This window comes from Cynocephalus volans, chromosome 3 (genome assembly GCF_027409185.1).
Source record: "Cynocephalus volans isolate mCynVol1 chromosome 3, mCynVol1.pri, whole genome shotgun sequence".
NCBI classification, from domain to species: Eukaryota; Metazoa; Chordata; class Mammalia; order Dermoptera; family Cynocephalidae; genus Cynocephalus; species Cynocephalus volans.
The window spans coordinates 62,213,818-62,357,178 of record NC_084462.1 but is presented as its reverse complement, the minus strand read 5'-3'; the positions used below and the strand labels follow the sequence as shown (position 1 = coordinate 62,357,178).

General features: G+C 48.8%; 1 protein-coding gene across 4 annotated transcripts; it reads right to left on the bottom strand.

The window, feature by feature from the left end:
- Positions 1-24,435: 24,435 nt before the first annotated feature.
- RASGRF1 (Ras protein specific guanine nucleotide releasing factor 1) lies at positions 24,436-133,614 on the bottom strand. Of its 4 annotated transcripts, XM_063091330.1 has the most exons (29): positions 133,339-133,614; positions 108,928-109,034; positions 101,955-102,102; positions 93,524-93,616; positions 90,815-91,068; positions 80,458-80,537; positions 78,096-78,289; positions 77,470-77,579; positions 73,962-74,080; positions 72,825-72,985; positions 68,695-68,758; positions 66,562-66,698; positions 64,612-64,694; positions 61,109-61,111; positions 58,382-58,669; positions 56,155-56,160; positions 55,408-55,781; positions 53,267-53,392; positions 51,480-51,650; positions 50,430-50,536; positions 49,890-50,002; positions 47,760-47,820; positions 43,671-43,774; positions 42,098-42,182; positions 38,167-38,364; positions 34,581-34,660; positions 28,356-28,473; positions 27,503-27,571; positions 24,436-24,528 (listed from the first exon to the last, which is right to left on the bottom strand). In XM_063091330.1, exons 1-29 carry the CDS (start codon positions 133,612-133,614, stop codon positions 24,436-24,438), a joined length of 3,822 nt encoding a protein of 1,273 aa, XP_062947400.1. The 4 variants fall into 4 exon arrangements, with proteins under 4 accessions (XP_062947400.1, XP_062947401.1, XP_062947402.1 ...); XM_063091331.1 differs by lacking the exons at positions 56,155-56,160; positions 61,109-61,111 and adding an exon at positions 130,915-130,917 and having other exon boundaries at positions 58,385-58,633; positions 101,949-102,102; XM_063091332.1 differs by lacking the exons at positions 56,155-56,160; positions 61,109-61,111 and adding an exon at positions 130,915-130,917 and having other exon boundaries at positions 58,385-58,633.
- Positions 133,615-143,361: the final 9,747 nt, after the last annotated feature.

Genomic DNA, 143,361 nt, shown 5'->3' with positions numbered 1-143,361 from the left:
TACAAGTAGAATGCCTGGCCTTCCACATAGCACCATAACAGTGACTCATCCTGAATATGGGCTTCTCCAAAACTCAGTCTTGTACTCTCTGTCCTTGGCTACCTGCACCCACCTTCATGGGTCCATCTAGTCCCTGACTCCAGCTGGTTACCACATCTGTGAGGGTTTCTTCTCCATAGTTCTGGTCCTCTGTATCTCTGAGGTGAGGCCAAGGACTGACCCTGGTGTCAGAGGCTTGGCTGGGCCACGGCTTGTGGGCAGAATTCTAGTTTTCTGTCCCCTGGTTATTCAATCAAACACAGTATAAGTACTGCCCTGAAGGGACTTCACAGAAGAAATTAAAGTTCAAATCAGCTGACTTTAAAATAGGACTGTCCTGGGTTATGCAAGGGTCCTGATGTGATTACATGGGTCCTTAAAAGCAAAAGAGGGAGGGAGAAGAGTCAGACATGAGGCAGAAAGTGAGGTCGGAGAAAGTCAGATGAGGGATGAGGCAGGTGAGATTAGAGGCTTCGATTCATGAGGAGGACTCTACCTGCCACTGTTGGCTTGGAAGAGGGTCACAAGCCAAGGAACGCCTCTGGAAGCTGAAAATGACCCTAGCTGACAGCCAGCAAGGAAACTGGGACTTCAGTCCTCCAACAGCATAGGACTGAATTCTGCCAATAACCCAAATGAGCTCAGAAGCAGATTCACTCCCAGAGCCTCAAGAAAGGGGTGAGCCTTGCTGCCACCTTGATTTCAGCCATGTAAGACTTAGAGCAGAGGGACCAGCCACGTTCACATGGATGTCTGACCTACAGAACTGTTTATAGAATAAATTTGTGTTGTTCTAAGCCTCTAAGTTTGTGGTAATTTTTATGCAGCAATAGGAAACCAATACACCAGGTGAAATGCTCAGGCTGGCAGGTACCTCTGATGAAAGAAGGCTGGGCTTGGTCTGAGGGTCTGTTGCACGTGGGGGCTGGGAGGCTGAGAGAGTAGAGCAGGCCTGCCCTTCACGGTTAGTCATTACCTCCTGTAGGGATGTGTTGGACCCTGCTCTAAGCACTTCATGTGAATAAAGTTTGTTAATCTTCACTATTTATCCCCATTGTATAGATGAGGTAAACGAGGGCACTTAAGTACGTTGCCTAAGGCCACACAACTAAGAGAGCTGGGATTTGAATCCCTGACCAACTGAGTCCAGAGTTGTACTCCACTAAAGTAGGCATTTGCTCCATGGGAGTCAGGTGAATGAAAGCGAGCCTGAGGCCTGCCCACATTCCTAACCTTCTCAGTCTAGAATTCCCAGAGACATCAGCAGGTGTCAGGCATCCAAACAACCACAGCTCGTGGAATCTGGTCAACACCTGCATGCAGAATGCCTCCTCCACCTGCCCCACATCCATTTATCCCTTCTCTTAGGCCAAATCTGCTGCTTTACCCTCTCCACCCACTCCAACTTTATCCCCTCCCAACTGCTAACTACAAGTATAACTGGTTTTCCTGATCACCTGTCAGAGTCAACATCTTAGCAGACAAGCTGGTCCCCTTACCAGATTCATTACTGTATTCCACTCTTAACAACTTGTTATAATAATAATTGCGAAAACAATGTAATATTATAGCCACCATTTACATGGATTTTGTTATTTAATGCTCATAACAACCCTGCAAAGTTTCCTATGAGTATATGCATATTCCCTTTCCAGATGAAGAAACTGAGACTTGGAGAAGTTAAATAGGCCTGGTAAATGGTGGAACTTTTTCTACATCCACATGCTGATTTTACATAGTAGGTAGGAAGAGGGTTGGTAAAATGGTTGGATGGATGGCTGTCTGTAGGGATGAAGGTATGAATGAATGAATAGGAGTGATGGCTGGACAGAGGACTCTGTTCATGGATAAACAGACAAAAGGTTTTATGGTTTAATAACTAAATGGATGATTGAGTGGAAAGATGGGTGGATAGATGTATAGATGAATGGATGGATAGACAGATGGATAGATGGATGAATGGATAGGTTGACTCTTCTCCAGGTGTTCAGATAAAACTCATTTCTTATGGCATTCTAGCCAAGATTTTTTTAAAAAGTCTCAAAGGACTTTTGAATGAATGGCTTTACAAATTACAGTAGCTCTGCAGCAATCCACAGCCTAGAAAACTAGACAACTTTTTTTTTATTGGCTAACGTTTTTACCTGGCTAACAATTGCATCAAGCGATGGAACAGTTAATTAAAAGATTGATGATCTGAAAGAAAAAGAACTAGAAAAATGTTTATAAAAGTTGGGCTCTCAGATCTAATAGGTCAGAATCTTGAGCTCAGAGCAATAATATAAGGTATCCCTGTCCAGCATAAAAATTGTTTTGTCTGCCATGCATGGGTGTCTGGCTAGGCTAAGGCCTGGAATCCTCACAGCACCAACTGTCTAGCTCTTAATCATGTCCGTGATGCCAATTGTAAAGCTAGGTGACCACGCCAGTTGTTGGGCTCTTTTACCTGCTGGTAATCCTGCACTGACTGGGCTGATTGTCGAGCCAAGGCTGGTTCTGGAGCCCACAGACCTCTCAAACTCGTTCACAGACTGGGCCACAAACCCTTCACATGCCAGTCTGGGTCACCAGACCCCTTCACGCAGGTCTATGAGCTAGGTAACCAGACAAAAGGTCCTTGGAGACATAGGTTGGAAAGCATGGCTGCGCCGGGCAGATGCCCAAGGCCAACACCTGCCCCCCTGCTTCACTAAAATTCCTCTCTCTCTCTCCTCTTTCTCTAAAGAACACAGGAATAACAACAAAACTAAAAAGATACATTGGCGCACATGCACACTAACTCCACACACGCACACACAATTTGCTTACAAAGGATGCTGAACCACACCCAGCTGGACCTGAGGCGAGGGCCCTGACCAAACTATTTTATTTTCCCAACAATCCACCCCTTCAGGGTCCTCGCCGTACCATCTACGGGTTCAGAACCTTTCACAACATTCCCTTAGCGAGGATAAATGACCCTTACATTCACATATTACTCATTCAATCCCAGTCCCCAAAGTCTTAAGCTTGTTGCAGACCAACTCAAAAGTCCAAAATCCAAACTCTCCTCTGAGACCAAAACCAAAAGTTCTTCCAGCTGTGAACCTGTAAAGAGCCAAAAACAAGTTTATCTACTTCCAAGATACAGTGGGACAGACATTGGGTATACATTCCCATTCCAGAAAGGAGGAATAGAAAGGAAAAACAGTCCCCAAACAAAACCCAAACAGGGCAAACGTTAAGCACACAGGGCGGCACCTGGACCCCTAAAGTGTTGGGCAACCTCACTCCTACAGCTCTGCCAAGTGCAGCCCATTGAGCTGCCCTGGTACCTGCAGCTTTTCCAGGCTGGCGCTGCCCATTGCCAGCAGCCCCACGGTTCTAGGCTCCTGGTGACAGTTCCACCATCCTGGCTCCACTAGACATTTCCTCAGTGGGGGCTCTCTGTGGGGGCTCCGACCCCACTTTTCTGCTCCACATTGCTCCATAGATGACCTCCGCAGCGGCTCCACCCCTACAGCAGGTCTCCGCCTAAGTTTACATACATCTTCTGAAATCTAGGTGGAGGCTGCCATGCCTCCACTGCTCTCACATACTGCTGGCCTGCAAACTTAACACAACATGAATGCCACCAAGGTTTTCAGCTTTTTTCTTCAGAGGTGCTGAGGCAGGACTGCTCCAACCAGAGCGGCTGGGATGCAGGGAGCAGTTTGCCGAGGGCAATGACACCTCAGGTCTGTCCTCCAGGACAAACTCAGTCCTTCTAGGATGGGAGGGCCACTCTCCCAAACTCCTCAAATGCCCTTAGGGCCTGTGATGGGTGGGGCACCCATCCAGACTTCTCAAATGCCTTTAGGACATTTTTTCCCATTGTCTTTGCTTTTTAGCATCTGGCTGCCTCACTGCCAAGATAATGTCTTTAGCAGATAGTTAAAACGCTTCACCCTTGCGTTTTTCTCCTGCTCTTCGTTTTTATTTACATTCTGGCTTTTGAATTACTTCAATCAGCTCAGCTTACATCGGCTATTTTCTCAGTCTCAGGCAGTTTTTTGCAGCATTCTCTTACAGTCAAACAGCTGCATTCGCCTAGTCCATCAAGGAGTGGCTGCCCTGCCTCTATGCATATCCGTGGCTATTTCTGCAGCCACTGCCTCAGAAACAGGCACGTAGTTAACAGAGACTAACTTTTCCACCTTTTCACCAGGTGAAAACATACTTGAAATTATGCAGGGGCACCCATCCTTGGGTCATCTGCCCATCTGCATGTAGCACTCTTCTCTCAGGTTTTACGGCACCCAACCAGCCATCGGGTTTAAGTGGCACCCTCCGAGCCTTTTGCCTTCAGACAAATGCAACATGCGTTTACTACATAGTCTCTAAAGCACTATTACTCCGTCCACCCCTAGATCTCATAGCTGCAGCAGCGAGGGGCTTTCCCTGTTTCTGCTGCTTTACTGTCTCAATTTCTTGTGCACAACAGGTCATGCCTGGAGACACATGGTTTCCCCAACTCACCACTGGGTTGGTTGTCTTCCCTGGTGTGAGAAGCAGGAGAGGCCAGTTGCTGCATGTCATCCTCCAGGATAATCATCCTTGCTTCCAACAACTCTGCTTTCTGCTAAAAATCTCGATCAGTTTGCAGCAGAGTGAGCAGCAGCCAGGCTCTGGTCAGCAGAAAAGTGGCCATTGGGCACCACATGCTCAAGTTTAGCAACATTTCCTCCCCCTCCAAGGAGTTTTGGGTTGTAGTACCTGGTCTATACTGCCTTGCAGTACAGTGTGCAGCAGCCAGATCCCGGTCAACAGGAAGGTGGCAATAGGGTACAGCATATTCACAAGTAGCCACGTTTCCTCCTTTTTCCAAGGGCTTTCAGCTCCTGTACTTGCTCAGAATCCTGTCACAGACTACGCCAATTCGCGGTGTAATCCTACTGACTATGCCAAATTGTCTGCCTAGGCTAAGGCCTGGAATCCTCACAGCACCAATTGTCTACCTCTTAATCCTGTTTGTGACGCCTATTGTAAAGCTAGGCGACCACGCCAGTTGTTGAGCTCTTTTACCTGCTGGTAATCCTGCACCGACTAGGCCGATTGTCGAGCTAAGGCTGGTTCTGGAGCCCACAGACCCCTCAAGCCCGTTCGCAGACTGGGCCACAAGCCCTTCACATGCCAGGCTGGGTCACCAGACCCCTTCACACAGGTCTATGAGCTAGGTAACTGGCCAAAAAAATGGCTGTGCCAGGTGGACGCCCACCCCCCTGCTTCACAAAAACTCCTCTCCCTCTCTCCTCTTTCTCTCTCTCCAGAACACAAGAATAGCGACAAAACTAAAAAGATACATTGGCGCACATGTGCACTAACTCCACGCACACACACACAATTTGCTTACAAAGGATGCTGAACCACACCCAACTGGACCCGAGGTGAGGGCCCTGACCAAACTATTCTATTTTCTCAACAATGGGCCAGGGAGAGCTAAAGGAAAATAATAATAATAATACATTTTTGAAAAAACTTCCTCACCTGCATTGACTTGTTAAACAAACTAGACTGGCAGACAAAAGATAAACTTGTTACTAAACATTCAAGGCCACTTAGAGATTTTTGTTTTCCTTAGATAATTCATCCAGTCCTAGCTGATGTAAAATGTAAATATAAACATTAAAAATTTAACCCTAAGTTCATTTAAAACTGAAGGGAAAAAAAGACAAACATTTTTCTTTAAAAATCAAACTGCTATAAAAACTGCTTTACCCAAAATCTGGTCCAACAGCCTTCTTTTGCTTACCTATTGGGGCAGATAAAGTTTAGCCATGTGAACAGGTCCCATTTAGTCTGAAAACTTATTTAGATCCAGCTGCCTTTTATAAACTGGTGAGCTTGTATCACTATCTCATAACTAAAAAGAAAGCTATAAGATTTCTGTGTATGTGTATGTGTTTAGGTGAATTTGCACATATGTACATGTATTTTGTATTTTGTGTCTACGTGGTAAACTCTAGTGTAGTTGGCCAAAAGTCCCTTTTAAAAAAATTCTGACTTGATTGGCTAAGAGATCACTCATATAAAATACATTAGTAATTAACCCAAATGCTTTTTTTTAGTTCACATCACTTAATAAAATCTTTGGTAAATAAGCTGGTTCTAAAAATAGAAATGTCTTCAAAATTGTCAGCATAAATTTTTGCCTGGGTTTACTGGCTAAACAGGATTATATTTGTTTCTGCTAGATTATTTAAGTTTATAAAACTATAAAAACCCAGCCCCGAACAGAATAATTTTAATTTACATAACTCTTCAATGAATAAGACTAGTTTAACATTGTTGGTTTAATAAAAGCAACTGTATCTTCTGTTTTATCAACAAAATAACCCATATATTTAACTTTAAGATTCTTACGTAAATGAACACCTGATATTTACAGCCTATAAAAATGATTCATGAGGGCTGGTCAGTTAGCTCAGTTGGTTAGAATGTGGTCCTGATAACACCATGTGTATAGGGTTTGATCCCTGTACTGGCTGACTGCCAAAAAAAAAAAACAAAACAAAACCCAAAATAAACTTAACAGGGAAACAAAATGATGACTAGCCTTGTCTAATACCTCAGTTTTCATAAATAATCTAGGAATAATTGTTAAAAATAAGTAAATAAAGGGCTGGCTGGTTAGCTTGGTTGGTTAGAGCACAGTGCTATAACACCAACGTCAAGGGTTTGGATCCCTTTACCAGCCAGCTGCCAAAAGTAAATAAATGAGTTAGATAAATGTAAATAGGATAAACATTAATAAATAAACTTTTCATGTAAATTATGTTATGCTAAATTAACTGATAGGTACTCATTAAACATCTGAGTCATTTCTGAATAACATGAGAACTATAACATAAATGAGCTTAACATTAGCATAAGTTTGTTCTTAGCTTTTAAATTTTATAGAGGGTTTGGATCCTTGTACTGGCCTGCAGCAAAAAAAAAAAAAAAAAAAAAAAAAAAAAAAAAATTAAAGAAAGGCTAAATACATTTGGGTCTAGTAATACCCATAAAAAAGTAAGGTTACGGGCCGGCCCGTGGCTCACTCGGGAGAGTGCGGTGCTGAGAACACCAAGGCCCCGGGTTCGGATCCCATATACGGATGGCCGGTTCGCTCACTGGCTGAGCGTGGTGCTCACAACACCAAGTCAAGGGTTAAGATCCCCTTACCGGTCATCTTTTAAAAAAAAAAAAAAAAAAAAAAAAAAAAAGTAAGGTTACTATCAGTTAACAGTCTAATATATATATATATAACATATATATTATAATATAAATATATATAATATTATATATATAATTCTGTAAAAACTGTACCAAACAAAAAAAAGTTGTGTTTTTGATAAGAAAAGTTATAAGAAAGACATAAACATATGTTCTTTATTAAAAAAAAATTTTTGTTTAAATTCAGAGGCTGTTAAAAGTTGTTTCAAAAAGTAAATTTTGAAAGCAAATGAAAAAAGAAAGAAACCAGTAAGTAGAAAAGGGGACAAGTGAAGAAGGTTGTGGGTAGGAAGATGTATTTTTGGTAAGGAAGGTTAAAAAGAAAAGAGAATAGTTTTGTATGAAAAAGAATCTTGTGCAGTAAATTTTTGTCCTAAAGTAAAATGACCAGTTATTTAGGATAGAGGATGTACAGGACAAAGCAGAAAGTCTAAAATATGTCGTGGAAATGTCTATGTCATACTAATTGTTCACGAAGGGTGAATTTATGAAAGAATTTTGTGTGTGATTAATTTAGCTATAATGAGAAGGATATTATTTATAAGTCTTTCTAAAGATTAAGCTTTGATATTAAAAATACATTGATAGAGAACTAAAAATTGTCCCTCATGTTAGAACAATAAGGTTTTCTTGAAGTATTGATCTGCTCTTAGTAAAATTGCAGGAGGTTTTGATTTGAATTCTAACATTTGTTGTTTGTATCTTCTAAGCTGCAGATAGCTTGTATTTCTGCCACATTTTTTCCTGAGATCCACTTATCTTCCTATTTCCAGGTTGGAAATGTTATCTCCTTCATTCAAAATGGTAGTTTTATTTCTCGAGGTGAAATTTTCCTCGGAAGCTTTTCAGATTCGTGTTTCAGAAGTTCAGCTTCTGCTCCATCTTGCTGCATGTGACTGGCAGGCTTCACATCACTGCCTGCAGCTCATCCTTTTTTCCCCTTGAGAAGGTCTTGAGTGATAACTCTCTCTCTTTTTCATCAGCTGATTCAGCTGTTGTCACCTGATACCAAAATGTTTGTCTTCATAGGCCTAGAAAAGCAATGTTTTATAATTTAATTCTGTAGTCTTGGCTTTTCTTGACGTGTCTAGATTGTTCCATGGAAGCAGGAAACTTCCCATGCTGTTTCTAAGAACCATGCATTCCCCTGCTCAAGGTGCTAGTTTTCTTGTTTATGTTCCTCTCATAACCTTGGACACATTCTTCCTGTGTCTGATTAAATTCAAAATACCTTTTCATCAGGTTTAACTTCCAGGTTATTGAAACAGACTTCCTTCCCATAATAATAATCCCACTATATAGGTTTTTCTTGACCTTTTGGGTAACTGCCCTAAGAAACAAAGATTTCGTGTTTTATCAAGATAATTTCCTGGGGCCGGGCCGTGGCTCACTCGGGTGAGTGCGGTGCTGATAACACTAAGGCCACGGGTTCGGATCCCATATAGGGATGGCCGGTTAGCTCACTGGGTGAGCATGGTGCTGACAACACCAAATCAAGGGTTAAGATCCCCTTACCAGTCATCTTTTAAAAAAAAAAAAAGATAATTTCCTGTGTTGTCTTTATTAGGTTTTTGATTACTTGGGAAAACTGAGTTTTGAAAGACTTAAGGTTTTTACATCCATGTAATTTTCTGAGTTGCTTTTGAAGTCTTTGATTATCGCTTTGGTTAAATGAATGACTTATTTCACAGTGATCTGTGATCGTGTTATAATCAAGTGTTTTAAAACTTTTGGCATTCTTGATGAGATTCTCCAATGTCAAATTCTAACAAGTTTTTAGGATTTTTCACTTGGGCCCCTGGAGAGCCTTAAAGGATTTATCTGTCATCTTGCAGTGATATTATTTTTTTCCCCTAAAATATTTATTTGGTTTTGATTATACATAGTTATATGGTACAGAGTTGACTCAGTATTTTGTACAGTATGTGATGATCAAATCAATATTATTAGCATGTTCATGATTACAAATTGTAATGACTCTTTGTGTCCCTTATAGTGATATTAAATGATTAGGCTTACATGGTAAATTGTATGAGAAGCATTGTCAAGTGATTGGTTGTTGATACTAGGTCTTCCTTCAGTTGCGTTTATGGATATACTGTTGATATAAATGTTATAAAGTTATATAAAATTCTTAAAATCTAATATTTTATCAATCATATTTTGGTTGTTATGTTAAGTCCTCTTTAAGGTTATATTGGTGTGGATCTGATGGTCTTGACGTAACACTATCAGTCATGATTCTGGTTGTTATCTTGAAATGTTATATGCAATAGAAATAACCAAATTTCTTAGTCAGTTGCTGATTATAATAAACTTTCATCAGATTTTAACCATGACTATTCTAAGTCTTTGTCATCCACAGTTTTGATTTTTCTCTCATGGCATCTGCAATCAGATTAATGGAAAAGACTAACAAATACTCTTAAATACAGGTTTCTAATAACTTTAAGATCAACGAACAAAATGAAAATTTTCTGGAGCGCTAATAAAAAACACTGATGCGATCATAAAACTGCTAATCAAGATCAAGCAGAACGAAACTTAATTACATAAGTTTAAATAACTGATAAAGATAATGTTTTTGTGACTTTTATTTAAAACATTGTTGGTTCTTACATATTTTGTTTTCCAGATTTAAGGAAATTTTCTTCCTTAAGACTGTCTGGGGAATATGCCTTCCTAGCGATGTGGGACAAATTTACAGTTAAATGTTGATCATCAACGCTTTCAAACAAAGAGTTCATCAAAAGGGGGAAATGAGAAAGAAAGTAGCTCAGAATAATCTAAGAAATACAAGATGTGCTAAATTTAACAGGCCCAGACAGAAATGAGCACAGGGCTGCAGTCATAATTGCTAAATTGCACATTTTTGCAATAGTCTTCATATTAGTTGCCACTCCAACTATCCAAATGTTATAGGTATAAACCACCCAAATGTTATCACAATTGTACAACATAACTCTCACCCTTTCTTTGTTGCAGCTTCCTGAAATTTATAACACAAAGAGCAATGTATAGCCAATCAGTAGCTCATGTTATTTTAGTGAACCAATGTAAATCATTGGCAAACAACTTTGGAACTGCCCCTTTAAAAATCCCTTTTTTCTTTAAATATTCTTGACTTCTCTTTTGTCCTCTGTAGCACATTATCCAAGGCAACTTGAATTTGTGTTTCTCGGGTTGCAATCCTAAGATTTGGCTCAAATAAAACTCTTTGTTTTATATTTTTGCTTCAGTTTCTTCTTTTAGGTCATCGGATGGATGGGTGGAAGGAGGGATAAATGGATGTAGCGATGAGGGACCAATGAGTTTGCAGAGAGGAAGAGGTAATGAATGCAGTAGAGGTGGAACTCTGCATCAGGGAGGTTCAGCCACCAAAGCAGCTTCAGTTTGATTGCAATATGAACTTGGGCCTCTTGTTAGTTCCCTTGCTGACTGGTGACAACCTACTTAGCCATCTTGGTTACTTCCCTTGCTGTGACAAAGAAGTTCAGCCTGAAAAATGTCCATTGACTGCACAAGAAGGCATTGCTTGTCCCCTGGCAAGTCAGGGAACACGGAAAACACCATCTCAGCCAAGCCCTGAAGATGCTGCACTCACAGCTGACAGAAGTGTGGAGACATGCAGAAAAACCCAGAAGCTGGTATTCCATCACAGCCAGGATTAGGGTGAGGCAGTGAGGTTATGCTGTGCAAAGTGCAGGGTTGGATCCCATATTTATGTAAAAATATATTTTATTCATCATGAATTTTTTTTGCATTAATTTTTGATTTAAGAAATATTGCATTAAAATATTATTTATCTTGACTAGTGAGTTTTTGGGCACTCTCAAATTTTGTACCTGGCTGGTATGTCTCGCTTCTCTCACCTTAGTACTGGCCCTATGATGGAGCACTGGTTTCCGGACTTTTCTGCAAGCCCCACACTTCTGTGCAGTGGGAACTTATTCCAGCTGGAATTATTTTGGATGAAGCAGGGGTTCAGAGCCCAGAATGTGTCCACCTCCAGTCGTTTATTCTCCAGGGCCTTCTTTAATCTTGTTCACAAATTCTCAAGGCCTACACTCCTTTGTCTGGCATTTAAGACCTTCTATGACTGAAAGAAAGTGAGCCGAGATGCCGGGTACTGTTCAAGCTTTATTAAAGAAAGAAACCTGCTGGGCTGTGCTCAGAGTGGCACAGGGCCCAGGGCTGCCCTGGAAGGGGGACAGCATTAGGTGTGGGGGTGGGAGAGCTTATATTGGGATGTTGGCGCCAAGAGCTGGGTGAAACCATCAAGGAGGGTCATTAAGCTAATGTGGATCAGGGTGGAGAACTGTGTCCTTGTGGAAGCAAAAGGGGTTTCTGTTTAAGTCAGGAGGCTTCTCCTAAAGGGAAGGGGGGAGGGGAGGGGAGGAGGTGGGTGGCGCCATCTTGTACTTGGGTTTGTCTAAAATGGCGCTGGTTATGTTGCAAATCTATTAATGATATATCCCTATTCTGCTGGCAGTGCCCACTCCTCATCAGTCCACAGGTCTGCTTCCTGTCCTGGGCACTGTGCCACCTCCTTCCCTCCCCTACCCCCATCTTCCTCAGCCATGCCTGCCTCACCTCCATTCCAAATTCCACAGCAGTGGAAGCTCTCCTCCATGGAAACTTCATTTTCCTGTGCTCCTGAATTAATAATCAGCATCGCACACTGCCATGTTTAATCATTTATGACTTGGGAGGGTTTCCTGCAGCGCTGACTGATTTCCAGCCAGTTTGTACATGTTTGGTTGTGAGTCTGAGTGGTCAGTGCCCACGCCGCACTGGTGGTTAAATATTTTGAAAATCATCCCTGGTTTCCTGTATCTCGCCCTCCTCAGTGAAACGGAGGTAAAAATGCCCAAGTGCAGAGCCCCACATGCCGCAAGCACAACATAAATGGCAGCAGTAGGTTCAATAAAAGCGACAGGAGGTCGTTGTTTAGGACTAAGTTCCTGCACTAGACTCCAAAAGACCAGAGTAAAAATCAAAATGGAGTCACTCCTGCTAAGTTCTGTGTCACCAAACCTAAACTAAGTTGTGGTCTGACCTTCCGAGAAATCAGGAGAGACAGCAGTCAATTTCCCAAACAGGCCAGTTTAAATCTTCAATAGGCAGGATGATGAAGTTCACTTTGCTTTAATCCTTACACAAAAACTATAGCCTGAAGTAACCCGATGTTGAATAATCACCTATTTTTCTATTGTTCTGTCTCCCTGTCCCCACCTTACAAACAGTGACTTTAAAATGACAACCTGCTTTTTGTTGTTTCTGCTTTCTTCTGCCTTTTCTGTCTATAAAATCAACCTCTTCTCTCGGTTCATTGGAACACTTGCTCTATTTTATGTGATGAAGTGTTGCTGATTCTAGAATGGTCATAAAGCCAGTTGAGATCTTTACATTTGTTGTAATTTTGTCCTTTGACAAGGAGCAGTAGCTGTTGTTACTGTTTGTGTCAGATGGTAAAAGGCTTAGGCACTGGGGTGATAATTGAAGTGCTGAGGAAGAGAGAGGTCTGGAGGTGCTGTACTCACCTCCCCATGAGGCTTGAAGCTGCCCTGAGAAGGCACTGGGGAGGAGCAAAAATGGGTGTATGGAGTTCATGGGTGGGCCCAAGGCCTGAAGGGAACAAAGAAGGAGAAAGCAGGAGCTGGTGCCCTAGCGAGGCCCCAGATCCAGCAGAGGCAGTGACTGGAGAGGATCAGCAGTTTGCTTGGACCCAGCCCACGAGAGCAGAACATTCTTGATTCCCCTTCCTGGCAATGAGAAGGGCCTTGACTATTTCTGGGTCATGAGTCACTTGGGCTGAGTGAGGGTAATAATTGCACAGTAAACATGCATTATTGCATATGCTGCAATAAGGACTGATAAGGGCTTGACTAAATAAAAATGGAATCAGGCTGGGCAAGAAGGGAGCCTGCAGGATTTCATCACCAAGCCCTGTTGTGGTACCTTCCCGGGCCAGCCACTCATGGCAGGCCCCACCTACCCAGCCCCCGTCCCCTCCCACCCGCCCTCAGCCTCATCCCCTCTCTCCCTGGACCCCTCACCTCAGCCCATCACTCAAACTCTTCCCTATCTGGGGGACCCTTGTCCCTTGTTTCTGGTGGAGAAGTCTCCACCAGAAACACTGGGGTTCTGTTCCTTCAAGGACCAGTTTGAGACACTTCCTCTGAGATGCTCTCCCTAACCAGTTCTTTTTCTTTTATTTTTTTACTCTTTAAAAATTGATGTAAAATTCATGTAACATACAATTAACCATTTTAAGGTGTACTATTCACAGTTATCCCACGGACTGTTCTAGATAATATCTGATCACATCCAAAGTGCTTTGTTAATAAACAAGTTTTTCTCTCTTCTTTTATTGAGATGAAATTCACATAATATGAAATAAACCATTTTATCTTATTTATTTTTTTGATGGCTGGCTGGTATGGGGATCTGACCCCCTGACCTTGGTGTTACAACACTGTACTCTAACTAAGCTAACCAGGCAGCTGAGATTAACCATGTTAAGGTGTACAGTTCAGTGGTGCTTAGTGTTTCCAAAATGTTGAGAAACCATCACCTCCCTCTAGTTTCAAAACATTTTCATCACTTTCAAAAGATCAATCCATACCCATGAAGTAATCACTCCTCAGTCCCATCCCCCCATCCCCTGGCAACCACTAATCTGCTTTTGTCTCTGTGGAGTTGCCCTTTGTGGACATTTCACATAAAAGGAATCATGTAATACAAGTATGTGACCTTTTGTATCTGGCTTAGATAAACTAGGTTCGTCCAGGTTGAAGCACGTATCAGAACTTCATTCATTGTAAGGCTGGATAATGTTGCATTGATGGATATACCCCATTTTGTTTATCCATTCATCTGCTGATGGACATTTGGGTTGTTTTCACCTTTTGGCTATTGTGAATAATGCTGCTATAAGCATTTGTGTACAAGTTTCTGTGTGGACATATGTTTTCACTTTTCTTGGGTATATACCTAGGAGTGGAATTGCTGGGTCATATAGTAATTCTATGTTTAGCTTTTTGAGAAACTTCTAGACTGTTTTCCACAGCAGCTGCACCATTTTACATTCCCACCAGCAATGTGTGAGGTTTCCTGTTTTTCCATATCCTCACAGACACTTGTTATTTTCCACGTGTATATATATTTTATTATAACCATCCTAGTGGGTGTGAAGTAGTATCTCATTGTGGTTTTGATCTGCATTTATTTCCTTAATGACCAGTGATATGGAACATCTTTTCATGTGCTTGTTGGACACTTGTATATCTTCTTTGGAGAAATGTCTATTCGACTCTTTTGTCCATTTTATTTATTTATTTATTTATTTATTTATTTTGTCTTTTTCGTGACCGGCACTCAGCCAGTGAGTGCACCAGCCATTCCTATATAGGATTCGAACCCACGGCGGGAGCGTTGCTGCGCTCCCAGCACTGCACTCTCCCGAGTGCGCCACGGGCTCAGCCCTTTTGTCCATTTTTAAATTGGTTTGTATGTCTTTTTGTTGTTGAGTTATAAGAGTTCATCAATGTATTCTGGATACTAAACTTTTTTTTGGTGACTTGCTGGCCCTTACAGGGATCCAAATCCTGGCATTGGTGTTATCAGTACCATGCTCTAACCAAGTGAGCTAACCGGCCAGCCTTGGATACTAAATTTTTATCAGTTATGATTTGCAAATATTTTCTCCCATTTTGTAAGTTGTCTTTTTACTTTCTCGATGATGTCTTTGTTGCACAAAAGTTTTAATTTTGATGAAGTCCACTTTGACTGTAGCTGGAAAAATAGCGTCGAGAGAGAGGATTGTTGACGTAAAGGAAGAAACTGAGGCAAAAATATAAGACAAAGAGTTTCTTTGGGCCAAATTTGAAGACTGCAGCCCAGGAAACACAGATTCAGTTAGCCCCGAATGTGTGCTCTGGTTAGTAGCAATTAGGAACTGATTTCTAAAGGGAGAAAGGAAGTTCAGGTATGGTTCCAAATTTATTTGCCAAGAATTTACATTTGGTTCACTAAAATGACACAAGCTACTAATTGGCTATACATTGCTCTTTGCATTATACATTCCAGAGACTTTGCACTAAGGAAAGAATGAGGGTTACATTGTATAACTTGCAATGACATTTGGGTCATCTATACCTAATGGTGACAGTGGCTTGTCCACTAGAAACTTGGCTTTTAGCAATTATCCTGGTGAGGGGGATGTAACTGAAGTCTCAAGCTCATATCCCTCTGGGCCTGATAAATTTAGCAGACCTCACATTCCTTAGATTGCTCTAAGCCATTTTCCTTTCTCATAATGTAGGAAGCCTAGGTGGTTGAGATGGCAAGATTATACACATCCACCAAGGCATGCTGGTGCTTGGTCTAGGGCAGCTTGGTCTTGTGAGTTTGAAACTATTTCCATAACAATACTGGCTGTTGGAGTGAGCAGGACTGAAGCCACGTTGGGACCTATAACTGCATGGGCTTTAGGCAAATTTTAAAGTTTTCTTTCTTGGTATGCCTTCTTTTCCCATGGTTATTTGATATGTTGAACCTTGGTTATGGGGCAAGGTAACATAATTTACATGAATGTAAAATTGTTTTCCAGCCAGCCTGAAGCTGCAAACTTGCAACAGGGCACCTACTATCCAGCAGGACCCTGAAATAAGGAGGGGGGCAGGAACAAGATGGAGCCTTGGTGAGAATTGGCACCTGCCCCTCACTTGCATGTCCCCTCCCTCCTGCTCTTCATTTCCCAGGTTCCATTCCCTCAGCCCCCTCTTAAAAAACCCCTCAGTAAACCTGAGCCTTTGAAATGCCTTTATTTTGTTTATTCTCCTTCAGGTTGACTGGTGAGATGGCTTTAGTCTGGCTATAACAGCCTGAGCAGAAGTGACTCTATTTTGTTAAACCTTTATATTTAAAAGCTTGTCCTCTCCTGTAACCCAAACTACATAACCTGCAGTTAATTGCCAGAGCACAATGACTCTTGTTCTCACATCATACACAAAATAGTTAAAGACTATTAACCCAGATGGCCATTCTTTACTAGCTTACTAACCTGATCTCATTTGAGAATAACAGGAACTGAGCCCATGGAGAACCAAGTATGACGCTAGTCGACTCCCACCTGGGAAGTTCCTTGATGGTTTCAGAAACACTCAAACATGTCTGCATGTCCCCACTTAGTCACCATGAATCAGTTTTCCACCCCAGACCCCTATGAAACCCTTTGACAGACCTTGGAGAGGCAGAGATGATCTTTGAAACATAAGTCCGCCATTTCCCCAGGAAGCTGCTGGCTTCCTGATTAAAGGTTACCTTTCATTACCCCAACTCTTGTCTCTCAGTTATTGGCTGTGGAGCGAACGGTGAGAAAATGGACATTTGGGGTCTCTGTAATATGGCCATAACTCCTTCAGGTTTACCAGAGAGATGGGTTAGCCTCACGTCTCTCCTCAGGTCCACTGGTATTCCTGAATAAAAATGTTACTGAATTAGGCTCTTGGGTCCCAAAGTCAGTCGTAGAAATGAACAATGCACCCAGGAGTAAAGCAAGCAACACTTCATTAAAAGGAGATAGACTTATGCTTAAGGGGGTTAGCTAATCAGGGGAGCTCATCAGGGTCCTTTATAGAAAAAGGGGGTAAGGGGTGCAGGCCAGCGTCACTGGAGGTGGTCCGTTCTGTTCTTCCTGGCTGCATCATGGGTGCATGCTTGTTTAGGGCTTTGGTCCTTGAGCCTGCTCAGCAGGTCCAAGATGGTGGTGGTGTTCATCATTGTCACCCCAGCAGGGTCGTTGCAGTGGTCACCTTGAAGCTTTGTGCCCATACGGGAATTCCTAAAAGAGTCCTACGGTTAATCTGTAACTTAACTTTTACAATTATGAGAAACAAACCTTGGGGAGGGGTTTTGCAACTCGGTGAATATCTGTCCCCTCTTATCTCTGTCTATTTTATCGGTTTGGGCTATGGGGTAATCATGTGCCCTGGGGGAGTCTCATGACTCAGGAGTGGAAAAGTAACAGAATGTCCTCTGCAGGGAAAATGGAGTTGGTTTGGTTCACAGGCCTAGCCTTACTCTGTCTCAAAAGCTGACTTCCATTTTCACCAACACTTGACTTTTGAGTGGTTTATTTTTGAAAGGGGGCAGGCAGCCCCCCGTGTGCCTTGTAACAAGACATTATTTGCCCTTTTCACCCTTATTCTCTATGAGTGTATGGTAGAGTTTTCCAGAGGCTACAAGATGTGTGATATCACAGTAGATTGAAAGCAGAAGCAGATATGAGAATCCAGCTGCTGCTATTAAGCCAGACATGAAGGAGATTTGCAAACACGTACAGTAATGCCATTCTTGTCACCAAGTTATTATTATTATTATTATTATTTATTTATTTTTGGACAGCTGGCTGGTATGGAGGTCTGAACCCTTGACCTTGGTGTTAAAACACCAGTCTCTAACCAACTGAGCTAACAGGCCAGCCCTACTTTTTTATTTTTGAAAACTGTTATTTTTTTTTTTTGTCGTTTTTTCGTGACCGGCACTCAGCCCGTGAGTGCACCCGTCATTCCTATATAGGATCCGAACCCGCGGCAGGAGCGTCGCCGCGCTCCCAGCGCAGCACTTTACCGAGTGCGCCACGGGCTCGGCGAAAACTGTTATTTTTCATTAAAAAAGTTAATTATCCCCATACTGGCCAGCCACCAAAAAAAAAAAAAAAAAAAAAAAACCAAAACAACTTACCCCCAAAATATATTTTGACAAACTCGTATTTTGAGATGGCTATTCAGAGGGCTTGCATATAGAAATAGCCCTGCAAAGCTGCCTTTTGTGGAGGAGATTTACATCTGGAGAGAAAATCTGCGTTGGCATAATAAACAGCCGGGCTTTCTCAGAGGTCCCGCTCCCTTGTCTACCGTCTGTTCTTTCTGTGAGCTGCTACCTGTGAGGTTTCACCCGCAAATTAAGATGCCCATTGCTAGCCATGTCTTTCCTCCCTTCCACCTCCTATAACCTATCTTACCACTTTCCAAGCCCCTGTTCATTCATTCTCTTTCTTTTTTTTATTGAAACATAATTGATTGCACATATCTGTGGGGTACAGTGTTGAATATCATACCTGTGTGCCATATGTGATGCTCCAATCAGGATAACTAGCACATTCAACATTGCACAGTGTAATCATTTTTTCTGTGGCCCTTTACCCCTGTTCTTTCTATAACCTCAGGAGGATATAAAAACTTCAGCCCTCTGGCTTTTTCTTTGAGTTTTCATATTTTGTAAAACTCCCATGTAATACAATTTCTTATGCTTTTTTCTCCTGTTAATCTGCTTTTTATCAGTTTGTTTCATAGGCTTAAATTATTGAAACTTTAGGGGAAAAATTTAAACTTCCCTACAATGTATAACGAGTTTGTTATTGTTAATTTTAAAAATTTTAATTGTGTTGGATTACTTGAAGTTGATACGACAAGCAAACAGAGGGGACATTGGTGGCAGGGAGGGGGGGAGGGAGGAGGGAGGGAGGTTTTGGTGATGGGGAGCAATAATCAGCCACAATGTAGATCGACAAAATAAAATTAAAAAAAATAAATAAAAAATAAAATGGAAAAAAAAAAAAATTCTAATTGTGTTGGGCCGAGCTCGTGGCGCGCTCGGAGAGTGCGGCACTGGGAGCGCAGCGACGCTCCCGCTGCGGGTTCGGATCCTATATGGGGATGGCCGGTGCACTCACTGGCTGGGTGCCGGTCACGAAAAAAGGACAAAAAAAAAAAAAAAAAAAAAAAAAAATAATAAAATAAAAAAATAAAAATTCTAATTGTGGTAAAATATGTATACTATAAAATATGCCATCTTAACCACGTGTAAGTGTGCAGTTCGGTGGCATTCAGGACATTCACACTGCTGTGTGACCGTCACCACTGTCCACCTCCAGAACTTTTTTCACCTTCCCAGACTGAGTCTTTGTACCCGGTAGCAATAACTCTCCACTCCCCCCTTGCTCTAGCCCCCGGCAACCCCAATTCTACTTTTTGTCTCTCTGAGTTTCTTTTTTTTCTTTTGGCGACTGGCCAGTACAGGGATTAAATCCTGGACCTTGGTGTCACTCTGTGAATGTGACTACTTAGGTATCTCAGACCTCGTGTAAGTGGAGCCATGCAGTACTTGTTTTGTGTCTGGCTTATTTTACTTAATATGATGTCTTCAAGGTTCACCTATGGTGTAGCAAATGTCGGAATTTCCTTCCTTTTTTACACTGAATAATATCCCACTGTATGGACATGCCACATTTTGTGTGTTCATTCATCTGTCGGTGGACACTTGGGCTGCTTCCACCTTTTGGCTATTGCGAAGAATGCTGTTATGAATATGGGTGTGCAAATATCTCTTCAATACCCCGCTTTCAATTCTCTTGGGGATAACCAAAAGTAAAATTGCTGGGGTTATTGGTTATTGTCATTTTTAAATGAATTAATAAATAATTATTTAAACTTTGCCTCTGTATCAGCCAGGCATGAAACAAACAAATCAGAGCAAAACTTTCCAAAAGTTTTAGTTTCAAATACAAAAATCAACAATACCACTCTATTGACAGATATAACCCACATAAACAAAAGCTTTTTGGGGTCCTCAATAATTTTTAAAAATGTAAAAATTGCAGGCCAAAAAGTCTGAGAACTGCTGGTCCAGGTTGGTGGCAGAGGTGATGAACAGCTGTTGCCTGGCTGGAAAGATAATTAGGAAGTTAACTTTGACTGGATCTAGTGACTCTTTGGAAGTGGGAAGTGAGAGGATAGGAGCTGGGGTGACCTCTGGGTTTCTGATTTGCATAACTGGGTGTGGGGCTGAGGGGGCCGAGGTGTGGTGGGGAAGAGGAAGAGGTCAGTTTGGTTCAAGAGAGTTGGAGGTGGCATAGGACACCCAAGTTGAGGTGGCATAGGACACTAGGCAGTCAGGTATAAGGGTCTGGAGCCTGAAAGGAGGGTGGGCTGGAGCAGGAAACATGGGAGTTGTCTGACATGTGGGTTTCTACTCTTCAGCTGGGTCACGAGCTTGAGGAGGTCAGGAGGTCAGGAACCGGGATGGATGCTTGTTCCCCATGTACGCACGCACATCATACATTCCAGGAGGGTGGGTGGGTCCGGGTGGTACCTTCATAGTCCTGTGACAATAACAACCCTGGCACTCAACCCTGGCTCCTGGCCCAGCAGCCGGTGAGGCCTCTGCAGGGCCACCATTGGGAAAGAGACTGTGATCGTTAACCACAAGGTGAGAGCAAAAAGCTGGTGAGGGGCAGCCAGCTGCCCATGGGCGACACCATTTGCCACTTACACTGAAGGACACTAATGGGCTGGGTGCAAATTTTCCCTGTGTGCTGACCTTAAAATGCTCCTTCACAGAGTTGAGGGGCGGATCCTAAAAAGTGAACCAATGAACACGTACACAAATAAACAAAGCAGTTAACCAAATCCACTGCCTCTCTCCCCAGGAACTAGCCTATAGCCTGCAGCAGTGCCACTTCCTTTCTTGAACTAGAGGCATTTATACTTCACTGAGGAAAGGACCCAGTCTCAGACAAATTGGAGCCTGACGCCAAAGGAAAAAATAAGAGATACTGATCCTATCTTTATTTACAGTTTTTTTTTTTGGAGGCTGGCAGCTAAGGGGATATTTAGAATTTTGATATATTGTGGATTTTTACATGAATTTTGGCTTTTTAAAACATTGCATTAAAATGTTATTGCTACCATTGAAGTTTTTTTTTTTTTTTGAAGCCCTTTACATTTTATACCAAAGTGAGAGCTTCTGCTGTCTTACCCTAGTCCTGGCTCTGAAAAAGCCTCAGAGAATGGCCCAGGGCCTCCCCCAGGTCAGAACAGTTGCCATCTGCACCAGGTGAGGGATGATCTCACTGCTGCTTTAGCAACGGGCCTGCTGGGGTGGTTTTGCAGCATCTGGGTTTCAGGCCAGATATCCCAGCCTTGTCTGCCTCGATGTTGTCCTGCTTGATTGTCCTCATGGTACTCACCACTCTGCTTTGGGCGTTTTTTAAAATCATCCACTCCCCACCCCCCACCAGAAGGTAGGCTCTGGGAGGGCAGGGACCTTGTTAGCTTTGTTCACTGTTCAGTGGGCAGTGCCTAGAATGGAACCTGAGAGCAAGTAAGTGCTCTAGAGATAGTTTGTGGATGAGCAGCAGCTATTGGTTACCAGGCATTTGTTGTGTGCTGATCACCTCACCTGCAGCGGCTTGTTTAAGCCTCACAGCAACCTTGCTATGTGGGCATTATTCTTGTCCCCATTTTACAGATGGGGAAACTAAGGTCGAGTATGGTTCCGTAACTCGCCTAAGGTCATAAAGCTAGTAAGTAGGGAAGCTGGGATTTGAACCCAGGCAGTCTGGCTCTAAAGCAGGGATTGTAGAGCAGGGACGATTGACATTTCTAGCTGGATAATTCCTTGTGGTGGTGGGGGGCTGTCTTGGGCATTGTATGATGGCCAGCAATAGCCGTGGTCTCTACCTATTTGAGGTCAGTAGCACCCCTCCCCTGATTGTGACAATCAGACATCATCATCCACTTGTCAGTTGTCACTGCTGGAGTTTCTGATCGCCACACCGCACTGCCTTCCTATTACGCACAGATGAAAGAATGTGTTGAGTTCCCTCGCCTCAGGGTCTGCTTGTGGCATGGGGAAGGGGCACCGAGGCTGGAAGGACAAGGGTGCCCAGCTGTGCTTTTTGCCTTCCTTTCCCAGGATGGAAGAGGAAGGGCACAGGGGAGGGAGTGGCAAGCGCAACACAGGCTTCCCTGGCAGGTCGGTGACCTACGGAGCCCCAGCAGGGCTTTTGGGACCAGGAGTAACAGCCGATGTCTTTGCTTTAACAAAGCACCTTGTCCAGTACTGCTTCATGTGCACCCCCAAGCACACTGTCTCCCCTGCCACCAGCTGTTCACTCCGTGCACTCCGTGCGTGGAGTTGGTGCCTGACAGCTCGCATGCTCGCAAGCTCACGCTAGCAGCCCCTGCACATGCACGCTCTGTTGTGCTTCCAGGCTTCTGCAGGCACTGCTCCCTCTGCCTGGCGTGCGCCACCCACCTCTTCTGCCTGGCAAACATCCTTACTCTCCCCACAACCTCCTCATCTCTCTGGAGCTTTTTCTGATCCCGAGTCGCCCCACCACATTGGCCTTTCCTCCTTGGTATCCCCAAGGCACTCTCTGCACTGCCCTATGAAAGTGTAGCTCAAATGGTTTGTCTCTCTCATCACTTAAAGATGGCTACCTTTTTTCTGCTTCTCTTCCCATTGAGAAGAGCCTCATTTCCCTCCCCTTGTGACTGGGCTGGCCTTGGTGATGTACTTGGCCAACAGAATGTTGTGGGCGTGACATTTGGAGGCTTCTGAAGTTTGGTCGTAAGAAGGCTTGCAGCTTCTGCCTGAGTCTCTTGGGGCCCAGCAGCCATCCTGTGAGAAGCCCGAGCTGCATGGACAGGCCACGTGTGGATGTTCCTGTGGGTTGCCCCAGTGCAGCCCCCATTCGAAACTGACTTCCAGCCAAGCAAGAGTGCCATCTTGGACCAGTCCAGCTTGGCCTTCAGAACACTCCAGCCCCAGTTGCTGTGTGCCTGTAACCTCATGGGAGAATCCAAGCAAGGAGTGCTGGCTGGGGCCTGTCAAGCAATAGCAATGTCAAAGGTAATAAAAATGGCTTTAAGCCATTCAGTTGTGGAGTGGTTTGTTCCTGGTGCACTAGGTAGCTGAAACAGTCTTCTTCATCAGTCTTTGGTGCCCCCAAAAGCAGGAATGATGTCCTGTCACCCTGGATCTCTAGTCTAACCCCAGGGCCTGGTAAGAAGCAAGAGCTCATCCAAGATTCCTTGACTGGACAAATGAAACCCATCAAAACTCCCTTGTTCACCCTGAGATAGAATAGATTTATTAGCAAGAGGTAATCAGGAAACATATATTTTTACAAAAATGGAAATTGTTTTTTTCCAAACAAGCTGTAAGTTGAAATATTTTAGGACTTGAAGTAGAATTCTCATACCACTAGGTATTGCTTACAGCAAAAGTTGTCTGTTTGTTGTAGTGGAGCATGCCTGCCACTTCAGAGTTAACCTGTCTCTTCTATACTGTACAATGTAAAAAATACATGGTAATATTCACAGAATAAGCACTACATTACTATATTCCTGCTAGAAGGCATTTAGACAGGACTACAGTATATGCAATAAAAACACTTGGTTATTGATCTCCTAATTCTACAGAGTGGTACTAATTATCACAAGGTATACAGACTTAGAGCATCTCAGTGTAAGCTTGTTGTGACTGTTAGGCAGCTAAAAGAGGAAACGTGACATTTTTGTGTTCTTGACTTCCAGTGAATGCCGGGCAGCAGTCGGCAAACGTCGACGTGACTTGGTGTTGTGACTCGGTGTTCCTTGGGAAGTTCTAGGGCCTCTTCCAGTATTATTGAGACTGCTATTCATGCGATCTGGTGTTAATCCTAGAGCAAGGAGCGACGTGGTGCCTGAATGAGATGGCAGCATTGGTACGAGGGGCTGGTTCTCAGCAGTGATGACCACCTCCCATCCAGGTTACTGGGAGACAGACGGGCAGTTTTGAGACCTGCAATTTTGGCTGAAAAAGCTGCTTTGGAAATTGGCATCACCGTCAGCGGGAAGATTTGTCAATGTCTGGACTTCAGGGTATGGTTCTCCCCTCCCGCCCCCCTCCCCAACCCCCCACCCAGTTATAACAACTACATGGAACGTGCTGGGAGGATGCCTGGGTGGCCAACTCAGCCCAGGGCCTGGGCGGAGGAAGGATGGAAGCAGGACTGGAGTCTAAGAGTCATGTATGCACGGGTTGTTTCCCCTTCTGAGAAGAGGGAGGCGTCTAGGAAGGACAGACTAAGAGTACAGCTGTTTAAAATAAACAGGCACTGCAGGAGACAGTGGGGTGTGTGGGCAGTCTTAAACGGTGCAGAAATTCATATTCCGGTTCTATAGGAATCTAAGAACAAGAACGGATTTGTATTCTTAGAGAAGCACATACTGAAGAAGAAAATCCAGAGAAACCAAATGAATATATGTACAATATCATATAGCACGTGTCCACGGGAGGGGCTGGGCTGGGGCTGGGCTGGGCACAGCTTCAGGTGGGGAGTTTTGGTTCTATTCGGAGAGAAGACTCGTAGAGGCTTTCTTCGTCCATTACAAAAGATTGGTCCAGTAAATATTGGGTTACCTGAGCAAAGAAAGGAAAAGAGAGAAAGGAATGATAGGGTTGGTTATGGGACCTCCTTAATACTAAGACTGGACAGTGGGCATCTCCAGGGACCCAGGCATTTTATGGGGGAGTCGCGTGGGCACATGAGGCAACGTGTTCAGTAGTGTTTTGTCGTAATGTAATTTGTCTTAGTATTATTATTTAATATTATCTTAGTATTAAATCACATATGGTCAAAATTACCTGTGACTGCTGTCTCATTGGTTGAGCACTTGATCAAATGTTTTGGGCTTGTTTAAAAATAAATGTCGAATGTCAATTATAGAATCTAGATGGTAAGTGTATGGATGTTCGCAATTCTTTCTTTTTTTTTGTCATTTTTTTTTTTTTTTTAATAGAATCTAGATGGTAAGTGTATGGATGTTCGCAATTCTTTCTTTTTTTTTGTCATTTTTTTTTTTTTTTTTTCTCGTGACCGGCACTCAGCCAGTGAGTGCACCGGTCATTCCTATATAGGATCCGAACCCGCGGCGGGAGCGTTGCTACGCTCCCAGCGCAGCACTCTACCGAGTGCGCCACGGGCTCGGCCCTCGCAATTCTTTCAATGTTGCTGTATATTCGAAGTTTCATAATAAAATGTTGGGACAAAATATATGTAAACATTAAGGTCTGACCCTCTGGTTTTTTTTGACCTCACATGGCTCACTCTGGGAGGAAGACTGACTCACATGAATTAGGTTTTCTTTCTTCCTTTCTCCTTTCCCTACTCTTGTGGTGAGAGCTCAGAGCCCAAACCTGGCAGGCAGTCCCCAGCTCCAAGAAGAGACTTTCCAAGGCTCATTTATTTGTCAGTTGTTTGAAACCAAACGTGCCTTTTCCCCCACAGAAACCCAGAGCAGAAAGAAAAAAATTATATTTCTTACTATGTGCTTGGGGATATTCAACAGCTGCTTGAGAAAAATCAAGTATTTGTTGCTTTTGTCTTGGCTAACCGACTCTGCTACTGTGAAGGATGGAACCAGCTGTCTAGTCTGCTGATGAACAGTCACAGTACAATTATTGTGTCTGATTAACAGTTCGTACACAGCGCCTCTAGGAAGATGACTTCAGATATCAGAGTCCGGTTTAACCCATACCCACTGATAAAGACATGGCGATTTCATGACCATGTGAAATAGACTAGTATTTATACCTAGCTAGTAGCTTCATGTGAACAGTCCTTTCTAGAACACACAAATTTCTACCCTCCCAGGCCATCTGGGGATCAGCAGACTGACTAGGTAGTTTCTTCCGTAATGAGCACGCTCAAGACCCATTTCCCTGAGACGTTTTACTTTAGCAGAAGCCTGGTATTAAAAACCACCATCACAAAGCTGTTGATGAAAGAGGTCTGAAATGCAGCAATACTTATTCGTATTGCACGTTGGAGCTTGAGAGAAAATTTAAGGAGAAAGGGGCAAGAGACAGAAGAAAACCCTGAAATTTTGTTGGTAACTTCTGAGATTTTCTGGGGAGTGATGTGACTGTGGTGCCTTCTGTGTGGTCTACGTGGCAACTTTGTGGTTCCTGGGCTGGATGAACACAAACAGAGCCCCCTGAGCACCGCTAAGTTATGTGGATTTTTTTTCTTAATATTATTTTTTATTATAGAAAAAAAGGATGTGACAATATTAAATACATTTTTGGAGGGGGAAAAAAAAAGCCCATAATCTTACCAATCTAAATTAACCATTTTCATTTTTCTGTGTGATCGTCTAGTTCATAAAATATAAAACTACTTTTACATCATTGTAACTATGGAATGGGCAGCATTTGATATACTTGCACTTATACTGTGATGAAAAATTTTCGTGTTTCCATAACATGATCTTCAAAGTTATACTTTTTAGTGGTGGTAATATTGTGTCATCTCGCCATACCGTATTTTCCTAAACTCTTCCCCTATTGTTGGATATGTAAGTTGTTTTCAGATTTTTTACTGTTTTATATATATAATAATGGCTGCAACGGCTATCTTGTAGGGTATGGCCTTTAGCTTCAACAAAATTTTTTTTAGGATATATCCTTATGAGTAGGATTATTGGGTTTCTTACTTCATTTTAATATATTTCTTTCAAAAGAGTGTTTTCCAACACTATCAGCAAAGTGGCTTTGTCAACACTGACCATCATCTTACTTAAAAAAAAAGTTACATACAGTAAGACTCACTGTTTCTGTGGAATCTGACTCTGATGCACACTGAAGTTTGAGACCTCCTGCTTTAAACACCTCTCTCTTTCCCTGTAGTACCTGTCCGCAAAACAGCTGCTCTAGCTGTCCAATTGCCAGTGACCACCTCTTCAGCCATATCGGACCTCCTCACCAGTCCCTCACAACCCCCTCCCTCAGCCTTAACCCATCCACGGAGACAAGAAAACCCCTGCTCTCTCTGTCTTAATAGGGAGTGATCTCTGAGATGTATTATTAAGAAAAAAAAAAAAGATGCTAAGCAGTGTATAGTATACTACATTATATTACAAAAAGTTTGCTTCTGTTTATGACCATCTGTGGACATGAGTAACACAAGAAACTGGTGACACTGTTGCCATGGGGAGGGGAACTAGGTGGATGGGGGACATTTCACTGTGTATTCTTTATATCTGTGAATTTTGTAACTTGTAAGCAGAATACCTTTCAAAAAAAGATGTTATAAACTCTGTCTCTCTTGCTCTGGGGGAGATGAGACGTGATTATAAACCATCCCATGGCAGGTAAAAATCAGACGAGAGTCACAAAGTGAACTCAGGCCTGGTTAGACTCAATTTGAAGGAGAGACAGCTCACTTCTGACCAGGGGAAGGGAGTAGGGAAGGCTTCCTTAAAGGGATGGCATTTGAGCTGGGCCCAAGAGAATTCCGGAAGGGATACTGTGGGGGGTGGCGGGGGAAAGGGTGGAGTCTGGTCCAGCCAGAGCAATTGAAAGAGTGACGTAATGAAAAAACGCTGCTGCTTACCTTTGCTTGGTGCTCTATTTTGTAGGCAGTTTGTTGAAACTGGCGAATCTCTCGGATAATATGGGATATCTGTGGGAAGCAAGGTTAGTTTTAGAAGACAGTTTGCTCTCTTGGTGCTACCCTGAGTTTTGCAGAACTGAAGGGGTAACAATAGCTAAGTCCAAAGTCAGACTCTTAATTCTGTACATGTTACCTCCTGGAAGGACAGTGTTTCCAACTTATTATGTTTGACAGACAAACCCTTCCCATTAAACAAAATCTCATGTGGAAGCCCAATTTACAAAACTGGTAAAGTAGAGGCTCTCTGGTTGAAGTGAGAGGGGAGAAGGAGACAGCTAGAAATCCTGCTCCTGCTTGGAGAGGTCTCCTCTGCCCCTGTGCCAGGTCCTTGATTTTTCTGGGACCTCTCTTAGGAGGTGCTGCATAAGTGATTTACTTTGGCCACATAACGCAAGTGGCATTATGAACAATAACAGATGGGGTGTGAATAAAGGGTGGGCTTTGGAGTCACCTGGTTCCAGACCTGGTTCTGCTCTTTACCTGTGGGGTGACCTTGACCCGGTCACTTGACCTTGCTGAGCCTCAGTCTGTTCTTCCGTAAGGTGGAGAATAATATCGTCCACCTCTTGGACTGTCAAGATTACAGGACGAAATGCAGTGAAGCCTGGCTCAGGGCCTGCCAAATGCTAACTGCTCGTTAATGACAGTGATGGATCTTACTGGAGAAGCTGGACTCAGGCTACCAAGTGGGGGCCCCACAGAGCAGGCTGGGCCTGGTGGGCACAGTGGTCCCCAGGTTGAGGCTGGGTTTTGATGCTCCCCTCGACCCCTCACCCCACCATGGCACACGCACCATCCTCATCTTGGAGAAGTTGACCAGGCCATCCTCCGTGTAATTGGGCGTCCCCTCCTCGATGAAGGCCAGGTCGGTGAGGTACATCCCCAGGTAAGGGACACAGGGCGGGTCACAACTTGGAAGCAAATGGCATTAACAAAAGTTTTTCACTTAAAAAAAGGAACTCCTACCAAGAACAGAACATCCTGCATGCATCTTTTGCTTTGCTAAAGGCAAAAGGATTTCTATCTGCCAAGAATAATCGTACACTCTTAGGCCTAGGGTTGTCATCTGGGTCTGGGAGTCAGTCCTGTGGGGCAGTGGGGGTGATGTGGTGCTGACTGGGGCTCTTGCACCAGCTGGGGTCTCTCAATCGTCCCTTCCCTCTCCAAGCCAGAAGGCCCTCCTGTACCTCTCTGCCCTCTGTCCCAGCCGAAGGCCTTGGGTTCTATCACCAGCCCCCTCCCAGCTCACCTTTCCTCTCTGTCTGTCCTCTGAAACTCTCCATCCAAATCCTACCCCTGAATCACCCCCCAGAGGCTCTGCAGCACCCCCCTGTACCCTTCCCACCCCCGGTTTCTGCCTGCCTCCGCCAGCCACCCTGTCCAGCACTCTGGTCTCTCTCTGCTCTCTGAGATCTTTCCTGTCTCCACTGGGTATGGGGTACCATAGCAGGAAACCCTTGCCCTTTGAGATCACTTTCCTGGGAGCAGATTCTGGGCAGGGGGTTGGGTGATGGTTTCCATGACCGGTGACTCTTGGAGGATGGCATTTTTGAGAAATGAGACCCAGGAGTGATGAGCCATGCCTCTCTGACTTGTGGCTCTGAAGCGGGGGCTCTTGTTACCGCTCTTTCCCAGCTTGCTCTGTGCCTCTAGGCTGATGAGTAAGTGGCTGATGGAGTCTGTGGTAGAATCCAGTGGCCACAACACTCTGGCAGGGCTCCCTTCATTTAGCTCCTTCAGGGGACACCTCGCTCAGTGCTCTGCAGCCTCCTCCAGCTCAGCACATAGATGCAGGTGGAATTGCTGCATGTGTGCAGGTGACCCTCATTTCCAGCCCATCTTGCCTTTGTCTCCTGTGACCACTTGGCAATCCTGCTACTCTGGAAGAAGGCGAGGCAGGGAGAATGATAGAGCAAGGACAGAAACCCAGTCTCTGTCTCTTGCCTGTTTACTATGTATCTCTGGGCCAGTCCTTTCCTCTCTCTGGTCCTCAGGCTTCCATGTATAATAGCACTGATGCCAGCTAAGGCAGTTTTAGGTGGTCGGAGGGTTGACTTTAGGTGATGCAGTCATCATACTAAATAACATTTATTCATATGGTAAGAAACATCAGATTTTTACTTTTTTCCCTGGTGTTCAAGGAGAGAGTCTCATTTGGTGGTAGTACGGCTTCGATCCTTTCTAATACTCACCATTCACCTCCCCTCATTCTTTTATTTCTTTTTAGCAACAGCTCTCAGGATGAGTGTTGGCAAGCATCAGGATTTGGCCAGAATTTAATGACACTTTTGTTTTTATCATATTTACTTTTTATGGTAACCTTGTATCTATAACAAGTATGCTGGTTTCCACTTAATATAAAATTTTCCTTCTTATTTAAATTTATTTTGGGGAAAAAGTGAGTTAATTTAAAGGTGACTATTAAGTAAATGCAAGTATATCTGGCACATGGGTACAGAAAAATCATGAAGGAGGCGGGCACCTGGAGTTAGGCAAACAGTGGACAAATGTGTTTTCCAACTGTAGGTTTTGATTCTTTTATGGGCGTTAAAATAAATTTAGTGGACGTTGACCAGATTTTCAAAAAAAAAAAAAAAAAAAAAAAAGTGGACTAGAATATGGCATGGGATACAGGTATATTGTTTTGTGAGATTTTTGTTCCTGTTATGCACATATGCATCTGTATACAGGGTTGCAATGTCAAATACATACATTTTAAAAATTGCTGGTTGTGATTAAAAATAAGAGAAGGATCATCCTGGCCACTGGCAGACCTCCTTAGGCCTCTGGCCCTTCTAGCCCATAACTGTTCTGTGCCCAGCTTTTCCCTTCCTTTCTATCATACTCAGAGTCTGAAGCCCAGGCTTGTGGGTCTGATGGAGAAAGACCCCAAAGATCAGAGGCGCACCTGTGGGGTTGACAGGTTGTGGCAGTTTGCTGACTGGCAGATTCTGAGAGGTGCTCTCCCACTTCACGCTGCTGCCTCCACATGGAACCCCACAGTGCTTGAACGAGAGCCAGGAGAAGGGGAGGCCAGGTGGCTGCTAGCTGACTGCGAACGGTGGAAGGATGCAAAGGGTTTCTGGAGGACTCATGGAGTCTCTGGCCACCCAGACCAGTGGAAAAGATCAGGGGGTCCTATGATCACTGAGGCAGATTTCCCTGAGGGACTATGGGAGTTCAGGATCCAGGTGTGGAAAGGTGGTGAATTTGCAATTTAGCCATTTTCAAGTGGACTACCAGCCCCAGTACCAAACTCTGTCCCTATTTACTACCTCCAGTGAGGGGCCTTGAAGGAGAGGCTGGAGCACACTTAACCAGTTTAGTTGCATACACAGAGCCCATATTCAGAGCTTTGCGGGTAATATATGGGGTTGCCAGAGTGAGACAGAGGGCTGAAAGAGGGCCCCAGAGGGCACGCTGCGTGGGAACTGAACCATGCTGGGTGACTGAATGAAAAGGGAAGTAGGTTGGGGGCTTCATGCAGACAAGATACCCAACAACTGGCCAGTTCTGAACTTCCCATGTGGGCATTTTGCCTCTCTCTGGGGAGGGTTCAGCCTTGCCCTTGATCAGGGCAACAAAGCTGACGTGGGGGCAGGGGAGCTTCCTCTTTTGGTGGAGCCTTCACATGCCTGTAGCTGATATTTCAGGGAGCAGAGAGAAAAGTGTGCCACCCCAACCTGAAAACCTGCTTCTGGTTTTCTGGGCGGTTCCTGTGACACTTTCTGGTGACACCTGGCATCTGGACATTGCCTGTGGTTTGGTGCCCCCAAACTTGATGTTTTTTTTCTACCAAGAAGTTCCTGATGATGTCAAGTGGAATAACAGAGATCACATGGTCCCAGCTTCCGAAGGTTAGACACAGCTGCCTGACTTGCTCTGCACCAAATGCCTAGAAACAGCCGGGACTGGCACCGAGTCCACCTTTCCTTCCCTCTCCACAAATCCTCCCTTCTCTGCACTGCCCGGCTATGGGACAGGCAAGAAACCTCACAGGTTTCTGCTGGCTGTGGTCGGGATCTCCTCTCCTTTTGTCTTGAGGCCTGGTTTAGGGCATTCAGGGAGGGCAGGGCAGGGCATGAGGGGCACCTGGAGGTGGGCCGTGTGGGTTGAATCCCCTGGGGTCAGGGTCCAAGTTTAGGGCACATAATGCAGGGCGATTAGGTGCTCAGACTGAAAAAACAATATTGTAGTGAGGCGGGGGTGGAGAGTCCAATCTGGCTTTTTGCCACATGGGCACTAACTGCTTTGTTCTGTCATCAACAGGAGGCAGGGCTTTGCTGTGTGGTCGCAGGCAGAAAAATAAAGGTAGAAACAGATACTTGGACTTGTTGGAGTCCCTGAAACTCTGGAACTCCAGAACTTCAGCCTTTGGACTCATCATATCACCATAGATAAATGGATTTTCACCCCATTTAAAGGGCATATGGGGATGGCTGGGCAGCCGGCTGACACACTCCTCTATAGCTGCTCCCACCCTTAATTTAGGGGAAAGAAGAGGAAAGGCTTTCACCTCAGCAGCCTGCAATAGAAGCCTATTCCCCATGTTCCTCTAAATCAAGGGCTTCCTATTCAAATTAAACATAAAAGGTGCAGACATGCAAATGTGTGCTGGGTTGAGATTAGACAAGGCAGTCAAAACTGGAATCCACCTCAAAAGAGCTGGTGACCAAATTTTACTGCTAAATTTAGTTCTTGGCCAAATTTTTGTTGTGTGGAGCTGTGGGAAGGTTCTGCTCCCAGGGACGTTGAGAGAAGAGGACAGCCTCATGTGGTTTTGTAAGGGTGTAGGTTTGGGGATTGAGAAGGGAAGGAAAGGTCTCTCTTGGGGTGCCTGGGTAGGGGACAGAAGGGGTTTACATGGCAAGGGCTGTAGGTGGGCCAGGGGATATTTAAGAGAGTGGCTGTGAAGATGGGACGTAGGATTTGGGGGTGAAGTCTTTGCTGGGAAAAACATTCTCCAGCCTGGAGGCTGGCTCAAGACTGGATAATTTAATGACAGGTTGAAAAAGATTCCCAGGATGTATGAATGGGGCCGAGGACCCACATGATGAGGTCCATCGCAGGGCTCCTTGTTTGGGTGAGTCACCAGCTATGCCAGCCCTCTGCCACCTCCTTTCTTCTGCTCATTGTCCTCTGCCTGGTGAAACAGACCCCCATGTTCATGCAACATCACTTTATGTGACACCTTAGGCCCCAGGAGAAAGTGCAGGAGGAGCTTGCCCCAGGCTCCCTTCCTCCCTCCTTCCTCTGCATGGCTTGCCCTAGTCTCTGTGAGGCCAAACCTAGTTTGCATAAAGGTCTTAGCTCCCAGAACGCCCGACGGCCACCTCTGCCCTGTGCTACCCGGGGCAGAGGAGTCTGGGAGAGGCACTTACATAGGCCCATGGGTGACCTGAAAGAGGGAAGACAATCAGGATGGGGACTCAGACAGAATGGGGGACCACGGAGGCAGTGGAGGCGGCGGTGGTGGCGGCGGCGGACGAGGAAGCCATGTGAAGGAGGCGGACGGACAGGTTGGTGAATGCACAGGGGGCAGCACCCCACAAGCACAGTCCACAAGGGCTCTGGGGAGCCCGGGCGGAAGAGAGACGGCCGGACAGCACAGATGGGTGGAACATCTGTCTGAGGACACAAATAAAGTGGAGATGGTCAAGGCAATGGCACACGGAGCTGGCGAAGGACAGACCAAGAACAGCAGGAAGAAAACAAGGCGCGGAGGCAGACCAGGCTGGCGGAGGGGGGAGCAGAGCGTCAATGCCACCGTCAGGGGCTGGAGGGTTGACTGGCCCCCTTGGCAGGTTCTGGGGGTGGTGAACTCTGGTGGGTTCCACATGGGCAGTGATCTCGTGATCCCTTAGGGAAGGGAGAAGAGGCTTCTTGGGCTCTATAGGGAACCGGGACCCTTGTGGTCTCCCAGGGTCTCTCCAAGGTCCTGCAAGTAGCTACTCAGGCAAGGAGAGAAAGGGGCACTGAGGCAAAGAAAAGAGGGCAGAGCCTGGTGCAGAAACCCAGAGTAGGCATCCAGTGTAGGGATGAGACAGACCCCACACTTCACGTGCGTGTGTGGCCACAGCCTGTTCAAACAGGCTGAGTCATTGCTTCCCTGGGGAAGCTCGCCCAGAACCTCTGCGGCAGCCCGCGGCGAACCTTGGGGCACTGGCCCTGGAGGACAGGCTGGGCTGCACATATCTCTGGGCCAGCCACTAGCGCCTCAGTTTCTTTGTCTGGAAAAACAGGATGGGCATTATGGTGGTGGTTCTCAAGGGGGATGAATTTGACCTCCAGGGGACATTTGGAAATGTCTGGAGACGTTTTTGACTGTCACAACTGAGAGAGTGCCACTGGCATCTCGTTAATATAGGCCAGGGATGCTGCTAAGATCCTGCACTGTGCAAGATAGCCCCGTGCAACAAGGATCACCCTGGTCAGACTGACAAAAGTGCCGGCGTTGGGAGCCCTGCCTCAGAGGCAGTGCTGACCCAGATAATGCAGGCTGGCTGGGGAAGCACTTTGCAAGCTGTAAGGAGCCACTGTGGGGAGACTATTTCTTTGATTCCAGGATGCCATTGTCTATAAAATGCACTCTTGTTTTGAAGACTAATTCTCAAGAGAATAAGAAAACATGATCACAGTAAATAAACACATTGACCTTAAGATATCCTTATGTCAGAATGATTAAAATGTTAAAAAAAAAAAAAAAAAAGTGTATGTTAGAAACAAGGAATCTGGCACCACTATTATCACCATCCCAGCTACTATGCTTCCGGGGATTCCAATGTTCTTCCCGTGCTTCTCCCGGGCCATGCCACCACACCCTGGAATTTCTTTGGCAGACAATGGAGGAGAAAGCTGACCCTCCCCTGGGGTCCAGGCAGTCTAGGGGTCTTGAGGGTAGACAGAGGGACAGACAGACAGACAGACCTCCTGCTCTGGCTGGGTGTGGCATATGAATGCCTCCCCAGTATGGGTCTACAATTTTAAAAATAACAGTGACAAAACGACACACACTTACTTTTTCAGAGCTTCTCTGAGATTCTTAAATCTGCCTTCTGATGACACAAGTTTTTGGAGCTTATCAATCAAAGCTTTTGTCTAGAAGGAATTAGAAGCATTTACTAACACGCAGCACGTCAGGGCCGAGGCTCTGGCCCACACCCCGGCACGCTGCCCTCCAGGGCTCCAGAACATTTGCTTTAGATTAGGGGACTTCCTGCATCTGGGAACCTTGCCCTTGAATGCCTTAGGAGGCAACATAGGTCCTTGTTTTGTGTGCTTGTGTTCACACATCTCTCAGGAGCATGGAAGTGGGTTGGGGGAACCCGAGTGTCCATGTGGCACTTAGAAGCGCTATGGGATCCTGAGACCTGGGGGTTTAGAAGGACTTGGTGGGTGACAGGGAATAGCTGATTCTTTGTTATCATGATCTTTCTGATGAACTATACCCAAAGGATCTGACCATCTTCTCACACCTACACTTTTACATACCAGGAATGCCACCCAAATTTAAGAATCCAGAAAAAAGATGGCAGATGAAGTAATCATCAAAGAAAAGCCCGAATGGTGATGAGTAAGCCCCACGGCAAAGGGGTTTGCCAAGTGACCCAGCCGGGCCCAGCCTGCACCTCTGGCTGCAGTAGCATTGTGGTGGCTGGAGTTGGCCTGAAGAGACCAGATGTGTTCTGGGGGGAGTGCGCTTGGTTGAGTCTGGCTTTGCTCTCCTTTCCCTGTGCGTCCTGGGGGAAATCCCTGTATGTCTCTGGGATCCTCAGCTCCCTCACTTACAGAATGGTGAGAGAGATTAGTGACCTCCTGTCCAGCTCTATTCCTCAAAATCCAGAACATGGCTGAGAAACCATATGGGAGAACAGTCATGCGCTACGTGACCAGAAGCTCTAGTCAGCCTGGAAGGACGTTGGCTGCAGAGGCCAAGTATACACCTGATCTTTGGGGCAGATTTTTATTTGAGAAATCCACCTACAGAAAATGACACTCTCATTCTCCATTGTGATGGAAAAGGAGATCAGTGTGTGCTCTTCAAGGGAGAGAACACAGAGCATACCATTCAGTTCAGTGCCTTCTCAGCACCAGGACCACACAATCCTCTCCAAGGAGACACAGATGATTCTGCTCTCACTTGAGATGGCTGCTCTCAGATGCTGGCAAAGCCTGTTCCAACTGGAAGCAGCTCAAATATCTTCTGGCTGGGCCAGGAGCTTCCATCCTTTGATGCTCCCTGAGATAGCAAGCCTCCAGGATCTTGGGCATCTCTGTTGGAGTGTGGACACCAGCGGGCAGAAATGGGGGCCCTTGGAATATGTCACTGAAACCAGGGACAAAACAAGGAGCCTGCCTGGGAGGCAATGCCAGGAAGAAAGATGATTATATGGCCTCCTAAATACTATCCCTTCCTGTTCACCAAATGGAAGACTTCCAGTTGGCCAAGAATGTTCCCTTCCAAAGAGGCCAAAATGTATTGCTAGCCAAAGGGAAGCTTTTGTCTCTACTAAAATACAACCATCCCCAGGAGAGGTAACGCACAAAGCCGTGTTAGTCATCCACACATCCTATGGAAGAGTAGCACCAGATCCTGACCCTTTCCTGAGGGAGAGCTGTTTTTTGTTTTTGTTTTGTTGCAAAGAGGATGAGAAGAGGGGTTGAAAGAAGAAAGGGGAAATGAAAAGTCTCAAATTAAACCCGACTGCTTGATTCTTGCTAAGGGCTGGACTGAACTTGGACATAATGCTTTTCTGCTTTGGGAAAACACATTTAACTAGCTGCTGAGGCTACCTTTCAGGCCATCTGAGATATGTGGCCATTTGGATGGGTCACAAGGGTCCACGTAGATGAATAATGAATTGCCCCTGGCTGATGCTGACCAGGCCATGGCCAGGGACTCCTAGAAGCTCTTGGAGGCAGGTACTGTGCAGACATACTACTACCTCCCAGGCCAAGGGCTAAAGAAGCCAGTGGGGTCCAGTCTGTCATAGAGGGTGGAGGCCTGCGTGTACTTCCAGAGGCATCTTTGATTTTTGTATCAGGCTGGCTGGCCTTAGGTCCTGAATGGCATCCTAGAACACAGGCCAGGCCACATGCCTTGACCTCTAACTGCCCTGGATTTGCACTCCCTAAAGAGAATGGAAGATTTCAGGATGGCCAAGGCAGTTCCCTCTCAACTCCATGGGGAGGGCGATGCTGGAGAATGAAGCCAAGAAATGCATGGAGCATGGGCTCCAGGAAGCCCATGGAGCCTGGTCTGGAATCCTCTGGAAAAGGTGACATTATTTCAATAGTGTAGGGCAGGAGGAGAAAGATACTGACTTGGAATGGGCTCCCCCACACCTTGCCAGTTGCCCTGCCTGAACGTGAATCTGGATGGGCCAAATGGATGACTTGGAGATTCTGCAGAGCCTTGCTCAATCCCTCACTCCAGGAGTTCATGACAGCACATGCCGTGTGTGGCCAGATCTGCCCTCAGCCCTGAGCTCCCAGCCTCTGTTCTTTCTTGCAGCCTGCCAACAAGAGTGGCATCTTCCATGGGCCTTGCCCTGAGCTTGACATCTTTGTGTGCCAAGAAGCAAGAAGTTCAGACTCACTGGATGCAAGAGAGTGTCCCTGCACACTCTGCAGTCCTGCTGTAATCAGGGGCTGGAGTGACTGGAAGGTGGGGGGAAGGGCGGCAGAGATGTCCCAGAGCTGTCCTGAGTATGGCTACTTATCTAAGTAGGAAGGATTTATGGGTGAGCTGCCTGCCTGGTATGACCTGCCATCGTCATGAGAAGGGTAGTGAGGAGCAGGTGATAAAGAGAACAATGAGGGAGACACAGTATGCAAGTCCAGAGTGGTCCAGATGAGACAGGTTCCTTGGAGCCACTGTGTCCTGTGCAGCCCATGCAGATGTAAGAGCATAGACACTGTTGCCAAGTGATTGGTGCCTTCGGAGGCTGACCCTGTCCACTGATGGTGCTTGTCCAGAGTCCTGCACACACGCAGGCTGGGGTTGGGGCATCCATCAGGTGTACCAAGGAAGTGACTCAAGTGCCTCATTGTGCCCTCCTCTAAGGAGAGCTGCCCCCTCCTGACCCCAGTGCAGGGAACTTTATTCTCAAGCAAGAACCCATCTTATGCTTTTAAAGAATCATGTTCTGAGTGAATAAAAATCAAGTCCACATTTAAGATGACTAGCTCTTCAGTGGGTAACGGGCCAGCTAACACTCTGGTGGCCAGAAGGGCTGATGAAATTAGAGTCCTGGGAAGATACCTGCAGGATGATCTGACCACTGTTTCAGCCAACCTGCAGATCTGGGCTGTGATCCCCATGAAGCCATTCTCTTTTGTACCAACTCAAGAAGAAGAGTGTTGGGACCAATAATCACTGTCTTACACTTCCCACTTTGGGGTATTACTTAAGTCCCACAGGTCCCACTGCCCACCTCTGGGCCCAATATCCAGTCCCAGGTGATAAAGGAGAAGAGATTCTGTTTCACCTGGGAGTGTTGGCCCTCAGTCCAGTTCCTCTGCCCATCTGTGGATGCCCAATGGCCAACCCTCTGGTCTCCCTACCCAACCCCAACCTAGTGGTGCCAGCCTCCTGCCCACACCTGCTTAGAGACTTTGAGCCACGTCTTTTTGAGCCGGAAGATGGCACTCCGGTTCATGGATGAGGTGATCTCCAGCACAGCATTGTAGTTGTGTAAGCAGCGGCATATGTCAGCCACGGCCACCCACTTCTCGATGGCGCTCACCCTCGCGTTGATGTCCTCATTGCGAATGATTTCTGAAGCAATCAAGTTACTGATCTTTAAGCCAATGCAATAAGACAAGAAAAAAGCAAGAGGAATAAGTATTGTCAAGATGATAAATTATCACTACTTGCAGATATCACTGCCTGCTTGAAAATCCCAAAGAACGAATTGAAAAACTACTAGAACTAACAGACCTCATTAAGGTTGCTGGTTAAAGACTCAGTATATGAAAATGAAAGTCTTTCTATATGTTAGCAGTAACCAATTAGACAATACAATGAAAAAGAGAATACTTTCAAAATAACTATGGGGATTTGCAAATTACCTAGGAACTTAATGAGAACTATGTAGTATATCACATGAAAAAAAAGTTACCAAAGGATGTAAAAGGCTTGAAAGATGGAGAAAGAGATCAAATTCCCCAATGGAAATGTAAACATGTCATTTTTCTCAAAACTTATACATGAATTTAATGTAATACAATAAAAAACCCAGTGGGAGTTTTCTCTAGAACTTGACAAAATGATGTTAAATTTCACCTGGAAGAATAAACAGTTCAAAGGAATCAAACTCTGAGGGAATCTCCCCGCACACAACTTGAGCTTGGATGTGACAAACACTTTGAGGCATCACTGGTCTTACATATATGGTAGAAGAGATCTCTAAGGACTCCTCAGCCTGGCCAACCATCACATAAATAGGAACAAATCAAGTGTGGGCTGGACCTGGAGCAGCCAGTGGGGTGGGAAGCTGGGACCAGAATATTGGGGAACTAGAACTGTAAGGAGCTGGGGCAGCAGGAAGCACCAGACCTCCCTGTACATTTCTTTGCAACTTCTTGTGAATCTATAATTATTTAAAAGTAAAAGATAAAAAAAGAGACTACTTGTTATTAAAAAAATAAAGGTGATAAAAGGACATTTACAAATAAATAAAAATTATAGGGCATTACCACCAAACTTTCTCAAAAACAATTTCTAAAGGACGTGTATTAACAATGGATTGTAAAACCAGTGAAGTGTGGACAACTACTTAAGAGAATGAGGAAGGAATGATAACACAAAATCATACACATAGCCTACCTCTTAATTAAACTGAAGTAGTAGATAAATTTTTTTTCCACCAAGAAAACACTAAACTCAAAAACAGTTTTACATAAAAGTGATACAAAATTTTAAAAGGAAAAGATCAGTCAAATCTTCCAGAGAAGAGAGAGAAAGAATACCTGCTAATTTATTCTATGAAGCCAGTACTACCATGATAGCAACACCAGAGACGGAAGAAAGGAAAATCACACACCTGCTAATTTCATACACCATGGCCACACTGAGTTTGTAACTGGAATGCAAGGATGTTTGAATATTAGGAAAAAAGTGTATAAATGTTATTTACCAAATCAACAGGTTACAGGAGAAAACCATATGACCATCTCAGTAGATGCAGAAAAAGCATCTGATAAAATTTAGTATTCATTCATGGTAAAAACCAGTGGCATGCAAGAAAAAGAAAGGTGTTTCACTGTCACCATTTCCATTCCCCACCTTCCTGGAGAGGCCCGCACTAGGCTGGGGCAAGGGAGGTGCCAGGCAGCAGCTCCTTAAATCTCGTGTCCTGTGTACCCTGCTGGCCTCGTCTTAGCTGTGGCCATGCTTCTGGAGATACTGGCCAGTATCAGCCAACAGGACAAGGAAATTCAGAGCAAAAGGACTGGAAAACAGCAAACAGAACTGTGCCAGGGAGCAATTAAGAAAATCCCTGCCAGGGAGACACACATTTTGTGTATCTGAACAAAATGGTGGATTTGACCAGAGGTGGCTGAGTGCCGCCTAGTACGAGGGCAGCCTTTGGAGGTAGATGGTGTAGTTTCAAAAGTGGGCTCTCCTGCTGTGTAATGTTGGGGATGAAATGTAACTTCCTTGAACCTAGTTTCTTCATCCATGAAATGAGAATAACGGGATTATATGAGATGTTGCTTATGGAGCCCTTAGCATCATGCCTGGCATGTGGTAAACACCCAAAGAATGCTCACTCCATATTCCTGCCTGTTACTTGAGTCCTGAGCACATAGGGGGACAGGGGAGGGGAGAGGACAGTGTCTCGCTGCCTGGTGTTGTGCAATTGTGTGGAAGGGGTAGGCAGACCCAGATCTCCATCAGGCATGTTCTGGGGCCCTTGCCTGGTCTCCATCACTCTTTCTGTCCTGGAGATATGTGGGCCTCCATTCTGCTGCTGTGTTCACTGCAGGAACCACTGGGTGTACAGGGCTGGGAGGCCCCGAAGGGCCTCTCCCTGAGCTGCAATACCTGGATCTTTCTTTATTGTTACCCTCGGGCCGCCAGTGGGGTGTGTTTGCCAGGAGGGCCCTTCCTTGCTGCGGTTGACATGATGTGGCCTGGCTAGGCGGTCAGGACAAGTGGAGTCATGTGCTCCTACCTCTGGCCATCAAAGGCTCTTCACTTGGGTTGATGATTAAACTCAGAGGAATGAAGATGCTGAGTGCAAACGCTCTCCAGGCTGTCACGAGGCTGGGCATGGACGGGTCCCTGTGCTTCCAGAGGGTGGAGCTCGGGACAATGTGGGGAAGTTGCTGGAAGAGATTTTTTTCCTCACACAGCTGTTTTCCATTTTGCAGCAATGGGAGACCATGAACTGCCACATACTAGTCACGGGACCTGCAGTATTGCCCTTTGGAGGCTTGGTTTCTTTATATATAAAATGTAAGTGACCCCCATCTTTAGTTGATGTGAGCTTTTAATGAGATTCTTATGCATATAAAGGACAGCTCCAGGCACCAGGTGGGAACTCCGGGGCACTTGCTACTTTTATTCAAGAACTTTGTGGATGCTTCCCTGCGATGTGAATCATGCCTCAGAAGTCTCTGGGCCTTGTCCGGCCCCCAATTCTCTGCTGTTCTCATGTTCCCCTGAGAAATATACGGGAGCTAGAGGTGTGAATGTGCCCATCTGAACTTAGTGCCCAAATCAGAGCCAGGCCAGGCTTTGTGCTACACACACTGGGGACTTGGTGTTCTAGCGTTTGGTCCCATCTCAACAGTTCTTCTCCAGAAAAGCTGGGGGTGGAGGGTGGACAGGAGGGGGCTGGAGGAGCCAGATACTAGGCCATCCTGATCCTAGCCAGGGACACTCATGAGCCCTTGGCTTAGACCCAACCTTGGTCTCACCCAGTGCTGTGGCCTCCTGTCTCTTTAATGTTATCCTGTGGGGCCATCTTACCCACAATTAAAAACAAGAAACGGGGGTGGGGTGTTCACTTCCAGGGTAACTGAAACTCCTAGCTAAAATTTCAGGAGGTTCAGAGGGTTCTGGGTAATGTACATATTAGAGGGAAATGGTCTGCCATTTTCTAGCCAAATATTGCTTGTTTCTAATACCAAAATGAGGTTAAAAAATAAGAAGCCTAGCAAGGAGGTCTTCATTCCTTTCCTTCCGATCCTTTCTATTCTCTTCGCTGCAGGCTCACCAAAAAACTGCCCCAAGGAGGGACTCCTCTTAGTAATTACGGGCTCTGAGGGCTCACTATGAGCCAATGTTGGGCTGAGTGTCTTTATATGACTGTCCCAGTTAAGGTCTTCACATGAACTTTCAACAGTCAGCCCCATTTAATAGGAGAAGAAACAGAGGCGAAGCGACCAGCCCAGGTGGCTGTAGAGGACCCAGGTCGTCTGGTTCTAGCCAGGTATACAGCGCACTCTCTACCCAGCCTCTTGAGGGTCCTGCTAAAAAGAAACAAACCCAGGAGAGAAAGTCGCTGCCCGCCCCATACTCACATCATTGAAATGCTTAGTAGTTTTCATGATATAAGGAGTCCTTTCATTCTTTTCCAGTTTCATCCAGCCTTGTCCGAAGAACTCCCTGTGGGAAGGAAAGGGGAGACCCAGGGCGGATGAAGTTAGGTTTACCTTGCTGATTTCATTGCTTCATGATTTATTTGCATTTTGAGGCTGTCATTTCTGGGGCAGCAACTTTCTGCAGAGCCCTGGAGAGGAAGGAACCCCAGCTCTGCCTTGTACCAGCTGTGTGGCTTCAGGCAAGCCATTCATATATCATGACCTCAGTTTCTTCATCTGTAAAATGGGAATAACAACAATACTTTCCCCACAGGGTTACTGTGAGGCTGAAATGAGATAAGGTATGGGAAGGCACATCCTAAACTGTGAAGTGCAGTGGGCACACCAGATGTTATTATGGATCTTGTTTTCTGACAGGGAGAACTCATGGTTTAGTTACTTGGCAGTGGCTGGTCTGTAGACCAGCGGAGATGGAAAGCACAAAAAAAGGCCAAATTAAAGGATAAGGGAGACTGCAAGCCAAGCTGTCAGCATGTTCCAGTAATAGTGACCTCATGGGAAGCCACAGACTGCCCAGGCTCCTGATTTGATAGTGATTGGGAGTGGCACTGGGACAGGAGGGTCCAAAGTGAGCTGAACTGTGTTTGAAAACATATCCTGCTTCTCCTTGCAGAGGGAGCATATCTGGAATAATGACTATTTCTACGTCCAGGAGATGTGGCAGGTTTCCAAAATGTTGACGCTCCCCATTTAGGTGGGGCAGCACTCATGTCGGTGACAGCTGCATGAGTGCCAGGTGAGGCAGAGGCCAAAAGTCCGACAATGATTCATAGCCTCAGACCTGGCGATTTCAATTTTGGGAAACTATTCTGGGACAATTGTCAGAAATTCAGAGAAATATTTGGTTACAAGGATGTTTACCTCAGCTTTAAATGTAAAAGTGAAAACAGAAAACAACATCATGATTTAACGCACTGTTAGGGAATACTGTGCACTTATTAAAAAATGTCTGTAAGTTTTGGTATATTGTTAGATGAGGAAAGAGGGATACAAAATTATTTAAGGAGTGTAATCATAATGAACACCAGGGGCGACTAACTACAGGCCAAAGCTGGTAACACCAGGCCTGCAGGCTTCTTCAAAGTCCAGAGCTGTCCCCAGAGTCTGCTCCTGGGGATTATGCAGGCACACACACATGCACACATACTCTCATCCTGTGTGCACATTTTCTCACGTGTACATGTGTGCACATACATGAACACATACTCTTTCTAGAACTCCAGAATAGGAGATCTGAGTTAGACATGCTTCTGGGAAAGCGTGTTGTGTTGTGTGCCTGCGTACATGTGTGCAACTGATAGGTAAGGAGGGAACTTGGGGACAGGAGCAGGAACGGGGCTTCTCCCTCATCCATGCAGACCCATGCGTCTTTGCTTCAGGCTGTGGTGAATACATGCAGCTCTGGAAGTCTGCAGCACATGCTCAGGGACGCTGCTGAAGATGGCGCCTGTGGAAGAGGAGGAAGGAGGGGTCTGGTGCCTGCACCACTTACTCATAAGGAATCTTCTTGAAGACAAGGTGGTCCAGCAGGGTCAGCTGCTCAGCGATCTCCAGGGCTGAGTGGTTTTCAAAGGGCTCAGCCTTCACACCTTCAGCCTGAGGAGAGCAAGGTCTTGAGTCAGGCCCACGAGGGACACCTCCTGCCTTTCTGGCCACTTTGCTGAGGGACTATCTACCTTGATTCTGGTGGGTGGGTGGATGGGGCATGACTGGGGTATGATGAAGAGAGATGGAGGAAAGGGGGTGGGGGGGCCAAGCCCTTCTGCTTGTCACTCATCCTGCAAGGGAGCTACTCTACCCCAGCATGAGATTGAGAGGCTTCTAGAGGTTATGACTGGCCCACGTTGCTCAGCTGGAAATGGCTGACTGGGACGGGAGTCCAGGTTGTCTGATGCCAGGCTGTGACTGGTCACTTTCTTCAGGTTCCGTCTGGGTTCACAACTGACTCAATATAATTTCCTTTTGAAATTCTGCTGTGGTTTGAACATCTGTCCCCTTCAAAGCTCATGTTGGAACTTAATCCCCAATATGGTATTTGAAAGATGGGGCTTTAAGAGGTGATTGGATCGTAAGGGCTGTGACCTCACGAATGGATGGATCCATTCATCGATTAATGGGTTGATGGTTTAATGGGTTATCAGGGAGCAGACTGGGGGCTTCATAAAGAGAGGAAGAAAGCACGTGGAAATATGCTCCTGATCAGCCCTCGCCATGTCATGCCATGTCCCCATGGGACTGTGGAGAGACTCCACTGGGAAGAAGGCCCTCACCAGCTGCACCCTCTTGACCTTGGACTTCCCAGTCTTCAAAACTGTAACAAGTTAATCCTGTTTCTTTATAAATTGCCTGAGTTCAGGTATTCTTTTTTTTTATTTTATTTTATTTTATTTATTTATTTATTTATTTTTAAATTTTATTTTGTCGATATACATTGTGGCTGATTATTGCTCCCCATCACCAAAACCTCCCTCCCTTCTCCCTCCCCCCCTCCCTTTATTTATTTATTTATTTATTTTTTTAAATTTTATTTCTGAGTTCAGGTATTCTATTATAAGCAACAGAAAATGGACTATTACAAATTCACTAGCAGCTGTGTACTCCCAGGTGTGATTCATTCCCCGGACAGTGCTTCCATCCTGGGCCAGAAGACAGCTGTCTGGCCTTAGTCCTGGGCTATTGTATCTGGCTCCCGGGAGCCCCCTGTGGACACCACCTTTAAGGTTGTCCACCCCCTGGGTCCTTGGCCAGAGGAAATTCTCAGGGAAAAATGAGGCATGGGACAGCGGTGCCCACAGCATGGATTAGATAAGAGGTGGGCAGGGGAAACCTGTGTGCCTGTAGACAAATGAAGGTCTGCTGGATCCGGGAGGGACTGGAGGAAGGTGCAGAAAGAGGGGCAGGGAGGGACAACTGTGCTGGTCTTGGGAGGAGCCTGCGTCCACTGAGGGATGAGTCAGGAACCAGAATTTTACCATCCCACCCCACCTCAACACTCCAGGGCCGACTGGGTCATCCAGGAGGAGAAGGGCCAGTCCATCAGGCAGCAGTGGCTCACAGAGGACATTACCTTGTGCTGCTCATGACTTCTTTTATTTTTTTTTGCTGGCCAGTATGGGGATCTGACCTTGACCTTGGTGTTATAACACTGTGCTCTAACCAATTGAGCTAAGCGGCCAGCCTGACTTCTGCTTTCTTATGTTCACTCTACCCTGCCCAGAAGTCCCAGTGGGCTGGGCTGAACACCCAAAAGCAACAAGGGAGGTGAGGTCTACCCATGTCAAGGGAACAAGCTGTACTTCCTGAGCTAAGTGTCTCCCTCCCTCCTATTTCCTCTGCAAACATGCATTGAGGGCTGCATTGCCAGGCCCTCACTAGACACTGGAGATATAAAGACCAGAAAACATAGTCCCTGACTTCAGGGAGCTCAGGGTAAAGGGTTCCAGGTCACGTGTAGGAAAACAGCGCGCGTGTGTGTATGTGTTTGTGTGTGTTGGGTGTGTGTGTGTGTGTGTGTTGTGTGTGTGTGTGTGTGTGTGTGTGTTGGGTGTGTGTGTGTGTGGTGTGTGTGTGTGTGTGTTGGGTGTGTGTATGTGTATGTGTGTGTGTGTGTGTGTGTTGGGTGTGTGTGTGTGTGGTGTGTGTGTGTGTTGGGTGTGTGTGTGTGTGTGTATTGGGTGTGTGTGTGTGTGTGTTGGGTGTGTGTGTGTGTGTGTGGTGTGTGTGTGTGTTGGGTGTGTGTGTGTGTGTGTATTGGGTGTGTGTGTGTGTGTGGGTGTGTGTTGGGTGTGTGTATGTGTGTTGGGGGGTGTCAGTGAACTTTTCCTGGATGCAGGATCTTGGGTGTGGGGGATGCCTTCGTGGGAGATGCCTTCAGGGATGATGAGTTCTCAGGAAGGGAGAGGGGACATGGGGATGAGAGAAGCAGGGGTCACTGAGATGCCGTGTTTCAGGGTAAGGGTCCTGGGGAGGGGTTCTCCTGTGTGTGCTCACAGGGAGAGAGCCCCCAGCCTCTGAAGCGGCTGGATGAATAACTATAGGCGGGCAGCTCAGCCATATGCACTACTGAGAGTCCTGCCCTAGGTGTCCTGGGGCTGGGCCTGGGATGGCTGAACTGTCAGGGTAAAGGGTGAGTCCAGGGAGCTGGGGTGGGGTATGGCCAAAAGAAGGCATGCTGAGCAAGTAGGGGTAGGCAGCTCCTTCTGTTCCCTTTTGGTGTGGCCTGGAAGCAGAGGCCAGGACCGACAACTGTCTCCACCTCTCACAGTACTTGTGAAAAACCTCACAGCAAGAAGCCTTTCTGCTCTCCTCTCTGCCCCATCAGGGCCTCCTCCAAACTGGATCTTCCCAGGCAGAAGTTCAGTGGCTCTTTGTTTGGGGCCGGAGGGCTGGGGGTGGGGGCAGCTCAGTGGCCTTTTCTTCTGGAACAGCCTCAAGCCGTTCACGGAGGAACAAGGGGCCCTCGTGCTCTTGAGGGGTAAACATTCCAGTCAGGCCCTTATTGGGAAACAGAGTGCACTGCTCCCTGCAGGGGAGGTGCTGAGTGGAGCCCTTCTCTCTCAGGGTTTACCCAGCATTCTGCCCCCAAAGAGCCAGTCTAGAGGAAGTAGTGTCCAGGCATAACCAACCCCCTGCCCAGGGGCATCAGCCCTGCAGTGCTACTGGCAGAGGGCAGGGGTGTGGGCAGAGTGCTTGCTGCTCCATGGGTGACCTCACCAGCTGCAGGAATCAGGAGGGGGAAACAGGAGGGAAGGGGAGCAGGGGTCCACAACCCAGGGTTCCAAGTCCTCACACCGGCTACTTTTAACAGACCAGACGCCACTCAGCCAGCATGGAGCTGAGCCAGCTTGGCACAATCCCCACCTCTGGTAGGACAAAGTGAGTCTGTCAGGAGCATCCCTGGCTGCCAGGATGCAGGGACTGAGGGCTCTGGGGTGGCTTGTGATGGCATTGTGGGGAAAAGTGGGCCCGAGCCAGGCACTGAAGTATGCATGACCGTCTTTCCCCTTACACTGTGTGGAAAGCCACTGTTAGTGCATACTCCTTTGTGGAGAACACAGCTTCTCTCCCTGGGGTCCCCCATTTTGGGGCAGGTAGTGAGCTGCTTTTCTGCTTGCTTTGGAGCCAGCTGGGCCTGGTGTGAATGCCAGCTGGGCCTGGTGTGATCACCAGTTCTCACCACTGCCACTGACCATGACCTTGAGTGGGCTACTGAAGCACCCTGTGCCTCAGTGGCCTCATCTATCAGATGGGGACAATGATATAAACTTGTAGCACTGTTGGAAAAAGTATCTCGAGTCTCTAAGAGTTTAGCACAGTGCGGGCTACCAGAAGCTGGAAGAGGCAAGGAAGGGTCCTCCCATAGAGCCTTCAAAAGGGGCACGGCCCCACCAACATCTTAATTTCAGACTTCTGGCCTCCAGAACTGTGAGAGAATACATTTCTGTTGTTTTAAGCCACCCAGTTTGTGGTACTTTGTCACAGCAGCCACAGGTGGTGATTGTGCCCAGTGAGGGGCTCCTGGGGTGGGGAGGGAGGGGAAGGACATCCCTGGAGAGTGAGTGGGAGGGAAGGTCCAGCTCACCATCTGTGTTATCTCCTCCAGCGTGATCTGGTTGTCACCCGGGTCCTCCTGGGTCAGAGTCCTAGGGATGAGAAGGCACAGTGAGCTGGCACCTCAGCTCCCGGGCAGCCCTTCCCCAGCCCAGACAGACAGACTGCTCTGCAGTCTCCTGCGCTCACTTGCATGCCTCTCTGTCCTTGTTCATGCCATTCCCTTTGCCAGGAGTCCCCTTCCCCTTTCCTCCTCACTGACTTTTTCCTGATGGGCCTGACTCTCCTCTGGGTGAAGTCCTCTTCTGGGGCTCAGCTCCTGGGCTTCCTGCATCTTTCTGTGGCCACCAGGAGACCCAGAAGGGAGCCCTTGAGAGCTTCTTGCAGCTCTGGCACCAGCATGGGGCTGGGCACACAGCAGGAACTCCTACATGCATTAGAACTATAGAAAGCATGAGGGGAAAGGAGCTGCAGGCCTGTAGGACCAGAGCAGATGGAGGGGTTGGGGAGCCTCCCATACAGATGCCGCTCCAGCCTGGCCTGGGAGGCACAGGGCAGGGGAGGCAGCAGCATGGTGGCCCAGTGGGGCAGGAGGTGGCTGAGTAGAGTAGTGGGGGTACCCGGCAGTGGTGGACACAAGGGTGGACACACTCACTCTGACGGGCTCAGAGCCGCAGCTGGTGAGCACTGGGGAGCAGTGGAGGAGGCTCGAGAGCCAGCTGGGGATGTGTGGGGGACAGTCAGGGGGTGAAGGCCCAAGCTGGAGGCAGTGACATTCCATGCATCAGCCTGGCAGAAGGCATTGTCATGTATACTTTCAGCTGAGGAAACAGAGGCACAGAGAGATGTCTCACCTGAGGCCCTGCTGCAGGAGCACAGTGGGCTACCATTCAAATGTGGCTGCCCAGCTCCAAAGCCTGCCCTTCCCACTGTGCTCCAGCAGGCAGCACCCAGGACAGACTCCCTTGCCTGTGATGGCCTGGGGCTCAGCACACTCCCATGGGCCTCCCCGAGAGGGGCCTGGGGGCTAGCTGCATGCACGTGTGCACATGTGTGCAGGGGGGTGGGTACTGAAGACAAGGGAGGCCTGAAAGAGATTCTAGGATGTGAGCCTGAGAGAAGGATGGCCTCTGGAAAGGAAGTGCCCAGGCTGGTTGGGGAGGGAGGCTGGAGACTTTGGTCATAGGCAGGAAGTGCCTCAGCAGGACTTGGTGGAAAGTTTGGGGCAGAGGCAATGGCTGGGAAGCAGAGAGGGGTGGCTGGAGTGAGCCAGGAGGTGAGGAGGACAGGCCTGACTCCGTGCCCTCACACCAGGCTGGGCTGGGAGAGGACAGCCTGAGTTGGCAGGCAGACTGCGGGCCTGCACCCAACACCCACTGAGCAACCTGCAGAAGCAACACTCATGATCTCACCCAGCCTCACCACAGCCCTCAAAGTGGGTATTATTTACCCACTTTACAGAGGAGAAAAATGAGGCTCAGAGAAGGCTTGCCCAAGTCACATAGTGAGTCACCAGCTGGGCCAGCTTAGACATGCGGCTGCCTAAGCCCTGATAGTCTGGGAGGAGAAACAAGCACAGGCTTGGGGACAATATAATTGAATTCAATTCAACAGACACTCCCTGGGCACAAGGTCTTGCCAGTGCTGTCCAACAAAACTCTCTGCAATGACCGCAATGTTCTGCATCTGTGCTGTCTAGTACAGGAGCCAGTGGCCACATGTGGTTCACGGGGCTGATGAGCTGAGTTTTAAATTGTATTCAATTTTAATTAACTAAGAGTTAAGTTGCCCTATGTAGCAAGTGCCTACCACACTGGATGGCACAAGCTAGACAGATGTTAGTGGCTGTGGATATACATGGAGAAGTGGGTGTGGTTCTTGCCTCAAGAAGATCAAGGTCTAGTAGGGGGTGAGGAAAAGGGAGGGAAAGACAGATGGACTATCCATTCCTGAGCCTGGCTGCAGAAGGGGAGTGCACAGCCCCAGGTGGCTCAGGGCTCCAGGCTCACCTCTACCCCAGCACACCTTCTGCCCAGGGTTGTCCTCCTGCCTGACAAGGGCCCTCCTCACCTCCCTGGCCCCTGGCTAGCCCGTGTGGGGGCAGAGGGCAGGCCCCTGTCCCAGCAGGCGGTCCTGGGCTGGGGCCAGGTGCTGCCCTTACCTGATGATGTTGGCTGCTGCCTTCCGCTCCTGGGTCAGGAGCTCTGGGTCGTGCATGACCTCCTCCAGGAAGCTAATCACCTTGCATTTGAGCTCGTCGTTGGTCTCAAAGTCCTGCCGGGAAGATGTGATGTATGGCTCTGGCTACTGTTTTTGAACCGCACTGTACTCTTTCCTTTTTGTTGGCTGCGTGGCAGGGCACATGCAGGGCCTAGAGGCTCTTAGGTAAAGGTTCCAGGCAAGAGCAAGGAACATCCCTCAGCAGCTGCACCCCTAGGCCTGGAAGGCACAAACCCAACTGCACCTTTGCTGCAGACATGTGGAGAGACAGAGGCCCCCCGCCCCCTTGAATGTCCTTGGTTCTCTCCCAGGGGATCTGAGCAGATCCTTCTGAGAACACTGGGCAGCACCTTGGCTCCCTCCCTCCTGCTGTCCCATGGTCGACCACCTGCTCACTCTGCCAGCAACAGCTTGGGGAGGGCAGCTGCTTCCTGGGGGCCCACTGATGCCCAGCAGCCTGCTGGGGAGGGGTCCCACCCACCTGAGAGTGCTTGGAGACCCAGTGGCGGAGCACGTTCAGGACGCGGTTGGTGGCTGCTCGGCGGATCACAAACTCCTTGTCTCCATTCCTCTGGTCAGGGGGAAACCCTGGCAGTGGGCATGGCAGAGGGGAGAGAGGATATATGAGGACAAGAACCAGAGCTCAGCTCTAGTCTGGATTCAAATCCCCAAAGTGGTTGAGAAGGGGCTGCTCCTCATGGCCGCTGGGCATCAGGGCTATGGATAGGTAGGGGGACAGAAAATATTTAACCACTAGGTGCTGACCAGTAATAAAGATGCCACCATTTCTCAGTGGACACAGTCGATAGACACCCAGCCTCCATCAGACCTTTCTGTCTTTCAGGGGCTGCTGGAAGATTCAAGCAGCCTCCTAAGACGGGGGCTCTCTGGGGCCCACACTCCAGCCCCTGGCAGGACTGACGCTGTGCAAGTGAGAGGCAGAAGGATGGGGGTGGCAGAAGCTCTCGGGGCCAAGTAACAAAGGGGGATAGGTGAGGAGGAAGGGCCTCAGGCAAGAGGGTCAGCGCTGGCAAAGGCCTGCGGGAAGAAAACTTGGGGACTGGGGTGGGTGGCAATCAGTTTGAAGTGGATAGATTGTGGGGTGCATGGAGGATGGCTAGAGATAACACTGCCTCCCTAGGGCATGCCAGGAGGAGTAGCCTGGATTCTATCCCAATGGCAATGTCAGGGGAGGGGAGGGTGCGGGGCAGGCTGTGGCCTAGACACACAGTGGCCCGGGCTCCAGGTATGGGGTTCAGGCCCTGGCTGTGTGCAGAGAGGTGGGGGCTGTGACCCAGCACCTCCCTCAGTGGAAGGGGTGCTGAAAGTCAGAATGGCGTGGGAAGCCTGGCAGTGGTGAGTGGGACTCATTGGTTGAAGCAGATAGCTTTCCGAGGGTGGTGCTGTTGACAGGCCCCACCTGTGCCATCAGCAGTCAGTGTTAAACATCCAAAGTGGGGCAAGTCCACGGGCCCAACAGAGGGAACTGACCTCAGGGAGGACCCGTGAGTGAGGACCACCCCGCATGCACCTGCGCTGGCTAAGGACATCCTCCGGTACTTTTCCTTGTTTGGGGTGCCCTCGTTGGCTCCCGCTGTTGCTATGGCAAAGGCGGAGGCGGCTGACAGGGCGCTGCGGTTGTTGTCCAGTTCACGACAGGAGGTCATCACGACTCCATTGTTGTAGGAAAAGAGTGGGAACTCTGTGGAGGACGAAAGCAACCCTTAGCCATTCCTGGTCTCAGCCCCTCAGACTGTTAAAAAACCAGGGTCCCAGGACTGGAAGAGCCTTGAGGGTGGGCAGGCTCTGTCCTCATGGAGCCAGGCTTGTCAGGTGGTGCTGGTGTCTGGGGTCTGTTCCCCTGTAAAAGTTTCTGGGGAGAGTCACACCATGACTGTTATGCCAGGGGTGTCCCAGGGATAGGCCCAGCCAACCTCCTGCTTGTGAAGAAGGCTTCCAATCACCCCTTCCATCTCTCTGTGGCTCCCAACCCCTTCACCTCTCAGGCCAGCTGGGCACAGGCCTGCTCGAAGGCATCATGTTCCCTCACCCTTTCAGTCTACGTGGAACTAACGCACAACCTGTCCAGTGTCTGTATCCACAATTCTTACTGACAGGCTCATTGGCATGGTGGGGTGGAGAGAGCACTTTGCGTAGAGTCCATCACGTGGGTTGAAATTCTCCCCCACCCCTTATTAACTGTGTGACTGTGTGGCCTTGGATACATTACTTAACCTCTCTGAGTCTCAGTAATCCCCTCTGGATAACAGAGATAATACCTACTTCAAAAGTTGGATGTAAAGATTAAAGGAGATGACGCAGATGAAAGTACTTTGTATTGAGTGAGAAGCTTTATATATGCCATGGAATATCATTGCTAATTATAATAACAATTTTTTTTTTTTTTTTTTTTTAGTAGTAATAGTAGTAGAAATCTTTAGCTTCATCTTCTAAGTCTCTGGAAAGCAAACCATACTCTGGACAAAGTTTCAGTACTTATGCTGTGAGGAGCAAATGATTTATCTTAAAGCCTCAAAGCTTATTTCTGCAATGTGGCTCTCCGTGAGATATGTTTTTGTGTACCCGAGAAGCTGAGGCATGGCTGCAGTGTGACCAGGCAGCTCCTCTCTAGAGCTAGGTGACCCTGTTATTTATTGGGTTTCTTCCGAAGGCCTGGATAGTTGGGAGTTCGGGATTCAGGCTGCCCCTTGCGTGCTGGCGCAGGGACCTGGAGAAGGCAGCGTGAGGAAGGGTTGCCCTGTGAGGTGAGGCCTCCGAGCTCTCCCCGCACCCTTGGGCATTTCAGAGTTCTCCTGTGTGTGGGGAGAAGCCATATGGGAACTGGAGAAAAGAGGTGGCTCTTGTGAGGACCCTACAGGATCATGAGTTTGAGACTTCTGGTGGGCAACATCACGACCTCTTGGAGTCTTTTTCCGTATTTGAAAAATGGGCATAGCCTGGCCTCTCTACAAGGTTAAGATGAGGGCCCGGCATAGAGCCTGGCACGCAGGGGCTCAGGACACACCTTCTGAATCGAGATCTTCAATGAATGAGCCCTAGATGCTGGGCCTCCCTGCCCACCTGCATTGCGTGGGTTAAACACAGTCTTGTTTGAAGTCAGGGAGGGACTTGACGGAGCTGAAGAGCGGGATCTACCCAGCCAGGGTTCCAAACCCTGCCCCGGGGTTATGAAATACCAGGTAGTCACTGCCCTCAGGAGTCACTCATAAAACATGGGGATGACACCCACTCACTCGCCTGCACTCAGCTTGACCTCCTGCCCTCTCCCAACCTGGGAGTCTATTTGTACTATTGTACCTGAACAATTTTTGCTTTTGACTGATTTCGGCGTTGTTGGAGATTTGGTTGGTGATGTCTCAGTATCACCATCGTCACTCTGGTTCTGATCGATATCTGACTCTTCTCTCATAGAGACTTCTGAGCCTGGGAGAAAAGAAAGAAAGACTTTTACTTTCTCAAATATTCATTCATTTAAAAATTCATGTCTACAATTTATTGAAGCAAAACAGTAAACTTGGGGATATACTGGATAAAGAAACAGCTTTAGCTGCCACAGGACTTACCAGAACTTTTCACATGCTAATGGGCTTTGTGAATCTTTGGGGTGGTTTTTGCTCTATCAGAACTTCTCAAACCATAATGGACATACCTGAAGACCTTGTTGGAAAGCAGATCTTGGGTCGGGCCTGAGGTCTGCCTTTTTAACAAACTCCAGGTGAAGCCCATGTGGCTGGTCCATGGACCACATTTTGAATAGCAAGGTCCCCCCTTTTTTTTGTGAAGCATCTTGGGTAGGGTGGCTTTCTCCCCTGACTGTCCCAGGTCAGTCCTGCTTTATACCTGTTCTACCATGCCCCTGCTCCTGGTGTGGGCAATGAATTACAGAGTCTCCCTAATTTTGGGAGACTCATGGTCTACACGTTTCGGGAAAACTTATGAATTACATTAAAAGTCCACCTCTGGAGTGGTAAGGTCTTGGTCAAAAACTCTTAACTGCTCTGGGCCTCAGTTTCCCCAACTTGCAAGTGAATAAAGTTATACCTGACCTTTTTGAAAATCCAAAGCCATAAGTCTTCTCTTTAGAAAAGAATGTATGCACACACATACACATACACACACAGTTTGGCACACAAGTAGGTTCATGGGCTCCTGGATCACCAGTCAAGAAGGCCAATACCAGATGACTTCTCAGGACTGTCTTGAGTTACACTTCAGACTGTGACAGTGTGCACTCACTGTAAGTTTACGTTGGATGGAATTCTGGGCTTCCCACTGCTCAACACCGCACTCTCCTGAGTGAGCCACGAGCCGGCCCCTGGGCTTCCCACTGCTGCCCCTCCAGGGATCCTGTACTTTGCACCTGCAGGATGGCATTTGGGGCTCTCTGGCAGCCTGCTACCTTCTTTACTGACTTTCGCTGTGCATGTCACCCACTTACTGTATGTGCCACAGTAAATGTTACTTGGTGATGGAGGCTTGTGGGGGCTTTACCCCTGCCCAGCTGTGCCCTTTGCTGGGATGCCCTCTGCCTTCCCTCTTCTCAACTCAGAGAAAATCCGGACCATCTTCAAAGTCTTTTTCAAAGGCCTCCTGCTCAAAGCCTGGGGCTTCTGGCCAGCCCAGGCTGGTATGCGTGTGCGCGTGTGTGCATGAACTAACCAAGACGATGATGATGGGACCGAGGATGTGGCCTGATGTGATCTAAGACAGGACCAGACCTACCTTCTAGAATGCTCAGGAGAAGCTCTGAGGATAGGGAGGAACCAGCCTGCCATAGCACCACCTCCAGTTACTGTCCCACAACTTGCGTTCCAGGTATGCTGAGCTTCAAGCTGTTCCCTGAACCCACAATGCTTTTCCTTGCTCCCCAGTCATTTGCATTGCACACCTACTGCCTAAAATGTTCTCCCTTCCTCTTGGTAGAAATCTAGATCTACCGGGTCCTCCAGGAAGCCTTCTTTGACTCCCCGGACAGTGTCCCCACCTCCTCATCTGTGCCCCTTGAGCATCCCTCTAACACAACATGTATCAGGTATCCACACTTCAGCATCCGGTCTGGGTCCTCAGCCAGACTGAATCCCCGAGAGCAGGAGCTGGGTCTGACAACCTCTTCTCTCCCAGATCCTGAAGGAAGCCTGGCCCAGGACATGTCCACTGCAGACATGGATGAATACAGGGATGCAGATGACACTGTCATCAGGGCAGGGGGATGCTTTACTTGCTCATGACAGAAGCTGACACTCATTTGAAGTGTGGCTAGCCTGGGAATTTCTGCATTCTCACCCTGGCAGCCTGGGCTCCCATGTATGCTACCTGTCTGCGCTGCCCAGACCGCACTGCCGGCATGCCTTCCCCTGCTGCATCGTGGGAGCACCGAGGGGCAGCCTGAGGCCTCACTGGGCTGAGCCAGGGTTGGGTCCATCCACACACCCACTCACTCTGCTTGCTGAGTGCCGAGTGCTCTTCAGGCTTCTCAGGAGTCGAATCACTCTCATCTGGAATCTTGTTGGCAAAGCTGCTGGACACGTAGAGCTTGCTGGTGTCCAGCGTGGCTTTGCTGAAGGGGGACATGACCGAGTACATGCTGGTGTAGCCATTGGAGTTGCAGCTGAGTGCCGCCAGGTCCAGGGCCTTGCCGCCCGTGATGATGGGGATGTTCAGGGACAGCTTCCGCCGGCGGCTTGGCGATGACGTCTTGGTGATGGACAGGGGTGGTGGTGAGGAGAACTTGCGGGTGGCACGTGGGGACTTGGGGGGTTCGCCGTATAGCAGCTTATTGTTCTGGCCACTGGCAAACAGGAGTTCCAGCGACCTGCAGGGAAGCCAGGGGATGAAAACTATGGTCAGCATATGCCTGCCAGTCCAGGACTGGCGGCCCCATCTCCAATGGGGCGCAGGGAGGGCCAAGTCTCCCTCATTCTCATAATCCCCAAATCCCAGGGCTGATCCTCTGAGCAGCGACCATGTGATTAAATGGCCTGGGACCAAGTATCTATAAAGGTAAGTGTCCTGCTCTGGATGGTTTGGGCAGATGTGGGGCTTTCATGGTGGGGGTGGGTCTATCTGATACTCCCTCCTCCACACACGGTGTCTGGCCTGAGGTGCTAAACATCCCCTGAACTCCTGGCTTCCGAGAAAGCTCCCTCCCTCCCACATGGGGGCGTGTCTCACCTACGCGCTCTGACCTCATCCTAACAGAGGTCCCGAGGGATGGATTATGGATGAGGAAGCTGCGGCTCAGACACAGGAAATGACTCACCCGATGCCTCCCACTCTGACCCAATGTTCTTGCACCCCACTGAGGCCCTCAAGCGGCCTTACATGCAAACTTGGGCGGGAGGCAGGAAGCTAAAAGTGGGGTATCCGGCAATCCTGGTCATGCCTTACTACCTTCACAATAGGCCTCCCACCTCGGGCCAGGCTGGAAACAGGTGACACATCCATAATAACGCAAACAATAGCTTGCTGCTGCGAACGAATGTGTCTGCTCTGTGTGACGCACAGGACAGGGCTCATCTCTCAACCCTCACCAATGCCCCAGGCGGTGGGTGCTCTTATCCCCATGTCACCGACTGGAAACTGAGGCTCAGAGAGGTTATGTGACTTGGCCAAGGCCACAGAGCTGAGAGCTGGACCTGAATCTGCCTTTTCCACTGAGGACACTGCTGCTGGGAAAGGAAGGGTGGGCTGCTGGGCCCCGGGGATGATCTCAATCAGTTCTCCCATATGAATCTGTCCTGGATGGGATAGTTTCTCCTGTTTTCTCAGGGCCCTGGAATTATGGAGATTCCAGAAGTTCAGGGCAGAAAGGCAAGACCCGCCCTGCCCTGACGATGCCTGAGGTGGTGGCGGGGGAGGCATGGGGGGTGGGAGTTGTATCCAGGTGTTTGGCTTGCTCTGGCGGTAGAGGTATGTGGTGGGGGCAGGGATGGTTAGAGCTTCAGCCTCCTGGCCCCTCCTCCTGTTGTCTTGGGCTTGTATTTGAAACTAGCCTTTCCCCCCAGCAGCACTGGGGCATAGGTGTGACGTAGGAACTCTGCTCCAGGCAGCCCTAGGGCTGAGGCTCTGGCTCTACATCTCGCCTGGGGTGTGGGGGAACATTTAGAAGGACCCTGAGCCTCTGAGGTTTGGGATGGGTTGTCCACAACTGGGATCTGGTAGGTGGTCTCTCAGAAAAGGAAAGCACCTGCTTGCCCTTCCCGTTCCTGACTGCATCCCTCCCAGGCCAGATCCCTGGACATGCCCTACCACTGGGCAGCCTTGGCCAAGTCCTTCATTGCTCTGTGCCTTACTCCCCCTCTGCTAAATGATGTTTAGTAACCACTTTCCTTATGTACCTCAGACTGGGCTGCAGGCAGGGCCTTGCTTGATTTGACACTGACTCCCCATGCCTGGTTTGGCACTACCCTTGGCTGGTAGCCATTTGGTGAGATGGGGTAGAAGTTTCTGTTAAATGAAGATTCTGGGTGCCCATGAGTTGGGCTGATGGTTTATCTGTCAGCAAAGTTTGACTAACTTTGAAGTTCCAAGGCTAGCCCCTTAGGCTGGGCTGGCCTTGCGCTGCGGTCCAGCACTGACCTGTACCTGCCCTTAGCATTCTCACCTGGCAGGGACCCTGGGTTTACAGTGGTCCCTCCAGGCCCCTCGAGGCTTGGCCAGGGGGTGGGCACTTGAACACCAGGTGGAGCAGGGAAGTGAGGAGGAAAGGAGGGAGGGGAAAAGAAAATAAGGGCCACTCCACCCTGCCTGTCACCCAGACTCACAGACCAGGCCCTGAGCTCAAGTCCCCACTTGCAACAGCTGGTCAGTGGCAGAGCTGAGCTGTGATGATGCAGATTGGAAAGATGGCCTCAAAGCCAAGGCTAAGGTGGCTTGCACTTCTTACGTTTGCCACCCCAGGTGTGCTGGAAAGGGCTCTTTTCTCCGCAGAGCAGGATGTGGTCTAAGCAGAGCAGAATTAGGATTCCTTTCTCCTTTCCTTTCTTTCTTCCTCCCTCTCTCTCTCCTTCTTTGCTCCCTCTCCTTCTCCTTTCTTTCCTTTTTTCTTCCTTTCTTAAACGGGGAAAGAGAGGAAGCACTGTCCTTTGGTGAGTCATGGGACCCTATGCTTCCAGGATGGGGCTAAGAGGTGAGAGCCAGGAGGAGAGAGCGATGTGTGCCCCCTGAAACTCTACCCCCCAGGAAAGGGCAGGTGGAGCAGAAGCATCAGGCAGAGAGCCCTCCCTCGCCTCTCTGCAGAGGGCTGGCTTGGTTCCTGGGGGGGTGGGGGTAGGGCATGGTGTATGTCCCACAATACCCCACTCAGGTTACAATCTCTCCTCCAGGGGCTTCCCAGGCCATCCCTGAAGCAGAGCTCGGTTTCCCTCCCAGGCCTGGAAGATGTGGCTACAGGAGGAAGAGGGGGCCTCTGGCCACCTGGCAGGGATGGCGCTGATGGGCTTCTTGTAGATGGTGATGAGCTTGTCCAGGACCACGACGGCAGTGGTGAAGACGCGGTAGGAATGCAAGAAGGTGTTGAGGAAGTCGATGCTCAGGAAGCGAAGGTCCGTCAGCCTCTCCAGCAGCCGCTCCACGCTGGCGTACCGGATCTGCAGCACTTTGCAGGAGTTCATGGTTTTGCTGAAGCGAATGTCAACGTCATCGCAATACAAGGAGGCATCGGACCTGAGGAGAGAGGAAGGACGCAGAGATGAGTTGGGTCTGAAGTTGTCTGAGCCCACGGCTGTGTCTTCTGCCTGGCTGTGAGCTCCCCGAGGGCTGGGGCATGGCCACCTCACCACCGTCTCCCCCACGCACCAACCACCAACGATGGTCTATGAAGAGGACAAGGGCAGCTTTAGAAGGATGATACTGAAGAAGACTGTAACTTCTTTTCCCCAACATCCTAAAATCCTTACACCATAAAACCTTAGAATACTGGAAAAATATTGCAAACAGACAAAAAAAATGTGTTGCTGAGTTCACAAGATGCACAGGAACTCTATTCACACAAAAACGTGAACATGAATGCTTAGAGCAGCGTCATCCATGAGGATGAAATCTGGCTCTGCGATGGCTGTTCATTATGAAATTCCAGGCCTGTGCTAAGGCGGGTGGACTGCTCAGCAGTTGTCTCTTCAACCTCCTTAGCCTTTGCAGGGGGAGGTCATCCCTTCCATGACCACTTTGGCTGCCTGTTAAGATTTAAGGTCAGTCTTCAGCCAGCAGTGGACCAGCTGGACTTCAGGTATTTGCCTGAAAATGAAAAAACCCTCAGGGTTGGGCAGGTATCCTGGGTTGTATCTTTCACCCTTGACCAGGTGATGGCTGCATAGGTTGGGAATCTGACCCAGCCAGACCAATCTGAGTCCTCTGGGGCTTTCCAAACTGGATCTGGTAGCAGCAAGTCCCATTCCTCTCAGGCTGCCAAGATGTGAGGACAGGGCTCTAGTGCCATCAGCCAGGCCACAGGGGTCTGAGCTGGGTCTAAACTTCCACAGGTCTTTCTCTCCATGGTGTATGAGCCCGAGCACAGCAGCCTCTACTGGGCACAGTGGGAGGCAGCAGCCCTGATGGCTGTTGTGTCACACAGCACCCTCCGGGGGTTAAACCATGGGGGATGTGTTGTATTGGTCTTTCAGTGGCATCTGCCATGACTTTTGAGCAACTGTGGTTTTTCATTTTCTGAGCACTGTGAATCTCTGCAATCACGTTTTACTTTTTGTTTTGACTACCGAGATCTTGGAGTCTGGTGCTCACTTCATTTCATTTCCCTCCTTACTTTTTGTTTGTCCTCATTCCTCACGTGATGACTGTATTTTATCTGCTTGTTTTTATATACCTTTAGTAGCTGCATTGAAGCTTTTATGTTCTGGTGGGATGTGATTAGAATAATATATCAATGAACAAATAAATATACGGTATTACTGAAAGAATAAGCTTAGAAATCTTATCATAATGAGCTGACAGGGAAAATAATAACTCTAGAGAAACATATTAATTCGGCCCATAAAGGCTGTCATGGCAAGAACAGGGTTAGCATCCATGGTGCAGTGGATAGAATAGAAGGCCTGGAATCAGAACACGTGGGTCCAAACACCTGCTCTACCCTTGTTTCCTGTGTGTCCTTAGACGAGGGAGTTATTCTCTGGGTCTCAGTTTCCTCATCTATAAAATGGAAATAATAAGATCTATCTCACAAAACTTTTGCAAGGACCTAGAACGGTGCCTGGCATACAGGAGGTAGTGAATGTACGCTAACTCTGAAGGCACTGGCTCTTCAGAGGGTACCTCCCACCCAGGGGTGCAGGCTCAGCAGAAGTGAGCAATGGACAAAACCTCTCTTTCATATTGTCCTTCTTAAAGAAACACCCATGAAATACTGATGCATACATAAACAACCTTTATTGAATGCCTTCAGTGAGCAGGGTGGTGGGGATTTCTTTTTAGGATGAGAAAAAGATGGAAAAAGCACAGGGCCTATAAAGATACTATAGTTCAAAGACAAATCACTCTGAAGAAACAGAGGAATGCTCCCTTCTAAGTTAGCTGTACTGCAAGACACAGAACATTTTATAAAATTCCTGGTTTATGCTTTTACTGAGACTTGGAAAAATATATATTGCATTTACAGAACCATGTAAAACAACTATGACGAGGGAATAATCTGAGACCAGAAAAGATTTCCTGGTTATGAAAGACAAGATTGTTGAATTGAAGGCTGGAAAGAATGCAGGAAATAGCAGATCAGACACCCAGAAAATCACGAGTGACCTATTAAACAGGTTTGAGAAAGTTTCCTAGAATTCAGGGAAGAATAAAGAGATTTAAATGAGAGGAAATGGAAGCAAAATGGAATAGATAGAGAGGATCTAGCTAGTTCACAACAAATCTCAAAAGGAAGAAGAGAAGCTGTGGAAAAGCAATAATGAAAGAAAGAACGGGCAGGAGGAAGTGCCTGCAGTTGGAAAGGGCTCCCCAGCAGCACTGCTGATGAGCCGCGCCCAGCCCTCCTGTCTCCTACCCTGAGCAAGTGTCTCCTACAGGGCTGTGTGCTCTAGAGTGAGAGTTCACCCCTCACACATCAGGGATCCCACACCCCAGGCCTGGCATCTGAATGGTGATCATTAGACCCCTCTGGCAAGGATTTACTTCTAGTACCTTCTCTTCTGACTCCTTCTGCCACTGGAGAGGGTAGGGAAAGTGAGAAAAGCTCCCCTTTCTATAAACCTCCCTTTCCCCCTTTTTCTCTTTTCAAAACCTCAGATCACTGTTGCAGTGCCTCCGGCAACTCCAATATTATATAAACCTATTCTGGACTTTAGCTTTCCTGTCTGTAAAATGGGAGAGTGCTTAAAGCAGGGGGACTGGCAGTAACTGCTTGGGTTTGTGTTGACGATTCTTTCCAGACTCAGCCTAAAAGAGTGCTGTAATCCATTAGAATTTCAGCTGGGGGTGAGGGTGGGGAGGGGGTGTGGATTGGAGATGGCTGGGTCTCGTGCCATACATCTGTCACCCTTCCTAGAAAGTCTCTTCAGTCCCTTACAACATGAGCATTTTCTGACTGTAAATTCAGCCCTGCTTTTCTCTTTGCTACTCCAGCACTTCCTGGTGAAAGCTTCAAGTGGCATCCCTGCCTCCTAGGCATCAAGGAGAGGCCTTGGCTTGAAGGGAAAGGACTTTCTCTTTCTTCTTCCCCAGGGAGAGTGCCCCCCACCTTGAGTCTACCTGTCCTTGAGGCCACATGTTGGGGAAGAGTATCAGCACCAGAAGCCCAAACAGGTGGAATAAGACTTCTCAGCTCTCTGGGGTGCTGGTGGCTGACCACATCGAGATCCTGCCCACAAGCATCCATCCATAGAGCTGCCACGGGAGGGCCGGATGCACTGTGGTAGGAGGTAGCAGGAGTGCTTGGGACACGTGGAACGGAATGCCTCTTTGTGTTGCAGATCAAAAATCAGGATGCTCTTGACACACCATCTAAAAAGCAGGAGACTGTGCCAGAAACTCAGAGGCCTATGACGACCATATCTAGGGAATGCTCTTAGGCTACTGACTCTCCAGCTACAGCCCCAAGGCCTTTCTCCAGCCAGGTCACCAGGGGGAGCCCAACATTCCCCTGGCACAATCCTATCACTGTACCTGTGGAATAAAACCCAGCTCCTTGCCTGCCACATTGCCACTATCTGACTCCTGCCCACCTTTGCAGCCCCATCTTTCACCAATGTCGTGCAGGTCACTGTATTAATTAAGAAAGTACAATTGTGCTATAAAAAAATAAGAGAAACAGGGAAGATAGATGAAACTAAGCATAGGAGCAAAGAGCTTGTGAGACATAGTAGACACACATAAAGTAAAGCATATGTGTACTGAACATAGATAAGAAGGGATAGAAGGACCTCATGGGCATCAAACATTCACACCGCACTTAATATTCATATGAGGCAAGTGGGATATTCATGAGGTCTTAAGTCAGCCACCCACTGGCGACACCCTTTCTGGCCCTCTGTATCTTCCAGCTAAGAAATGCAGATAGAACTGTAGCTGTTCTTTAGGCTATGTGATGAGCTGCAGTGTGTTCTTCAGGCTTTGTGACAAGCCAGGCACACTTGCCCCTACACCTGGGACAGAGCAAGTATGTGTCATCAGCCCAAGTGCCTTCCACTGGTTGGGCCACTCGGTCACACTTCAACTCTGGTCCTTGCAGCCGCTCCTTCGGCAGGGGAGGTTGATGTGGCAGGGAAAGAGGCGGGCCAGATGAGCATCATGGAACCAGGTTTCAGACAGTGTGGTCCTCCCACCCGCACACACTCCTGCATAACCTGCTATCCCATCTCTTTCCCCTGTGTCTTGCTATGTGGTAAAGTGGATTTACTAGATGCTGAGGGTAAGCATCTTAATTTGGCCTATGATCTTTTCTGTTCCCAGTCCTCTAGGACAGTTTGCTTGGTAGCGTCCTGGAGACCACAACTGCATCAAGGTTTTTGCTTGTGTGACCTACCACTCCCCCAACCCTGCAGCCTCTCAGAACCATTTATCATTCTGCGAACACACCATGCACTTTCCTGCCTCTGAGCCTATGTTCATGCCCAGAATGCACCTCCCCCTCTTAGCAAACTCTAACTCATCTTTTGAGGCCAGTTCTGATGTGCCCTGCTCTGGGAAGCCTTCCCCAATGGTGTCTGGTAAATCAGTCACTCATCTTCTGTACCCCCCAGCATCATGAGACTATTTCGTAACACTCACTACTACCCTGTTTTATAGTTATCTTTCTGCATGTCACTTTCTCTCACTCAACAGTGAATTTCCTGAGGACAGAAGCCGCACCTGCTCCTCTCTGCTGCCCAGTGCCCTCTCAGGCGCTACTTCTGAGAGGGAGGCCAGGCTCTAGGGGGTGGATAGGTCATCGGATTGTCATTTTGATCTGGATATCCCATTCACTTTATCACCATCATAGTTTAAAAATTTTGTTAGTTTTTCTTTCATGGATGACTTTATTTTTGTTTCATCTGCTTGCTTTTACTGCTCCAATATGCATTCTTTCCAGAAAATGAGTAGGTACTCATTATCCACTTGGTAATTCTACATGTGATTTTTATTTGATCATTAAAACAAATCTAGGAGGTAGGTAGGTATTATTAAGTCCCACTTACAAGTGAGAAAGCCAAGCTCAGGAAGGTTAAGTGACATCCATAGTCACACACAAAGCTTGGGCTGGGGACCCGGGCTGTTGCCTTCAAGTTCAGTCCTTCCTGCAGGGCTCCACCACCACTGGCTGTTCGGCAACAGTCATGAGAGGAATAATACCTCATTAACTTGCACAGAGGCTTAAAAGACCAGGTGGACCCGAAACTGCTCAGGCCAGCCCCTGGTGCCCAGTAGTTCATAAAGCCCTTGTTTCATCAGACATGCCTTCATACTGGTGGGCAGGTGAGAACAAGGGAGGCCTGGTAACTTTCACACACTAAATGTGCACACTAAATGCACTTCCCCAGAGCGTGCACTTGAAGCAGGAAAGAGGCTGCGGGTTACCCAGATGTTGGCAGAAAGATGGCCCAGGTGGAGGTGGGTCCCAGGGCATGCTAGGTGAGCATCAGCAGGCTCTGAATTCCAAGGGTGGGGTGGAGGCCAGAGAGCCGGTGGGCTACAGAATGGGGGCAAGAAGGAGGACAAGGCCAGGGTGTTAGGTGTGCAGGTCCCTGGAGGAGAATCCTGCCTGGTGCTGGTGAGGGAGGCTGTGTTCAACAGGATGCCAGTCCTCCTTGCCCCCAGGGATTGCTCAAACAAATGCAGTGGCCCTGGAGCCTGCATTCTTGATTTTTCTGTTTTTGAAATGTTCTATGTACTTATTTTGTAATTAGGAAAAGAAAAATAATTATTAAAAAAGAATGCATAAAGTTTCATTCCTAATGTTATATCTTAAACAGCCTAACATAAAAATAATCCACATGTGCAAAAAAACCCCAAACCATAACAAAAATGAAGCCAAAGCAATCATCCAAATAGACATTAACTCGAAACAAACACGTAAGCAAACAAACATCCAAGAAACCCCAAAAGACAAAACACAGCATCTTTTGAGCCCCAGCGGCTGGCCCATCCCAGTGTGCTGGCTGTCACCGTGCACTGCTCAGCCTGGTCAAGACGGGATTAAGGGCACTTACTTGATCATCTGTGGCACAGTGACCTTGGAGTTTTCTTCAAATGCATTCATCATGAGCCCATTGCACCGGATGTTATCCACACACTGGAATCAGAGAGAGATCCCCAGGGTCAGAGCCTCGATCCCCATCCAGGACCCAGGCCCACCAGGAGCTCTGCTGACAGAGAGCCACATGCCCCAGCCCAACACAGAGTCCTCAAACTTCAGGGATGGTGTCAGGCAAGGGTAGGGTCAACACAGAGCATCCTTTGGACTTTGGCTGGAAGTCAAGTCCCAGCTGAGTGAACTTGGGGGACTGAATTGACCTTCTTAGGTCTTAGTTTCCCTACGTGCAACATGGGGACAATGACTCCTGCCTCATGGGTTGTTTGCAAAATGAGGCCTCTGACACTGACTACTCTGTTGCCGACCTCTGAGGTCCAGCGAAAAGGACAAGATCAGATCCACAGTGATCTGTGATCTCTCTCCTGGGAGGTGGGCCCGGTAGGGCCTTTGTCACTGCTGCATGAGACCACAGCACTGTACTACTCTCCATCCTCTGCCCCAAGGTGCTGACTCTGTGATGCTGTGGATGGTTTTCCATATTAAAAATCCATGCGTGTGAGGGAACAGATGATCATACATTATATTCAGCCTCCGAAACACTCAAAATCCATTTTGCTTTGAATAAAAGGTACCCAGCAAAACAAAAATAAAAGATACATCCCTTAGGGCGGTGGGGGGGAGCTGCCTCTTTTCCTCCTTATTGCCCCCTGCCCCACTTCTTCACATTTCTACCATGAGAAGTTTTCTTGGCATGGTGGTGGGGGAACCTGCCTGGCACGTCACAGAACCTTCTGGTGTTGAGGATGTGTGTTTTGTGGGGTGTGTGTGTGTGTGTCAAAGTCACTGGGAAGTGGCACCTGAGAGGCTGCACAGTGTGGGTGGTGGTTGCTCCCAGGCCGAGCCTCCTGGTCAAGGCCAGGCCCCAGAGGAGGTGCCTCACAGAGGGAGGTTTCTGTCATTTGCATTTCCCAGCCCAACTTCTCCAACACACCATGCTTGCACTCCAAATCAAGGGGGCTTGGCCACGGGTCATAGCATTTTGTCCTGGGTTAGAGCATTATGGAGGCAGGGGAAGGGGTGGAGGACCCCCCACCTGCTGGCATCAGCAACACCAACAGGAGGGCAGAGGCCCAGTGGGCAGCCCCCATGCAAGCAGCCCTGGGTCTCTGCTGGCTACGGCCAAACTCGCTGGGGGTTTCATTTTTTTCAGGGCATGACGGGATTTTTGAAGATGTGGTAAGACTCAGAAAGAACACATGCTACAGGTTATCTCAGACTCCTTACTCCTCTGGGCCTGCGAGATGGGCAGGCAGGCCCACTGGGTCTGTTCACTGGGCTTGGGGAGTCTGTGCTTCCTGATAGGGTGAGTGACCCCAGTGCTTGCAGTGGGCAAAGGCAAAGACTAAATCTTCCCTCTGTGTAGTTGACACTGGGTTTGATCTCAAGAAGCTGCCCTGACCCCCTGGAGAAGGTGTCTTAGCTTTTCAGGCCCATTGTTCTCCTTCCCCAAGCCCTACTGTATCTAATATCCTCAGGTAGGATTTTTTTGTGCATACCAATGGCCTGGGGCATGCACTGAAATGCACATTCCCAGGCCACAGATCAGCAACTTGGATCTAATAGGTCTGGGGGTGGTGGTAGGGGAGCAGAGTCCAGGAATCTGAAGTTTTTAAAATCACCTTGCCAGGTGATTCAGATGCAGGGGGGGTTCCCAGACTGCACTTTGAGGGTGAGTCAGGGGATGGGCTCCTGAACTCAGCCTTGGGTGGGGCTGCAGACCTGGAGGATACTTGTGTCTTTTTTGTAGAACAATGCAGCCACCTCCCCCCACCCCCCTGGTCAGGCTCCCAACCAGGTCACAACATGAAGGGACCACTTGCTTTCAGGGACAGGTGACGCTACTCACCTGGCTGATGTCACTGGTCCATGCTGCCTTCTCCTGTCTGGATGAGGCCACCAGGATAACCGTGAAGGGTGGGGAATCCTTTGGCTCTACCCCGATCTTAAAATCCAAGTGGTCTACGTCTTGCACAGATCCTTTGGCTTCCAGTTACAAAACATGAGGTTAGCAGAGTGGGTGTAGGCCCTTTCTGAATTGGAAAATGTTTTAATAGTCCCTGCCTTACCCACTGGTGGAGGCTTTGCATTAGTAAAGCACCGGGCTCTTGCTACTACTTTCAGAGTATTTTTTTTTCCAAAGTAGGGAATTCCCCTTTCAAAGAAGGAAAAACTAAGGTCTGGAGTGCAGAGACAGCTTACAGCTACGCAGGGACAGTTCCCGAGTCAGAGCCGAAAGAGCCTTTAGGAATCACGGAGTCTGCCCTCAGCCCTCATCACACCAGCGGGAGCTGGGGAGCTGAGTGAGGGCTTACCCAAGACCTCCAGCAGGGCGGAGGCTAAGCCTAGAATGGCCTCACAGCCGGGCACTCCTGCTATCCCAAGGTGGTACCAGGGCCAAACGAGGAGCTTTATGATCTTCAACTTTTATCGACAGGTCTGCACATTTAGTTCAGTTTAGAGCTCCCCAAAGTGAAAGTAAATTCTAGGTATTTTTATTACTGCTCTTAACCTGGAAGTTCCTTGAAGTCTTGAAAGCTGTTTATTTAGAAAGACTGAGATCACAGTTTAAGGATTCTTTTCAACACCTCCACATTAATCAGGGGTGCACTGAGGAGATGGAATGGGATGTGGTGAAAGGTCTGCTCCAGCTCTGGTCTGTTCTGCTGCTCGCTGGCTATGTGGCCTTGGGGCGGTGCCCTTCCCCCTCTGGGCTTCAGACATCCTTCATACAACAGGGGTGGGACTTGATGTCTCTGAGGTCCCTGTCCCTTCCAGTTCTGACACTTGAGAATTTTAGGATTCCTTGCTGGGCACAGGGAGCACATTCTGGTGGGATCATGCTGGCTTCTCTGAGAAGTGGGGTGTTTGTGTGTGGGTGTCTTTTGAGGGGGGATTGCTTGGGGCCATGCTCCCACCTCCCTGGGCCCACAAGGGAAAAGAGCTTTAGGCCTGACAATTCCTCTTGAATCTGGGCTTTCCTGTGGACCTGCCCCGGGTGAATTGCCTCACACATGTACTCTTCCCTTGGGGAACCAGCAGGCTTGGCCCTCAGTGGTGGGCCTGAGGGGAGCCGAGCCCAGCCTGTGCCTGACCAAGGTGTGTGTGCATGTGTACGTGTGTGCATTTGCCAAGTGTGTGTGTAGCAGCCCCCAAGCCCACGCTATGCTGGGACTGGGATGATGAGGTGGTTCAGACAAAGCCCTACCCCAGGAGGCCCAGTTTGGGGAAGGGCAAAGATCACGTCTTGCTGGTGTCCCCACAGGGCAGGGCATCCAGAGGGTGCCTCTGAGCCGTGGCAGGGGCCAGTGAAGAACGGAGATGAGAACCAAGTTTGGCCCAATCAAGAGACAGTGGTGACCCTCCCCCCCAATTCTGATACCTAGAAAGAGAAATCCCATAGAACGTTCAACACTGAGGCCTTGGGATTCTGCCCTCCCTGAACTTCCCTGCCCAGCCCTGTCTGGTTTGTTGAGGCCCTTTCTCCCTGGGGTCTTGCCTCCCTTCCTGGCCACTCCAGCCCCACTGTGGGGGCTGGTTCCCCTCTCTTGGGACCCTCAGCCCTGCCACCCCTCAGCGGTCCCACACACCCCATTCTTTTCCATTGCAGGACAGAGATGGGCATCTCCTGAGCCCCCAGCATGTGGTCCCGAGCCCTTGTGCACATAACACAGATGTATGAATGAGGGGTGCTCACTGAGATGCCATGATCCTGAACCTAATGGCATCAACTGGTCTAGGGGCCCAAGGAGCTTGGCGGGGGACCAAGAAGGTAGATCAAGACTATCACCAGCCAGGCTGGGGAGCTCTTTCTTTAAAGACCCAGACCCTGGCCTCTCCATGTCCAGGTGAGGGGCTACCACCCTTTAGCATCCTACCTTCCTCCCAATAAAAACCAATGTCTATGCTTAACCTTTTAGGGTGAGTATGTGTGTATCTGTGTGAGCACACACACGCACACACATGTAACTTGCGCACCTACCTTCCTCCTCTGTGCTTTCTGGGTCCTCCAATAAGGTGCAGTCAATGAGGGATATGACTCCATTCTGAAAAAAAACAGCAGGGCCACCTTGGAGCAGAAGGTGGATGTACTAGCTCAGGAGTCCAAGGTCAGGGCTGGAAGGGGCTTTAAAGAGAGCACCCACGTATACACACATATGTATGTATATGTTATATGCCAAGTGGGATTTTGATTTTTAAGTTGAAGGACTTTATCTTCACACAAGAAGCCCAATGAAGTGGATCAAACAGGATTATCTCAGAGAGGTTGTTCCCAAATGAAGACTGAGATCAGGCTATGCGCAGAGGGGCCAAAACCTGGCCTATCTGGCCTCCGCAGAGCTCTATCCGCACAGCTCTAGGGCATCACCTCATAGTCCTAAGTTGCACGTTTAAAACCCCCTGTGCTACTGACAGGGCCTATTTTATGGACCCATTACAGGTGTCATTATTCTCATTTTGCAGATGAAGAAATAAAGTCAGAGAGGTTAAGTCTTGCCTAAGGTCCCCTAGAAAGTTAGTGGTGGGGTTTGGAGAGAGCCTCAGGGGCCTGATCCCAGCCTAAGGTCAGTTACTCACTTTCAACTATTCTGAATATCTGGGAAAATACCTCCCATCCTTGACTGTGTGAGCACCTCTTGGGTGTGAGATCCCTTGATACTGTAGTGAGCATTAAGAGTAACCACAACTGTGGTGGCTATAAGACATGTCTACACATTCTTTGATACTCTTTCCTCCAAAAGCTGAAGCCTCATTCCTTTCCTCTTGAGTGTGGGCTGGATGTAGTGACTTGCAGCTAACTGAAAGAATAAAGCAGAGGTGATGGTGTGCAGCTCTGCAGACCGCAGCTGTCTGTTTGCCCTCTTTCTCAGAGCACCTGTTCTGGGGGAAGCCAACTGCCGTGTTGTGGTGAGAGGTCTATAAATGTGGACCAGAAGCCTCCAGACAACAGCCACATGAGTGCGCCATCTTGGAAAAGGATCCTCTGGCCCCCGACAGGACCGGCAGCCCATCTGACGTCTTGACTGCAAACCCATGAGAGATCCTGGGCCAGGGCCACACAGGCAAGTCACTCTTGATGTCTTGACTCACAGAAACTGTGAGGGAAATTTGTTACATAGCAACAGAGAATATGGTAACTGATAATAGAGACCTGGCTACGTGGCTAATCTATGTATGAAATGCTTGGCAGGCAGAGGGGAACTGGAGAGAGCATCAGAGTGGACCCCCACTCCCTGCGTTCTGCTTCTTGTTTTGCTCGTTGGTGGTCTTGGGGTAGCCCCCAGGATTTGTTGGGCAGTAACCTTGTCCAGTGATGTCATTGGGCTTGATAATCTTGAAAGACCCATCTAGTTCTGACTTTCTTTTACTTTAGGTCCAAAAATTTCTCATGGTGATTTTAAATCTTGCAGATTTGTGGCCTGCCCCCTTCAGAGAGGACTTAAGGCATGCTATTACCACTTGGGATATTTAGAGAAGTGACTTGAATTTAGCTTATGGCCATTGAAAACTGTACAGTGATTAAGAACATAGACTCTGGGGCCAGACAGCCTCGGTTCAAATCCTACCTCTGCCATGTGCAGGCTTTTTCTGTCTCACTTCCTCTCTCTAGAAAATGGGGAAAGTGATTGTATCTGTCTCAGTGGGCTGTTCTAGGAACCAAATATATATACAGTGTTTGGGATAGTGCCTGGTCCGTAGTAATCATTACGCAAGGGCTTGCTGTTATTATTATGACAAGTTCATTATTATATAATTAAAAGTGACACAATGACTATCACCTACTGAGCACTTACTGTGCACCAGGCACTGGGACTCCCTCACTTAATCCTTGTAGCACTCCTGTGAGGTAGGTATTTTCACACCCATTATGCAGATAAGAAAACTGAGGCTTGGTGAGGTCATGTGACTTGTCTGAGGTAACCCACCAGTAAGCGGCAATGCTAGGATTTGAGCAGAGCTCTGATTCTATGTTCTTCGTTACTATACTAAGAGGCTTTTAAAACTCAAAACAAACAAACAAACAAACAAAAACCCCAAACAAAAAACCAACCAAACCAAAATAAAATAAAACTAGCAAACAAAAACACATGTGCTTCCAGACTTTCAGAGCCTTTATGTCACCAGTGCCACCTGCTCCTGGAATCAACCTCTGCCTGCTGGGGGAATCGTCCCCCCAACCTGTACAGAGATCTTCACAGTACAAACTCCAGAGCTGATAAATAATGAAGGCTTTCTTTGATACATAATTAGGCTGAAACTGGAGTATTCAGTATTTGTAAATTAATCTCCCCTTGTGCAGCCAACCAACTAATTTGCCAGCACGTTAACACAAGCAGCACACTCCCTGAAGCCACTGCTTGATCTATTAGCTCTCCAGGAGGATATGGGCCAGGAATCCAGGGTCTGGAAGGAGTGTTTCCTTGATGCTCTGGCCTAATTAAGGGTACCTTCTGGCCCTTTCCAGGCTGCAGCGTGTTCAGATTTGAAATCCGCAAAGCAAGCTTCCATGGGGATGGTCACAGTGCTGGGGAGACCGCACTTTATCAAGGCAAGTGCTTCGTAATTGACAGAGTAAATTTACACCCGCTATTCACCCACTGCTAACTTATCTGTGTGGTGTTTCTGCAAGGATAGTTATTCCTATTGGACACATGAGGGGTGGACAGGGGCAGGGACTTTTCCAGGGGCACACATGGGTAAGTGACAGAGCTGGTATGGGATCCTGAGCTAAGAGCATGCTGTGGTGGGGAACAGTAGATTCTGCCCAGGCCACGGGCTTCACAGCAGAGGTGGCGTTTGTGGAGGCCTTGAAGGACATGAAGGTCTGCCAGGGGAGAAAGAAGGCTGTGCAGCTGAGCAGACAGCATGAGCAAAGGCCCTGGGGTCTGTGAGGAAGCAGGAGGCTCCTCATGATGTTCACTCCCCTCTGCCTTTTGGGATGAGTCAGTGAGTTGAGAATGTGGGGTCTCATCTAGGGCTGTGGGGTCTCATTCAGGGCTGCAGCGTCTGAAGGGTGGGTCTGTGGGTGCAGCCCAGCAGCCCCCGAGGGGCATCTGGCCAGGCTGCGCTACTGTGCTGGAGGAGCGGGGGCTCAGGAGGGCGCTGGAGGGGGGCTCTGTGTGAGCTCCTTTTGGTTGAGATGAGAGAAGGGATCTGGATCTGGCTCTCAGGCAGGGGTGCTCCTCCACACACCCACAACCATACACACACACCACACACAATGCACAGAACCAAATACTGCTCCACAACCACACACACACACACACACACACACACACACACACACACACACACACACATACACACCCATACATCTGGATCTGGCTCTCAGGCAGGGGTGCTCCTCCACACACCCACAACCATACACACACACCACACACAATGCACAGAACCAAATACTGCTCCACAACCACACACACACACACACACACACACACACACACACACACACACACACACACACACACACACACACACACACACACACACACACACACACACACACACACACACACACACACACCCATACATCCCTTCCACATATACACACAAACACACGTCTTTTAGGGGTTTGACCAGACCAGATGTGGAGGAATTTTGAGGGGCCTTGATGCTCACTTTCCCATTTCCCATGATTTCTCCAGTGGAAATCAGTCAGTAGTCTGCTGACCGCAACCGGAGAGAGAGGGAGAGACAGGGAGAGAGAGGGAGAGAGAGGGAGAGAGAGGGAGAGAGGGAGAGAGAGAGGGGGAGAGAGAGAGGGGGAAACAGAGAGGGGGAGAGAGAGAGAGGGGGAGAGAGGGAGAGAGAGAGAGGGAGAGAGAGAGGGGGAAAGAGAGAGGGGGAGAGAGAGAGGGGGAGAGAGGGAGAGAGGGGGAGGGAGAGAGGGGGAGGGAGAGAGAGAGAGAGAGAAAGAGAGAGAGAGAGTGTGTGTGTGTGTGTGTGTGTGTGTGTGTGTGTGTGTGCGTGCGTGCACTCCCTCACATGGCTCTGACACCCTTGCCCACCATCTGAGCCCACAGTTGGGTCAGTCGCAACTCCATAGTTAGGACAGTGCCCGTGCAACCCCTTGGGCCTCCCACCCCACAGCTCCTTTCCTGCATCCCTTACCTTGGTCAGGTGAAGTTTCCCTCCAGAGCCTCTGGTACAGATAATTAGGTGCTTAGAAAACAGGAAGCACTGTCGTTCGCCCTCTTTCTTTAGGGACAGAGACCCCAGGCGCCCCCTGGTGATCTTGCCCTTTTCGGACATGGGCACCTGGATGAGGGAACCTGTGGGTGGAGGAGAAAGACGTTGAGCCTGCCTCCCAGGATGCCCCCCGCCTCTGACCCGGCTCTGAAAGTTGCAATGCCAGTGGCAGTGGCGGTGGACAAGGCGGTCCCAGTTCCTGGTAGCAAACACTCCCTGGGACTCTCCTTCCAGCCCCCTTTGGGGCCAAAGGGTGAGGGCTTGGAGGAGGGATGATCAGAGAAGCTCCATGTAGGCTCTTCACCCTCCAGCCAGGGGCCAGGGACTGGGCAAACAAAGGAACCCTAAAGGGCAGGGCCTGTGTGGTGGGTTGGGTTAGGGGGAGCTGGCTCCAGACCCCAAGGGCTCAACACCTGCTGCCACGGCAGACATCACCAATCAATTTCCACACTGCACTGAGGAGCCCAGACAAAGCCTGTGTTGCAGATGTGCAACACAGAGAGCCTTTGCCTGCCTCTCAACAGTGCTGGGCCTCTCAAATACTGCTTCCAAGGTAAGCTAGGCTGAAGGATGGAGAAGACCTTCTGCCCATGAGAACCACTGTAAACACAGCCTTTTCTAAGAGGCAGAGGATGGGGAGCAAAGGACAGAGGAGTGGCCCCAGCACCGACCTCCTCTCGGACATGGACAACACTTGGGATTCACAGGCCAATCATTATCTGTCCTCCTCCCCCACCCAATATTTTTTCCCTAAAAAGGACATGTCAGTGTTTACTATGACATACAATAGACAAATCAAGGCCATCTGGGTAGAATTATGTTTACTTCTGGAGAGAAGAAAACTGTGAAAACCAATAATATCTGCATCTATATGTATAGATACCGACATCTACATATAGCTGTTGCATTCTGCCAGCAGCCCCAGAATACTCCACCATCATATTAGCAGGTTGTGGCACATGGAAGCCAGACCAACTGGTGGTGTCTCCAAGTACGACCTCCCTCCTGCAGCTGGGGCCCACCTGGCAGGGGCACTGGAGGCAGGGTCAGAGGCCATACCTTGTCTCACAAAGGTCTGGCTGGTGTCTAGGAGAATCTCGCAGCCTTCAATGATCATACGCTCGATGGCCAGGTTTTTCCGGATGTTCTCCGTCTCACTTACTTCATCATGCATTATCCTGTGGGGACAAGAAACAGCACAGTCAGAGGCAGGCTGCCCCCACCTCCCAGGGAGGAGAGAATGCCAAGTCTCTGGCCAGACCTAAGAAGAAAGCCTGTCATCCAGGATCTCAGGTGGGGCCTGTAGTCATGAAGGGGCAGGGGGTGTACATCTACTGAGCGCCTGCTGTGTTCTGGGCACTTTACAGGTGTGATCTCATTTTATCCTTCTGACAGCTCAAGGCGGCCGGTGTTCTTAACTTCAGAAAAAAGAAAATGAAAGTTAGCAGCTAAGAGGCAGGTCTGTCAGATTCTGGAAGTCTGAACCATGTAGAACAGGGACAGCAGGTCCAGACCAGCACTGGGAGAGATGGGAGTACAGGAGACACCCTTTGTTCAGTGCCCTGCCCCCACCCCCACTGCCCATTCCCTTCCATAGAGCAAGCAAAGTTCATTCCTGCCTCAGGGCCTTTGCACTTGCTGTTTCCGCTCCTGAATCCTCTTTCTCCAGACATTTCTATGTTTGTTTCCTTAATGTTGCTTGGGCCCTGGACAGGCTTATTTTTTGGTGCAGCTGGCAGTCCAGCTGGCTCAGGGAAGTACTGATCTCGATCTACTTCTTTCTGTAGGCTCTGGCACTTCTGGGAGGCAACACAGACAACACTCCCATTAATCCCTGTGCTGACTGCTGCAACACCCCTTCTCTCCAGCAGGTGGCACCATTTAACCGCTTTTTAAAAACAGCGATGGTGGGAAAAGGTGGGTGTGAGCTGCCAAATTTTACCTTGAAGGGTTTCCAGAAATTTTAGGAAGATAGTAAATAATTTAGGGGTGGGGCGGGGGAGGAGCCTGGAAAAAGTAGCCCATCAACTCCACGCAAAGCACAAAGGCTTTCACTTGTCTGCTGATGCCTGCAATTCTACAATTAAGACCACCAAGAATGCTGGTTAACAGGCATTGCTTACAAAGTCCTCTTGTAGATAATTTAAACCCCACAACAATGAAAGATGACACTGCTGGAACTGGATTTGATTAATGGAATCAGCATGACATTGAGCAAATTACTCAGTCCCTCTGATCCTTAGTTTCCTCATCTGTAGAACGCTGGGGTGAAGACGGGGATAAAGTATTTCAGGGGCTGGCCCCATGCCTGGCACATGGCAGCTGCTGAATAAAGGGTAGTGATCACTGTAGCTATTATCACTGGTTGGAAAAGTATTGTTATTAGCTATTTTTTAGCCTTAAACTCACAAGACTGCCACTTTAATAAACAGACTGGGGCATCTAGAGGGGGTCTTTTCCTTGGGAGCCTCAGTCTCCCTCTTTCCTCCCCAGCAATGCTCTTCTCAGAAGCCCAGGCCTGATGTCTAAGAGGCAGGCACCTTCAGGTATACACTAGTCCCTAGAGATCAGTTCATTTCTGGAAGTAGCCAGTGCTAGTTAGAACCACTTCTCTTGAGGGTGGGGGTTTTGCTGGGGAAGGCTGTACTTCGTAAAACACAGTGGGGTGATTTCAAAGCAGCAAAACTAGCTTCCCAGTTAGACATGCATAAACTGAAACTGCTCAGGGTAAGCTCCAGCCCCAGGCTGGGGTTAGTGTGGGGAACACCAAGTGCACACCGAGCTGGGGAGCTCTGGGAAGGCAGTGTGAGTTTCCAGGGCCTGAGGCTCCTGGAGGACTGGAGGTGATGACTTGGGTTACCAGTGAGCACAGGATACAGGAGTATACGACAAAAGGCAGGATGAAGCCCAGTCCCCAGAGGGGAGGAGTGTTTCTGAGCACAGCTCAGGAGGGGGTTGTGTATCTTATGGCTTCCTGCCAGGTCAGGGAGCTTTCCTCGGTTCCCCCATGGGAGGGGGAGAGGAGGATGAAAGGGCTGTCATCATGGAGATAAGGAAAACCTCTTCTGTGCCACTAGGGCTGGGTTCAGGGCCAGGTACAGGTGGCTGGCTGGAAGAAAGGAAGAGCAGGCTGTACACCCAGGATCTCGGGGGAAAAAGGATAGCCAAATACCATGACACCCACATGCCACCTACATCCCTGTTTGTACCAGGACAGGGCATCCCCCAGTGATGAGGAGCCCTACTGACTTACAGGAATCCCAAGGCTTCTCTCTGGGGAAGACTGCAGGATTTGGCTCCCTGGGTGTGGGAGAACTGGAGTGTCCCCTCCCCCAATGGTTCTGTTCCTTTGCAATCGCACCCTGATGACACCCTTGTCCTGATTCTGCACCCTGGGATCTGGAACCCATCTGGGCTTGAGAAGGATTGGGGACAGCCTGTATGTACCCTGCCCTGTTCCAGCCTGGTCCTCCCTCTGCCCAGTGGGAGCCACAGCCTGACTGGCTACCCTTCACTGGACTCAGGAAGCCGTTCAGGTCACCGAATGGCTGACAGGGTCCTGGGTAGTACTGGGCTGGACCCCACACACTGCAGACTGATCGTCCTTTGCAGCCTTGGGCAGCCCATCTCTGACACCTCTTGGTGGAGACCCTGGGCTCAGCCTTTGGTTCTTGCCTTTTTCCTGCCTAACCTCACTCACCAGTTCTGTGACTTTAACCATCTCCAAGCTGAAGACTCCTGAATTTCTCTTTCCCCGCAACTCCAGACTGAAACACCCCACACTCCCTCTTGTCATCTGCACCTGGATGTCTTGTTGGTATCTCAAGTTCAACATGTCCTCTAATCCTGCCCCTCCTGCAGTTTTCTCCATCTCAGTTAATGACAACTCCATCCTCTGGCGGCTCAGCTAAAAATTCTGGAATCACCCTTGGCTTCAATCTTTCTCTCACACCTCATATCTAATCCATCAGAAAATCCAGTTGGTTCCACCTTCAAAATATAGCCAGGATTTGAACCCCTTCCTGGCTCTGCTGCCACACCATGTGCAGGCCGCCTGTCTGCTGCTTGGGGTGCTACAGGAGCCCCTTGCTGGTCCCTCTGTGCTGCCAGGCAGAGGAAGGTCCCCTTGGTACTCGGGGGCTGAGAGGCCAGGAGAGGGGCCTTGAGCGGAGGACCGGGCCTCTGGAACTGGGCTTAACCACCCACTGTCACCATCTGTGTTGACTGGAGACTTGGGCACACAAGGGCCTGTCACCCAGGATCCCATCTGGGGTCCTCTAACTGGGGGTTTTTGACACATTGACATGGAGAACAGAGGAAATGGACACAGAGTGTCTGGGCATCCCTGAGCAGCTCCCTCTCTGGGAGATGGGTCCATGTGAGAGTTCAGGGCCCTCCCTTGGAGCCCATCTGTGCCAGGGAAACAGCACACTACCCACGCCATCCCCTGGCTTCCCACCTGGGCTTGAGCTGTAACCTCAGGACCGCTCCAGGAAACAGGCTGTGCCCCTTCCTCACAGCCCCACCCTGTCCGCCAGCCTGGGGGGCGCCGAGGGGTGAGGCTCACCTGGACAGCTCCTCCAGTTTGGACTTGGCGTAGTCCAGGCTGTTGCGCTCCACGTGCTCATGAGGCGTGTGGGCCAGGAGCTCGTGGAGTGTCAGTATGTACCTGGGGATCTGCAGGCAGGCAGGGGAGAGGCAGGGAGACAGGGAGATAGGGATGGGGAGAAACAGAGAGGGACAGAGAGCCAAGGAGGGACAAAGACAGAGAGCCAGAGAGAGAGTGCCAATCAGAGAGCGAGAGAGACAGAGAGAGGCAGAGGTTGGTTCTTCCAGCCCAGACGACTTTCTCAAACAAGGCTGAGGAAGGAAACAGGCTGCACTTATGACGACTCTAATTTGGATGCTCTTCTAGGGTCTTGCCTGGGGCTCTGCTCTGGCAGGGGACAGGGCCTGGGAATGGGCTCAGGAGACAGGAGGGAAAGGGTCTGCTGATGGCCCTCCTGCACTGCCTGTTCTATTCCGTGGCCAGCTGGCCCTAAGCAGCCCAGAGCAGGGCATGTGCCTCCTGGCCGAGGCCCCATTCACTGTGGCACCATGAAGCACTCCAGCTGCAGCCCCTACCAGCTGCGGCCTCATATAGCTCCCAAGTCCCCTCTAGCATGCACCCTCCAGGAGGGGCTGGGCAGCCACCTGGAACATGGGGTAGGTGAGGAAGGTTTCCAGCGTCCTCTCCTCGCAGTCGGGCTTGGCCTCGTAGTGCTTTAGCAGCTTGTCGAAGTCGCGGTTCTGCTTGCAGTGGGCCAGGATCTGCAGGCTGTACTGGTGATTACGCACAAACTCCTGGTAGATGTTGAGCATGGGCAGCAGGATGTCAAACAGGTCAGCTGGAAGGAGGGTGAGAGTCAGCGTGCAGCCAAGGGCACTCTTGTGTGGATGGGTGCCTTCATGTAGGCCCCTGGCTCGCCCAGCCCAACCCAGAGGGGCCGGGGTCCAGGCTCCCCACACCCTGGCCTTTGCAGATGATTCTGGTACCACTGCCCCTTCCAGGGCCAGAGAGGTGGGCCCAGTCACTGGAACCACATTGGAACCACAGAATTTTAGAGATGCGGGACCCTCTCTAGCCTGACACCTGTGAATGGAGAGTCAGAGAGAGAGGAGGTGCAGTGGTCACTGTGGGGTGCTGCCCCATTCCCGTCAGGACCCAGGCGCTCGCCCCCTAGCAGCTGGGAGTGCTGGGGCTGACAGTGCTCAGCTGGTCCCTCTCCGGGAACCGCTCTCAGCTGAAGGAAGCTGCCCTGTCCAGGTCATACCCTATCCAGTGATGGGTCCATGTGGGGGTGTCAAGGCCAGCCCCTGCCTCAATTCAGGACATCTCTGCAGGTCCCCCCCAGCTCCGGAGCTTCCCATGGGTCCGGCTGAGGCTTCTGTTGTGTCTGCAGGTGGCCCAGCTTCTCCCTCGTCCCGTCCCATGCCCTCGCTCATCCACCCGTGTCATTGCTGAGGATGCTTCCTGAGACGCCCCCTTCCAGAATCTCCCTCCTGCAACAGAACTGACCCACCAAGGTCACAGCTGAGTCAGCTGGCCTGGAGCTGGGTCTCCTGACTCCCCATTCCAGGGCTTTCCCATCCACGATACATCCACCCGTGAGTCTCTGCTCCTCCGTCTGTCTGTCCTTGTCCTGGCACCCCAGGCTCTGCACCTATGGCTCATAACGTGGGTCCCCTCTGGCCCTAACCCCCCGGATAGAGACCCCCTCTGGTCTCTAACCTCCCGGATATACATCCTGTCCCCCTGTGCCCCCAAATGCCAACGAATCTCCCCAAGCCTGCCTTCAACATTTGAAAAGATGGGATGGAACCATAAGAAACCTCTTCTTACGACCTCATTTAAAAAAGACAAATATGCTTTCCTTGTAATCAGCTCTACACAGGAGCTCTTATAACAGGCTTTCAACCACCCCATGGACAGTGTCCTCAACAATGCAACCATAGAAGACGCAGACCCCATCTTTCTAGGGATGCGTCTTCTTTTGACCTTGGAGAAAAGCAGAGGTCTTTGATTTGAGAAAAACCAGAAGAGGGCCCACTTCCCCGGGGCAGAGGAGCTCTGTAGGGGTGTGGGTCTGGCTCTGCAGCTCTACCTGGGCAGCCTCAGTCGTCCTCCACCTCCCTGAGCCACTTCCCTTGTCTCCATAGTGTAGGTGACACCAACATTCACCCTTACCTACTGAATTAAAGTGAAAAAATAAAGGTGACCCCCCAGTGCGGGAGAGGGTGAGGTGCAGAAAGTGCTCAGGGCGGTGCAGCCTTTTTTGGAACAACTGGAGAATATGTGTGAAGCAAGAGCGTTTAATGTGTTTAAGCTGTTTGCTTTAGTAATTCTACTTTTAGAAATCTATCCAAGAAAGCGATCTCTAATCTGGCGAAATGGTTATTTCTAATAACAAAAATCTGGAACAACTCTAAGAGCCAGTGATGGGAGACTACACTGGCTACACAGGTGATGTTGCATTCACAGGGCACTGGAGCATTATGCAGCGATCAAAAAGCACATTTTCAGCCTCAGAAAGTGCTTATGCTATAATGTGAAGTAAAGGAAAAAACAACACACAGCAAGATTCACATTCTATATTCAGTATGTTTACAATTATGTAAAATGGGGGAAAAAAACCAAACAACAAACCCAAGATCTATGCAAAGAAAAAAATTAGAAGGAAAACACCAAAGTGTTTATAGTGGTTATCTTTGGGAAGCAAAGCTCTGGTTGATATTTTTAAATGTTTTCTACTTTTCTGGGTTTTCAAATTTTCTCAAATTGGTATGTATACATTCTTTTTAAAAGGGAAAAGTGGATAACAAACTAAAAATACATCACTTCCTCCTAGAAATACAGCTTTGGGCAAATTGTCTCTCCTCCTCTGCCCCTTCCAAGGGATTCTGTGGGTTGTAAAGAGCACCACTCTATTATGTGCTGAAAGGGGGCATATGCAACCTCGAGGGGTTGTCCTGGAGAGGGACTTCTCTGGGGGCCTCTGCGAGGCTGGCTACTCACCCAGCACCAGCGTGGGCCAGCTGGAGATGCGGGCCTTCAGGCCTTGGTAAAAGATCTGATGCAAAAACATGATGGTTTCACTGAAAGAGAAAGCACAGGGTGAGCTCCGGCCAAGGCACTTCTTGCCTCTCCAGAGATGACCCTTCCCCAAGACCAGTGTAAAATCAAAATGCAGCCCCCTTGTTAGAAACATATTAAGCATCTCAAAACAGCGACGACGGAGCGTTACACCAAGCACTGACTCCTCTACACATGGGGTCACATGCCCACGAAGCCGGCAGAGGTGGGAGCTGCTCTGCCCCACAGCTCCCGTGTCTCCTCAAGCCCCACCTGCGGGGAGCCCCTGGGGTGTCTTTTAGAAAAGCCACTGACGATGTTAAGAGCTAGGGTTTGGGACCCACACAGAATGGGGCTTAAATCCACCTTATGTCCCCTCCCAGCTGTATGGCCTTGAGCAAGATGCTTAATGTCTCTTTGTGAAATATGAAGGGGAAATGAGGAAACCCCTGCAAGTAGTGGGACTTCTAAAGTGCCTGGTGCATAGTAGGCGCTCAGCAAAAGCTAGTTCACCACCACCCTGAAAACTGCCCCCCCCTTTGGAATCTAAGTCAGAGAAGCCAAAAGACCAAGAGTTTCCTGCTAGCAAAGCCTCTACTTCGTCACTGTAGAATATACCGTCACTGGTGGCTTAGCCCTGGGTGATGGGCCTCTGAGCATTCCCCTGCCAGCCACGTTGACTTTGCCCCCCATCCCCACCTTTCCTCGCCCACTGATCTCCAAGCAGCTGGCCCCAGAACAGGGCCCCCGAGTGTCTCCTCTCCCAGGACAACCTGAGAGAAAGTGGAGAACACGAGAGACTGTCTTCTGCTGGTTCCTGAAGGCATCCCCATCCCTTCTTCCTGACCATTTCTCCCTGAAGATCTGGCATTTCCCCAGGATGTCTGGGGAATTTTGTAGTGCACCCCACTTATAGATAGGAAAACTGAGGCCCAGAGAGGAGGAGTGAATACCCTTGGGAGTCAGGGGCAGTCCTGGGCCTTTCCCTTTCCCTGGAATGGTCTCTGTCCTTCTTTACCACAGCAGGTGGCCACTGTTGGGTTATATTCCACACAGCTGTGCTCTTTGCACCCTCCCTCCTCTGGGCATTCCCAGGACTTTGTTTGGCTGTTTGAGATGCCTGGTGTTTTCTACCTTGGGGAGCTGTCGTTGGACGCTGCCCTCTCCAGAAGTTTGGGCTCTGAGGGTGGCTCCTTCACCTGTGGGTCTCACTGTTGCAGCACAAGAGCAGGGGGCAGAGGGTGCTAAGCAGGCACAGAGACGCCCCTGAGCTGCAGCAGCAAGGGAGGCTGTGGGGGGCAGGGCACAGGCCCAAAGGACAAGGGGGCTTGGAGACGTGAGAGACTCATTACCCCAGAGGGGTTGGAAATATGCTGCACATCCCCCTTATGCACAGAAACAGGTGGGGTGGGGAGAAAGAGGGCATGAGATGGAAAGAAAGGGGTGAGGGAGGTGGGTGAAAGAGAGAGAGAGAGAGAGAGAGAGAGAGAGAGAGAGAGAGAGAGAGAGAGAGAGAGAGAGGACATGACACAATACCACCAGGTTAAAGAGCACAGCTAGCAACTCCATTATATCCCACGAGATGTCAGAAGGAAAGGAAAACTTATGAAGACTGCAACCAGTAGGAACCTAACAAAATCTAAGTAGAGAAAACTTCCCGAGTTCTGAGTGTGGACCCTATCATTACTGTGAATTGCTGTCATCTCCCTAAAGTCCCAGGAGAAAGGGTCCCTCCAGGTATGGCAACATACTAATGACCCTCAGCAAGCCTGCTTTCTGTCCTGCTGTGGCTCCCGAACTAGTTTGTTGAATGGATAACACGTACCAATTCTAATAACTTTGGTAGTTCACACATGCAGACTCTTCAGAAGAGTTCAATAGCAAGAGACCAACCCAGAACAGCACAACCCGTGAATGTGTACAGAGGGAAGGGCACCTGCCATGAGGTGGGAGGCATGGGGGTCAGGGGACTTTCAGGGGTTCTTGAGGGAGCTATATATAGATCTTGACATACATCTAGGTCCTTCTAGATCACCCTGAGCACTGCCACAGTGAGGCTCAGGGAAGCCATTCCCAGGCAGCTCCAGCAAACAACTGTTCAGGATATACCAGGGAGGAAAGGAAACTTCTTGAATTCCAATACTGCACAGGCTTGTGCGATAGCACATCAGGAATATCATAAGCTAGAAATATAAAAATATAGTTGATGTAGCTTCCATTTTCAAAGTGTGAATTTTGAGAATTTCATTTATAATCCCACTACGCAGAAATTACCATTGTTATCAACTGAAAAAGAAAAAAACAATTACATCATTTGACGTGGTTCGCTTTAAAAAAAAATATTGTTAGTGGGTTGGTTAAACATTTTTCCTATGGATTGGTCATTTGTACTTTTGGGAATTGCCTAGTCATGTCCATTTAATATTTTTTCTTGTATTAATTTAAAATAACTATATATTAAGTATATAGTCTGACATATACATCGTAGACATTTTTGTTCAGCTGTTTGTCCATTGGTCTTGTGTTTGGTGGTGTTGTAAAGTTTTTCCACTTGGTCTTGTGAGGTTACTGTTTTCTCTCTGCCTTCTGCACTGGACATGATGCCTTCCCCCACTCCAACACTGCATCCTTACTCAGTTCTTATTGTATTGCTTTATCTTCACATATAAATACTTAACTAGCATTTACTTTGGTGTAAGATGTGAATAAGAGATACAGAAGCAATCTTTCCCTCAGTTTGGTTAGCTGATTGTCCAACTCCATTAATCGAATATGCTGTTTACTAACAAGCTGCTTTTTCAGTCAGTAAATTCTCATACATTCTTAAGTCTCTTTCTGAATTTTCTATTTTATTTGGATGATCTATTGGTCTATGCTGGTATTAGTCTCCAGCTATTTTTATTACTATATAATATATTTACAAACCCTCATAATATATTTTAATTACAGGTTGGGAACGTTTCTTTCATTGTTCCTTTTCAGAGCCTTATCTATTTGTATGTATTTATTTCTTCAACTGAACTTTAAAATCATTTTGCAAGGCTGCACTTTGACTGGAATTATATTAAACTTACAGAATATTTTGGCTGTAAAGGATATCTTAAGACACGGAATCTTTCTATCCAGGATGCAGGTATGTCTCTCTACTTTCTGATGTCTTCATTTACGCCCCCATCCCACAGGTCTTGTGTTTATTCTTAGATAGTTTGTTCTTGTTGCTATTGTGAATGGGATCCTTTTCTCATATTATATTTTCTAAGTGGTTCCTGTAGATATAGGGAAGAGCTACTGACTTTGATTCCTTTTTAATGAGCTGAACTTATAACAGTTTTGGTAGTCTTCCCATTGATTCTGACCTCTGATCCACCCCACAGAGTGTTCCTTCATCGACTTCTCATCTCGTTAAAGGGCAGCCCCATCTCACTAGTCTCTAGGCAGAACCAGGGAGTCATCTGTCACCTCCTCCTCCCTCACCCCTAATTCACTCCATCAAAGTTGCTGATTCTGTTCTCTGCTATTGCCCCTGTCACCCCCATCATCTCTGCCTGGACTATTTTCAGTGGACCCCTAACTGGTCCCCTGTTTCCACTCCAGCCCCTGGTCCACCCTTTCTCCACATAGCAGATTCATCTCTTAAAAATTTAAATCTGATCATGTGTAGTGGCCTTAACCTGGTCTTCAATGCTCTGCAGGGACTGCTGCCCCCATTTGTCTCATGGGTAACTCTCCCTTCCCCACTTTCCTCCTGCCACTCTGACCTTCTTTAAGTTCTGTGAATTTGTCAAGCTTTTTCCTGTCTCAGGGCCTTTGCACAGGCCGTTCCCTTTGTTTTACTCCCAACTCAACTCTGTTTGCATTAGCTCCTCTGAGAGAGAGAGAGAGAGACTGTACATATGAAAATGTGCTATTTTTAAATCAAGTTTTGGTAAGAAGAATTGGGAATGTTTCCATTTTTTTTCTATGTTCTGTAACATTTTAAATAGGAAAGACTGATTCTTTTAAAATGCTAAGTTTATTGTGACTCTTTAAAGGAAATACACCATGCAGCTTTCCTAAATCTACGTGACCCTTTGCAGGTAAAATCCCTAGTAACATCTTGCAGAACCAGTCCTTCATTCATTCAACACATAGTCACTGAGTAGTTACTAGGTGTCAGGCACTTGGTCAGACGTCGGTCTCCCTATGTCGAACTCCAGCAATGATAAAAATGGAAATAGTCCCCATCAACAGGCTGCTGGAAGCACAAGTCTAGCAGGCACCATTCACAGCCTGGCCTTTGTCAGGGGTTGGCAAACCACAGTACATGTACCAAATTTGGCACATCTGCTGTTTTTTTGCATGATCTGAGAGCTTAGAACAAATTTTTACATTTTTAAATGGTCAAAAAAAAAAAATCAAAAGAATATTTCATGACACATGAAAATTACATGAAATTCACATTTGAATGTCCATAAGGAAAGTTTTATTGGAACACAGCTACACCCATTCATTTATAAATGATCTCTGACTGCTTAGTTGCCAGAGATGGTATGGCCCACAAAGTCTAAAACATTTGCTATCTGGCCTTTTACAGAAAAAGTCTGCTGACCCTGGTCTATGTGAACTGTGCACTGTGCAGTGCATAGCTGGTGCAGCTGTATTCTACGGCCCTGTCCCCACCCATGGTGTGATGGTAGTCTAGTGGGGGATCTAGACACACAAGAAATCATTATTTAAATGTGATGAATGCTACAAAAGGGACAGCACAGGGGCTCTGGGAAAGCACGACTAGGGATATAAGCCAACTGTGGCAAGGGGCATGGGGGGTGTCAGGGACATGACATTCAAGGAAAGACATGAAGAAAGAGTAGATTGCCATTGGAAGGAGAGTAGGGTGGGAAGAATGTTCCAGGGAGAGGAAGTGGCATGTCTTCAGGGCACACTTGGGGTATCCTCATCTTGCCTGGTTCTCCTTGAGCCCAGAAAGGGGTGTGACTCGCCCAACGCCAGTGCAAGGCAGATAGAGCTGGGCCAGAGTAGGACAGGACGGGGTCTCCTCCCTTTTACCACACCTTCTGCCATTGCAGTTTGCTAGTTACTCATCATGGGTTCAAGTGCCTGCCTCTCTTCACTCCCCAGCCCGTGCAGACCTGACAAATTGACAGTGGCATGCTCCCCACTGAGCCTTGTCATCCTCTCCACTCAGGGCTTCAGGCAGCCACTGTCAATCAATCAGAGCTGGCATCAAGATACAAACCATCTGCGGCAGGGATGGGATGCCTCTCGTCATGGGGCAACACCTGTGCTTCCCAGCACACAATGCTGGGCATGGTTTTTATTAAATGAAAATAGACCAAGTCTATACACTTATTGTCTTGGCTAAACAAAGCCTGCTGCAGATGTTTAGTTCAAAGATCTTTCCTCCTCTATTTTAGAAGAAAACAATTAACACCCCTCCCCAGCTCTGTAACATTTTTGATGAATCTGCCAACCTGGAGAGAGGCCTCTCTCTTCCCAGGGACCTCTTTTAATGAGATTTGGTAAATTAAATCACCAAATTAGTATCAGATTTCTAATGTGGCTGTACATTTTAGCCTAAAACCAAACCCAGGGGAGAGCTATGTGCAGAAAGGCCCTCCAACAAGTGAGTTGGCAGCCTCTGCCCTTGGCTATGACACACGAACCTCTGTGCTGTGGTCTGAGGCAGGGAGACGAGGGAGGTTCATGCTCTGGATCCTGCCCCCACAGCACTTACAGTCAGTGGGGAGACTGGGTCACACACAGGGGAAGTTCTTTGACAGAGAGTGCATGACGAGACCTGGGCTGTAATGGTGCATGCTCTTTATGAACTGGTGGCGGGGGACATGAGGGGAAGGAGAATGTGGGTCAATGGAGAGGATTCCAACCCATTATTTATTTTAACAAGGCAGCAGGGGGCAGCAAGGGCCTTAACTTGCGACAGATATAGGTTAAAATCTCAGCCTGCCCTGGACTTGCTGTGTGCCCTGAGCACATCTGTTGCCTCTCTGAGCCCTGGCTCCAGCCTTGTGGGGCATCTCTGAGGATCAGCAAGGACACAGGCCAAGTGTTGACAGACAGCCTGGTACAAAGCAGGCCCCACAGAGTGTGGGAGGTGTAGTGCAGAACATTCAGGCTTGCAAAGTACTGCGAGGGGTTGTTCTAAGGTTAACAAAGAATATAATTTCAGCTGTTCTTTATGCTCACAAAAGGCACAGAGGTTAAGGTAGTGAAGCCTGTGCTGTACCAAGCTGGCCATATACTGAAGTGAGGATGATCTCGGGGCAGTCATTTTCTAGCTGGCTCTTCCCACACCACCCCTGAGCCCCTGGGGAAGGAAAGATCTCTGACCTGTCCCTGCTTCAGAACAGAGGCCAGGGTACAGGAGAGGAGCCAACCACATCAGACTTGCATCCACTGTTATGACCATTGGGTCTTCCTACCTGATACAGTAAGACAACACAGTAAATCCACTGACTGGTTCTCAATGGTGAGCCAATCTTGCGTTCTGGGATGAATGCCACTTGGTCAGGATGTATCACCCTTTTTATGTGAGGGGCCTTCAAAAACTTCATGGAAAGATTTGTATTATCTTTTAATTCTATTTTTCCACAAACTTTCTGAAGTACCCTCAAATGCTGATGGATTTAATCTGATAATATTTTGCATCTATGCTCATGAAAGATAAAAGGCCAGGCACTGTGTGTCACTTGTCCTATTTGTTGAATGAGCGAGTGGATGAGTGCCCCTGCCTCACGGCCTGTAGTTTTCTTTTCTCATGTCTTTGGTTTTCATGCGAGGGTAATGCTGACTTTGTAAAATGAGTTGGGAAGTGTTCACTCCACATTAGATTTTAGTTTCATTTCTTGTAAGTGCATTATTGCAAAGCACTTGGGATATGTGGGGTGCTGGGCTTTGTGTTAAATGCTTTACACAGACTCTCTCACTTGATCTTCCAACACCTGTAAGAGGCAGGTAACATTCCTGGGTCAGCCTTTTCTGATGACCACTAGAGTCCATATTTTGAAGGTCTTGAGAACTGATCAGGCTGCCACTCTTTTGACTGAGATCAATGAGATTATACTAAGATGCGCAACAACTGACCTTGGGCCCACTGTACAGAAGGAGAAAGGCCTGGTGGGGGCTGGGCAGGGCATCAACAGAGGGGGGGAAGCTGGCTCGGTGGTGGCCACCTTCCTGTGCAGAGCTTTTCCCCAGACCAGGACCCTATCCTAAGTCTGCCTGCTCCTAATTCAAGCCAAGCCTGGGGGTTCTGTTGTTAGAGAGGGACTCTGTATCCATAGCAAGAGAGCTGCGTTCTTGGGATGAAATGAGAGGTTACCTAGGGAGATGGAGATTTGTAAGCCAGCTTCTCAGGCCCAGGGCTGTGGAGGGAGCAACTGGTCCCTGTTCCAGGCAGGTGTGGGCACTACCCCGGGAGGCCCTGAGAAACATCACATCCACAGTGTCACTAATTCAGAGATGAGGATCTTACAGGCTTCTCATTAAACTACCCTCTTTGATGTTTGTCATCTGTCAAAGGGTTACCCCTCTGGATTCTTACCATGATGGGGAGCTCATTACTTTTTGATATTTTCTCCTCTCGTTCTATGAGCCTTCAGTTACCCAACACCCTCAAGGCACCAGGAAAGGGTTCTCAGATATACATTTGCCACTGGCTGGCAGGATGGGACAGCGAGTTTGAGGCAGTCATGCCTGCTAGGCCCTCCAGGCTCACTAGCTTCCTCCTTGGCCTCTTAGCCTCCACTCTCCCCCTTCAATCCCCCCCTCCACGTGGCAGAGGGGCTGAGCTTCCTGAAGCAGACCTGACCATGACATTCTCTGTTTGAAATGTTTGCTGACTCCTTCCTGCCTCCAGGATCAAGTCCCATTCTCAACCTGGGGCCTTTGTACACACTATTCTCTCTGCCTGGAAAGTTCTTTCCTCCTTTTGCAAACTCTCCCATGTCCTTTAAGAACAAGCTCAGATACCACCTTCTCCAGGGAGCCTCTTTGGTGGTTCCTGTCACATTTCATGGTAAACATCTTGTTGACTATCTGTCCCTGATGGTGGGTTCAGCAGGCAGCCAGGCACTGTGTGCCACTTTGATCAATGAATGAGTGGATGAGTGCCCCTGCCTTTGGTGGGGCCACTGCCAACCCCTTCCTCCTGCCCCTAATCACTGCTGGGTCCCTACCATACACACTGACTTGTATCGACAACAGGCAGAGGAAAAATAGACTTGGGTAAATCTATCCATATGTCCTGCTGACGGACTCATAGGTATATCTTGAGGTCTCATATCTGTTTTTTAAGGTCATTGTGGAAAATACCATCTTCATGAGAAGACAAAAGTCCCCCTTCCTCCCTCCCATTTGTTCTCAATTAAAGACATTTGACCTGATCCATTTAGTTCTTCAAGGAAAAAATATAAAATCATGTTGTGATGTTTTTTTCTAAACAAATTTTGAACAGATGCTGTGAAATGATTAACCAAAGATTCCAGGTTAAAAGAATTCCATTAAAGATCAATCAGTGCAGTATAACAAAGTTACAAAAGATAAATAAACTTTTGTCTTTTAATGATGATGATAAATGGTCACCAAAAGTTTGCAATCATGGCCTAAAATGCAAGAAAAGTACAGACAACACAGAAATATAACAACGCTTCCTGAAACCGAGATTCCAATACAGACAGTCCCCCATGTTTATCTCAAGTTTCCTATTTCAGCAGCATCAGCAGCACCTGCAAACTTATTGGAAATGCACTTCCCTGGGCTCCATCCAGACCTACAGATGGGCTCCTGTTCGAGAATCTGACAACCCAGTTGAGCTGTCCAGAGTTTACTCAGGAAGAAACACATTCTCCACATTTTTTAGCCAAACTCTGGGTCACTGAGTCTAAAAAAATCCAACTGCAGTTTCTGAGAGTAAATATTACTTGATTTCACAAAAAGATAATATTCGTTTTCGTTGTTTTAGTTAATGCATAAAAGCGTTTATTTAATGTCTAAAAACTGTGTTCAACATGTACATTAAAAAGCAACCTTGTGAGGCCCAGTGATTCAGCTTCTAGATGGTCACATGAGGCCAAAAGCTGCTCCCCTCATCCTGCCCCCTCTTCTGTCTCTCTCTCTTCCTCTTCAGCCTCCCATGCCTCATCCATGTCCATGGTGTCAACCCTGTCCCACACCAATGATTTCAGCTTCTTCAGTCCAGTCTTTCTTCTGGGCATCAGACCCACATCCTGCTGCCTCTCCCATCTCCTCAGGGGTGTCCCATTGGCCCCTCAAACTCACACCACACTGGCAGAGAGAGGGGGAAGGGGAAGGCACAGGCAGGTGACCCTGGGTCCTGAATTCCCAAGCACAGGGCAGGTTGGGATTAAGGAAATGACCGAATGATGAATATTTTAAAAGAAATGCAGCTGAATGAACATGCAAGGGCACACCATGATTTACTTTAATTCCTAGATGAAATCCATTTGTAAATAACACTCTGTTTATGTCTTCATTTCTGTTGCTTTTATCTGTTTACACAGTTTTATCGTCCACAAAAAACTCATTTAAACCATTTCGTAAGACAATCCTTTTAAAAAGAGGTTGACAGCAGATGAGCAGCCCATAGCTCAGGCCTTCTAAAGTACCACAAATCTCATATTAATGCCCTGAGCCACCATCTGGGAAAAGTGACTGTTTTTCAAAGGCATGTGGGTAGCGTGGCACAGAGCAGAACTCTAAGGAGCCTAAGAATTCTAAATTTGAAACTGTTCTCCAGGTCATTATAACAGTATCAAGATAAAATATATTTTATTTAACTTTTTTTTTAACCTCGATTTATAACTTTTAAATGTTGAAAGCAGGGTTTCTCACCTGAGGCACTATTGAGATTTGGGGTGGAATAATTCTCTGTTGGGAGGTCCTGTCCTGTACACTGTGGGATATTTAGCAACATCCCTGGCCCACTAGATGCCAGTAGCAATCTCCCCAAATTCAACCATCAAAAATCTCTCCAAACACTGCTAGTGTCCCCCGGGGGCCAAAAGTGCCCCAGTTAAGAGCCACTGGTTTAGACCTATGCTATGTGGGCCTCCATTGGTCCTCCCGCCCCAGGCCCCACAGTTGCTGGGGCTGGCGGCTTCTAGCCACGTGACCCTGGGCAACGTCCTTCTTCTCTGGGCCCCAGTTTCCTCATCTGCACTTGGCGGAAACTAGACGAGGGCCTCAAAGTCCTGCTCAGCGCCTGGCGGCCAGTGCTCGCTAGTCTCCTTCCTCCCCTTGGCCAACCGCGGGGCGTGCTCACCTGTTCAGGAAGATGCTGCTGACGTCGTCGTGCGTGATGGGAGGCTTCTTGGAGCTGGCGGCCATCCGCAGCGGGCGCAGGAAGTTGTTGACGAGGATGTGAAGCTGCTGCACGTACTCGGCCTCGGCCTCCAGCATGCTGAACACCACCTGGTTCCTCTTGCGCATGCTGTCGGCGTGGGGCGACCGGATGTAGTCCTGGATGATGGTCTTCCACTTCCGCCGGCACAGCCAGCCCCGCAGGAAGCTCTGCACCTGCGCATCGAGACCAGCCGGAGAGGCTGCTGATAGACGGTCTCCGCCCCTCCCGTCCTTTCAGGCTGTGAGCACCCCAAGGGCAGGGACCGAGGCTTTGTCATCCATCCTCTATGCTGGGCAATAGTGAAAAGAGCTCATGTGTGGACCAGGCCTGGCTCTGCTGCCTGCCTGATGCCAGGCACGTTGTTTGGTGCCTCTAAGCCAATTTTCTCATCTGTTAAATGGGGCTAATGAGATGATGGCTGGACTGAAAAGTATGGCCCACGGATCAACATCTCTGAAGAGCTTGTTAGAAATGCAGACTCTCAGGTCCTGCCCCAGACCTCTGCATTTTCACAAGTTCCCTGGCTGGTTCTAGAAGCATTTACCGAAGGCAGAAAACTGTGGCCCCAACTTTCCTAAATGGGAGGTGGCTTGAGAGTTGAGGTTGCCAGGCTGTGCTGGGCACAGCTCACACCTTGTCTTGTCTAACGATCTGCCTGAAAGCCCAAAAATTTCAATTAAAGCTCGTCTGGATAGAGGGTGATTATCAAATTGAACAGAACAGGGAAAATTAGTTAATCTCATGCTTGAGCCTCATCAGGGGCTTCTGAGTCCTGGCGCCTGCCTGGAGCTTCTCCTCCTGACTCAGTGGGGAAATGAATGCAGACACTCAGCTTAGCTGTCTTGCCGCGGGGCTGCATAGAGTGGCCTCATATTGGCAAGAACATGGAAGGGCCTCAATTCACATACCCACAGATCGTTTTAAGCTGCACAGGCTTCCACTCAAGGGGCCATCTCACTCCCATTCCTACTCCTGAGCTGTGTGCAAGCTCATGGTCTGCAGAGGGAGGGACACTGGACAGTCGGAGCAAGGGCACTGGCTGGTGCTGTAGGGGTGGGGAGGGGTCTGAGGTCATGCAAGTACAGCCGTCCAGTTGCAGATCTGCTGGCTAGGATGTGTGCGTGGAGTAAGACCTGACCCGAGGCCAAAGAGCTGGGCTTTCTCCAAGAAGGAGGGGCTTACTCTGAGGCTCCAGGAGGGTGAAAATAGAACCATGGGAGGTGGATTTCAGCTGGCCTTGAACAAAATGTTCCAATCAGAGTGGCTGCTCAAAATGGAGGGTGGTGGGAGGTTCAGTGGGTCCCAGCAGAGAAGACAGGCCAGGATGTCCCTGCTGGTTGGGACTTGGCTCAGACCCGGGTGGCAAATCCCAATGCCTGGGGTGGCCTGGAAGGTTCTATAGATGCATGAAACTGGCTGGGTGGGGATGCAGAGGGCAGCACCCCCTGCCTGGGGCCAACTGTCACCATGTGCATACGGGACAGGAGGTGGCCAGGGGCTGCTGGGCTTTCCGCTTTTCCAGGAGGTGGTGTTTCCCAGGGACCAGGGCATGGGCTCTGGAGCTGTGCAGCCAGGGTTTGAATGTCACTCAGCAAATACTCAGCTATGTGAACTTGGGCAAGTTACTTTGCCTTTCTGTGTCTCAGCTTCCCCATAAGTGAAATGGAAATAATAATAAAACCTCAGAGGATTTTAGTGAGCATCAAATTAATCTGTGTAAAGTTCCTAGAATAGCGTCTGGCACATAGAAGGTGGTTAAAGAATGTTAGCTACTTCTATTTTTGAGAAACCAGAAATCCAGATTTTTGTGTGAAATGTTTAGCTTTTAAAGCACTGGCAACAAATTAAAAGAAAAAAACATACACAAAAAACCGTGGCTGAAAACCCCAAACACACTGGCAGGCTGAACTCGGCCTAGGGGATGCGAGTTTGCAGTTTCTAGTATGGATGGCATCAGGGTCCTTTTGTGCTCGCAAAAAATAGTATTCTCTGGTTTCACTGGTTTTTCTCAGCATGAGTCAGGCTCCTCTGCCTTGGGCCTGGCAAGCTGCAAACACAAACCATGCTGCCAAAGTGGCCATGGCACTGTCACTATCCTAGGTATTGGGCAGATCTGAGATGTCTGCCCCTTCTGAACTCTAATAGGGTAAAAGTAGTGGAGTCTTATAAAGGCTGGGCTCCCATGCTGAGGCCTGCTGGGGACTTAGGGGCAGTTGTGAAGGTGGTGTGTGCATGACGGGGGAGGCAGGCATGTAAGGGAATGACGGTGGAGAGGGGGTTGGGGGTCTTGGTGAGGCTGCATGGCACTGAGGGAAGCTCTCAGCGGAGGGTCCCAGGGCCTGGGCTCCTGTCCTGGCTCTACCCACTCCTTCTTCTAGAGAAACTCAGTTTCCTTATCTATAGAATGGGGCTGAACCACCCGAGCTCACAGGCATAACCAGAGGAAATGGCCTGAGAGGGTGCCGTTCAGAGGGAAGGGGCTGTTGGTTCTGTTTTTGGAGCTGAGGTGGGTGGGCAAGGGGGTGTTATGCTCTGGGGGCAGTGGGCAGTACGTGGACACTGCTGACCCTGGGCTGGCTCTCTAAAGAGAAAGCTGTAAAGTGGGCTTCCCAGAGGGATGGTACAGACCTTCTTGATTTTCTTGATGTCACTGTCTTCATCATTGGGGGTGACAGTCTGGGTGGACTGGATGCGCTCATTGTCCTTGAGCAGGGAGGCAATCTGCAACAGACACAAAGGTCAGCTGCTGGGAGGGGCACCAGCTGGTGGCCAACAGGCACACGGTGGCAATTGAGGGCCCTGCCTCTTCCTTCCTGAGAGCCAGTGTTGCCACCACTTGTGTCCCCTGCTCTGTGCATCTGGGTCATGGAACCAGACACGTCCTGGACATCTATGACAGGTGAGTGCTGTGCTGGGGACCGGTCCACCTGGGTTCTGGGCCGGCTGGGCTGTCGACTTGGCGCAAGCTTGGCCAGGCCCTTTTGCTCTCGGGGCTGTAGCCACCTCATCTGTAATCCAAGAGTTTTGCCCTAAATCTACGGTCCTCCTCCCCATTCCCCAAACTACCAGTCCCTTTATTTTAAAACTTTTATTGTGGCAAAATATATGTAACATAAAACTTACCATTTTAACCATTTTTAAGTGTACAGTTCAGTGGCGTTAAATACATCCACATTGTGCTACCATCATCACCTTCCATCTCCAGAAAATTTTCACCTTCCCAAATTCGGTACCCATGAAACAATAACTCCCCACTCCTCCCTCCCCTGAGCCCCTGGCAACCCCCATTCCACCCTTTGTCTCTGGCTACTATGGGTACCTCATATGAGTGGAATCACACAGTATTTGTCTTTTTGTGACTGACATATCACTTAGCATAATGTCTTCAAGATTCATCTACGTTGTAGGATGTGTCAGAATCTCCTTCCTTTATAAGGGGCCGAATAACATCCCATTATATGTATAGACCACATTTTGTTTATCCATTCATCCGTTGATGGACATCTGAGTAGTCCCTTTATTTTTTCAAACAAAACTGTACCTGGATGTAAATCAGATAAGAGCAGGTGGCCCGGGCTGAAGCCCCACTGGCTTGGCTCTCCCCTTCCTGGGCAGCCCTGAAGCACTCCTCAGGACTAGAGGTCTCTTTGGAGCACAACCTGGAAACTGCTGGCCTAGAAAAATGGGACAGCTCTGGGAATGAATATTTGAGCTGCTCTAAAAATCTCCACTTGCCTAATTTGGGGATCATAGAGGTTGACATAGCTGCAAGAAGAAAACCAGGGCGTGGTGCCCAGAGAAGGAGCACCTGACACCGCGCTGTGGCCGGTGGCCTCTAGGACTCCTCAGGTGGACAGGCCAGGGATGTGTCCTCCCGGGCAGGGCTTGTTGCAACCACTCGGATTCTGCGAGATCTTGTTTTGCATCCTGTATCAGGGCTCCCGTGGCACCGCGGACTTTCCTGTGAAAACACTGGCATTGCCTATTTACTTTTCTGTCTCTGCTGAAGGCTCTGTGGGAGAAGGGACTGCAGCTGCTTCATTCACTAATGTGCTTGGAGTCTAGCACGGGCCGGGCACTCAACACACTTGTTGACTACATAAATAAGTGAATTGAAAAAAAATCAGGGCAGTGGCAGCAACAAACCTCAACCACAGGAAAACACTGCAGTAACTAAGCCCCACACGTCTAAAGATAGCAGCTCAGGGGATTCTGCAAACACTGCCACAGAGCTGGGTGCTGCTCCCTCTTCAGAACACGTGGCTTTGTCCCCTCAAGGCCACTTGCTGAACTGAAGAATGAATGGGCTATCACAATGGAGTGCATGGAGCACTTTGAGAGCAAAATAGAACAGTTACCCGCTCTCCACTTCCTGGTTGCTAAAATTACCCCAGCCTATGCTCGAAGAGTGGCTGAAAATATCTAACTGAGAAATATTCAGTGTGGAGATGGGCTTTTTCTTTTTTTTTAACCTCCCCTCCACTTTTTTTTTTCATTCTCTGAGGACATTTGTACATTGAAATAAAGACTGATTCTTTGATCTGTATTCTAAAGGGCTAAGGAACACACACACACACACACACACACACACACACACACACACACACACACACACACACGCGAGCTCTTGGAGAGCTCGCAGATGTGGGCACGCCCAGTCAACGACTTCACCTTTGGCCTGATATTATACCACCTTGCTAGTCTGCTTTCTTTGCCTGTTTTGGGATTTGCACATAGCACTTCTTTTCTCTTTAGGATGGTGATGTGTGTGACGTGTGTGTGTGTGTGGGAGGGGGATAGTGAGGAAGTGTCTGTATTTAAAACTTATGGTGCTCTTCCCAGAGAGAGGCATTCCAGGACATCTACTCAGCAGGGACCAGGACAAAAAATAGATGCAATTAGGTCAGACACTATGCTACATGAACAGGCAACACTGGCAGCTTTGGAGTCTTTATTTAAGGATCTGGCTGGGCGGGCAAAGCTCTGTAGAGTTATAAACCTGGGGACCCTGCCAAAGTCTTGGGCTATGGCCCATCCCTGCAAGGAGACTATCAGGAGGTGGTGGGAATCCTGGCGTGGAAGGCTTATGGATGCAGCCTTTCTCCAACCCTGGCCAGTTCTTTCTGGAACCAAACCATTAGCTTTGGACCCTGGTTTGGTTGACATACAAACCCTGTTCCATTGACCCTTGTCAATGACAGCCATGGGGAGTTGGACCTTTGACTCACACCCCACCTCTGGCTGCTTGACTCCATACTTGGCTCAGTGCCTGGCCCCTACCCACCCTCTGCCTGCCACCTGCAGGCCGGCTCTCTTTTCCCATCAGAGGCAAATCCTCGCTTGCCACAGCCCCTTGGGCCACTGTGTATTGGCTCCCACCCCATCCTACCCCCGTCTCTGGAGATACTTTCTTTAATCCAGAATGTGTTTAGTCAGTACAGTAATTGATGGTGAAATTAACCCAAGTTTTTTCCTTTTTGTTTGCAGCAGCCAAGGTTTTACTAAAGATCTCTGCATTTCCTGCTTTTCAAACAGCTGCCACAAAACTCAGCTCTCTCTCCTTCCTTCTCACATCCCCCTGGCCCCTTCCAAGCCCAACGGGCACCTATCTTGTCTCTTCCTGCCAACCCCAGCAGCGTGTCCTGATGGTATCTTTGGGTTGGGCACTGTGCTGGGCACTGGTGATACAAAGCTGGGTAAGTCAGATCCCTTTTCTGGAAGAGCTCCTAGCCTGAGGAGTCAGACATCCACAGAGGTGACATAATCCAATAAGGCAAGGTGAGAACAGGGGTGTGTACTCACTGCCATGGGACAGCTAAACCAGGAAGTGGTAAGGGCTTCCCAGAAGAGATTTTGAAGGACAAATAAAAGTCCAACAGGTGGTCTATGGAAGGAAGGGAATTCGAATGGAGAGGATGATATGAACAAGGGCACAGGGCGTGACAGGGTGTTGTATGCTGGGGCAGCAGGTGCTTGGGGCTGCGGGGATGGCAGGAGGAGAGATGGGAAGCAGGGCCCAAGCATGGAGGGAGGGCCCTGGTGAGGGAGGTGTGGGGTGGGGGTGGGGGGTCAAGGCCAGCCTTTCCTACTTCTCTCAGAGCAGTCTTCTGGTTTACCTATTTTATATAGTGGGGTTCCATGTCAAAGTACATTTGCAAAATTCATTCCGAGGCTCAGTTTTTGTTTTAAACCTTAAAGATCCCTGCAGTTTCTTCAGAATCAGCCTCGAGGAGTCTGAGTGCTTCCATGCCAATAAAATATTACGACTATCTGTAAACTCCTATTCTCCCTTTAGGGCCTGTCTTAGCTCTCCAAATTTACTTCCAATCACAAATGGGAGAAAAATAGCTACTAAAAAAATGAAATAATGCCAAACTGAGCATTCTAGGAGGGGGAAGGATTCTTCCCAGAGGTAGATGTTCCCTTTGTTTTAGATGGTTCCTTGATGGGGCTTTTTATTATAGGAGAAGAGGCCTGAAGGATGGTTTAGATGTGAGAGAAGAGCCTAAGACACAGGTGGATTGTTTTGCTTAATGAAGTTACAGCTGTGTGGGCATGATCTCCTGTTACCTACAGAGATTGCTGGCCAGGGGTGGGTGCTACAGCATTGGGGGGCCCAGAGGGCTGGCTTCACGATGTGAACCTGTGCAGTCACACAGAGCCCCAGGCTTAGAAGGGCCCAATGCCTGGTTTAAGCCTCCACTATTGCTGTCTTGAAATTCTTAAGGGCCCCACATTTTCAGTTTGTATTGTGTCCTGCCAATTATGTAGCTGGTTGTAAAAGAAGATGCAGACAATGGTATAATGGTATATGCTTAATGACCAGCTCTCTGAAATACTACAAATGACCTGTAGTATTTGCCAGTTCCCATGGTGTAAACACTCCTACCTTGGCCCATTTCAAGCTACCAGGGGTCGGATAACCAGTGAGCAAAATTCTTGAAAATTTAAGTTGGCTCTCGCAAGTTGGAATGAGCCATCTCTAGCACACCACTGGATACAGGGCAAAGGTCTTGGTAGAGAAAGAGATTATGAACAACAACAATAAAATTGGCACATAGGAGTGTAGGAGAGGTCAGAGTGAAAACAGGAGGTGGGTGACAAATCCTCGTAGCAGTAAAGTCTGGGTGACCTGAGAGCTTCTATTCATTCTTAAGTGGTTTTGTTTTAGTAGTGCACCCATTGTATCCAGGACTTTTGGGAGAGACGTACATACAACAGCCTCTGTTGTGGGGCTTGAGGACTGAAGGAAGGGGCACTGTTGAGTAGTCATTAAGGCTTTTGTGGATACTCTGGTTCTTTTCCTTCTTGGACATGGCAAGATTGTATTTCCCAGATCCTCTGAGGGTGGGCATGGTCATGTGACTTGCTTTGTCCAGTGAAACATAAGCAGACGTGTCATGTGTTATTTGCCAGGTTCCTTTCCCCTGCCATGTAACTGGTGGATTTATTGATGGTGGAAGCCCCATTGGCCTGTGTCCCTGACTCTGGAGTGGGGATTTTGTGGATAGAGTCAGCAGAACTCACAATGAACACAGTGTGTGAGAAATCAGCCTGTGTTGTTCTAAGCCACTCAGATTTGGGGGTTGTTTGTTACTGCAGCATAACCTAGACCATCCTGACAGATATATTGTAGTAAGCACCCAAGGGGTACAGAGCAGTCAAGTTCTGTGGGAAGTGGTGTGATAAATCAGGAAAGCAGAGTCTGAAAGCAAGAGGCAGCCAGAGGAATGTAAGCCCCTAGAAATCCTCAGGAATATGTAGGCTGGGGAATTATAGTGAGCTTTATTTGGCCATCAGAGGAAAGGTGGACTGTAAGAGTGTGGAGCCATCCAGGCAACACTGTCGTTCCCTAACATGCACCCTGCTATCAAGCTTGTCTCCCCAGTGGGGAGGGAGGAAGTTGTGGTGGGGCAGGTGCAGGCTTTAAGCCAGGGGATCCAGCGCTAGAGATGGGTGACTTTGGATGAGTCCCTTCCTCTCTATGGGCCTCAGTGTCTTCAGATTCCTCCTGGCTCTGACATTCTAAGACCCTTGATCTTCATCACTGGGTTCGCCAATCACTTACCTGGCTCCTCAGTGCCCCCTGCCTACCTGATGGTTACTTCTCAGAAATGAGCTCTGTTTCTACCTTCCTGGAGCCCATTCAGAGCCAACAGATGCCTCTGATGCACAGGATTTGTGTGTGTGTGTGTGTGTGTGTGTGTGTGTGTGTGTGTGTGTGTGTGTGTGTGTGTGTGTGTGTGTGTGAGTGTGTACGGGGAGAGAGAGAGAGAGAGAGACTACAGCCAGAAAGCTTTACCAAGCTGGTCTTTCTTTCAAAAGCTTCTTTAAAAAAATCTTTTGCCCTACAGGGTAATGCACTCAATTGGAAGCATTGCTCCAGATTCCCACCAAGTGGGCCTCTGCTGCCATTTAGAGACACATGCACACACACACACACTCACACACACATGTTTGCTCCTGACTGACCTGCTTTCTGCTCCTCAGAACCACAGTGGGCTCTGCCCTTTGCAACTATACCCCTTCTCTGGCCTACAAATCCCTGCAATCTTGCAAGGCCATATGTGCAACGTGAACCCACACTCGCCTGGGCTGTAAAATGACTTGGGTTCAGACTGCAAGCTCTGTTATGCTCTACCACAAAGAGACCTGACAGGTACAAACTTCCATATCCCTAATACCACAGAGCCTGATGGCCATTCACCAAGGCCTTATCGAGCAACTACTATGTGCCAGGCCAAAGGGAAAGAGTGATAAAGGACATGGTCCTGCCTTCAAGGAGTTGCCACCAGATCAGGTGAGATGACAGACACACATGGAGCAGGCTCTAATGTGGCGTGCCATGTGTTGGAAAGCTATAGGAGCACACAGCAGGGAGTACTCAGCAGGGAGCATGCTCTGAGCAGGAGTCCCCAAGGAGAAGGGGTTTGAGCTTGGCAGGATTTCACTATGTGGGAAGCATGGGGATGAGAGGGGCATTCCAAACAGAAGCACAGCATGTGCGAAGGCTGGGAGGTGGGAAGGTGCATGGCTGTGGAGCACGGGCTGGTGCCAGGAGTGACAGGAGAGGAGGAGCTCAGGGAAGAGCAGGAGGTCATGGGTTGGTGATCTTGTCTTGTGAGTGAATAGATGAACGAATGACACCTGGAAATCCTTAATCGCCCTAATTATCTGGTACTGGGGCCAGACTCCTTCCATGATCCCGTACGGGGGCTCAGCATGGACTCAGGGATCTGTGTTGGGCCAGGATAGATCCCAGGGGTTGTCTCTGGAGTGGGATTGATCCCAGAATGAACTAGTATGTTGGAGAGGGGACAGCCCTGAGCCGGGCTCCAGGAGTCTTGTGGGAAGAGGCTATGAGTAAAGACTGGCAAGCAGACAGGAGACCTGGGTCCCAGTCCACCCTACCACTCCCCAGCTGAGTGAGCTTGGGCAGGTGCCCTGGGCTCTCTGAACCTGGTTCCTCGTGGGAAACACAGGTTATTGATTCTATTGGGATGGTTGTAGGGACTAAGGAAGCATGTCACCAGGCTAGAGGAGGTGTGTTGAACCTGGAAATTTGGATGAACCTGAAGTTAAGTTGCGAGTTGATGTTACTCTTAGTTCAGAGCTTTGCTGCTGCGAGACAAGGTAGCATTGGTGGCTTTAGGTCTTTGAACATTCTGGGCAGAGCTGCATTCGCTGGTGCATGATGGGCTCCTATGCTCAGAAGGCTCTGCACTTGGGACTTCATGTTCTGTGGTCAACATCTTGTAATTCCTAAAGATTTTCCTTTTGAATTGTGGTTTGTAAGTGCAGTCTGATGGGACCATGAGACACGCTCGGGACTTGGGGCCTGAGCTCATTTATTCCCGTCCCCTGCTACCTCCTCATCACCCTGGGTGGGTTCTTGGCTGCTGGTTCCCCACACCTTGGCACCCTGGGCCCCAAGACCTCTGCTCTCCTCTGCCTGGGGCAGCAACTGTGTTGAGTCAGCTGGGGAGGCTCATGTTCCACCATCAGCCTCCACCCTCAGTAGGGGCCTTGTTGTAGGTGCAGGATGGGATCCAGTGGGTATGACATGGTGTCTCGGGGCAGGGCAAGGTGACAGCACCCCGCCCCAGGCTGGCAGCACCAAGGTGCAGTAGGTGCGTGACTCAGCTGGGATGTCTTGTGCACCCCAATCCAGGTACTGAGTGCATCCTGGCAGGGGGGTTAGGGAGGTGGAAGGCTGGGGTTGGGTGCTGCCTGTCCACATGGGTTGGGGTGGTGGGCTGTGGGAGGGGAGACTGACTTCCCTTGCCCCGACCTGGGCCTTGCATTCTCACCCTGCATGGGGACCTGCAAATCATGTAGCCAACTGGTTCCACGAGTCTGTTTTCATTTCCTCTCCTCAGCTCAGAGTCCATAGTCCTTGTGTGATGTGGCCAGATGGTTCTGAGCATGCTGGTAAGGTGAGGAGGTGAGAAGTGACCAGATCATTCTGCAGTGCAGTGGGCAGTTAGTGAGGTCACCTAAGGGACTGAGAGCCAGTGCTTCTTAAATTTATGTAAATAAAAATCACCTGGGATGTTGTTAAAGTGCACATTCAGGAGGTCTGGGGTGGGGTTGAGATTCTGCATTTCTAACGAGCTCCCGGTAAAACTGATGCTGCTGCTTCATGGACCACACTTTGAGTAGCCAGGCTCTGGAAGGCTTAACCTCACCAAGCGTGGCCTCCAGACTGCTGCCGCCTGGTGAGCCCCCGTAGGAATGCTCATCACGACAGGCACAGGGGAGGGCTGCCTTGGAGTTGACCTGGAGCCCACATTCCAGTGACCTACCAGCAACCCTGATCTTCCAGGGTCTCAGACTCCCCACTCCAGGTTGTAGTTGCTAAATTGCAGAGGTGGGATTTGAACCCAGTTTGACCATGGGACCTTCCCACTCTGCCAGTATCACCACATTTTAAGTTTGGAGGCTGTGGTTAGGAGCTAGTCCCCCTGTCTGCCATGTGCCCCCAATCCTGGGGTTTAAGGTGTTGGGTCTGGGGCCTGGGCCCCTGGCCAGCTTCCTCTGTGCCCCCAGCCACAATCACCTCTGCCTTCAGTCGCTCGATCTCGATCTCCCCGTCCTCGATCTGCTGCCGTAGCTGCTTGGCCACAGTCTTCTCTGTTTCCACGATCTGCAGCAGATGCAGGTACTTCTGCATCAGCGCTTCGTGCTCTGTGGCCAGGGTCCTGTAGCTGTGGACAGACGGACAAATGGACAGGGCAGGTAAGATACTGCCTCCTTGTCTCCTGATGATCTAACCAGGGCACCGACCAGAAGTGGAGCTCACCCACCTAGCTGCACTTAGCAGAAGGTCCCAATTCCCAGATGCGGTGGCTGGGACCCTCCATCTGGCTGCAGAGGCTGCTGCTGATCCTCCAGCCCAAACCCGTCTCACAGTCTGACCTCTGCTTCTTCCTGCTAATCCGGTGCCTGCTCACATACACACACTCTCTGTCTCACTCCCTTTCACTCTCTCTCTCTCATTCCTTTTTGTGTGCTCTCTCTCTCTTTCTCTCACACACATACACCTCCCTCTGGGGCTTTGCATAGCTAGATCTCCTGTCTGAAACATACCTCCTATCCCCTTCCTGCTTGGGTTAGCTCCATCCTCTTTCCTAGGCTAGCGCTGGGTTCCAGTTGAAATGCCACCTCCAAGAAGCCTTCCCTGGTCGCCCCCAGACTGTATGGGGTGTTCCTGCAGCACCCTGGGCTTCTATTCCCATAGCAGTGGCCACACTGATGGAGGCTTCTTGCTCCTCTATCCCCAGGGCCTGGCAATGTCTAGCACTAGAAGGTGCTCAGTAAACATTTGCCGCCTGGATGGATGACTGGGTAGGTGGATGGTTCAGGCCCTTCAGGATATACAGAGGAGAGTTGGCGATATATGTTCGGGGACATCTGAAAACCTGCATAGTACACCTGAGTGCCAAATAGCCATAGGCTGTTAGTGCTGTAAGATTGAGGAGGCAGCTAGCAAGGACTTGTAGTCAGGGAAGACTTCCTGGAGGAGGAGGTCCCCCTCTGCCCTGAGTTGGAGCCCAGGCTTCTGACTCCAAACCCCATGCTCTGGGCACGTCCCCATCAAAGAGCAGCCTTGGGTGGAAGGCTTGTAATGGTCGGGGGGATGGGGGGTGGTAATTGACAATGGAGCTGGATAGTTAGGTGGCACCAGATCAGAGAGCACCCCAAAGGATAAGCAGAGGTTGGAAGTAGTTCCAGCGTTTGTGTAAATTAAAATGACACAAATTTGCAGAGCATCAGAACAGGGGTGGAGATAGGGACATGGAAAATTAGCAAGGCCAGAGAGCCTGAATGACTTTCCCAGGGTCACCAGGCTCCTGAAGAGAGAGCCCAGTCCCCTGTGTTCCAGGCCTGGGCCTCTCCCTGACACCCCACAGCACAAGCAGGGCCATCGAAGGTGTCAGAGCTGGGGAGAAACCTGAATCCATTAAAGCGGGCAGAGAGGCTCTGAGTAGGGGACCCCAACATCCCAGGGAGAGGTGCCCATCTGGGGGGGCCAGGGCCAGTGACCTTGAAAAGTAGGCACCATTTGGAGGGAAGGTTTACAGCTCCAGGGCTGAAGCTCCAGTGGGTGGTCCTCTCTGTCCCTGGCCTGCCCCGTCCCCACCCCACCTCGCCCTTTCTCTCCCACATCCCCAGCTTCCTCCCCACCCTTGCCCTCCCCTCTCTCTGATCCAGCAGAGCCCTGTCTGTGAGTCAGTCCTATGCCACCTTCTCCCCCTCCTCAACCTCACACCTCTCTCCCCGCCCCTGCCCTGCAGGCCATTCTGTGGAAGTTCTGTCACCCCCTGCCCTGCCCCCAGCACATCCGCACTCTCTCTAACTGGCATCTAGTGTCCTGGTTGAGGCCCCCACCAATCCAGTCTGCCTGGGCTCATCCCCAGCTCCCACCCTAACTAGGTGATACGACACTTTGCCTCTCTGTGCCTCAGTTTCTCCATCCATAAAGTGGGGATGATGACAGCACTCACATCACAGAGTTGCTGTGAGGATTAAATTAGTTGGCACACGCCAGGTCCTGTTCCCCACACCGAGAATGCACTGTGTGCCTGTCAGGGATCGCCCCCAGCCCTGCCCAAGTCCAGGGGCCCATCCCTGCCCGCCTCAGTTCCTGTCCTTCAGACACTGCGTTTCTCCTCTGGATTAGATGCGCCCTGCTCCACTGCCACATTCGCCCCAGCACATAGAAAGGCTGAAGTCACTCCCCTCTGAGAACAAAACTAAGCTGTCCTCTTGACCTTCCTTCTGACTAACTCCTACCTCTTCTGTCCAGTGAGGACAGAACCTCTGGCAGTGAGGTTTGCTTAGAGAGCAGCTCACTCATCGGTCCCATGTCCTCTCTTCCACCAGGCAGCCTGGTGTTTGCCACCAGCACCCACAGGAACTGGGTCCCTCTGTGGGATCACCTGTTACCTCCTATCTGCTGAATCAAGGGACACTTTCAGTTCGGCATTTTCTGACATGGTCTTCTAGCTACCCCGGACATGGCTAGTTAGCGAGGGCCAGGTGAGGGAGGCTGGTTTATGTCACAGACACAGGAGCAGTGTCACACAAGCTCACTAAGCTTCTAGGATCCTCATGGCAAGGTGGGACAAAATTTGTTTCCCTACAAACCACAGGGAGCCACAGTGGGAAATAACTTTGCAATGTGAATGGGGCTGTACCAAGGTGGTAGTGGTGGTGGGGACAGGGAAACTGAGGAGAGCCCTGTCTGTCCCCTGATGGTATTGAGGGGTGCTTTGTAGGGGAAGAGGCCGACACCAGCTGTACCTTGACAGGTGGGAGGGCGTGGCAGGGCAGAGCTGTGACAGCCCAGGCAGGGGACAGCCAGAGCAAAGGCAGCACTGTGGGCATGAGCATGAACCTGGAGAAAAGACCTGACCCAGAAAGCACATCTACGTCCTTGCTCTGTGCCTCCTTTTCAAGATAAATAACAAGCTATCAGAAACAGGGAATTCTTTGGTTGGCGATACTATTGGATTAAAACTGGGACTTTGTGCTTCTCTTATGAAGACAAATATCAGGTTTTAAAGTTTTTCCAACTTCCCAGGAGACTTAATTGTCTTTACTTGTGAAGGAAATTCAGCAGAGAGCATGAGGGAGTCTGTTTTCACATCATTACCCCTTCCCCCTCTCCAGGGTGTGGAAACTCAGCTTCTTCATTAGTCTGTCTTACCAATGCCACTGGCCCGATGCTTCAGAACAGGAGCCAGCCTCACACGCAGGATGGCCTGCTCGCCTCCCTCCCTCCCCCTCCCTCTCCCATCTTCCTCCCTCCCTCCTACCCCCTCCCTCCCTCCTCCTCCCTCCTTCCCCCTCCCTCCCTCCTCCTCCCTCCGTCTTCCCTCCCTCCCTCTCTTCCATCCAATAAAGATTCATCAAGCACCTCCTTGTGCAAGCACTGTCTTTATAGACTCACAGGTTCTCAGAGCTAGAAGGGAGCTCAGGAATCATGAAAGGCTACTTGTCTCATTTTATAAATGTAAAACTGAGGCCCAGAGAGGGGAAGTGACTTGCCCCAAATGATGATCAATTAGCGTCAAAGCTGGAGCTCAAATCGCTCCAGCCCCTGACAATGCATTTCTACACTCTGTAGTCATTTGGTCATCTAGTTGGTGCATAGTTCTCTTCACCGAAACGTGGACTATAAAACACACTGGGTGTCACATTTTATGCACTGCTGTATATATACACACACACAGAGGCATCCCATAATACTACAATATTATACATACAGTGTGAGAGAACATTGTGTCTCTACGTGATATTAATACACTACAGAGCTTATTTTTGAATATAGAGTGTATCTATTACGTATATGTAAATAAAAACTAAATTAGGAATATGTAAAAATACTTAATACTCAGTATGGCTACGGAAGAGAACCAGTCTCTCCTTTGACACCCACCCACCCACCCACCCACCCACACACACGCGCGCACACACACACGCACACGCACACACGCACACACACGCACACACACGCACATGCGCACACACACACACGCGCACACACACACACGCGCACACACACACACACACATGAGGTTCACGGATGAATAAAGCTCATAGTTTATAGTCCCTTTAGTCATGTAGCCAGCTCCCCCAGGTAAGAGTGTGATGGCTCACCCTGGCCCGGGTGCTGCTCACCGAGCCTCAGCTCAGCCAGGATGGCTGACGATGGCTGTTCTAGGAAAGATGACTCAGTTTCCCTTACCAGTGACCATCACTGTGGATCTCCCCACCCTCCAGGCTGAATGGGAGATATTCCTCTGAGGCCAGTGGTTGACCCAGACACCAGATCTTGGTGGGAAGACAGACAATCAGCACATTCCATCGGTGTCCCCCTGGCTTCCAAAAGGATGATGCAGGGAGAGGTCTCTATTCAAAGGCCAAGTGGTGTCCATTCACCAACTGCCCCTTTTTTGGGGCAGGTAGGCTTCTAGTCTGTGTTGAATCTGCATTACCTGGGAGTCACAGAGCCCTCAGCTGGGAGAAGGATCTGGGGCATTTCCACATACACTCAGGCACCCATCCCCTGTGTGACACTGGGTCTCACTGTCCATGTTTGTTAAATGGGGCTGAAGGGACATACTCACTGGGTTGTCGTAGGAGCAGCCAACACACTGTGTGAAAGAGCCTGACAGACTGCAGGAGGCTGTGCAGTAAACAGAGGTACCCTCAGATGGGCGACACTCTCGGGCAGGCTGTTGGAGGCCCAGGCAGGCTTGGCAGGGTTTATGTCCATCAGATTATTATTATTTTTTTGGCTACTCAGAACCAGTCTTCAATACAGTGAATTGCTTAAAAAATGACTGTCCTCTCTCTGTGGTAGGCAGGATTCTAAGACAGCCCCATAACTTCCTGCCCTGCCCTGGTGTGCGTGCTCTGCACCATACTTGGGACTAGGTTATGTTACATGGTAACAGTTGACCTTAAGATAGGGAGATTATCTAGGTGGGTATGACCCAACTGCACGTGTTCTCTCTGGCTGGTTGTAGAAGGGGCCGTCAGAAACCCAAGGCTGAGAGTTGTTGGCTTGGGGAAGGAGGAGACCACCCCTCCACTACACCACAAGTTCCCTCATGCCCCTTCCCAATCAATCCCCACCACAGAAGCAACTGCTTCTTCTGATTTCTATCACCACAGGCTAGTTTTGCCTGTTCTAGAATTTCATTTAACTGTAATCAAATAGCATGTACTAGTTTGTGTCTGTCACTCGGCATACTGATGTTGAAATTTATCCATCTTGTTGCATGTATTTGTAGTTGATTCCTTTTTATTGCTGAGCAGTATTCTATTGCATGGATGTCCCCAGGTTTGTTTATACATTTGCCTGTTGATGGACGCCTTGGCTATTTTCTGTTTTGGGACTGTTGTGCATTAAGCTGCTAAAGACATTTGCATATGAGATTTTTGTGGACATTTTTCATTTCTCTTAGATAAATACCAAGAAGAGGAATTGCTGGGTCACAGAGCAGATGTATATTTCATTTTTTAAGCAACTGCCTAATAATTTTCCAAAGTGGTTATGCCTTTTTACACTCCCGCCAGCACCGTATGAGTTAAGGCTGTTCCACCCTGTCTCCAACATCTGGTATTGCCAGACTTTATCCTTTTAGCCATTTTTTTATATAGGTATTGGTATTTCATTGTCTCTAGAAAATGTCTGTATTAATTGACTTTCTAAACCGATGTAGTCCTGGTTATCAGAATGTATAACAAATTAGAATTCTATAATGTTTCAAAGCCCCTTCACATAATTTTACTTGGTCCTCAAAACAACCCTGTCGTTGTTTCTTCTTTCGTGCTGTGAAGACTGAGGTCCAGTTGCTCCCCCTGAATGTGGGTGCTTCGTCATTCAATTTCATCCTCCATGACACCAGCAAATTCCTTTCCAAATCGTAGCTCTGATCATGTTACTCCCCTGGTATAAAACCCTCGATAGCTCCCCACTGTTCCCAGAGGAAAGTCCAAACATTTCAGCTGGGTATTCAAGACCAGTTATGGTCTATTTCTAACCTCATCTACCTCTGACACCCGAACTCTACTTCCCAGTGGGGTGAGTTGGGTCCTGCTGCCCCTGACAGTGCTCAGCTCTGCCAGGGATTGCTAGCTCTGGAGCCACATCCCAGCCCACACAAACCCATCATTTCGCCCAGACCAAAAAGGACTCAGTCCAGCTTGGAGCCCCTATTTTCTCATTTTGTCTTTTGGCTTTTTCCCCCACCTGGCCCAGTGAGTCTCCCTCTGCAGAGGAGCACGTTCTGCTGGAAATGAGGGGAGGAGCAGGTCTAGAATGCCCAAGGCTCAGATTTCAGAGAGGTTTAGAGAATTGCAGTCTCTAAAAGCCCAGACAGAAGAGAGGACTAGTTCATGGCCCCATGGCAAATTAGTGGCTGTGTCTGGATTAGGAGGACCCTGGAGGTCTTAGACTTTGGTAACAAAAAACCCTTTCATCAAACCAAATCATACTTGGTTCCCTTCACATAAAAAAGGAACTAGTCTGGTGCTGTGGACTTACAGAGAGAGGGAACATTCCTAGGGCTACATAGTGGAGTCAGGGTGAGGGCGAGGGAGGTTGGGAGATAATTGCAGGGAGATGAGGGGTACAAAAATAATTTCTGGTAAGGGGTATGCCCCCAGTATGAATCCGGCCCTCACATCATGGGCAGGAGGGGTGACAATTAGCTTTGTATCTCATGAATATTCTTAATAATAATAATAAAAAGGAACTAGTCTGGTTGGAGCAGGGTGGAGCCTGCCGTGCTCTTCCTCACGGCCTCTCATTCCCAGTGGCACTCCAGGGACGCACAGCCCAGAGGTCCACGCTGTAAGGGTGGACGCTGCTGGAGGTGCTTCTTACAGCATTCCTTCTCCCCTCCTCTCCTCCTTTCCCATGCTGTCCTCTTCCTGGGGCTTGGATTTGCTCAAGAACAGGGCCCCTGGGTTCAGTCTCTTCTGCCTGCCTGGCCCGGGGGTGGGGGGGGGTGTACCTGGCATGAGCGATGGCCGCCACCCACTCGTCGCAGTCCTTGGCATCCTCTGTCCTCAGCTCCAAGGCTTTCTGGTTCTCATGGCTGAAGTTCACTGTGAAGTAGTGCTGCACCAAGAAGAAGACATCCCCGATTACCTGGGTGTCCCTGGAACCAGCAGCATCTCCTGCTACCCATTTAGCTGTTTTGCAAAGGGCCTGCTGCCACATCAGCTGGGCACAGATTCATTATTTGTCATTGTCAGAATGCCATTCTATTTAGCACTTCCAAACTCTCGATTAAAAGAGGCTTTTGTTCAATGTAACAGAACCTATGCTTAGGATATTGTAAGAAGGAAGCAAAACCCACAAAGCCCTATTTGCCAACACATTGCATAAAAGCCAGTTTTCAACCATCAGATACGCTGGAAGGAAGGTAGGGAAAACACACCAAGAAAACATCCCCTTTGGGAGCTGGGTATCAATTCAATGCAGCACGCATTTAATTCACTCCATAAAAATTGACCAAGTATTCTAGGTCCTGGGGTTATAGCATTGAATAAACAGACACGGTCCCTATGAGGGCCCACTGTGTTGGGTGCAGGTGACTGACTCAGAGCTGGGTCAACTGTGGGGCTGCCCCCTAACGTCCAGGGAATTCGAGGACCAGACAGTAGACACACACCTGCAATATTGCTGTATGAGTTAAATACACAGAGAGCTCTCAGAACAATGCCTGGCACCCGGTAAGCACTATGTAAGTGCTTGCTTTAATTAATGCGGTGCGATCACTACAGTAACAGAGGTAAGAAAAAAATGCTGCCTGGGTACAAAGAAAGCCACACACTGATTTCGCCCAGAGAAATCAGGGAGGGCTTCCCATAGGATGGGGCAGTGGTCCTGGTTTTGTTTCTGCTGGATGGAAGAGCGTGGGGGGCAGCATGGACGTCTAGAGCACAAGGCACATTCACATTTGGGGGTGGGTGGGGGCTGCACAGTGCAGTGGTCAGAAGGAACAGGGATGCCAGTGGGCAGCGGGGTGGGGCTTGCATGATGGAGCCAAGCGCAGGGAGGGGCAGGAGGAGAGAGTGGAGGGGCTACTCCCAGGTTTCTGATTTGAGCAACTGGGTAGGTGGGGGTGCCACAGGCTAGGGTGGGGCATTCGCAGGATAAAGGGCAGGTTTTGGGCCAGGGATGGAGTGCAGGCATGGGGGATGGGGAAGGCTGACTGAGGGCTGGGGGCTCTGCAGGTGAGGTATCGGTCAGAGGAAGGGTAGACTAGCAACGTGCCGGGGACAGCCTGCGGAGGCCTTCTGGTCTGGTCCTGGTGAGAATGGGAGGAGAGAGGCAGGGGGTGGGGGGCAGAGGTACCATCATATCTGCAATCAGAGGATGGCACAGTGTGGCCAGCCACAGTGTGGCACTGTGACAGAGAGGGTGCCCATCCCTCCATCCCTTGGTGTCCAGGTGGCAAGGAGCTGAAGCACAAGGTGCAGTGTGTAAACTAATTTTAGCTTCTGTTGACATTTACTGTATTCCTTTTAATTGTTAGTCTAGGTGGCAGCCAGGGTGTGTGCATGTGTGTGAAGGGGGGGGGGAGAGAGAGAGAGAGAGAGAGAGAGAGAGAGAGAGAAAGTGAGAGAGAGAGAAAGAGAGAGAGAGAGAGAAAGGGAAAGAGAGAGAGAGAAAGGGAAAGAGAGAGAGTGAGTTGTTGCAGAGTCAGTCTCTTGCTTGTTTCCTAGGAAACAGATAACTGGGGCTGTAGAATGAAATGTCAGCTGCAGCCTCAAATAACTGAATCTGGAAGGCTCCAGTGGGCACCCCACCCCCTCGAGAGGAAGCAGGTTAAGAGCAGAGCTGTAGGTGGCTACCTAGCACTTGCCCCACGTCCCAAGAGATGATGCACACACACATGCTTATCTCCATGATCTCATTTATTCCCACATTTACCAAGTGGATCAGATATTATCTTTTTACAGCTGTTGAACTTGAAGCTCAGAGAAGTTGAGCCACTTGCTTAAGGCCCCACAGCTGTTAAGCAGAGGAGCCAGGATGACACACCTTCCCTGGGCATCTACTGTCCACTCAGGCCTTGAGGTTGGCAATGGGATGCTGAGATGGGAAAGATGAAGTCCCTGCCTCTAGGAGCCTGTAGTAGGAGAGACTCAGGGTCCTGACTCAGAAACAGGACCTCTCAGTGACACACAGGCACAGCAGAGCTTCTGGGGCCCTTAGAGCCCCAAGGGGGAAGTCCCAGAGCTGGATGGGCCCATTCATGGGACCCACGGGGCTGTAGGGAGTGATGGGCTTGACAGAGGCCCCTCACTCCTGACAGGGGCTTCTTCCAAGATGCCCTGCTTGGTAGAGAAGCATGTGGCTCCTTGCCACCCACCCTTGGGTACTGCAACCCCCCTGCAACCTCACCTCTTCTGGAAACCTAACCCCGAAGAAGGAAGCCAGGAAGACCTCTCAGGCCTGAACCCAGTCATCAGAGACCTCTGGCTTCTAACTCGTGATGGTGCTCAGATCTCTGGACCTCAGACGAGGTATGGGGCTCCTGGAGACTGAAGAAAGCTTGTCACAGGCTCCCCAGAGGCTTCTTCCCCACCCCCTCCTGATATCCCCACTGGCTGCTAGTCCATGCGTCCATCCACTCCACCTCTGTGTGGCCTTGCTCTGTTCTCCACTGCTCTAAGTTAGGCCCCATGACCTTTCTCCAGGGCTACTGCTACAGTTTCCCAACAAGTGTCCTGCATCTGTTGTCCTCCTTGGAGACAGTGCTCAGACCGAGTGACTGACAGTCTGGAAGTTCAAGTGGCCAGCTGGTGCAGGGGTGGGCCTGGGGGCCTTTGGGGCAGGCAAGACCCAGAAGCTTCCCTGTATCTCATAACAACAGCTCCAGGTGCCAGGGTGAGCTCAGGGAATGTCCAGAGCATCTTCAGGGCCTGGGCCAAGGGGCCTGCAGTCCTGGCAGTTGCGGAAGCCTCAGCCGTAGCTGAAGGGGACACTGGAGGACCACCACACCCAGGCATGGTGCTAGGTTCGTAGCACATGTTACCTGGCTGGAGACAGCCACCTCAGAGTTAAGTATGTTATCCCCATGTAGTGGGGGCAGCGGGACAACATACAGTGGTTTGTCCAAGGTCACCCAGCCAGAAACAGCATAACTGGAGCCAGAACTCAGGGCTGCTCTTGCCCAGTGGTGCTTCTGCTGTCCCGGGAGTCTGAAGCTGGAGCATAAATGCCTCGCATGACTTGAGAGCGATTTGTTCCCTTCATGCTTGTAAACCTTCCCCTGACATCTGGCTTGCACGACTGCATTGCCCGAGTGCCTGGTAGAAAGCATTCAATAAGGGAAAGCAAACTTCCATGCAGCCACTCTGAGTCATCGTCAGTCCTGACATTGGGCAGCCAAATGAATGAGACTCTGCTCTACGTGGGAATCGGTAGAAACAGAGACAGAGCTGGGGGTGGGGGAGCACACACAGATAGAGATACAGAGACGGAGTAACACCCACTGGGAAAGAGCAAAGCCCACACGCACAAAGAGGAAGGGTGAGCTCCGTGCTCCTGGAAGATGCTAAGAAAAACAGAGGCTGGAGAATTGAAGGAAACTGAATGAAAATGTCAGATTCCCAAAACCACGTGCAGAAAAACCTAATAAACAACCAGTATGAGGGAAAGGGAAGGTGATTGGCATCTCGTGAGGCTCTGCTGTGTGGTCAGCACCATGCAGGCACAGTCCATGTGTCCCTGTGGGAGGGGAGGGACACGATCCCTGTTTCATAGAGGGGCTGAGGCATGGAGGGTGTGTGAGTCCAGGGCCCTCCCACTGTACCCCATTGTGCTCTTCCCAGTAATGGACAAGAGCTCTCCAAGAGTTAATGGGGCAAGTGGCTTCCTGGGAAGAGGAGGAGCACTGGAAGTGGAGTCTGGTCTGCAGCTGACCCAGAGCATGGCTTGGGGCAAGTACGTCTCTCCCTGCTTGTCATCCTCAGCTTCCACATCTGTGACATGGGGAGTCAGACAAGCTGGGCTCTAAGGTCTCTTTGAGCTCCATGATATGTATGTAGAGACACACACACATCTGTATCTATCTGTATCTATCTATCTATCTATCTATCTATCTATCTATCTATCTGTCTGTCTGTCTGTCTGTCTGTCTGTCTGTCTGTCTGTCTGTCTATCTATCTATCATCTATCAATCTATCTGCAGAAGATGAATGAAAGACAGTGTGTGCATGTGTGTATATTCTAGGTTTCTTCCTGCAGTTCTGGATAGGCCTTGGGTAGTTTCTCATCTCTCCCACAACCCTGGGAAGAACTGGGTGTGTTTCTGACCCAGGCCTCTTCTCTGTCAGGGTCAGGTGTGTAGCCTCGTGTGGCCTGAGGGCCCAGGTGTGGCAATGTATCCTGGAGTCAGCCTGGTAGGCTGCACCCTGGCAGAGGCCAGGCTGGGGCAGCGCCTCTGGACCTCAGGGAATACACAGGCCAGAGATCCGGATCTCGCGTGAAAGGGTTTGTCCAGATCTCAGGCCTGGCCTGGCTCAGGCTGGGGGTGGGGGTGTCTGTAGGCACCTTCTCCCTGAGGCCTCTCCTTCCCTGAAGCCTCACCCACAGGCCATGGACAGCTCCAGGCCAGGGCCTGGGTCTGTTTCATTCAGGGACTCTAGAGCCCGCACCCAGCCTGGTACTGAGTAATTGCTAATAAACGGCTGTAGAATGGACAGGCACATGAATACTTCACCGCACCCTGAGGCTCTGATGTCTCCATGAGGCTCCCAGGAAGCTGTTGGCCCATCTTGCTCTTGTTAATATTAATGATGATATTGCAAACAACCCCCTGAGCACCTGCTATGTGCAGCTACGCTGTCTGGGGCAGCTGCACCTCTCAGGGGCACAGGCCCATGCTTGCTGCCTTTGGTTGGTGGGGGTCTGCGGCTGCTGTTTTATTTTTCAGTACCAAGTAGGCTCATCAAATAAGCAGAGCCCTGGGGTGAGCACTGTGGGTGACAGGATTTTCCCTGTGCCAACCTATTTCCCACCTTTATCCTGCTTTTTGGCTAGGATGGAGGGATTGGGCCAACTTCTCCAGGGGAAGCAGGTTCTGCTGCAGCAGTTAGATGGAGAGAAAAGGGTATTTTGTGACGGTGTGAGACTAGCAAAGGTTATGAATGCCTAGGGGATTTGTAAGTGAGGGAAGGCAAGGATTTGGGGGAAAGTGGGGTAGGAGGGACTTCCTATTGCCTCTTATTGGGCCTTGAGGTCCCTTGGCTGAGTGATCCTTGGTCTTTGCCCCCTACCCCTTCCCCCTGCCAACATTTTATTATGAAAATTTCAGACATTCACAAATGTTATAAGAATTTTACAGTAAACACCCATATATATTACCACCTGGACTCCATCATTACACTTTGTGGCACTTGGAGAAAACCTTGGCATTTATGAGAGGCTCTTGCTGTACAATTAATCCCGATGGAAGATCTCCTACCACGAGTTGGCACAGACACCCTGGAGGAATCCCCCCTCTCTACATCCCAGGGTATTTCGGTATGGTCCATGCTGGCTACAGTGGGTGTTCTGGAAACAATGCCCCAGGCACCTTGCTTCTGCTTAGAAGATGCTTAGGTGGTAACGTTCTGCTGAGGTCACATTTGGCTGTGGTTTCATTGTGTTTCCTAATTTCTGTAGATGTGAGGCTAGATCTGTGTTATGTTTATGTGTCCTGTTGATCTTCTAGGCCCTTTAAGATGGAGAACACACAGAAGTCTAAGGTTGGAATAATCCAGCTTTGTGGCCTGGTTTGGGCCAAGGAGCCCACACACCACCCAGCCCCACCTGGGGAGACCCTTGGTTGGGACAGAGCCTAATAAGGGAAAAGGGAGAGAGTTCAGCCTTAATTTCTGTGTGGGGTTTAAAAAAAAAGGGAGACTCCATTTGGAGGAAATTTATTCTCTCTTGAGATAAAGAAATGGCCTTAACAACTGGGGGAGGAGAGAGGGGGTGGCGGGTCATCCTGCTGCCTTTTGGATGACAACACATGAAAGGTGTAGGTGGCACTGTGTTATCTGGGAAGTGCTACTGTTGGTACTGCTTGTTAGCTGTGTAATCTTGGGCAAGTTGCTTAATGGCTCTAACCTCAGTTTCTTCATCTACAAAATGGGCATAAGAAGAACCCCTTCCTTTCATAATTGTTGTGAGGGTCCAGTGACATAAGGCTGGTTCCCGACAGCAAGCAAGCATGGTTCATTATATTTTTATTTTATTAATATGTTTATAACATGATTCTCCTTGGCAAGCTTGGCTGGACAGTATAGCTGAGCCTAATTCAAATCCACATTCTGAATTCAGAGAGCCTAATTCTCTCTATCTCCTTTTTGTTCTCTACGCCTGTCTGCTCCTTTCTCTCCTTGTGACTCTGTTCTTGCCTTTCTCCTCTCTACCCCTCCCCCTTCTCCCAGCTTCTTCCCACCTGGCAGGTGACAGTCACCTGGCCAGGGCTGCCACACCAGCTGCAGAAATAGCCCCACATATAGGGGCCCGTTGGCTTCCCCTTGTTCATTCCTCTTCTCCTGGCAGATAACTGGTCGCAGCAGAGTCAGGGGCTCTATCTCTTTCCCCTACCCCGGAAGCCCGAACACACGTCCTTTGGCCCTAAAGCTCGCTGTCCTTTCTGTAGGCTCCTTCCTGGCTGGTTTGGGTGTGTTTTGGGATAGCTTTCTAGATGCTGGAGCAGTCTGATCTGTGAGGGGGCATGAGCTGAGGGAGGAATGCAGGAGGAGGAACCGCTGGCCTGCTTTGGTTCCAGGCTCTCTGCTCTGAGGCATTGGTGGTGGGGCCAGCCCGCTCACTGGAGCTCTGAGACAGCTGCAGGGAACTAAAGGGTGTTCTACGAGTATTGCCAGCAGGGCCTTATGAGAGTGGTGATCTGCAATGGGGTTAGGGTGTTCCTGGGGGTTCTGGATAAATAATAATCTTCACATCAATCTCTTCCAGGGAGGAAGTGTGGAACAGCTACCCTGGATGGCACCAGAGCTCTTGAGACAGTCGCATAACCTCAGCTGGTGTTGGATCAGAGCTCCGATAGACCCAAGTCACCTCTGAAAGCTGAACCACTCCTGGGCTTCTCCAGATTACAAGGCTGGGCATAGGCCAGAGATGGGCCCCTCCAGAGTGGCAGAGTAGAGACCAGACTCACACTGGGGCCCCCCTAGAGCTGCTGTGATGAGACCAGGACCACAACTCGGGCATCCTCAGAATGCTGCTGAGACCAGCCAGAACTACCCTGGAGCTTCCCAGGGTCTGAAGGACTCAACCAGAGCAATACCTGGGCCTCAGCATGACCACAGGCTAGAGCCTGAGCCACACCTGACACAACAGTGCAACCACACAGGCTTGCTTGGATCTAGGTTGGGTCCCTCTGTAGAACAGCAGCATTGTTTTGGAGTCAGCCCCAGGGATAATTTAGGACTTGGCAATGCAATATACACCCACATGAGAGGCCTCCCTGGGCCCTGGGTGGGATCAGGGCTCACACACTATATGTGATCAAGGGTATTAGATAAATTCGGAAATAAACAAACCCAGGGCCTTCTCCAGGAATCCAAGTTTCAATAATGAATCTGCACAGCCCTAACTAGAATTGCTGGAACAGATCTAGCATCACACCATCCCCTAGCAGGCTGTCAGGGTCCTGGACAGGTGAGTTGTGATGCCTAATAAGCCCAAGGCTTCTTCTAAGGGCAACTGACCTCATGGGAAAATTGGCCTGGGGCTCTTCTCTGAACTGGGCTGCAGCCAAGTTATAGCAGGGACAGGCACCTGATGTGAGGGGCCAATCTCTAGACAGGTCTGGGCTCCCCAAACTACCTGCACTGGGATGATGGATGGCCATTAGCGGGGCTGGGAGTTTGCCTTGGGAAATATGGGAGAGGCAGTTGGCTTTATCATCAGAAGCTGTAAGGGGACCATGAGAAGTCGGGGTCATGAGCGGAAAAGAAAGGCCACGAACAAGCAGGAGCCTTACACAGTATGCTCTGAGTGAGCAGGAGGTGTGAGGACGAGCAGAGAAACTGGAGTATTGAGGGCAGGGTCAGTGCAGCAGATACATGGCAGCCGCTGAGTCGCACTAATGGTGGAACGATAGAGGGGACATCCCAGACTCTGGCTACAGGGGCTGGGGGTGGCATGGGGGACAAGACTGGCTGGACCTGGAGCGGCCATGGATTCCCAGTCTTCCCAGTTATGCTTGCTGGGAGTGCTGCCTGTGCTGCAACTCTTGTCCTTTCAGGAGTGTCCTTCCACCCTTACTGCCATGAGGATCCTTCAAATCACCGGGGCAGCACCAGCATCACCTTGGAATTTGTTAGAAATGAAAATCCTTGGGCTCCACTCCAGACCTGCTGAGTCAGAAACTCTGAGGTGGGCCTCTACCTGTGTTTTAATGAGGCTTCTAGGTGATCTTGCTGCACCCTACAGTGTGAGAAGCATTTAAGACAAAGCCCATTACCTGAGATAAAAACACATGTAGGGCCGGGGCTGTCTCCAGTCTCGCTGGGCTCCACTTATTTTCCAGGACCAGGCTCAGACTCCCAGCTCTGCTGGGCAGGAGCTGCTCCAGAGGCAACCAGATGTAATAATGTGTTTCTCCTACTTTGATATCCTGGTTGTCCACTCCAAATCCCCTGGGGTGCTTGCTAAAATCCCATCCCCAGGCCCCACCCAGGCCTTCTGAATCAGGACATCTAGGGGTGGGGCTGGGATTTTTTTTAAAGAGCACGCTAGGTGATTCCTTACATGCTAATGTTTGAGGACAACTGATATGGAGCCTTAGTGTAGTACAGACATAGCAATCGAACCTGGCTCGGCCTGCAGGGACACAGTCTCAGCTCTACCAGGACACTCACCAGGTTTTAAGGAAAGTCAGCACCTCACATGGGGCTTTACCTGTGTGGGGGACCCAGGACCACTACCACGTCTGGAACGTGACATGGGCTGTATGGAAGGACCCTTATCATGAACCTTACTAGCCTACATAGACCAACCCAGAGTGCACCTGGGCCTCATCATGCACACAGAGGTCCATAGAAACATCCTGGGGTCCAACTGCAGCTGTGTGAACAGGCCAGATCCTCACTGGGGACTCCCCAGAAATGTGACAGAGGCAGGAACCACCAAGGCACGGCTCCTGACTTTGTTAGAGAAGAAGCCAGACATGGTGGACAAAGCCTGGAGCCCCACTGGGCTGCAGAGATGGGCCCAGAACTCCACCTAGGTCCCCCACAGAGATGCAGGATGGACCTGGAGCTTCCCTAGACCTGAAGTAAGAGATGAATAACCTGACTTGGGGGTCCACTAGGAGTCCTAGAATGGATCTAGAAACACCCCAAGTGTCAACATCCCTGTAACAGATCCAGAATTATTCCAAGGGCCTTACCAGGTACAGGGACAGATCCTGGACCACCGGAGGCTTCACCAAGGTTGCTGAGTATTTCTAGACCTGTGGATCTCAACCAAGGCTGTACGTTGGATTCTGATGTGCAGTCAAGGTTGAGAACCACTCACCACTCCAGACCTTCACCTGGGGTGTCAGCAGGGTAAAGGAATTGCCTCAGAAACTATACCTGTGGTCTCCCAGGCTCACAGGAAGGGATGCAGAAAACACACCTGTGGTTGTGCCAGGATCATATATGGGTCCTTATCTCAGCTAAAGGCAGTGTTCTGGGACCACACCTGTGGTCCCCAGCTCACAGTCAGCTCCAATATGCCCTTCTGTCTGACCTGGCTGCAGAATGGCTCCTGCTCCCAGTGTCAGTCTGGGGCTGCGTCTCCTTACCCTCCTGTCTCAACATGTTGTTTCTGAAGTTTCTGGTGCCAGGATCATAACAAACTTCTAGGTCAGCTAAGGGGGTCTTGAGCCTCTGGAAGTTGGGGGGAGGGCGGCTGGAGCCCCACCTGCTTAGCCTCCCCCTTGCCACCAGCCCGTCCCACCTGCCTGGTAGCCCCTGCAGTTCTCTCCATAGAGCATAGAACACTGGACAACCACTGACAGGTAAGGTGACCAACCATCCAGGTTTACCTGAGACTGAGGAGTTTCCTGGGGATGTGGCACTTTCAGTGCTAAAACCAAGACAGTCCTGAGCAAACTGGGGCAGTTGGTCACCATACAGATGGATGTAGAAGGTGGAAGTCCCAACATCTGGGTCTGGGTCTAGCTGAACTGCTCAGGCTGAGGGACCTGGGCAGCTTCTTCATCTGCCCAAGCCCTGGGTTCCTCACTGGGAAACAGGCATGACAATAATAGGTGCTTTGGTCAACTATACACAAGCGGTATTAACTGTGAAAAATAAAGTTTCCACACCTTCTTCTCTTTACCTGAATGATTTCTCATTCACCAATTCAACCAGTATTTACTCAGCCCCCACTATAAGCCAGACACTGTTCACCTCATGGCTATTAATGACAACAGGCATACCTGCACTGCCAGAACTCTCAGAAAGGCACCGACATTCTGCCAATCAGCTCCTAGCTTACGTCCTTCCTGCTTCTTCTAGACTGTTAGACGAGCTTCCACGGGTTCGCACAGCTCCCTGTCCTGCCACCTCCATCTCAACCTGTATTGTAATGACTTCCTAGTTGTCTTTCCTACTGCTGCCGAGAGTCTCAGTCCAGGCTGCACATTAGCAATATCTAGGAATTCGAAGAAATACTAATGCTCCAGCCTCTCCTCAGATCCATTACAGCAGAGCGGGGAGGGGAGGGGAGGCTTTGGGCACTGGTATTTTTGAAGCCCCACAGCTGGATGTAATGCCACCCAGTGCCAGGGACCCATGAGGGAGCTCTAGAAACACAGGACTTCTCTCCCTGCCCCTCACGCCCTCTTAGAGACCCGCTGTCCTGGATGCAGCCAACTGGAGCAGCAGTGGACACATGACCCAGGAGTCACCTGTCTGGGGGCTCCCAGGAATCTGGGATAGTGACACAGGGACCAGATCGATGAGCTGTGTGTGCTGAACTCTAAGTGCAAGTGCAGACACAAAGGAGCAGAAGGGTCTTGGAAAGTGCAGATAGGAGACGAAGTAACGAGTGGTGGAGGGCAAGGGTAGGGCAGAGAGAGGGTTCTGGTCCAGGACTTGGAGACCCAGGCATGTATTCTCTCCTTGGGTTCCATTAACAACCACTGTCATTTCTCCAAGATAGTTCTCCCTTTCGCTCAAGCTGCATTGAGTGAGCTCCTGTTCTTTTCAAATAAATAGTTCTTGACCAAGAAATATCCCTGTAGCCTGGTGCTGTGCCTTGGCCTGGGCATGAAGTAGCCCTGTGTGCTAAATGGATAGCTAAATGCATTTGTCACCACTGCACAGGAGCCCAGCTTATTAATTTTAGTTGATTAATAGCAAAAGCTACAAAGCCGACAGCATTGAATTTGCGCCTCAGGCATGGGCAGTGGAGCTGGCTGGAAGGGGCGGGGGACTGGCCTTTCAGGAATGAGATCTCTGACTCTTCAGGGACAGCAGGAGGGCACTGAGCAGTCCTGCAATGAAGGAGCCTTTTCTGGAGCTTATTCCACCATAGAGCCCTTTTGTTTTCATTTTTTGGGAAGATCTGTCAACATTCCATGAAACCAGTGTTCTGGGGAGTCCACTTCAGGGCCCTGGGGTTATGGCATGTGCCTGGGTTTGGAGGCATCAGACCTAGGTTCAGATTGATTGTTTATTATTTAGCCTTGGGTCCTTCAACACATCTCTTCACTTCTGCAGACAGTTTTGTCTTTCATAAAATGGGGACAATACTGCTTAATTCACAGGGTTGTTTAAAACATAATGTTGTGAAAACTCTTGGTCTATAAAAGGACTCAATAACGTTTTTTAAACCACTTGAATCATCTGCAGCCTACCAGTGGCAAATCACTGGAAAACACACCTGCATGTGTATCATATGCACACATGCACTTACACAAAACATATGCTCCAGCCACTGTCCTGAGGGTGGGCATGGAGGGGATTAGAAACAGAACAGTTGTAGTTGTGCCAAGATCAACAGATTGTTATGAATTAGCATTTTTTTTGGCATTGTTCGCATCACCTTCAATTCCTATTTCCTTCTTATTCCCTCTAGTCAACTGGTCACCAAGTTCCATCCGTTTTCATCTTTAATATCTCTGAAATCTGTGTCTCCTCTCCCGCCCCCCACTGCACCCTGCTTCAAGGCTTCACCATCCCCCACCTGCCTGTAAACAGCCCCCCTCTGGTCTCCTGGTCCTGCTCTCACACCTGACTCTTCCCTGCCTTTTGGGAGCTCAGATCCACTGGGCCTCTGCTCACTGCCTCCTCCGAGAGGAGAGGTGGGCTGTCTGGGTTGAGGGATGGATGCCATCACTCTTTGATGACCCACCCCCTTACTAGGTCCCGCTCTGCTGCCCTGGTCAGGCGGGGCCAGCCTCTCCTCCACTGGGCTCATCTCCTTCCCTCCTGATCAACCCTTGGGGCCTAGGTCCCAGGTGGCCCTGTGCCTCTGCCAGCTTGCTCTGCCAGACACTGCCTGATGTTCCAGTGCAGTGAGGGGCTGTGTCAGTGTGTGTGTGTGTGTGTGTGTGTGTGTGTACCTGCCCTGCCCGAAGTCCGTCCCTCACCTTCCTTCTCTCAATAAGGGGACATCTCCCCATGTCCTCCAGCTCCCTCTTCTACCTCCCACTGTTAGGATCGCAGGGGAAGCCACACTGTCCTGTGGCCCTCGTAGGCCACCCCAAGAGCATCTCTGACCTCTCCCACAGCTTCTGCAACACAGTGCGTGCTCATCAACACTAGTTCCTTCCAGCCCTGGCTGCACCACCCTTGTGTCTGGCACACAGTGTGGGCTTCACTAGGTGCAGTATTTCCCGAAGGGGCTGGCTTGATGGAAGCATTGGCCTCGCCGGGCCCCACTGGTACTCCCACACCAATCCAGAAGGACCAACCTACCCTGTCCATGCACACCCCTCGCCTCACCTGATGTGGCTTCACAGGACCCCACTTCATGACCCTCTTCCCAGCTCCAAGTGGCTTCGTTATGCCCAAATTCTGCTTCTGAGTTCTCAAGTCTGAGTCTTCCAGGGCCCTGGTTATTGCACCAGGACCCTGCTTTGTCTCCAAGCTGAGTGCCTGTCTCAGCCCCTTGTCCAGATCCCTGGTCTCCCATGGGGCCTGAGCCATGTGTCGCAGGCTGGTTGCCAGAGACTGACCTCCTGGACACCGCACTACTTGCTTACCTGCCCTCCCTGCCTGGCCCCATGTGGACAGAGGAGGAAGTAGGTGAAAGGAGACCAAGAAGTGCCTGCGATGATAGAGCTGACAAGCCCTGTGAAAGCCCCTCTCTCAGAATCAGTCTTGAACTAAGCTGTGCTTGACCCACGGCCTGGGGGCCCGTGCCAGTGCAGCCCTCTGAGCTTCTGCTGGCCGAATGGTCTCTGTTTTAACGTATATCACTCCAGGCCCTGGGAGCCATAGCCGCAGATGAAATGGGTCCTGGTGGCTGTCACACTTGGCCGGTCCTGCACGAACATTTTCCAATCTATCGTGACACCTCAGCCAGCCTGCCCTTCACCTTCCCATCCACCGCCTCTCTAGAGGTTTGCTGAAGGAAGGCGTGAACTTCAGTCTGAATGTCTGCCCTGCAGCTTCTGTCAAAACCCGCTTAGAAATGACCTGTGCACAAAGTATTCATTAATTGCAGCTCTGTTTGTAATAACAAAAGACTTTAAATTACCCAAATGTCCCTCAGGAGGAGACTGGCTAAAAAAACCATAGCACATCTACATAGTGGAATCCTACAGAAATGTAAAAACGAATGAGGATGATCAATATACTCCTAGAGAATTATCTACACAATATAGTGAAAAAAACAAGGCGTAGAATAGCGTTTATAGTATGCCACAATTTGTAAAACAATTATATACATATGCAAATATATGACATGTATTTGCATATATATGCATATATAATCTCACTGGGAGAATGCATAAGAAACTGGTTATAATGACACTTTTGGGGAGGTGAACTGGATGGCTGCAGTCAGGGGTGGGAAGGAGCGTTGTCACTGTATACTTTCGTATCTTTTGAATGTTGAGTTGTGGGAATGTATCACCAATTCTGAAGATTTAAAATAGAAGAAGGTAATGGCTATTTGAGAGTGTATGACTGACCATCTATTCTCCAGGCTTCTCCAAGTTGCACCCTGCACTATCTGGTCACCAAGACACTCATACCTCAGACCCCACCATTTTAGCCTCCTGGAGTGAAGTCTTTCATGAGCATGCTCAGCCTGCCCTGAAAGCCAACAGGAACTGCTAAAGGGGACACACCCCAATATTTGCAGTGGCTCTGTCCTTGAGGTCATCATCATTTCCCTGATGGTCCCCTTTATGCAAGCCCCTGGGACACAAGTACTCTTGCCTGAGGAACTGGACTGTGTCTTTCCGTGAGGCAATGGGTATCCAATAACCAACCTGTTTCCCTCTTTGCCCAGGCTACCAGGAAGCTCTCAGACATAATTGCTTGCCCCTCCTCACCCATGCCTACATGGTATAGGTTCTCCTTTTGAAACCCCAGCTCCTCCTCCTCCCCTAGATCCCCACTACCCGGAGATCTGACTAGAGGTGAAGGGAGCTGGGTTGGCAACCATTGTGACAAGGTCAGAGAAGGCCCATCACGAGAGGAAAGGGGGTGGAAGGGCAGCAACAGGCTCAGAGCACAGGCAAACTGGGAAGGCTGAGAACACTACATATAACCAGGTTCTTCCAAAAGATTTCACTGATTTCTTGAGTTTGGCTCAGAGCCCAGGAGACATTTAAGCAAATTGATTATATTTTACTCATATAGGCTGACAGAGGAAAAAGTCAGTCTAGATGAAGTTTCTCTGACTTTCTAGATGGATTTTTGAAATACCAGCTAAGGTTGCTAAAAATTCATTCGTTCATTCATTCATTCACTTGCTCACTCTTCTAAAACTAGTTTTGAAAGGCTTTTATTTTAAAAGTTCAGTTGGATTTTCCAATTTGAAAAAAATCAAAGTTCAACTAGGAAGTATCTTTTGGAAAATATTTATCTCATTTTTCAGGAGAAAGAAGGTGCATTGAGCCCTATTGAATTAGTAGGATCTGGTCTTTAAAGTATAAATTGCCTAATTTAACAACTGTCCTGAATGTCCACTGACCTTATCCACCTAGAACTGGGAGGCCTGGTTCATGTTCTGACTCTGACATTTAGCAGCAAGAGCTCAGTGCCTGGCATGAAACAGACACTCAGAAGGTATTGAGAGTGAACTCCATCTACTTGAGCTTCATCTGCCAAATGGGGACTATGTCTCCTCTATGTAGACCACAATAAGTACAGTACTACGTGGTTAAATGAAATACTAAGTGTGAAAAACTGTAATTTGAAAAGGTGCTTTATCTGAGTGGGTGGCTGGATTAGAGCTTTCACAGGATGAAAATTTGACACTCCTCACTACTGCCCCAAACCCAGAATGCGGGAAGCCCTGCAGGCCATGGGGTGTAGTTGTGGGTACACATGAGCTTGGGATGGTTTTAACGGCACAGCACAAAGCACAGGCTTCAGTGGTGCGGTAACAAGGCTGGGATGGGAGTGAAGTGGGGAACCTTTAGTGCTGCGACGCTCCCCAAATTCAGGCCCCTGCTACTGCTCAGTTCTGCAGCCTCCTCCCAGCTGGCCTTCTGCCTCCAGATGGGTTTTCCTCCTGTTCCTTCTCACTCTGGAGTGTTCTTCCTAACATACAGGTCAGAGCGGCCTCTCTCCTGCTCAGAGCTCTGCGTTGGATCCTCTCTGGGCCTGGGGAAGACCCAAGCTCTGTGACATAGCACGTGGGTTTTCAAGGTGGCTTCAAATGCCGCCTCTATATGCCCTGTCCAGGCTGGAGGAAGTGCCCTCGATGGACTTTACTTTGTGCCAGCAGTGACTATGCCGTATTGTCATTGTTTACCAGCTGTCCTCTCACTGGATGGTGAGTTCCTCCAGGGTGGGCCCTTGCCTTTGTCCCATTCTCCCAGAGCCAGGTGGGCATGGGCCTGGTTCCTAGGAGGTGCTGGTAAATCTCTATGGATTGAATGCTACCAGTGGAGGGTAAACAGTCTCAGGATGACACTTCAGCCTTTAAAATCCTCTTCCTTGATAATTCTAGGGAAGCCCAGTGGACAAAATGCTTTAGCGACACTTGGTCAGGGATGACAGAGCCACTGAGCCTGGCAAGGATCCTGCCCCTCTAAGCGTGAACACGGTCTGTTCCACACACTCTCTGCCTCCTCATTAAACTCATCATGAAGGCTCCTTTGCCTTTCCCTTCAGCTACTGTGTGTGTGTGTGTATGTGTGTGTGTGTGTGTGTGTGTGTGTTGATTAGATTTGTATTTCAGAAAGATCGTTTCGGCTTCAGGGAGGCAAATGGACTGGGGGACACAGTACATGTAGAGAGACAGCAGATGTCACCTGTGCATTCACCCAGGACTTCTGGCACTCTGCTCTCAGGCACACAGAGGGTCTGCACTTCTCTTCTGAAAGGAAGCCAGAGACTGGCCTGGTCCAGTGAACTATGCTCAGAGTGGATCCCTTCTGGGTGAAGCTTTAAAAGCTAAAGAGAGATCTGCCCCATTCCTTCCCCTCAGCCGGGGTGACCGTGGAGGCGTGTGTCAGGACAAAGCCTCTACCAGACTGTGTCCCTCCCTGAACCATCACCATGCACAGCACCTCCTGCCAATTTGCATGAGACATAAAGCACGAGCAAGAAATAAACCTCAGTGGTGTTAATTGAGATGATGGGGTTGGCTGTTACTGTGCATAACCCAGACAGTCCTGACTGGTACACAGGAGCCCATGGCATACGTCCAAATGAGAGATGACGACAGCCTGGACCAGAGTGGTGGAGGATGACAGGGCAGAGCTGGATGGATCTGAGAGATATTCAGGGGAAAACTGGCAGGGGTTGTGATGGTTTGGTTAGCAGGGATGAAGGATGCCCCTGCAGCAATCATCTTTCCTTTTTTAGGGGTATGCTCGCTCAGACTTTTTCGGGAACTCACAGACTCTGAGCTAAAATTTCCATCCTATCTTTATATCCAGGGTCAGGGCCTCAGTGCTGACTTGCTTCAAATCGACCAGAGACCTTGGTGACCTGGGTCATTGCTTCACTGAGGAATGGCCTTGTCATAAAGGTAAAAGTCGAAGCCACAGCTGCTACAGTTGACTGATGATCCTACTGTGTTGTGCGAGGGCTTTCCAAACAGCACCCAGTTTAACACAGATGGGGCAACTGAGGCTCAGAGAACTTGAAGATCTTCCCAAGCTAGGAGGCGGCAGAGCCAGGCTCCTTTGCTGGAAACCCATTACTGAAAATCCCTAACGCTGCCTCATTTGAGGCAGACAAACTCCTCAGTGAAGGAAGCTGGAGGCTGGAAATCAAGGCTGTGTGTTTGAGGGGCTGCACGTTCCTCTCTGAGCGGAGGATGGGGAGTGGGGGTGTCCAAGCCTTCCAGCTGCTCCCTGCACGACAGTCACCCTCACGGAAGTGTTTGGGCGTCGGCAGTGTTCTGGACCCCTCTCAAGTCCACACGTCACCAGTGCTCCTGCATAAACATCAGGGGGCTGAGTTCTGTTCTTGGCTGCGTACACATGGGCATCGGCTCCAGGCTCCCACGGATTCCAGGGAAACCGGACTGTGGGGTGTGGATGCCTTGGTGAGTTTTCCCTTGACGCTCATGGGATTCAGAGTTGCAAGGTTCCCACCCAAGCAGAAACAAATGCCGCCTTCACAAAAGTCACCGGAGCGACTGTGACATATTTTCACTTGCTGTTAGTTCTCTGTTTTTTTCCTTCATTTGTCTTGGCAGAGGATGGTAAGAAATAACAGTACCCCAGCCAAAGTCTTTATGCTATGTTTGTGATTGGAGAGCTCAGACTTTAGAGTCAGGCAGACCTGGGTTCATGTGCCAGCTTCTCCGTGGACTTGCTCTGTAACTTTGAACAAGTTACTTAGCATCTCTCAGCCTCAGTTTTGTCATCTCGAAAATGGGTTAACAGTGATAACCTCCCAGGGCTGTTGGGATAATTAAGGGACATGCTGTACGTAAAATATGCATTCTAGTGCCTGGCACATAGTAAGTGCTCAAAAAACGGTATTTATTGTTATTCAGTATTTTTGGTCTAGTGTTTTGAAGCACCCTGCTACAAGATTGCATACATTTAAATCTGTATCCATAACATGTCAGAGTTGAAGGGCATTGAGTAATAACTGCAGTTAAGGTCAAACTATTTAAAGCATTAATATAGATGAAATCTTATGTGGAAGCCAAATATACGAGTATAAAACAGTTAAAAATGGGACTGCTCTGATTGATGTGGAGGTGTGGTTCCAGGGCTCCTCAGAACAAGGAAGGAAAACCATAGATTAAGGGAGTTGAATGACTTGTCCATGGTGAGCGAGTGGGAGAGAAGATTCAAACCCTAGTTCTGTTGTGCAGCTGTGGCAAACCCTCTGGGCTTCCTGTCTTCAGTCTGTGAAGGGGCAGCGACCGTATCTGCCTGGCAGTGTGGAGAAACTGAAATCCGAGTACGGATGGGCTAACAAGTGTGTCTTCCCACAGCTGGTTGCTCTTGGAGAGGAGAAAGCAAAGGTGGACAAACTAAACTGGGTTGTGATGATATCTACAGCAGGCAGACCCCAAAGGGACCTCACGTCGCTCTGCCCAGCTGGCACTGTCCTCGCCATACACCTGGTGGCCACAACACTTCATTCCCTGGGCTCTGGGAAACAGGGCAGCTACCAGCCAAGCCTCTGAATGTGCTCTTTCATTCACACATCCCACTTTCCTCGTGCGGCTTCATTCCTCTCTGTGATAGGTATCCTCACCACACCTGGGGAGACACTAATGCCCTTTTCTGCCCTCGAGCATCTCATACTTAACCTCCCCTCACATTCCACTGCCTCCAAGCCTGCTCCTCCCCTGGCTTTCCCTCTCTGATGGGGAATGTATCTACCTGGCGGCCCAAGGCAGAAACATGGACATCGGGTTCATCCTGTCCTTTCCTCTGTTATATCCAATGGGAAGGCAGGTCTTACCAACTCTACACTGGACCATCTCTTGATAAAGTCTTTATCCTAAACACCCCGTTTTTGCATCCTTTTAGGGCCTCCACATCTCCTGCCAGGACTCCTAGTTCCAACCCCAGACAGTCTCCTGCCTCAGCCTGCCTCCTGCTCTCCTGGCGCTTCCATCTAGTGGGGGAAACGATCATTTGCAAACAAATAGCCAAACACATGCAGTCATCACAGACCGTGATAAGCAACACGAATGAAGAAAAGAGTGCTGTAAATGCACATGATGGTGGAAGCTGGGCTCTGCTAGCTCCCTTGGGAGGGGAACCCTCTCTTCGAGGAGGTGACTTTTAAGGCTGAGACCTGCGGGAAGAGAAGGAGCTGGCCACTCGCTGGGAAAGGTGGTGGGAGTCATTCCAGGGGGAAGAAATAGACTCTGCCCAGGCTGTGAGATAGGAAAAGAGGAGGCATATGTACGAGTGGAGGCTTGTGGCCGAGCAGGGTGAGGCAGGAGGAGAATGGGTGGGTGGGGCTGGGTTAGAGGGGTCCAAAGAAGCTGGATCTTGGTGGGTCCTCCAGGTCATGCTTGGGAATTTGAATTTGAATTTTTTTCTAAAGGCAACAGGAACCACTGATACTTTCAGTGGCTCAGTTCCCTGATCTGATTTGCGTTTTAAAAGATCACTCTGGTTGCTTACTGTGTGGAGCAGGTACTGGAGTGGGGTGAGGTGGGATAAGGAGGAGGCTATTCAATAAATCAAGCAGGATACCACCAGCTTCTGAGCCAAGGCAGGGGCTGGGGAGAGAGTCTGGGGCTCTTTGGGAGGGAGAATTCCCAGCACTTGGTGATTACTGTGGGGTGAATCTCAAGGAGATCTTCCCACTCAAGTAAGAACACTTTGAAGACAAAGATTAAGTTTTCTTTTTTTCTCTGTATCTGCAGGACCTAGCACAGGCCTGGCACTGAGAGCCAAAATGTTTGCTGCGTGCATAAATGATGTCAGATTTTAGTTTAGGCTTGTGTGCCTATAATCTATTTCCAACACTCACTCACCCACGGTCACCAAGCATAGGGGCAAGGAGCTGATACTTCCTTGTCTCAATCGAGTCATAATTACTAAGCCTCTTCCACCTCATTTCAGCTCTAGGGACATTTGGGGTGGGGAGATGACCACCTCACACAGTTAATCCTGGGGCTCCACACCTGCCAGGCTGAGCCTGGCCTGGAAACCATGGTGCAAACATTTCACAGTCTGAGTTGTTGGCACCATGCATATGCCCGTGTCCCAGGGTTCTGTGTCTGATGGATGCTGCTTTTACAGAGACCTTATTCTCCTACATTCAGGTTTGCATTTTTCTGTTTGGCTGAGAGGCTGAATGTGCTACACCTCCAGGAGGGTGTGCTCTGTGGTGATGGCAGCAAAGCTGCAGAATGAGAAACCCAGAGAATGAGAGTCTCATTTCTGCCACTGCCTTGCTGAGTGGCCACTGATGAGACTGTTTCTTCATCTGTAAAATGGGCACACTCACAGCCTCAGGGCTACTGTTGATTTGAATCCCCCAGGCCAATCAGTAATGTGTCCTGTAAATGTGGACCTGGAGTGGGGCTTTGTCTTGTCTCCAGGGAAAGGCACAAGTTGGTGGACAACGGGCACTAAGTGGCCTCAGATTCTGGAGCTTCTGCCCACATCAGCTTCTGAGGTTCTGGTTGCAATGACGTGTCTGTGTCCCTTCTGTTCGAAGTGAATCAGGAATCTGATGTCCACATTTTGACCTCTTCTGGCTCGGGGGAGAGAGTGCTGGGGTTAGTTTGGCCATGTGCCCTACTGAGAAGCTGGGGCTGGAAGCTTTATTTCAGAGAGCTTGGAACGAGGTGGGAAAAGCCAGTGTGGGTTGACTCCATGCCAAAGCAGGGTATGGAACACCAAGGGCCAACCTCTAGGGAAGCTGAACCCGGGCCCTAAATCCATGGCACCCAGGCCTTTGGTGTGTGGGCTACAGGGTCAGGAGGAGAGGAAGTCAGGACTGAGTAAGCAGGGCCCAGGCCAGGGAGGTGCCTTGCAGCTGCCGAGGGACACGGGGAGCACGGCTCTACCAGTCACCTTCATGAGGCCTTGGGATCCCTGGCCAGAGCTCCAGGACACTGGGGCTGTATCAGATGCAGTCAGACCAGTCTGGATGCAGCCAGATGAGACCGCATCACGTCAGGATGGGCCTGCAGCTCAGTGCCTGGGCTCCCAGAGCAACCTGAACATCCTGCTGTTAGAGCATCTTCACAGGGGGAGGTGCTCACCCTTCTCTGTGTTTATCTTCCCCAGGGACCCAGGGCCTGTGATGATCTGTTTCTTAGGCCCAGGACACAGCATAGGGCACAGCGCCCAGCTGGTCTTCACGACGTAAAATATGGAGTGAACACAGGACACACCAAGTCCAGCTCAGTAAGCATTTCCTGGGCATCTACTATGTGCTTGGTCCCTGACCCTGTCCATGTCTCTGGGGGTTCCCAGCCGAGACTTGGTTTCAGTTCCTTCAGAAACCATCCCTGGCCCTTCAAGGAGGAAGCTGTCTTCTTGGACCTGAGTGAAAATGATGTCCTACTAAAACCAATTCTTCACTAGATACGGTCTAGTCCCATCAAACCGACAGCTTCCTTGAGGCCTCTTAACTCAGGCACTCTGTCACATGCCCAGCAGCTTTCGAGTCAAGACTTCCTGTGGGCTCAAACCTGGTCACAGAGTGGCCTAGGGCCATGTCTCTGTGACACACCAGGCTCTGTGGCTTATGCCACTGGGTACTCAAGTGAAAGAGAAACACGGAGCAGCTGGTGGGCCATCAATTTTACTCAAACATTTAGAAAAGAAAAAGTTAAGAATTTTTGTACACATGTATAGGCCAAAGGAGCAGGATCTACTTTTCCACATGAGCCAAACTTGCTCTAGAGTCAATGGAATATACATATAAGGGTATGAGACGAAGCATAAGTCTTTAACCAAAATTTGTGTCTGAGTGGACTCTCAACCTTATTCTGTCCTCTTGAGCCAGGAGGGCTACTCTTCTGAGCACACTTGAGGACCTCTGACTGGTGGTGCTCTGAAGAAATGGCTCTGAACATGTGTGCATATCGTCAACTGATTTTGCACTCCTGTCCCTCCCATGATCTGCCACTAGCATGATTCACCACCTGAGCCAAGGGCTGGATGATTTGGAATCAATGTAGGATCTCATTTTCAGGAATTCTTAGACACTGGGTGAATTCTAGGTTTGATTCTGCCACTGACTTACTCTGTGATATTGGGTAACTTCTTTCCCTTTTCTGGTCCTCAGTTTCTCTCTCTGTAAAATGGGGATGATGGGCTGTACAATCTCTGTCATCCTTTCAGTTTTAATATCCAGTGACTTAAATAACACTTCCCAGGTGAGTATAACTCACATTCAACTGAGATTTATGTAGGTCCAATTAAAATATATCGTGAATATTCTTTCACATACGTTATTTAATTTAGTGTTCTCAAAACCCTGGAAAGATCGGTGTTATTATCTCCATTTTGTATATCACAAAACGGAGGCTCAGAGAAGTTTAGCGTGTTAACTGAGGTCACATGGCCAGGAAGTCCTAGAGCTGAGATTCAGTCTGGGGCTGCCAGTCTTCATGTCCAGGGGCTGAGAACAGACACTATGAGCCCACACCAAATTTGCTTTCCCACCTCTCTCTCCCTGACTGCTCAGGAGCTTGGCTCTGGACTCTGGTATAGGGGACTACACAATGGAGGGGTTCTGGCTGGGGCTTGGGCTGCAGGCCACTGGTTGTACAGGTGGACTTGACTGGAGACGGGCAGGTTATCAAGGGCCGAGAGAAGTCTCTGGCCCAGCCAGGGTATGGCTCTCCTGGGTGACCCTCCAGGCTCCATTTGGACGTTAGCTTAAGGAGCTACCTGACCTTTCCCATGCTTTGTTATCTGGGAGTCCCTGCCTGACGTGTGGCTTGTCACCCCCAGAGACTTACCCTCAAAATTTCATGTCCACACTTCCCAGTCCCCAGAAATCATCTCTGAACACCCATGGGCTGAGGGCAATGAAGAAAGAAATATGCTGGAGAGACCGAGCTCAGATCTCTGTCTTGACAATTAGGAGGCAGATTTCAAGCCATGCTTTCATTTCCGCCAATTTGGTCACTACCAGTGTGCATGCAGCAATGGCTTTTGAGATCTCTGTTGTCTGCTCAGAACCTTGGGGTGGCCTCAACTCCTGGTAGGATGACATTGGGCAAATGCATTTCTTTCTCTGGGTTTCAGTGTCCCCATCTAGGAAATAACCACCTGGCTGGGCCCCATGGATGCCAGGTCCCTCCCACCGGTGACATTTTAGGATCCACTATCATTTACTTCACCTTCCCAGAGGCAGGGGGCCGGACCAGATACCTTTGGAGAGCGCATCGAGCTTAAAGATTGTTCTCTCTCACTGTCTGGGTGTTCCCACTCGGCAGCTGCAGGTGCCCCTCCTCCCTCCAAGCCAAAGGCGCACCCCGACCTGGCCCAGGCCCCGGGCGGATCCAGGCCCGGCTCTTTAGCCTTGCAGCAGGAAACGCTAGCGCAGCGCTATAGCCGCGACTGCGGCGGCGACGGCGCAGGGGGCGGGGGAGGAGAGAAGCGCCCACTTGTTCCGCTGTCTCCGCAGCAGCCCTGGCGCTAGCCCCGGAGCGTCCGAGCGGTTCTTGGAGCTCCTGGGTTTGTTGTACCGGCCAGGGGTCGGGCTGGGCACCCCACCACCGCTCGATGGCACTGAACCGATCCTGCGGCCCCGCGCCCACCAACTTGGCGGAGCTAGCGCAGGCTGCTCCTCGCCCCCGTCTGCATGAGGCAGGGGTCGGCGGCGCTCCGACGCCTCCATCTCGCCCTTCCCATGCCTAAGCGCGGGGACTTAACCTCCTCAGTCTGGGGCAGACCATTGGGGCTATCAGGGCTGGGGGAATGCGGGGTGGGAGCATCATTTTCGGCTGGACGTGGGTCCAGATTCATCTCTCTGCTTGGCCTTTCGCACCCCGTGGCCCTCCGCACCCCGTGGCCCTCCGCATCGCCGGGTCTCGGCCCCTCTGTCCCCGCCTCCCACGGGGCTCGCCCGGCGAAGAGCAGCCGCAGCCCACACCTACTCCCCGCCCGCAGTGCCTGCCCCCCTGCCGGCTGCAGGGTCAACCGCCCGGCTTGGGCCAAACTTCCCCTCCCGCTGAGGGCTCCGAGAGAGTGCCAGGTGCCTAGAGTAGAGGGGCCAAAGTTCGGGCGCTATCGGCCGGCCGGAGGCCCTGAGCCCCAGGTGCCGCGGCAGGGCGCGGGGAGGTCAGGACGCCGCGCTCGCCTCACCTGTTTCTCCAGCGGCTCCTTAGCTGAGAGCGTCGGCTTGGGGGAGGGCGCGCGGTCGCAGACGCAGCCCTCCAGCAGGTAGAGCCCCGAGGGCCGCGAGCTCGAGTCGCTCTCGAAGTAGAAGAGCAGGTTCTGCAGCAGCGCGAACCACTTGGTTTGCCATTTTGTGTTGTCCGAACTCCGCTTGCTCAGGTAGCCTTTGCGCGTGCCGTCTTTGCGCGCCAGCAGTCCCAGGGACGCAACGTGGCCATCGTTCAGCCGGATCCCCTTCTGCATGGTGCTCGGAGGCCAGCGAGACCCCACGCGCTTACATCTTCTCCGTGCGGCACCCAGCAGCCCCCCGTCTGTGCGCGCCGCGCGCTGCCTCTCTCTCGCGCTCGCTCCCTCCCTCTTCCCTCTCCCCTCCCCCCACAATATCTACACTCCGGGATCTGGCGCCGAGCCGCAGCTTCTTGAATCCAGATGTACCATTCCCCGCTGGAATCTCTTCTCTTCTCCGCAGAGTCCCGGGGCCCGGGAGATTCCGCCCGACCCTCCCCCGGCGGCGGGCAAACTGAGGGACAGACGATCTGCGCGCTGGCGAGGGGCAGGCGGAGTCATGTGACGCCGATCCCTCGAAGAGCCCGTTTCAGCAGCGCGGACAGGGACACACGCACGCAGCTCAGCCAAGGCGCAGAGCCGCGCGCAGACTGCACCTTGGCGCCTCCCCCCCACCTCCCCGGACACACACAAGCACAGGCACACGCACAAACCCTGTCCTCCCTCCCCTGGTCTCCCCTTCTCCCCTTCAGGTGTTAAAAAGCCAATCAGATCAAATTTCGTTTAACCCCGGGGCTCTCCATCCCGGGAGTTTGCGTCTTTGCGCCCCACCGCGGCGCACTGTTGACCTGGGGTTAAGTCCTAGTTGTCATTTTCTCCTCCAGGGGCTCCCCTCGGTACTTTATTTTTATGATTCGAGGTAGATGGAGGAAGGTGGATGGCGAAATAGATCTGAAAGAGCTTCCAGTCCTAGTCTTGTCATAGTCAGCGGGGTCACATTCATTTCAGCATTCAGCCCCACTCCCGGCGCCTTCCCTAGCGACCTGAGGACGACACGGGGGGTGAGATGAGGAGGAGGGAGGTGAGCGTTTATTTTATTTTATTTTATTTTGAGCGTTGCCATAATTACCGCACCACCCCCTGCGCCCTGAGGTCTGGCTGGCGAGCCGCTGCTGGGAGTTTTCTGCAAATACCCCCCAAAGCCTGAAGGCGGGCTTCAAACGCAGGCGCCAGGGACCATGGGAGCCTTCAAATAGCTGCGCTGGCGCAATGATACCTTAATGATAGATTTTCCGTTCTTATTTTTAGCTCCCATTCGCCTACACAGTTACACGGCATTTATCCGAGAACGTCACAGCGCCCGCATGCTGCACCGGGAGGGCGCGCGGGCCGCCGGGCGAGCCGGGAGCTGGAGCGGGGAGCGCGCACCGCCGTCTGCCGCAGAGGGCAGCGGCCTCGCTCGCTCCGACCGGGAGCGGCGTCCGGCCCGGCCAGTTTGCAGCGGGGATGGGCTCCCGCCCAGCCCTTGAGAGGAAGGAAGGACACCATCTTTCCGCGCGGAACCTGTGGGCGCCACTCTCCGAGACACACACACACACACACACACCCACCCACACCCACCCTGATATGGGATGCTAGGGAATCAGGTGGCCCTGGGTCGGTCAAGGAGAATCCACGGAGAGACTCCGCTGTGGAGGAATGGAGCTGCCCTGTCCTGGGCGCAGTGGCGCGAGCCTGTGTTCCTCGGGTGGGGAAAAGAGGGACTGGCCATGTTAACCTTAATCCTTCCTCTCACTACCCTGACTCCGGATACGGGGACTCTTTCTAACGACCGGTGATGCTGATTTCTCTTCACAAATAATGAAAAGAAAGAAGGGAGATGGATAAGCCTTTTCATTCAGTCTTGATTTTTTCCAAAAGGGACTCTACACTGTGATCACACAGTGAACACCTTTACTTCTCTTTTGCCCTCTTTATGGAAGCAGAATTTCCAGGATAGGGGGGCGGGGTGAGTCTTAATCTAGGCTCTCTTCATGTAAGCTCTTTTATTAAGAAGCCTATTACAGAGGCCAAGAAAACTTCAGGGAAGGGACACTGTCGTAAGTGCTTTAGATCAATTAAGCCATTTAATCTTCATGCAACACTGTGGAATAGTGTTCCCCCCCCATCAGCTCTATTGTACAGATGGGGGAAAATGAGACATGAAGGGGTTGAGTGACTTGCTCAGGGTCACTCACCAAGGAAGTGGCAAAGGTTGGATTTGAACTAGGCAGTTTCCCTGAGCTCTTTGTAGAGCTGAGTGAATGGTCACTGAATTGCAGGGAGGTTGGCTTTTCTCCTTAAGAGCGGGCAGGATAGTCAGAGAGAAGATCTCCCAGACCAGAACCAAGGTTAGACCTGTATGGATGTAACTATGGCAGAGAGACCTATGGTACAGGGGTTCTGAACCTGGGCTGCACATTGGAATCATCTGGGGCATTTAACAAGCACCCACAAAAGATCATGGATGGTCTATACACTGTCATGGGTAATTTTAATGTGCAATGAAGTTGGAGAACGCCTAATGTATGGTAGAATCAGTGATGTGCACAAGAATCACCTGGGCATCTTGTTAAAATTCTCATTCAGTGTATCTGGGGCAGGGCCTGAGAATCTGTGCTCCCTGGTGATGCAACACTGCTGGTCTGCAGACCACACTTTGAAGGTTTGGAGCACTCAGGAGGTGGGAGAGATTGGGATTCATCCACCTACTTATTCACATACATCTCATTCCACCAGTGTTCATTTAGCCCCTAATCTGTTTCAGGCATGAGCTGGGCCACTGGGGATACAGTGACAAACAAAACCAAGTCCCTGCCTTGTGGAGCTTAGACCAGCCTGAGGGTTTCTTTTCTTAGTGTAGCAGGAGGAAAACCATCTTCCCCTGGGTCTGGGGAAGAGATTCTGATCAGAGGTACACATGAAGAAAAGAACTGAACCCACTCCAGTGGGTCTCAACCCTGCTGCACTTTAGAACCACTTGGAGAGATTTAAAAAATCTCTGTGCTCAGGCTGCATCCCAGGCAAGTGAGAAACCTCTTAGGGTGGGACCTGCGCATCTGTACTTTTGAAAGCTCCCCAGGTGATTGCAGCGCGCAGCCGTGGTTGAGAATCACTGGTCTGAAGCTTGGGTCAAGGAAATCCCCTCTTGACCCCCTCCTTCCCCTGCTAGCATTGGGGAGGCTGAGCACCCCCTCTTGCCAGTGTTAGAGGTATGGGATGCCTAGGGGACCAGGCCATGCTGGAAGGCTTGTCTTTACTCAAAGTTTCCATGTCAGAGAAAGGAGGTGGCAGCAGCTCTGGCACTTTGATTACTCCCAACTGAGCTCCTTGCATACTGATCTCTCTCTGGTCTCCACAGGCCAAAACCTGAGTAGAAGCTGTGGTTGGCCCCTCTGTGGTCATTTGCTTGATTCCAGTCAGAGTTCAGGGCCCTTGGAAGGCACTTAGGGGAGTTGGCTAAGGAGATGTGGTTTACCAGGCTGACCCCAGCTTGGGCTGGGGTGGGGGTGCCAGGGAGGGGGTAGGCATGACTTGCCGTAGCTGGCGGAAGTGGACACATCTAGCTATGGCATGCACTGTTCCAGGCCTGAGGCTGACCTTCTCCAAAGGTGGAGAGGACGTCCACAGGAGCATTATAAGTACATCTGGGCTTTGCCTTGTTTCATCCTCTCAAGAAGGCTTTTGGACAAGGGCAAATAACCTCATTTCACAGATGGAGAAACTGATGCCCAGGTAGTGGAAACAACATGCCCAGACTTTTACAAGGAGGGGCTGAGGTGGGGTTTTCTGACTACTCATCCAGGGCTCATCCCAGAGGAACCGGCTCTCTGGATTTCTCACCTTCCAGACCTATGGGTTGAGATCTCTGTGATAAGGAACCAAGAAGAATACTTGAGGAATATTTTGGTGGGTTTGATCTCTGCATTTAGAAATGGTTAGCTAATGACAGGGACATCACTCAGTTCCAAATCCTGCTAAGTCTTCATGGGGGATTTCTACTGGGCTTTGGACTGGAGCTCCACTTGCTGAGATGGGTGTTCCATGGTCTGACTGGACTTTTGGCCCCAGCTAGTGAGGACTTCTGGAGTGTGTGTGTGTGTGTGTGTGTGTGTGTAATATTTAGTTAGAGAAACTGCTCTTTCAGCAACATATTTCAAAAGAAAAATGTGGCTTCCAGGCTACTTAAAAAAATGAAGGCTTAAATATATGGAACCAGAAGTGTTTCTAGAAATGGCAGCTTTCCCCTTGGAGGTTTACTGCTCCAACTTTGGGCTCAATAGGTCAGCTTCACCCATGCACCTGAATGCAGACATCTTTACTTTCTAGCTAATGAAAATAGCTATATTACTCTATTTGATTATAAAAATGAGGCTCTAGGTAAAAAAATTAAGACAATATAGTAAATAAAGAGATAACTCTTCCAGCGATTTTTTTTTGTATATAATCTTCTTAGCTTTTTTCCATGTAAATATACTTACCAAAATAGCTTTCTATAAAACATGATACTTTATAATCTCAAGCTCTCTCTTCACTTAATGGTATGAGGGGACTTTTTTTTTCATATTACTACAAATTTAATTAACTGATTCTTTATGATTGGGCATTAGGTTGTTGTCAACTCATAGTTTTTGGAAATAATGCTGCCTTTAATATTTTTGTATATGTACTTGCCCCTCTTAGGCTGAGTTCCTTAAAATAGCATTTCTGGGCTAAAGGGATGTACATTTTAAACATTGGTATGTACTACTTGATTTCCAGAGAGCTTTTACTCTTTTACATGGCCACCAATGGTGGATGAGACTGGCCATTTACGTGTTAACCATTTTTAAGTGTACAGGTTGGTGGTATTAAAAACATTCAAAATGTGGTGAAGGCAGCACCACCATCCATCTCCAGAACTCTTTTCCTCTAGTAAAACTGAAACTCCACGTCTATTAAACAGTAACCCCCCACTCCCCGCTCTCCCCAGGCCCTGGCAACCCCCATTCTACTTTCTGTCTCTAAGATTTTGACTACCTTAGTTCCTGATGCACATAGTCTTTATATTTTTGCGACTGGCTTATTTCAGTTTTTTACTTGTCTTTTAATCCTATTTAGCTATATATACTTATTGTGTACGTCCTCCTATGGATTGTAACAGATTTTTAAATTTGAGTGTAAAATTTCTCCTTTTCCTTATAGTTTCTGATTTTAGACCTCTCTTCCTGTGCCAGCTCCTTCAAGTGAATCATATTTACCCATATTTTCTGTTTTTATAGTTTCATTTTTTCCAATCATAATTTAACTTAATTTTTTTATTGATTATACATATTTGTGGGGTACACAATCAAATATCAATATAGGTGTATAATATGTGGTGATCAAATCAGGATAATAAGTATACTCATGTTTACAACACATAATCAGTCTTTGTGACCCTTAACTAGTTTCTCGCCAGTCCCCTCCCCCTCCCCATTCCACTTCTAATAACCTTAGTTCTGTTCTTTCTCTCTTTTTTAAAAAAAGTTTAACATATTATTGTAATTGTTTCTCTTTCTTTCTTTTATTCTTTCTTTCCTTCTTACTTTCTTCCTTTTCTTTCTTTATTTTAGCTCCCACTTATGAGTGAGGACGTGTGGTATTTCTCTTTCTGTGCCTGGCTTATTTCACTTAACATAATTTTCTCTAAGTTTATCCATCCATATGACCCAGCAATCCCATTGCTGGGTATATACCCAAAGGAATGAAAATCATCATATCGAAGAGATACTGGCTCTCCCATGTTTATTGCAGCTCTGTTTACAATAGCCAAGACTTGGAATCAACCTAAATGTCCATTGACAGATTGCTGGATAAGGAAAATGGGGTATATATACTCAATGGAATACTACTCTGCCATAAAAAAGAATGAAATTCTGCCATTTGCACCAATCATTATTTTAATTCATTCAGAATTTACTTTGAGAAAGGAGTGAGGTTAGGGTCTGACTTTATTATTAATTTTTCTCAAATGGCTGGCAATTTGTCCAAACATCACTTGTTTGAATAACCCTAACTCTACCACTAATGTGAAGTAACATCTTTATCCTATGCCAAATTCTTGTCTATACTTGGGACTGTTTCCGGATTCTACTTTTTGTCCCATTGTTCTGTCCATCTGTTTTTATACCAATGACACATGATTTTATTTCTTATTGCTTTATCATTCATTTTGAAATCTGATAGTGCAAAAACACCCTCATTACTTTTCTTTTTTTTACAATATTCCTAAATATTCTTGTGTATTTACTCTTCAAGATTGATTTATTAATTATTTTGCCAAATATCAAAAAAGTCTCAGTGAGATTTTGAGTGGAATTACATTGAAAATATTTATTAGTTTAGGAAGAATTAATACTTTAGTAATGTTTTGTCTTCTTATTCAAGAAAAAAGTGCATCACTTCAATTTTTGTCCTTTAAAACGTTTTGGTAGCATTTTATACTTTATATATGTCTTGCATATTTCTTGTCTAATTTACTTCGGGATATTTTATATTTATATTTATATTAGAAATGATATTTTTCCTATTTTTAAAAAGCTGAACATTGTTGATATATAAGAAAGCTATTGCTAATTATATATTTATTTTTAAAGCTGCTATTGTTCTGAATTCTTGATTTAAAAATTATAATTTATCTATTGAAATTTGCCAATTAGACAATTAGAATACATTAATACATTTCCCAATATCTAGGCATTCTTGTATTTGTTAGACAAACCCCACTTAGCGATGCAAAATTTTTATATTATCATTGATTTATTTAGTTTGTCTCTTCTCAAGTCAATCTTGGTAATTAATCATTTCCAAGATCATTCATTTACATTTCTCAGTTTATTACATAGATCTACCTAACATTCTCTTACAGTTCTTCTAAATTTCTCTATCTGTGTTACTTTTCCTTTTTAGGTGCTGATTTTGTGTTTTTATATTATCTGTTTTTTATTATAAGGTTTTAGTTGTATTGTTATTATTAAGACTTTCAATTTATTTGTCAATTCTACTCTTTTTCTAGCTCATTAATATACACCTACCTCTTTATTAAATTCTTTCTTTTCTTTAGATTTGTTTTGTTGTTTTCCCCCAAACTTCTTGAATGCTTAATTAGTTTATTTACATTATTTCTTATTTAGTAGCAATAGTGTTTAAGACTAAATCTTTTCTTGTAGGTGCAGATTTTTTCCCCAAATACAATAGGATTTCTATATAAATTTCTGATTACTGCTATATTAAAATAGTCTGAAATTAATTAATCCTTTAGGTGGATAGTTATCAAAGTTTAACTGAATACTTTTTGAGTTCCTAACTAAATTTTTTTTGTCTGCTTTTTCTTATTTCTAGTTCTATTGTATTGTGCTCAGAGAATGTGGTCTGTATTATTTCTACATTTCGAAATTTGTTCCTGTTTTTGTTGTGTCCTATATGTGATCAATTTCGCCTATATATGATTAATTTTGTGGTTGTTGCATGGACTCTGGGAAAGGAGACACACATTCTGTTCACAGGATATGGACTTTGATGTGTATGTAATAGCTCAGTCTAATACATTACATTATTCAGGAACAAATCTCTAATACTGATCTCTGTCCAGGGCAGCTGGCAGCTGTGTACAGAAGCTGCAGATATTTGTATGGTCATGAGCACTGGGACTGGGGAGAGCTCATGTCCTCTTCTAACACAGTCCAGTGTCTCTGTGGCTCAGGGACTTGCTTGAAAACTGAGCTCAACAGCAGACCAGGAAGCAAACATAAAGGGCCCCTGAATAGCTATAAGGAACACCACAGTGTCACAAGTTCCAATTTTACCAGATGCTATTGTCTGAATGTTGGTGTCCCCTCAAAATTTATATGTTGAAACCTAATACCCAATGTGATAGTACTAAGAGGTGGGGCCTTTGGGAAGTGAGTAATTCATGAGGCCTCCACCCTCATGAATGGGATCAGTGCCCTTATAAAAAAAAAAGCTCAAGGGCTGGCCTGTGGCTCACTTGGGAGAGTGTGGTGCTGAAAACACCAAGGCCACAGGTTTGGATCCCTATATAGGGATGGCCAGTTAGCTCACTTGGGAGAGTATGGTGCTGACAATACCAAGTCAAGGGTTAAGATCCCCTTACCGGTCATCTTTAAAAAAACAAAAAAGGAAAAAAAAAAGCTCAAGTGAGCTCCCTTACCTATTCCACCATGTGAAGGTGCAGCAAGAAGGTTCCATCTTTGAAGCAAGCAGCAAGCCCTCACCAGACACCAAATCTGCTGGTGCCTTGATCTTGGACTTCCCAGTCTCCAGAATTGTGGGCAATAAATTTTTATTGTTTATAAATTACCCAGTCTAAGGTTTCTTGTTATAGCAGCAGACTAAGATGCCAGAACAGACTGACACCAGAGCCAAGCCCCCAGCACCTAGTTCATCTCATCTGCATTTACGTTGTACAGTGCCTTCTAGAGAACTTGGTAATTAGACTTCCTAACCCATTGAAGATTGGGAACAAAAATTCACAGATGAGGGAGCCAAGTGTAGGGTTGACAATAAATGAAGAAAAACAGATCTAAGTCCTTGATGAGCATAGAGGATGGAGTACAGTGCATTAGTGCAGTCACCAATGTAATGACTATGTGCTGGACAGCTCCCATTTGCCACTCCAGTCTTGCTCTCCACTCTCCTCCATTCTGCTCTATGCCCTGGGAGGCTGGGTATCAGTCTCTGGTCTCAGTAGCATCAAGGGCTTCTGGGTGGTTTTGGCTCAAGAGAAGCATTTTCCTTTCTTTCCAGGAGAGGAGAGTGAGGTTGGTGTTGCCTCCCTCCCACCAGGGGCCTGGTGCGCAGCTCTGTCCCTAGGTTTCCACTGACTGCTCCACAGCTTGGGGGAGGTACTTACTCCAGGGCAGTGAACTGGCTCTGGTGGTCTCCCTACTCCCATCCCAAACCTTTGTAAATAGTCCATTTGTTATACTCCCCTCTCAAATTACCCAGTTCGAGTGTTTCATCTGTCTCCTGCTGAACCCTAACTGAAACAGAACTGGTAGGGAACTTGGGAATTATTCAGTCTAACCTCTCCATCTTTTGATTGGGAAAGTGACATGCTCAGGGTCACATAGAAAGTTCATGGCTGGCTAGAACTAGAATCCAGGAACCTGGAATCTTAGTTTGCCATTCTTGCCTCTGTGGTGTTCTCTCTTTGGATCAAATTCTGTTACATACAGAGGGCTAGGACCGTCTTACAGACATGGAAAAATATGAAAAATAAGTCAAACATCTACCACCCCCTTCACTGGAATCGGGCCCAGCTAATCCAATCTTTTGAATCATTTTAGGGGAGTGGGAGTGGAAGAAAGGCTCTGCTTCTCATTGAGATTCAATATTCTTTTTTTCTTATCTGTATTTTCTACTTTTTTAAATAAAAGGTGACCAGTGTAAAGAAATAAGACAAGGACTTGCAAAGAATTTTGAGGAATGCTTTCAGTGAAAAACTTCTGGTGCTTAAAAGAGTAAGCAAATATTCAGCTATTTAGTGTGTTTATTTATCCATAATGGCACAGTTCTGGAGAGTTCTAGAGTGTCCTGGAGAAGAGATTTTGCTGTGTTATTAGATGAGGAATTGTGGGTCTCAGGCCCCATACTGATCCCTTGTGAATAGGTTTGTTGCAGAGACCAAAATAGGAGAGGTGTTTAAGAAATTAAATTCAGAGTTTTTAAAAATCAATATAGTATTAGGTATATTATATTTCAGTATTTTAAGTAAAAAAAAAAAAAAAGAAAAGAAAGATCAATAAGGGGTTTCTTGCTGCAATTGAGGTGTCCACAGTGGAGAATCAATTAATAAGTATTTTTTCAGAATGTCCCACTCTTCTGACCCTTGTACATTGCATAACTCCTTGAATACATGGGAAAGGAGGAAGGGCCTTTTCTCATAGCCCAAATGAACTGGAA

Excerpts from the sequence above, each read along its gene's own strand:
- RASGRF1 (XM_063091330.1), bottom strand. The coding sequence starts at position 133,614 with ATGCAGAAGGGGATCCGGCTGAACGATGGCCACGTTGCGTCCCTGGGA. Across the intron at positions 93,617-101,954 it reads TCGAGCGACTGAAGGCAGAG|ATTGCCTCCCTGCTCAAGGA; the intron begins GTGATTGTGGCT and ends TGTCTGTTGCAG. Across the intron at positions 50,537-51,479 it reads GATGTCCTTAGCCAGCGCAG|GGTTTCCCCCTGACCAGAGG; the intron begins GTGCATGCGGGG and ends GCCCACTGCCAG.